At 42.5% G+C, this 144,179-nt stretch overlaps 1 protein-coding gene and 2 non-coding genes across 5 annotated transcripts; 2 read left to right on the top strand and 1 right to left on the bottom strand.

Moving 5' to 3' along the window:
* The first annotated feature begins 38,647 nt into the window (after positions 1 to 38,647).
* Positions 38,648 to 134,160, top strand: adss2 (adenylosuccinate synthase 2). Of its 3 annotated transcripts, none has more exons than XM_041181211.1 (13): positions 38,648 to 38,927; positions 85,233 to 85,335; positions 88,894 to 88,962; positions 97,861 to 97,911; positions 103,236 to 103,302; positions 104,624 to 104,731; positions 111,855 to 111,936; positions 116,187 to 116,313; positions 117,688 to 117,842; positions 128,063 to 128,187; positions 128,378 to 128,475; positions 129,502 to 129,651; positions 131,615 to 134,160. In XM_041181211.1, the coding sequence occupies exons 1-13, from the start codon at positions 38,721 to 38,723 to the stop codon at positions 131,665 to 131,667; spliced, it is 1,395 nt and encodes a 464-aa protein (XP_041037145.1). In that variant the 5' UTR covers positions 38,648 to 38,720; the 3' UTR covers positions 131,668 to 134,160. The 3 variants fall into 3 exon arrangements, with proteins under 3 accessions (XP_041037145.1, XP_041037158.1, XP_041037152.1); XM_041181224.1 differs by lacking the exon at positions 38,648 to 38,927 and adding an exon at positions 71,903 to 71,926; XM_041181218.1 differs by lacking the exon at positions 38,648 to 38,927 and adding an exon at positions 83,214 to 83,386.
* LOC121275505 lies at positions 62,400 to 62,506 on the bottom strand. Its single transcript, XR_005942477.1, has one exon. It is a non-coding gene; the product is annotated as a U6 spliceosomal RNA (small nuclear RNA).
* On the top strand, positions 101,466 to 101,584 carry LOC121275576. Its single transcript, XR_005942520.1, has one exon. It is a non-coding gene; the product is annotated as a 5S ribosomal RNA (ribosomal RNA).
* Positions 134,161 to 144,179: the final 10,019 nt, after the last annotated feature.

The following is a 144,179-nucleotide window of genomic DNA, read 5'->3' as shown; positions in this document are numbered from 1 at the left end:
AAATAATTGTGGCCCCAGCACTGATCCCTGTGGCACTCTACTAGTTACAGGTTGTCATCCCGAAAATGCCCTCCTTATCCCAACTCTCTGTCTTCTATTAGTTAGCCAATCCCCCATCCATGCTAATATACTATTCCCAAAACCATGGGCTCTTAACTTATTAAGTAGCCAGATGTGTGATACCTTATCGAACACCTTTTGGATATCCAAATATATTACACCCACTGGTTCCCTTTAATCTATCCTGCTTGTTACCTCCTCAAAGAATTCTAATAAATTTGTTAGGCATGATTTCTCCTTCATGAAGCCATGCTGACTCTGCTTAATTAGATTATGTATTTCTAAATGCTCTGCTACTGCATCCTGTATAATAGACTCCAACATTTTCCCAGTGACAGATGTTAAGCTATCTGGCCTATGGTTACCCGTTTTTTGTCTCCCTCCTTTTTTGAATAAGGGTGTTACATTGGCTGTTCTCCAGTCCTCTGGGACTTTTCCAGAATCTAAGTAATCTTGCAAGATTACTATCAGTGCATCCAATATCTCTGTAGCTACTTCTTTTAATATCTTAGGATGCAACCCATCAGGTCCAAGGGACGTATCGGTCTTTAGCCCCAATAGTTTCCCTAGTACTTTTTCTCTAGTGATAGTTATTGCATTTATTTCCTCCCCCTCTTTTGCCCCTTGATTATTTAGTATTTTTGGAACGCTATTAGTATCTTCTACCGTGAAGACTGAAACAAAGTATTTATTAAACTCCTCTGTCATTTCCTGGTTCCCTATTATTATTTCCCCAGCTTAATTCTCTAAGGACGTATGTTCACTTTGGCTTCTCTCTTCCTTTTTGTATAATTAAAGAAGCTCTTGCTGTCTGCTTTTACATTACTTGCTAGTTTACCCTCAAAGTTTATTTTCTCCCTCTTTATTATTTTTTGGTCATCTTTTGTTGGTTTTAAAAACTTTCCCAATCCTCTGGCCTACAACTAATCTTTGCCACATTGTATGTTTTTTCTTTCAATTTGATACTGTCTTTATCTTCCTTGGTTAACACATGGTTGGTTTATCCTCTTCCTTGAATCCTTTTTTCTCACTGGGATATATCTTCATTGAGAGTCATGAACTATTTTCTTAAATGACTGCCATTGCTCATCAACTGTTTTTTCTACTAAACTGCTTTCCCAGTCCACTCCAGCCAACTCTGCCCTCATTGCATTGTAATTACCTTTATTTACATTTAGCATAATTGGTTCCAACCCAAGTTTCTCACTTTCAAACTAAATGCTAAATTCTATCATACTATGGTCACTGTTTCCTAGAGGACCCTTTGCTCTGAGATGATTTATTAAACCCACCTCATTTCACATTATCAGATCCAAAATAGTCTGATCCCTGGTTGGATTCACAACATATTGTTCTAAGAAACTGTCCCAAATACACTCTATGAATTCTTGCTTGTGTCTACTTCTGCCAGTTTGATTTTCCCAATCTACATGAAGATTAAAGTCACCGATGATTATTGTACTGCCTTTTTTACATGCCCTCATTATCTCCTGATTTATTCTCTGCCCTAGAGTATAGCTACTATCAGAGGGCTTATAAACTACCCCTACCAGTGTCTTCTTCCCCTTGTTATTTCTTACCTCCACCCATGTGGATTCTACATCTTCTGATCCAAGATCATTTCATGTTATCGTACTTATTTCATCTCATACTAACAAAGCTACCCCACCACCCTTTCCTTCCTGCTGGTCCTTTTGAAAAGTCACATACCCTTGAATATTTAGTACCAAGCTTTGATCTCCTTGTAACCACGTCTCCATAATAGCTATAAGATCATACCCATTAACCTCTATTTGTGCTGTTAATTAATTTATTTTGTTCTGAATACTACGCGCATTTAAGTAAATCTCCTTGCTTTTGCAGGCACAGCTGGGAAACAGCCAAGGGGATCCACAAGCCAGGTCCTTGATTCCAGTCCTGAGGAAACCACGGAAGAGGAATCTGCATTGAAGTGCTCACCCACATCCTCCACCAGCCCAGAGACACACACCTGGGTTCGACCTAGTTCTAGAGTAGCCTCAGGGTCATAATCTGTTGAGCATATCACACTGAGAGACAGCAGGCGGAGGCAGGGACTTCCCAGGTTTCTGGTACTTGGAGGACTGCTGGAGGCCAGAAATTTGCTTAGTCTGAGTCAGATGACAAGCCTCTGGGCTCGGTCATGCCTCAGTTGCTGGAGCTGCAAAGACAAGCTCAGGAACATCAGGAAGGGATGTCAGCTGTACTCCTCAGATTGCAAGGCACAATGAAGGACTCCCTCTACCTTCAGTATGAGGTGGTAGCACTGACATGTCAACACACCAAGGCCAACACATAGGATGGCAGCCACCATGGAGACCTTGGTGCAGGACATTGGTCCTGCACTGCTAGAGGAGCTGCACTCCATCGCTGAGGCACTTGCAGGCATCCAACAGTGGCCATATGAGAGGGGGTAGGGCATCTTGAGCTCACTCCAGCTGCCACTTCCTCTCAAGGAGTCAGGCAGGGGACCTCAGACACCCATAGGGAGGAGGATCAGCAGGTGTCCTCCCTGGGGCCAACCATGCAGGTGACTCTGGGAGTGTCCAGCCCATCTGAATCCCCTCTTTCTGTGACCCCAGCAGCTCCAGTTCCATAGGCCAAGGAGGGTGGCACTGTCGCACAGCTGAACCCTGAAAGCAGGCCGGGGCCCTCCAGGTTTTCCTCCTCCAGAGGACGCCCATCAAGACCATCACAGTCAACAGGGTGTAGCAGTCAGCAGGCCACCTCCAGCTCCACTGTGGGTTTCTGGGGAGGACCAAGGCGTAGCGGCAGGGTTAGCAAGGTCAAGAAGCTTTAACTCTTTCGAGTACAAACCCGTTTCCATCTATTGCAGATGAAGTTACATTGTTTCATAGTTTGCCATTGTGAGATTTGAACTCTTGATCTTGGGGTTACAAGCCCAGTACCATAAGCACTTGGCTATTTAGGCCAAGCCTCAAGAAGCTTTAGTTGCACAACGTGGGCACAGGTGTTAATCATTTGTACTTAATGTTGACCATTGTAAATACACTCCTAAGAATGTCTCCTTGTCTATGGTTCCATGTTATGTTGCGCAGTGCTCCTGTCAATCAGACATGAAACCTTGTTTCCTGCACAAAACAAAGGCTACTGTCATGGTCCAAGGCCTCTCCCTTTGCAGAGTGTCACCTTTTGAGCACAGTGATTGTCCAGCTTCAAAGTCACTGTCCAGATTAATGATGCGTGCACCTCCATGTGGCTTGTGTTTACTGGAAGAATCTCATACCCAAGCATCACTGGGTTCCGTGATGTTCTCTGTGTGCTCTCAGCACCTTTGAGGTAGAGCTGCACCCCCATCTCAACACCATCCCTGACAGGTGAAGGTTTGGTGCTGAAAGGAATAGGTAATGAAGCTTTCCAAAGGATCAAGGTGTCTTAAAGTTCACGTGCCCGCTGTATTTCAGCAGTGTCTCGATGATATGAGCCTTTTCACAGAGTGTATCTGCTGCCCTCAGCCAGACAGGAGTCAGACGTTCCCAGATGCAATGTGAAGATCTCAGGAATGTCCTCACTGCATCTCATCATCATCCTCCTGGAATCTTGCAGCAATGAGGGCCTCACAACTATGCCTGCCTTGTCTGGCCAGTGCAAATACCTCATCCCTGTACCCTCACCTTCCAGGACCTCATCAACCTCATCCCCTTCGACTTCCTCCTCATCGGAGGAAACATGCAGCTCTTGCATCTCCTCATCATCGAGGTTCTCCCCTCCTTTGCATTGCCAGGTTGTGTAGTGTGCAGCAAGCCTCTATGGCCCTCTGGGGGTGTACAGCGGTGCTCCACCAGAAATGTCCAGGCACTGGAACCTCATTTTCAGGATGCCAATGGTGTGTTCAACATGAGCCTGGGTTGCAACATGAGCCTCGTTGCACTTTCTCTCACCAGGCATCATCAGCCACGTCCTTTGTGGGTATCCCTTGTCCCCAAGGAGCGAACCCTGCATCCTGTGTGGTCCCTTGAGAAGTCAGAGATCTGAGACCTGCTGAGGTATAAGTTGTGGACGCTTCCGGAATATCTTGCAAACACCTGCAAGATCTATTTGTAATGGTCGCAGGCCAGTTGAACACTGATAGAGTGGAAGCACTTTGCAGTTCACATATTGGACTGCTTGTTGCCAGGGAGATTTAAGAGCCTGTGGATGCTGTTGATCGCACCCTGCGCCTGTGGGACTCTGGAAATCTGAGCAAATCCCAGCGCTCTTGCTTCCTGACTTGCCTGATTTCTGTCGAAATTGACAAAATTGTATGCCTGACAAAGGGTGTCCATGACCTCCTGGATACATTTGCGGGTGGAGTCTTGCAAGCGGAATAATATTTCGGCACAGACTAGAAGGGCCGAATGGCCTGTTTTCTGTGCTGTAGTGTTCTATGGTTCTATGGTTCTAAGATCCTGCAAAGGTCCCCAGTGGAGCCCTGGAAGGAACCACTGCCGTAGAAATTGAGCGCGGCAGTAACTTCAACTGCTACTGGCAGTGGATGCCCTTCAAGTCCCCATGTGCCAAATCCTCCAGAAGGTGGCATATATGTGCGTGATCAGTTCCCTTGAGAACACTGGTTCTCGCTCACCTGCAGAAATCACATGCTCCGTCTGTAGACCCTGGGTCTAGTGATGCACCTACGAGCGACGGCTCTGTGGTGTTCATCGTCTGTATGAGGAGGAGGCCATGCCGCCCCTTGGTCTTCAGGACTCTGCTCCTCCCTTTGGTGAGCCAGGCACCTCCCTCACATTCTTCTCCTTCTTCTCTCCTGCTATAAGCAATGAGGCAGACAGTGAGATCACCAGGCCGAATGTTCCTGATGGTGTCCTCACTGCAGTATCAACGAGAGAGAAGCAAGAGTCAGCAATTGTCTCCTAAGGGTCGCTCTTGGTCAAGTCATCACCTGCGGCTGCCTCTCAAGGCCCCTTAACGCATGCCAGAGAATCCAGGCCACCACATTGATGCCCAGCGTTTAGTGTGCATGCTGGTTCACCTTGCCCCCACCCAGCACCGCCCCACATCACATGACCGAGTTAGCAGCAGCTTCATCCACTCAACTGCATCCTGAAATCTCATCTCAGGCGCAGGCACTTTCCTAACCTGGGCTCCAAGACATCACGGTTTGCTTGTACTGTGAGGGTGACTTTACAGTGTCAACTGAAACTTAATGCAAGGGAGTAGGAGCGCACCCCTCCTTCAGTGTTTGGTGGCCAGCTTTCCCAACAGGATCCTCAGGCTTGCCCAGTCGCACAATGGTCTGCAGCAGCATAGCACTCATTGGAGTTTGAAGTGAGTGCACAAGGGGTTAACAATAGACGAGCAATCGTTGGCATGGTGAGGAGTTAGTGCTTGAATGGGCACAATTGCTTGACTAGGCTGACTCTAAGCATGTCACTTGAGCTCAAGCTAAACGCTCTCAGCTGTGGTGGAGTGTTCATCTTTGACATGTTTCGTCATTAGTCCAGCCATTTTCTTCCTTCTGCTTTCTGCCCCTTCCCCACTTGCACTGTTGCCCCCCAAGGTTGCCTTCTCCCACTTCTCCCCGGCATTGCTGCCCTTGCCCCAGCACCACAAATCAGCCACGAAGAAGTCGCTGCAGAGACTTGCCTATCCCCGCCACCGAATCTGAGGAGCCACTGGGATCATCGCAAGTGCTGTGCAAAGATGTGTGCCTCCAAGTTCCCCTCGAAGTTGAGGTCACCATGTTCACACCTTTTAAAGGCATTTATAAATTAAGCTGTCATGAAATCATGCCGACATGGGATTAAAATTTGATGTGGGGGGGAATGATTCTGGCATGTGACCACAATAATTAAATGCAAATTTATTAAAATTAAGTTCCTGACGTCGGGCAGCAGGAAGCGTGACCCACCATTGAAGGGGGGAGCGGACAGTCTGATCCTGAATTTATGTCGTTGGGAAACACGACTTGGGCCTTCTCGCGAGATTCTCCAGTCTTACCATCGGACATGGCTGTCACGATCGGGCATGTAAAATCCTGGCCAAAAGGCCAAGTTCAATATCACTGCCATAACTCATAACTGTAGCTTGCCCACAGTATGATAATTCAACTGAGCTCGAAAACCTGACCACTTTCAACACACGTGGCCTCAGGAAGCCTGCATTGCCACCACCTCTGTCTTCTAATACTGGATACCAAACTGAAAGGGTTCTTCTTAGTACAGTGAGTAACTGGCCCCAATGCCTGCATAGTCTCCAAGTGTTGACAAAACTTGGAAACCGCACCACAGGATGCTGTGTGTGTTGAGCATTGACTAAACGCTGGGTATCCATAATTGTGAATGCAAGGCCCCCATATCCAGTAACCAGCAGTGCATCACAGAATTCAATATCATCACCAAATGCTCCCCATCTCTTTGAAATTGCTCACCATTTTGGTTCTGGTTTAATTACTTTGGCCCATGTGTTACCCACATCTTTGCATCTATTTGCGAAATAAGTGTTGGAAACTACACTTTAAAGGAAAATTTCAGTTGTGTTCCTTGCCGATCAAATTATAAGCTTGCATAATATTATATATATATTTACTGCAGTGCTTGACAGAAAAATAGATTCAATTTGTCTGCCACTATCTTTGGTAAAAAAAATCTGAACAATCTGTTCTGTTAGCAATATCTTTGGAATGATGTTTGAAGTTATTCCCTTTATATCAATGTATTTAGATTTGTCCCATTCAAGTCAATTCTGACAGCAGATACAATTTATATATTGTCTCAGTAAGTACAACATTAGGAATATTACAACAGGTTATAAAATCATAAGATAGGTAAGTGTAAGCAAGGGCATTTAACACATTCTAGCTCAACTATCCAGAATAAACCTGCTCACTGCATCTAATTATTGCTTAAGTAATTCTGGTGTTTTTCCCTTATCTACTATAGTCTATCCTTTTTTTCATTAATGCACAGGATGTGGCTTCGCTGACTGGGCCAGCATTTATTGCCCATCCCTAGTTGCCCTTGAGAAGGTGGTGGTGAGCTGCCTTCTTGAACCACTGCAGTCCATGTTGTGTAGGTGCACCCACAGTGTTGTTAGGAAGGGAGTTCCAGGATTTTGACCCAGTGACAGTGAAGGAACAGCAATATATTTCCAAGTCAGGATGGTGACTGACTTGGAGGGGAACTTGTAGGTGGTGGTGTTCCCATCTATATGTTGCCCTTGCCTTTCTAGATGGTAGTAGTCGTGGGTTTGGAAGGTGCTGTTTAAGGAGCCTTGGTGAATTTCTGCAATGCATCTTGTAGATGGTACACATTGCTGCCACTGTGTGTTGGTGGTGGAGGGAATGCATGTTTGTGGATGTGATGCCAATCAAGTGAACTGCTTTGTCCTGGACGATGTCAAGCTTCTTGAGTGTTGTGGGAGCTGCACTCATCCAGGCAAGTGAGAAGTATTCCATCTCACTCCTGACTTGTGCCTTGTAGAAGGTGGACAGGCTTTGGAGGGTCAGAAGGTGACATACTCATCGCATGATTCCTAGTCTCTGACCTTCTCTTGTAGCCACAGTATTTTTATGGCTAGTCCAGTTCAGTTTCTGTTTAATAATAAACCCAGGATTTTGATAGTGGGGGATTCAGTGATGGTAATGTCATTGAACATCAAAGGGCGATGGTTGGATTCTCTTTTGTCATTGCCTGACACTTGTATGGCGCGAATGTTACTTGCCACTTGTCAGCCCAAGCCTGGATATTGTCCAGATCTTGCTGCATTTGGACATGACTGCTTTAGTATCTGAGGAGTCACAAATAGTGCTGAACATTGTGCATCATCAGTAAATATCCCCACTTCTTCCTCATGATGGAAGGAACGTCATTGATGAAATAACTGAAGGCCGAGGACAATACTCTGAGGAACCCCTGCGGTAATGTCCTGGAGCTGAGATAACTGACCTCCAACAACTACAACCATCTTCCTTTCTGCTAGGTATGACTCCAACCAGCGGAGAGTTTCCTCCAGTTTTGCTAGGGGTCCTTGATGCCACACTCTGTCAAATGCTGCCTTGATGTCAAGGGCAGCCACTCTCACCTCACCTCTTGAGTTCAGCTCTTTTGTCCATGTTTGAACTGAGGCTATAATGATATCAGGAGCTGAGTGCCCCTGGTGGAACCCAAACTCGGCATCAGTGAGCAGGTTATTGCTAAGCAAGGGCCGCTTGAGTGCACTGTTGATGACCCCATCCATTACTTTACTGATGATCGAGAGTAGACTGATGGGGCGGTAACTGGCTGTGCTGGATTTATCCTGCTTTTTGGGTACAGGACATACCTGGGCAATTTTCCACATAGCCAGGTAGATGCCAGTGTTGTAGTTGTACTGGAACAGCTTGGCTAGGGGCCCGGAAACTTCTGGAGCACCAAGTCTTCAGTACTTTTGCCGGAATATTGTTAGGGCCTATAGCCTTCACAGTATCCAGTGCCTTCAGCCATTTCTTGATATCACATGGAGTGAATCAAATTGGCTGAAACCTGGCATCTGTGATGCTGGAGACTTCTGGAGGAGGCCGAGATGGATCATCCACTTGGCACTTCTGGTTGAAGATTGTAGCAAATGCTTCAGTCTTATCTTTTGCACTGATGTGCTGGGCCCTCCAACCATTGAGGATGGGATATTTATGGAGCCTCCTCCTCCAGTGAGTTGTTTAATTGTCCATCACCATTCGTGACTGGATGTGGCAGGACTGCAAAGCTTAGAGCTGATCCTTAGGTTGTGGGATTGCTTAGCCCTGTCTATCACTTGTTGCTTATGCTGTTTGGCACGCAAGTAGCCCTGTGTTATAGCTTCACCGGGTTGACATTTCATTTTTAGGTATGCCTGGTGCTGCTCCTAGCATGCCCTCCTGCACTCTTCATTGATTCAGGATCCCCGGCAAGATGGTAATGGTAGGGTGGGGGGTATGCCAGGCCATGAGGTTACAGATTGTGTTCGAGTACAATTCTTCTGCTACTGATGGCCCACATAACTTCATGGATGCCCAGTCTTGAGTTGCTAGATGTGTTCAAAATCCATCTCATTTAGCACAGTGGCAACGCCACACAACACGATGGAGGGTACCCTCAAAGTGAAGGCAGGACTTTGTCTCCACAACGACTGTGCTGTGGTCACTCCTGGCAATACTGTCATGAACAGATGCATCTGCGGCAGGCAATTTGGAGAGGATGAGGTCAAGGATGTTTTTCCCTCTTGTTGGCTCCCTCACTACCTGCCGCAGACCCAGTCTAGCAGCTATGTCATTTAGGACTCGGCCAGTGGTATTCCACATGGAGGAGCACTGATTCATCAGGCTGAGGGAGGGTAGTATGTGGTAATCAGCAGGAAGTTTCCTTGCCCATGTGTGACCTGATGCCATGAGATTTCATGGGGTCTGGAGTTGATGAGTCCCAGGACAACTGCCTCTTGGCTGTATACCACTATGCCGTCACCTCTCTGGGCCTGTCCTGCTGGTGGGACAGGACATACCCAGGGAGGTGATAGTGGTGTCAGGGACATTATCTGTAAGGTATGATTCTGTGAGGATGACTATGTCAGGCTGTTGCTTGACTAGTCTGTGAGACAGCTCTCCCAATTTTGGCACTAGCCCCCAGGTGTCAGGAAGGAGGACTTTGCAGGGTCGACAGAGCTGAGATTGCTTTTGTTGTTTCCAGTGTCTAGGTCGATGCTGGGTGGTCCGTCCGGTTTCATTCCTTTTTTGTGACTTTGTAGCGGTTTGTTACAACTGAGTGGCTTGCTAGGCCATTTTAGAGGGCATTTAAGAGTCAACCACATTGCTGTCACGTGGAGGCCAGACCAGGTAAGGGCAACAGATTTCCTTCCCTAAAGGACATTAGTGAACCAGGTGGGTTTTTACAACAATGGACAATGGTTTCACGGTCATCATCAGACTTAATTCCCAAAAAAATTAGACCAGCTTAGTTATGTGGCCCAAACCAAAAAGACAATCTTCAGTAGTTTGTGCTTGGACATTTCAAGAAGGAGCAGCATCCAGAAACCTCCATGTCTCCCATCACCAGCTCTAATGGATGCATAATGGAGAGACATCATCCTATTACGACCCCTAACAGCCCCTCGCACATCTGGACACCATGACCTAGAACTCTACATCATGTACCCAGAGCTGTGAGGTGTGTTTGCATTGTCCTTACAGGGAGTTCCTCACTAGGACAATGGTTTGCTTCAGGAGCCTGCATTTTTCAAAAGCCTGCCAAGCTTCTGCCCTGAATGACCTTTGCATTAAGGAGAAACATGTCCCAGTCAGTACTGACACACCAGTCAATGACAACTTCTTCCCTCACAGTCCCTGCTGGGGACTTGGGTGATGTACAAAGGCATTACTACCAGAGCACGCCGGTCCTCAAAATGTTCGGTTCACAGAGGCCTGTCCTTTCCACATAGCCCAAGTCAGAGTGCACTGTTACGCAATGAATTCCATACAGAGTTGTGTGCTGTACCTGTACACAATGAGCACATACCTCTGACATCACACACTCAAACCCCTCTTGCAGACATTTGAGATTTTCCTGGGTGATCCTTACTTCCCTAGTTCAGCGTCATGCATGGGGAGAGTAAGGACTATGCATGGAACCAAGTTCAGCCTTAAATGCAGGGATGATCACAAGCTGCAGGGAGGCCTGGATAGCCTGAGCTGTTCGATGTTTGATTTCCAAATACTCATTCTCACACAGTAAACGCCATTGCAAACTATGCATTTTGATATCATTAGTAGCGACAACTAATTTTTTAAGGGTGTGAGGGTTAGGCCAAATAGTTATAGGCTGGTCAGTCTGACTTCGATGGTGGGCAAATTATCAGAATCAATTCTGAGAGACAGGGTAAACTGTCACTTAGAAAGGAACAGATTCATCAGGGATAGTCAACATGGTTTTGTTAGAGGAACGTCATTCTCGCTCATTTAATCGTGTATTTGAAGACTTAAGAAGGAGGATTGATGAAGGCAGTGCAGTGGATATTGTCTAAATTAATTTTAGTAAGACATTTGACAAAGTTCCACAAGGCAGACTGGTCAGAAAAGTAAAAGCCCATGGGATGCAGGGGAATGTGGCAAGTTGGATTCAAAATTGACTCAGTGACAAGAAACAAAGGTATTTGTCAATAGATGTTTTTGTGAATGGAAGTGGTTTCCAGTGGAATTTCGCAGGCCTCAGTGCTGGATCCCTTGCTGTTTGTTGTATACATTAATGATTTGGAATAAAATGTGGGAGGCATGATTGGGAAATTTGCAAATGACACAAAAAATGGCCATGTAGTTGATAGTGTCTCCAGAATTATATCAATGGTTTGCTTGAGTGGGCGGAAAAGTGGCAGATGGAATTCAATTCAGAGAAGGGTGAGGTAATGCATTTGGGGAGGGAAAACAAAGCTAGGGAACACACAATAAATGGGAGGATATATGAGAAGGATAGAAGAAGTGAGTGCATGTTATAGGTCCCTCAAGGTGGGAGGACAAGGTGGTCAAGAAAGCATGCTCTTCTTTATTGGATGAGGTATTGAATACAAGAGCAGGGGTGTAATGATGGAACTGTATAAAATGCTGGTTAGACCACAGCTGGAATTTTGTGTACAGTTCTGGTTGCCACATTACAGGAAGGACATAATTGCTCCAGAGAGGGTACAGAGGAAATTTACAAGAATGTTGCCAGGGCTTGAAAATTGCAGCTATGAAGAAAGATTGGATAGGCTGGGGTTGTTTTCCTTAGAACAGAGGAGACTGAGGGGTGGCTTAATTGAGGTGTACAAGATCATGATGGGCCTGGATAGAATAGACAGAAAGACCTGCTTACCTTACCCTAGTGGAGAGGTCAATCATCCTGGGGCACAGCTTTAAGATCATTGGTAGAAGCATTAGAGGGGACATGAGGAAAAGCTTCTTCACCCAGAGGGTGGTGGATGTCTGGAATTTGCCGCCTGGTTTGGTGGTGGAGGCAGAAACCCTCAGCTCATTTAAAAGGTATCTGGATCAGCACCTAAATTGCTGTAATCTGCAAGGCTACAGATGCATTATTCAAGCTATGGTCTGACCAGAAAACTGTACAGTTTGATACAACTTCTTCTGGCCTGTAGTTTATTGTTTTGGTGATATAGTTCAACATTCTATTGACTTCCATTGCTGCTGTGTTTGGTTGGTCATGTTGAGCATCAAATCTACTAAGGCTCCTATAGATCTCTTTCAACGTAATCCTTAGATATTTCAATACCATTCATGAAGCATACATGTTGCCCAATTTTCCTTCCTATGTGCAATTTTTCTGCATTGAACTACATCTGGCGTTGCTCAGCCCACACGCACATATTTTGTTGAGCTTATTTTGTAAGAGTCAGAAAGTCATAGAGTCATAGAGGTCTACAGCACAGAAAAAGGTCCTTCGGCCCTTCAAGTCTGTGCCAATCAAACAAATACCTAACTATTCTAATCCCATTTTCCAGCACTAGACCCATAGCCTTGTATGCCATGGCATCGCAAGTGCACATCCAAGTACTTCTTAAATGTTATGAGGGTCTCTGCCTCTACCACCCTTTCAGGTAGTGACTTCCAGATTCCCGCCACCCTCTGGGTGAATAAATTCTTCATCACATCCCCCTAAACCTCCTGCCCCTTACCTTAAATCTATGCCCCCTGGTTAGTGATCCCTCCACCAAGAGGAAAAGTTCCTTCTTGTCTACCCTATCTATGCCCCTCATGATTTTATACACCTCAATCATGTCATCCCTCAATCTCCTCTGCTCCAGGGAAAATAACCCAGTCTATCCAATCTCTCCTCATAACTAAAATTCTCCAGCCCAGGCAACATCCTGGTAAATCTCCTCTGCATTCTCTCTAGTGCAATCATATCCTTCCTATATAGCTTGTAGCTTTGTGGCTGACTCTTTTAATTCAACTGCCTTTTCTGGTTTGATACCATCTGCAAATTTAACCAACTCCCATTGAATCCAAGCCATTGATGTAAATTAGAGATGGTGGGCTGCAATTTACAAGCCCCTGTCGGGCATGTTTTTGGCAGGGGAGGCACATAGAATAGGACGGGTACTCACCCCACCACCTTCCCATCCACCCTCGAGCTCACCCCTACAATATGGGAGTGGGTGGGCACTGAAATTGGCAGCCTATTCGCTATATTTAAATAAATATTCAAGGGTCAATTGGGCTTATTAAGAAGCCAACTGACCCAGATAAGATGCTGCCCACGGTTGGTGTTGGCATTTGGGTGGGAGTGGCCAGGCCACTTTTTAAAAAAAATTTTCAAAGAGCGGGAAGGAAGGTGAGTGTCCTAAATTCAGGGGCTGGCCTTTGCAAAACGCAGGGCGCCACCCCCTGCCCACCAAGAAAGAAACTCCCTTTCTTCCCAGCTGCCTGCTACATTAAACACACCATCCCCAGCTCCCGTCCGTCCTCCCTAACTTGCCCAAACCCCTCCCTGCCCAAGACCCCGGACTTAGCTGTCTCCGGGATCCACAGGCACTTCTTCTTCCTGGTTGCAGACCCAGCCGCGCCAGGACTGGTGGAGCTGCTGGCCAATCTGATTCGCCGGCTGCTCCAAGGATGGGACTATCTCCTCAGTGAGGGGCAGAAGTCCTACATTGCCCCTATATAGCCTGCCCACAGTGCATTATGGCTGTAGGGTGGGCTGCCATGGAGGGGGTCAGCTCCACGCCAACTTTGCTACTTGGGGGGTGCGGGAGTGGGGTATCTGAGTGGTCCGCACCACCCCCTACTGCAATATTCTGCCAGTAAGTAGTAAATGGTCCCAACACTGAGCTATGGCACCCTACCACAGTAAATCTTGTTACCCTGACATTAAGGACACCAATGTTTCAGCTAAGCCTTGTTCTGTGTTAAATTTTGTATTTGCGTGGGAGCGCAAAAAAATTAATAGCGCCAAATAATGAAAATTACTGGCTGCGTACAACAACGAAATATTAAAGGAAGCATTGACCATGAAGCATAATGTTCTACACTTCAACCAGTTTCTTACCCATAATTAAGTTTTGTTCAGAATACCCACAACTTTGAGCTTAATTAGTAACCTTTGTGAGGAGCTTTACTGAATCTGTGTGTAACAGGATCTCTGTCCTCCCCCATAAGACCATAAGACGTATGAGCAGAAGTAGGCCATTTGTCCCATCGAGTCTGTTCTGCCATTCAAAGAGATCATGGCTGATCTGATAATCGTCAATTCCACATTCTCGCTTTTTCCCCATAACCCTTGATTCCCTTACTGATTAAAAATCTATCCAACTCAGCCTTGAATATACTTAATGACCCAGCCTCTACAGCCCTCTATGGTAAAGAATTCTACAGGTTCACTACCCTCTGAGAGAAGAAATTCCTCCCCTTCTGTGTCTTAAATGGGTAGCCCCTTACTCTGAGATTATGCCCCCTGGTCCTAGATTCTCCCACAAGGGGAAACAAACTCTCAGCATCTACCCAGTCAAGCTCCCTAAGAATCTTATATGTTTCAATAAGGTCGCCTCTTATTCTTCTAAACTCCAATGAGTACAGGCCCAGCCTATTCAACCTCTCCTCATAAGAAAATCCCTCCATACTTGGGAATCTCTGGATTGCCTCCAATGCCAGTGTATCTTTCCTTAGAAAAGGGGACCAAAACTGTTCACAGTATTCTAGGTGTGATTTGTATAGTTTTAGTAAGACTTTGCCTGCCCTATTACCTGCTGAACTTGTACTTTTTGTGATTCATGCATAGGACCCCAATCCCTCAGTGCTGCAGCTTTCTGCGATGCTTCTCCATTTAAATCATATTTAGCTCCCCTATTCTTCCTGTTAAAGTGCATAACCTCACATTTTCCCACATTATATTCTATCTGCCAAGTTTTGGCTGACTCACTTAACCTCTCTGTAGACTCCATGTGTCATCCTTACCAGTTGCCTTCCCACCTATTTTTGTGTCATCCGCAAACTTGGCGATAGTACCTTCACTTCCCTCATCCAAGTGATTAATATATATTGGAAATAATTGAGGCCCCAGCGTTGATCCCTATGGCACTCCACTAGTTACAGGTTGCCATCCTGAAAGCGCCCTCTTTATCCTAACTCTCTGTCTTATATTAGTTAGCCAGTCCTCTATCCATGCTAATATACTACCCCCAACACCATGGGCTCTTATCTTATTAAGTAGCCTTATGTGCAGCATCTCATTGAACGCTTTTTGGCATTCATGAAGCCATGCTGACTGCTTGATGGCATTATGTGCTTCTAAATGCTCTGCTATTACATCCTTTATAATAGAAGTCAACATTTTCTCAATGACAGATGTTAAGCTGAATGGCCTATAGTTACCTGTTTTTGTCTCCCTCCCTTTTTGAATAAGGGTGTTACATTGGAAGTTTTCCAATCCTCTGAGACTTTTCCAGAATCTAAGGATTCTTGGAAGATTATTACCAGTGCATCCACTATCTCTGTTGTTACTTCCTTTAATATCCTAGGAAGCAACCCATCCAATCCAAGGGACGTATCGGCCTTTAGCTCCATTAGCTTCCCTAGTACTTTTTCTCTAGTGATAGTTACTGTATTTATTTCCTCCCCCTCCCCTTTTGCCCCTTGATTATTTAGTATTTTTGGAATGCTGTTAGTGTCTTCTACCATGAAAGCTGAAGCAAAGTATTTATTCAACTCCTCTGTCTTCCTGGTTCCCCATTATTATTTCCCCAGCCTCATTCTCTAAGGGGCCTATGTTTACTTTGGCCTCTCTCTTCCTTTTTATATATTGAAAGAAGCTCTTACTGTCTGTTTTTATATTACTTGCTAGTTTGCCCTCAAAGTTTATTTTCTCCCTCTTTATTTTTTTTGGTCATCTTTTGTTGGTTTTTAAAACTTTCCCAATCCTCTGGCTTACCACTAATCTTTGCCACATTATATGTTTTTTATTTCAATTTGATAACTATCCTTAACTTCTTTGGCCAACCATTGTTGAATTAACCCCTTCTTTGAATCCTTCTTCCTCACTGGGGTACATCTTTGTTGTGAGTCATGAATGATTTTCTTGAACGTCTGCCATTGTTCATCAAATGTCTTTTCTGCTAAACTCCTTTCCCAGTCCACTCCAGCCAACTGTGCCCTCATTCCTTTGTAATTGCCCTTATTTAAGTTTAGTACAGCTGTTACTGACCAAGGTTTCTCATTCTCAAACTGAATGCTAAATTCTACCATGTTATGGTCACTGTTTCCTAGGTGATCTTTTATTCTGAGATCATTTATTAAACCTGCCTCATTACACATTATTGGATCCAAAATAACCTGATCCCTGGTTGGATTCACAACATATTGTTCTCGAAAACTGTCCCGAATATGCACAATGAATTCTTGCACTTGATCTGCCAATTTGATTTTCCCAATCTACATGAAGATTAAAGTCACCCATGATTAATGTACTGCCTTTTTTACATGCCCTCATTATCTCCTGATTTATTCTCTGTCCTACAGTAAAGCTACTGTTAGGGGGCCTGTAGACTACTCCCACCAGTGTCTTCTTCCCCTTGTTATTTCTTACCTCCACCCATAAGGAGTCTACATCTTCGGATCCAAGATCATTTCTTGCATCGTATTTATTCCACCGTGTGCTAACAAAGCTACCCCACCACCCTTTCCTTCCCGCCGGTCCTTTTGAAAAGTCACATACCCGTGAATATTTAGTTCCAGCTTTGATCTCCTTGTAACCATGTCTCCGTAATGGCTATAAGATCATACCCATTACCTCTATTTGTGTTGTTAATTCATTTACTTTGTTCCGAATACCACGTGCATTTAAGTAAAGAGCCATTAATTTTGCCTTTTTACCAATTTTCCTCCTTTGACCCTATTTGCTGCAAGTCCTCCTCCAAGTCACTCACCACCTTGACTTGGAACTATATCGCCATTCCTTCACTGTTGCTGGGACAAAATCCTGGAACTCCCTCCCTAACAGCACTGTGGGTGTACCTACGCCTAGAGTGGCGTATGCCCAGAAGTGCTGAGCGCTCCCTGTGCGGGCGGTGGGGTGGGGGGGGTGGCGGCAGGGGGTGGTGGGGGTTACCTGATTCAGGGCCTGCGCTTTTTCGCACATGCGTGCAAAAGAGCACAGAAATCTCAGATTAGTTTAAGTTTTTAAAATCTAAGTAAAGAAAAGAAAAAATTTTAAGACATGCCTTCTCATGTGACAGTGTCAAATGAGCTGGGACATGCCAATTAATTTTTATAAAAATTTTTATTCAATTTATAAACACTTCATGAAACCTCATCCCGCCCATGAATGAGGTTCCATGAAAAATGCAAAGGCCGCCTGGGCTCTTCACCTGCCCCCCGCCAACTTTAAGGTTGGACAGGCGGCTCAGTTTATTAGTTTAATTAATTTTCAAATGGCCTTAATAGGCCTTTGACAGTTTGGCGGGTGCCCAGCCGACTTGGCTGCATGCCTGCCGAACTGAAAATCTAAATGATGCGCGGTGACATTGGGACACACACCCAATGTCACCCCGTGTCATTTTACGCCTCAGCGAGTGGGCCCCACCCCTGCTCACCAAGCCGAAAATTCTGGCCATAGATTTAAACAGACCCAGGCAAAGCACACATCCCGGACAGTTGAATTCAGTGTTTTTCCTTAGCTTCGGTTCTTATAGACAGAAACCTGAGGCTTTTCACACTTGTGTTGGATCTTACAAAATACCTTCCCTTGCACACAGCCCTCTCTCCTTTATACATATTTTACCCTTTATTTAAAAATGCAAAATTCCCTTTACACCTCACATTCTAAAACTTCACCCATGTTTACCTGTTTAGCATTTCAAACCTACCTTCTCTTCTTACAACAGGCCAGCTGCCTTTAATTCAATTAAGTCCCACACACACAGACACACACACACACAAATAGACATGGACCCCACTATTAGTCTACTTTACAATAAATTTCAAATAACATTATGAAAATTATTATAACTTCCTGTCACATTTGATCCTCAGATGAGCTTCCGGCTTCATAGTCGTGCCATTACTAGAACCTCTATTTCCTATTTCTACCTCTGTAACATCACCTGACTTCGCCCCTGTCTCAGCTCATCTGCTGCTGAAACCCTGATTCTTGCTTTTGTTACCACTAGGCTTGACTAATCCAAAGCACTTGTAGCTAGTCTCACACATTCTTCGCTCTGCAAACTTGAGGTCATGCAAAACTCCACTGCCTGTGTTGTTCCCCTGTCATCCCTGTGCTTGTTTTATATTTCTTTTCTTTATCCATTCATGGGCTGTGGGCATCGCTGGTTAGGCTAGCGTTTATAGCCCATCCCTAGTTGCCCTTGAGAAGGTGGTGGTGAGCTGCCTTCTTGAACCACTGCAGTCCATGTGGTGTAGGTACACACACACTGCTGTTAGGGAGGGAGTTCCAGGATTTTGACCCAGCGTCAGTGAAGGAACGGTGATATATTTCCAAGTCAGGATGATGAGTGACTTGGAGGGGAACTTCCAGGTGGTGGTGTTCCCATGTGTCTGTTGCTCTTGTCTTTCTAGATGGTAGTGATCGTGGGTTTGGAAGGTGCTGTCGAAGGACCCTTGGCGAAAAGATTCATTAGGGTAGATAGAGAAAAATTATTTCCCCTGGTGGGAGAATCCAGAATTCGAGCTCATCCATTCAGGGGATATCAGGAAGCATTCTTTCGCACAAGGGATAGTGGAAATCTGGAACTTTCCCCCCACTATAAGGCTGTTGAGGCTAAGGGGGGAGGGGGTCAATTGAAAATTTCAAAACAGAGATTGATAGGTTTTTGTTAGGCAAGGGTATTAAGGGGACCAAGATAGGCATAGATATATATCAGCTACAATCTAATTGAATGGCACAGCAGACTCAAGGGCCTGAATGGCTTTCTTCTGATCCTATGCTGAGTGACTATTTCTATACCTGTAATCATTTTGGATTTTCAGCATTTGCAGTATTTTGCTTTTTGTTTTAATTGTAAAAGTCACACCCCGGGAAAACAAAGGCATGAGACCTGTCATTCCACACACTGTTGGCCCATCCATTTTCTGCATTTACAGTTATGATTCCAAGTATTCAGCAGGAGCGGAAGATGGACGTTCAAGCCCTCAAGCCTGTTCTGTGATATATATCCATCTTGGTCCCATAATCCCCTTAATACTCTTGCCTAACAAAAGGTTATCAATCTCTGTTTGAAATTTTCAACTGACCCCACCCCTCCCCCCAGCCTCAACAGCCTTTTACTGGGGAGAAAGTTCCAGATTTCCACTATCCATCATGTGAAGAAGTGCTTCCCAACATCTTTCTGCAGTCTTTCTGTTTCTTGTCTCAAAATTTGGCATTGCTGCAACACTAAAGCCATTTGCAGCTGAACTGGCTGGGGGGTCTCACTAGACACTGGGCTGTGTTTAAATAGTTTGAAGCTTTCATATTGGGGAATAATTTTTTTTCTATCTGTATATTCACAGTGATTTTCCAATCTTATTTAAACTGGCCTGGACTGCTGGCCTGTCCCCTGATGTATAGGGATAGGGTGGTAGATGGTGGGCACCCTCTAGTGGTCTCTTTCATAATTTTCCAATCTGATTACATTAACTCAGAAGAAACTTCATCCATAGACTACTATAGGAGGGGCTAAAGACCCCATGGACCAGCTAAGAGTCCCACCTCACCCACTTTCACATTCCACCACAAATTAACTCATCAGAATTAATGGGAAATAATGGAAACTATTCATAATTTGCTGTGTTTTCACTATTAAAAGTATTAAATTTATGTCCATTAATTATCTTTATTAAGTAGTATCATAGGCAAATTACTGATTCGTGCCAGAGACAGAAACATAGATATTTTCAGATTATGAATATTAATACTACAAGAGAACACATTTATTTGCAAAATTCTAATGTTTTAGAATTATCACAACAATCTTCTGAGAAACTAATACTTACATTGATACTAATCACATAGAACCAACAGTAACATAAATCTTGCTAACAAAACTACATTGTTGTTGCTTGTACTTATGATGAGTTGTGTTGCACATGCGCGAGCCGGCCTGGTTGTGTGATGTCAGGCGAGTGGTGGGAATGAATGTTCTGGCCTATTGTCTCATATACCCTGGCCTGCTTTATGGACCAGCTGCAGACCACCTGAAGGACCCTCGTGGACCACCAGTGGTCTGGGGACCACAATTTGAGAACCACTTTATTAATATATTATAGATTTTATCTGATTTGTGGGGTTAGCTGCAATGACAACATAAACGTTCCAGACAAATTGAATTACAAACACTGGCTTAAGTATCAGTCCAGTAAACCACTTAACCAATGAAAATGACTTTTAGTTTTCTTTCATTCTGCATATAAAGACATATATACTGTCCTGCGTGGTTAACCTAGGTCTTCAAACAGAGTAGGCCTTCAGTTTAGATGTAACAAAATGAAATACTTATGCTAATGTAACATCTTTCCATGTCAGAACATCTCAAGGATTTCACAGAACAAATTTAGACTGGACAGATCCTTTTCAAATTTCTTCAGATGGTGTAACATCTGGAAGTTTCTGACACATGGAGACTGGAGGGAAAAAGGAGCGGGGAAAGAACAAAGGATAGGGTGGAGGGCAGGGGTGATTAAATGATAAAAGGGATAATGGTGCAACACAATGGTATTAGTATAGAAACAAAAGATGGATCCAGGGGAGCTGTAAAATGGCTATAGCAGTATAAGTAGTGGTAGGGAAACTTGGAACATTTGGCCCAGGAATGGGGTGACATGAAAGGCGGGTAACCCCCAGGGGCGCTGACCATCCTCTGGCCGTGTACAGATAGGGGATCCTGACCCCAAGCACCAGCCCACATCTCCTTCACACCCAGAGGTTCCAGTGCGGCCATCCTCCACAGTGTCCACTGTGACTCGGTTGGTAGCAGCCTTGCCCCTGAATCATAATGTTCTGGTTTTAAGTCCCACTGCAAGGCTTGAGCATTTTGTTAACTTAGTTTAATTGTTTGACTCCAAAAGAATTACAAGGCTTGAGCATACAAATCAGCTTGGTCCAGTGCAGTACTGAGGGAGTGTTCCGCTGTCAGGTGGGATGTTAAACTGAGGCTCCATCTGCCTTTTCGGGTGGATGTAAAAGATCCCAGGGCACCATTTTGAAGAAAAGCAGGGGAGTTCTCCCTGATGTCCTGGCCAATATTTATCCCTCAATCAACATCACAAAATCAGATTGTCCGGTCATTGGCATATTGCTATTTGTGGGAGCTTGCTGTGCACAAATTAGCTGCTGCATTTCCTACAGTACTACAGTGACTGTACTTCAAAAGTACTTAATTGGCTATAAAGTGCTTTGAGATGTTTGATAGCCATGAAAGGCACTATATAAATGCAAGCCTTTTTTTCATACATTCTCACATTTCTAGAGAAATTAATGGAGTTAAAGGCTGAAAAATTCCAAAGGCCTGATAATCTACATTCCAGAGTACTAAAGGAAGTGGCCCTGGAAATATTGGATGCGTTGGTGGTCATCTTCCAAAATTCTATAGACTCTGGAGCAGTTCCTACAGATTGGAGGGTGGCAAATGTAACCCCACTATTTAAAAAAAAGAGGCAGAGAAAAAACAGAGAATTACAGACCGGTTAGCTTAACATCAGTAGTGAGGAAAACACTAGATTCAATTATAAAAGACGTGGTAACAGAACACTTGGAAAGCATTAACAGGATTAGACAAAGTCAGCATGGGTTTATGAAAGGGAAATCATGCTTAACTATTCTACTGGAGTTTTTTGAGGATGTAACTAGTAGAATAGATAAGGGAGAACCAGCAGATGTGGTGTATTTGGATTTCAAGAAGGCTTTTGATAAGCTCCCACAAAAGAAGATAGTGGGCAAAGTTAAAGCACATGGGATTGGGGGTAATATACTGGCATGGATTGAGAATTGGTTGACAGTCCGGAAACAGAGAGTGGGAATAAATATGCCTTTTTCCGGATGGCAGGTGGTAACTAGTGGTGTACCACAGGGATCAGTGCTTGGGCCAGCTATTCACGATATATATAAATGACTTGGATGAAGGAACCAAATACAATATTTCCAAGTTTGCTGATGACACAAAACTGGGCGGGGTTGTGAGTTGTGAGGAGGATGCAAGGAGGCTTCAGGGTGATTTAGACAAGTTGTGTGTGGCAGATGCAGTATAACGTGGATAAATGTGAAGTTATTTGCTTCAGTGTGAAAAACAGAAAGGCAGAGTATTATTTAAATAGTGATATATTGGGAAATGTGGATGTACAAAGGGTACCTTTGTTGGTGTCCTTGTACACCAGTCAATGAAAGTAAAGAGGCAGATGCTGCAAGTAATTAGGAAGGCAAATGGCATGTTGGCCTTCATTTCAAGAGGATTTGAGTTCAGAAGTAGGGATGTCTTACTGCAGTTATACTAGGCCTTGGTGAGGCCACACCTGGAGTATTCCGTGCAGTTTTGGTCTCCCTGCCTAAGGAAGGATACAATTGTCATAGAGGGAGTGCAGCGAAGGTTCACTAGGCTGATAGTGGGGATGGCAGGACTGTCATATGAGGAGAGATTGGTTCAACTGGGCCTGTATTCACTAGAGTTTAGAAGAATGAGAGGGGATCTGATTGCAATGTATAAAATTCTAACATGGCTAGACAAACTGGATGCAGGGAGGATGTTTCCCCTAGTTGGGGAGGCTAGAACAAGGGGGCCATAGTCTCAGGATACGGGACAGGTCATTTAGGACTGAGTTGAGGAAAAATTTCTTCACTTGGAGAGTGCTCAACCTGTGGAATTCTCTACCACAGAAGATTGTGGAGGCTGGGTCACAGCATATTCAAGAAATAAATTGATAAATGTTTGGTTATTAGGGGCATCAAGGGATATGGAGAGAAAGCGGAAATGTGGCGTTGAGATAGAGGATCAGCCATGATCATATTGAATAGTGGAGCAGGCCCAAAGGGCCGAATGGCCTACTCCTGCTCCTAGTTTCTATGTTTAGGAGCTGTCACAAGTAATTGAAGCCTACCCAGTTGATGACTCTTTTGTTCTTCCTGCCCCTCTCCCCTTCCTGACTTAAAAACTCTTACACATCTATCTTTCTTCAGTTCTTATGAAAGGTCATCACCACCTGAAACATTAACCCTGTTTCACCTCTTCACAGATGCTGCCTGACCTGCTGAGTATTTCTAGCATTTTTTGTTTTTATTTCAAATTTCCAACATCTGCAGTATTTTGCTTTTGTATGACTTACCAGTTATTTGTTAATAAAATTAGATCATTGTATTTTCTTAGGTCACAAATGTGTAGTACTGCTGATTAGTTTGAAAGTATCTACATGGAATATAACAGTACGCTTTCTGTTTTCTGCTTTAGTGCTGCTAGGTTCATGTTGAAAAATTGAGCACCACCAACTCATTGACACAAAACTTCAAGCTGGAGTGTACAAAGGTATTAAAGAGTATGGAGGAAAAGCAGGCAAATGGAGTTAAGATACAGATCAATCATGATCTTGTTGGCTGAATGGCCTCCTCCTACATCCCTTATTTCCAGATATGCACTACTGTTGTGCAAAGTGGAAAAAAAAACTCTTCCCTAAACTCCTAATCAACTTATTAAGTGAAGGCAAAGGTTTTGAGTTTACGTTAATAACAATATTAATGGCATTTTATTCAAGAAACGTTTGCAGCCCGAAGCCCAAATTGCAGTGTAATGTTGATTGAAGAATTAATATAAAGGCTAAGTAATCAGGTTAAAAACAGTCAAACATGCAATAATCATGTAGTAATAAAAATGGACAAACAAATTCAGTAGGAAATGGGATATTAAAAGAAGGGTACAACTAAATTTTTTCTGAATCTTGATTTATAAGACATATATTAATAGATCAGGAATATGAGAAACTGGGTTAGAATTGGAGCCAACTTTGCATCGTATCCTTAAAGGAGCAGAAAAGCTGCAATTTAAATCAGCAAAGATGTACCTTGCTTTGAAAAGTAATAGAATTAATGGATATATTCTTGTTAACACTTACATTAACAGATACGTTACTGAGTTCATTCTCTTTTGGGCTATTTAACAAAAATAAATTCAAATAGAAGCAGAAGATGTCCATTGTTTTCAAGGTAACAGTGTGGCTTTTATTCATTTTATCAAGACAATCTTTTATTCGATTCTGCATTTACATTGTTCACAGATTATTTTTGTTCTCTTCCCGTCAGTTAATTGTTGCGGGATCAGTAACAGTTCCATATCTGATCTTAACGCTTTTTAAATCTTACTTAAATCAGCAATTTCTGACCTTCCTAAGGTGAGGTCACCTTCCACATGTGCAGCTGTGGCATAAGAATAACATTCCCAGGTGAATCCAGAATCAAGGTGATGGAGATTTACATCTTGGTTCCAAAAGTCTTATCGTTGAGTCAGGTTTTAGGTTCAAGCTCTACTCCAGGATCTAACCAATAACTTTGCCTGCTTCCATTTTCCCTATTGTTCTGTGCATTGATTCCAAGATTCATGATCTTTTCGTTTGAAGAAATGAATTAACAGCTTTGCTCCACCATGACTTGGCAGCCAGCCTCCCCCAGCTCTTTATTGCAGTTCACAATCTTCTTCCAATTCCTTCTTTTGTCTCCTGTACCACTAATTCACAAACAGCAGCCAAGCCTTAACCTATTACACGTTGGTACTTTGGAATTTACTTCTTAAACCCCTCTGCTTTGCTACATCTCTCTTCATTTTGAAAAGTCCGTTCAATAGCTATCAATTCAACAAACAGCCACAAAAGTGCAATGAAAAGGATTTTATAAATCAACAAGTAATGTTTTTACACTTTGTTGACATTTATTTGCCAGCAACATACATAAGCAGAGAAATTATTTATTAAAATAATTAAGACATTGATGTGAATGGTTTATTCTTTAAAATGGAACCCAAACTGGAATCACAATGAGACACAATAGAATCAATTAATAGAAGTAATCATGTCAACTATGTTGATAAAAACAAAAAACTGCGGATGCTGGAAATCCAAAACAAAAACAGAATTACCTGGAAAAACTCAGCAGGTCTGGCAGTATCGGCGGAGAAGAAAAGAGTTGACGCTTCAACAGAACTGTCAACTATGTCCATGGTTAAAAGATCATAGCAGTCACCAATTAACCCTTCTCCCTCTCAGATGCAAAATTAATGGATTTACAATTCAGCATTGTTATGTCAATGTGACCGGTAGAATCAAACCATACCCTTAAAGCCCAGTCATTGGCCGGGATTTTCCATGTCTGCTGGCATCGGGTGTGTTTGGTGGCGTGAGCAGACGATATGGTGAGAAGGCCAAAAGTCAGTTTTACAACGTCATGAAACCAGTTTGCGATCGTCCGCTCAGCCTGGCGATGGTGAGCTGCATTCCCCACCATCAGATATTGGGAACCTCATTGTAATACATCAGCATATCATTATAAAGCCAGCCCGCCAGACTCATTACCCCTGCTGAATCGTCCGCTCACTTTGGCGGGAAAACACACCGACGTATTTCGCAACAGCATATATAAGACGCGCAGATATAAAAACAAAAAATTGCAGATGCTGGAAATCTAAAACAAAAACAGAATTACCTGGAAAAACTCAGCAGGTCTGGCAGTATCAGCGGAGAAGAAAAGAGTTGACGTTTCAAGTCCTCATGACCCTTCGACAGAACTAGGTGAATCCAAGGAAGGGGTGAAGTATAAGCTGGTTTAAGGTGTTGGGGGGGGGGGGGGGGGGGGGGGGGGGGGTTGGGTGGGGGGAGAGAAGTGGAGCGGGGTGTTGTTGAATTCAATATTCAGTCCGGAAGGCTGTAAGGTGCCTAATCGGAACGCTGAGGTGTTGTTCCTCCAGTTTGCATTGGGCTTCACTGGAACAATGCAGCAAGCCAAGGACAGACATGTGGGCAAGACAGCCCACATTCTCTCAGTTCCTTCGCCTCCGTCGCATCTGTTCCAATGATGCTACCTTCAAAAACAGTTCCTCTGACATGTCCTCCTTCTTCCTTAACCGAGGTTTTCCACCCATGGTTGTTGACAGGGCCCTCAACCATGTCCGGCCCATCTCCCGTGCCTCTCGCCTTCTCCTCCCTCCCAGAAACATGATAGGGTCCCCCTTGTCCTCACTTATCACCCCACCAGCCTCCGCATTCAAAGGATCATCCTCCGCCATTTCCGCCAACTCCAGCATGATGCCACTACCAAACACATCTTCCCTTCACCCCCACTGTCAGCATTCTGTAGGGATCGTTCCCTCCGGGACACCCTGGTCCACTCCTCCATCACCCCCTACTCCTCAACCCCCACCTATGGCACCACCCCAGGCCCACGCAAAAGATGTAACACCTGCCCCTTCACTTCCTCTCTCCTCACCGTCCAAGGGCCCAAACACTCCTTTCAAGTGAAGCAACATTTCACTTGCATTTCCCCCAACTTAGTCTACTGCATTCGTTGCTCCCAATGCGGTGTCCTCTACATTGGAGAGACCAAACGTAAACTGGGTGACCGCTTTGCGGAACACCTGCGGTCTGTCCGCAAGAATGACCCAAACCTCCCTGTCGCTTGCCATTTCAACACTCCACCCTGCTCTCTTGCCCACATGTCTGTCCTTGGCTTGCTGCATTGTTCCAGTGAAGCCCAACGCAAACTGGAGGAACAACACCTCATCTTCCAACTAGGAACTTTACAGCCTTCTGGACTGAATATTGAATTCAACAACTTTAGGTCTTGACCTCCCTCCTCCATCCCCACCCCTTTTCTGTTTCTTCCCCCTTCCTTTTGTTTTTTTTCCAATAAATTATATAAATTTTTCTTTTTCTCACCTATTTCCATTATTTTTAAATATTTTTAAATCGTTTTTGCTCCCCTCACCCCCACTAGAGCTATACCTTGAGTGCCCTACCATCCATTCTTAATTAGCACATTTGTTTAGATAATATCACCAACTTCGACACCTATGTGTTCTTTTGTTCTGTTGTCTGTGACATCTTTTGATGATTTGCTTCTATCGCTGCTTGTTTGTCCCTACAACCACAGCACCCCCCTCCACTTCTTCCCCCCCCCACCTTAAACCAGCTTATATTTCACCCCTTCCTTGGATTCACCTAGTTCTGTCGAAGGGTCATGAGGACTCGAAACGTCAACTCTTTTCTTCTCCACCAATGCTGCCAGACCTGCTGAGTTTTTCCAGGTAGTTCTGTTTTTGTTTTATATAAGACGTGCACTTGGCGGGCTGCACTTCACTCGAGACTTCAAGGTTTATTTGCCTGCCTTCCTTTGGTCAGCACTTGCAGTCACCAGCGCTAGGCTTCATAGACAGCACCACATCACTTTTAGGGGGGCTCTGAACAGGTCTCTGCCTATCAGATCAGCCATATGTGGGTGGATTTTCAATGGCTGCAGGGCTAGGGCTTGCTTGAGGAAGGGGGGGAAGTGGCCTCAGGTAAGGGAAGAGGCTGCAGGATGAGGGCTGTACTGGGGAAGGAAGGTATCCCAGGGTGCGTGTGGAGGCACATGTGCAAGTGGCCTCAAAACGGCGATGCCTGAGGAGGCAGTCCCCAGAGGAGATTAGGCCAGATGGACATGTGAGGGTATTGTGAGAATGGATGGTGATGTCCCTTGAGCTGGCAGTGAGTGAAATTCCAGTGAATGTGTAACGGGCTTGAGCGTGTGAGTTTAGAATGATGATATGGTTGCCATACCCTGGCAGCACGGATCTGCTACCTGCATTGGATGGCCAAACTCTTTTGTGCAGCATTGGCACTGATCACTACTGCCATCGCCTACCAAGCTGGAGTGGTAATGTTGCTGCCCCTCCTGCGGCCAGAACAGGGGTAGAGGACATCACAGTGGGCCTCCATGGCAACCAAAAGTCGCCCGAGGACCGTAGTCTTCTTACCTTTTGGTGCCATGTCTACTTTGCTGCAGTCCAGGACTGGAAGCACTGAGCACGGCTGTACTGTAAATGTGGTGCCTGGCGTGATGAAGGGGTGAGGTGACAGCGTGGCAGGTGAATCGGAGCCCACCTCCCATCATAATGGCTTGTATCCCAGGAATGTATAATTAATGTGGCAGGTTTTGAGATGATACGGTGTGAAAAGCTGCCATTGTGGCAGGTGGGAAAAATGGCATTTTTCCTGCCTGCTACTGCAACTATCTTGCTTTTATAATTAAGTTTTGTAAGAAAACAAGTATCTTCCTGTAAATTGGTATTTCACACCTAAGTGATGGGCCTTCACAATAAGAGAAGCACCTCTAAAGGTTTGGCTGATAAGGTGGTTAAAAAGCCATTTGGGTTACTTGAGGTTATAGATAGAGGAATAGAATATATAACATAGAAAATAGGAGCAGGAGTAGGCCATTCAGCCCTTCGAGCCTGCTCCGCCATTCATTATGACCATGGTTGATCATCCAACTCAATAGCCTGCTCCCGCTTTCTCCCCATACCCTTTGATCCCTTTCACCCCAAGAGCTATATCTAACTCCTTCTTGAAAACATACAATGTTTTGGCCTCAATTACTTTCTGTGGTAACGAATTCCACAGGCTCACCACTCTCTGGGTGAAGAAATTTCTCCTCATCTCAGTCCTAAATGGTCTACCCCATATCCTCAGACTGTGACCCTTGGTTCTGGACTCCTCCACCATTGGGAACATCCTTCCTGCATCTACCCCTGTCTAGTCCTATTACAATTTTATGGGTTTCTGTGAGATCCCCCTTCATTCTTCTGAACTCCAGCGAATATAATCCTAACTGACTCAATCTCTCCTCTTAGGTAAGTCCCGCCATCCCAGGAATCAGTCTGGTAATCCTTCGCTACCTCTATAGCAAGAACATCCTTCCTCAGATAAGGAGACCAAAACTGCCCACAATATTCCAGGTGTGGCCTCACCAAGGCCCTGTATAATTGCAGCAAGACATCCTGCTCCTGTACTTGAATCCTCTTGCCATGAAGGCCAACATACCATTTGCCTTCTTTACCGCCTGCTGCACTTGCATGCTTACCTTCAGTGACTGGGTGTACGAGGACACCCAGATCTCGCTGCACATTCCCCTCTCTCAATTTATAGCCATTCAGATAATAATCTGCCTTCCTGTTTTTGCTACCAAAGTGGATAAGCTCATATTAACAATGGGATTGTACTGGGACTGTGTCATGTGAAGGGACGCTGAGGGTCATTGGTCAGGATGTGGAGATACACAAGTACTCGAGGGATGGACAGGTGGAAGGTGGGCAGGTCAAATGGTTATGGGAGTGGGATTCTAGGGGACAAAGGGTATGTGGACATTGACTTGAATATTGTCAAAAGAGAAGGGAGAGGGTTGAAACGTAATGTTGGGGAGGTTGAAAGTAATGCCGGGGGTGGTCAATGATTGTGGGGGAAAGCACATGGCTTACATGGGGGAGGGGGCACAGTGCCAGAGCTCATGAAGAATGTGATTATCACCATTGTTGGTCCGCTCGAAACTAAGCAGAGCCTCGTGGTGGAGATCCCAAGATGCTGCATGGAAGTAGGGTCAGTGGGTAAATGGAGATGCAGGTCATCTCAACTAGACAACTGAAAGGGTACCCCGGCATGCGTAGCTTTGACAATGCTAGGGACCTGGGATACATGGGGCTTTGATGGATGAAGGCTCAGCATGTACGGGAGAAGGCTTGCACATGGCTTGCAAGGGCACTGCCACATACCATTGGCTCCCTGCAGATTCATCCTGGGATCAGGTGTCTACAGGAGAGAAGGGAGGAGTGCATTCAGCAAACCTTAAGGACCATGCTGAAACAAGACAGTAGACATTATTGAAGTGAAAGTGAAACTTACATAAGTTCCCCAATTGTGACAATCAATTGTTCCCCTGTGCAACCAGTTGCGATCAATATTTCTTGATTATCCTTGGCCTGATACTTCTTCTAGGTACTCCCTCTACTGGCCATTTGACCATGTTGCTTTGGATGACTTTGACAGCCGTCCTCTGAAGAGCCAAGGCCTGGAGAATCCTGGCTTCCTTTGGCTCCTTCTGTGGGCCAGCTGCTCCCACTGCGGTGACCAAGGATGAGGTTGAAGGTGTCACGGGTAGAGGGGATTTGGAAGGGCCGGACAACCTCCAAGCCTCCTGACTGGATGTCCCAGGGGTGTACAGCTGCCGCTTCTTCTTCCCCTGGGCACCTGAATGTCCCAGCCTGACTCTGTGAAGGGAAGGGGCACCAGGAGGGACATCAAAGCACCCTGATGTCTCTTCCGTGCTGACTGCAGAAGCTCCCCATGGTTACAGCAATGGAGTGCACATCTGCACGCATCTCTAGCAGAATCTGCTGGACTAGGATCTCCATGGAATCTGGCAATCTCCCTATAGGGATCTTGATGCATGCACGGGTCAGTGCCACTTCAACAGCCAGCAGGTCAGAGGGACTGCATGCCAGCCTGCTGAAGGCCTCCAACACCTCTGTCTGATTTTGCCCCGAGTTTTGCCAACTCTCCACCATCATTTGTAAGGCTAATTCCAGAGGCTCATCATCAGACCCGGACCTCGCAGGTGCCTCTTCCCCAGCATTCCTACGAGTGTCAGTGAGCTCAGCTGAGCCTGCCTTCTGCTGTGGACACTTGTCCATGTGGTGACCACCAGAGTGTGAGACCCTTTCCATGCTAGAGCTCATACCCGCCAAGGTGTATGTCTCTGGGCTGGGGGAAGGTACAGGTGTCTGCTGTGATGCCCCTACGGGTGCACATCTCTCCTCTTGTCTCCTCTCCTGGTTCCTCTCCAGGCTAGGGCTTCTGCTGAGGCCTGACAGGGAGTCCTCATCCTCGAGCCTTGGCCTCTTCCTGGTGGCATCTGTAAGTGAGAGAGGAAGTGATAGCATGAGTTGCCTACAACATGGAGGCACACTTGGCCCTCAGGTTTCTATACCATGTATGGATCCTTATTGGGTGGACGCCCAAATCCAATCTCCCTATTTCAATTTCTCGGACCTGCTCCACACCTGTCAACTGGGCTGCCCTCTCCTCGAACTCCATGAGAGGTCTCTGCTTCCGTCTTCGCACATTCTTACCTGTTGTGCCTCAACTTCTTCTGCTAAAAGACAACAGAGAAGATCGGTTTGAGAGGAATTGTATGTTGTATCCATTTGTACATTGCAGTTTCATGTCCAATTCTCATACGCTTAGATATAACCCACTGGATTGTGTGGCATGGCATTAATGCTCTGGAAGATGTCCAGAAGGATTGTGGGCCTGCTCTCTCTAAAGCGCTGAGCCCAGCTGCATGTAAGGATAAGGCTCAAGGAGGCATCTCATTTTCAGAGGTTGCTGGCACCCTCTGTGCCTGAGCCCATTCCCCAAACCCCCCCCCCCCCAACACTTTCCATACAGCTTTGGTCTCTCTATGTGGAAGGGTGAAGGAGGCGTAGTGCTCATTCCAGCACAGAGTGGATGCACTGCAGTGAAGCTATGAGGCACGACCTTAAGTCGTTGCCACTGAAGCCCATGTACCCTGATATTCATTGGTTCCATTGTGGTGTGAGTGTGAGCAGCTGAAGATTCACTTACCTTGGCGGACCAGATGAAGTCGTTCATTCTTTTCCAGGATTGGGTGGCTGACCTGCGCTGGAAAGTCTGGGCACTTACAGCATCGAGACCTGTGCCAATGGAGGGTTAGTTTCCCTGGTCAGCCTCCTCCTCCCATCAGGTAGAGAACACTCCTCCTGACCTCCACATGGTTGAGGAGGATGCACTACTGAACTTAGGTGCTGGACCTCCCTTTTCCCTTCCTGCCATCTCTATAGGGGCAGTAAGTTGGATGTCTGGGAGCCTTTAAAATATGGCGCCCGAATATGACAGCAGGGTGCATGCCATCCAGCCCTGGACATCGGGAAGCCCCCAGCTGCATAATTAATGATGCCAGGGACGAAAGATTCCATGGGGTTTCCCGTCAGCCTTCGTAGTGGGAAACACTCCACAACCCCAACCCCGTGATGGAGCTTAGTCCCAGATGGGAGAATCCTGCCCCATGCTTCAGGAATCTGAATCTCTCAAAGAACTTTACAGCCAATGAAGTACTTTTTGAATTGTGGACACTGTTGTAATGTAGGAAACGCAGCAGCTAATTTGCGCACAGCGAGCTCCCACAAGCAGCAATGTGATAATGACCAGATAATCTGTTTATTGAGGGTTAAATATTGGCCAGGACACAGGGATACCTCCCCTGCTTTTTTTTTTTAAATAGTGCCACAGGATCTTTTACATCCACCCAAGCTGGCAGATGGGGCCTTGGTTTAACATCTCATCTGAAAAACAGCACCTTTGACACCACAGCACTCCCTCAATAGTGCATTGGACAGTCAGCCTCGATTTTTGGTCTCAAATCCTAGAGCAGAAATTAAATCCAAAATCTTATAACTCAAAGGCCTTAGGAAAGGTACATAGGAGGTTTACCAGTATGTAACCAGGGATGAGGGACTTCAGTTAGTTGGAGAAGTTGGAAAAGTTGGGATTGTTCTTCGTGGAACAGAGAAGCTTAAAAAATGACTAATAAAGGCTCTCAATATGTTTAGAGGCTTTGATAGAGTAGGTAGAGAAAAAACATTTCCTCTGGCAAGTAGGTCAATAACTGGAGGTGATAAATGCAAAGTCATTGTCAAAAGATCTTTGAGAATTTTTTACACTCAGAGTCAGTCTGGGATACTCTACCTGAAAAGGTAGTGGAAGCTGATACCATAAATAATTTTAAAAGGGTGTTTGGCAGGTTCTTGAGGAGGAGGAACTTACAGGGTGATGAACAAAAGACAAGGATTGTGGGAATTTCAAAGAGCCAGGAGAGACTCGATGGGCTGAATGGCTGAATATGATGCAAGTTTCTATGATTCCATAATTTATCATTGCTGGGTAAAACTGCAAGGATGAGGGACCATGGAACAATAAATGCATAGACTGATAAAGACACATTAATAAAGGTTCTGATATGTTGTACAATTCATTCTTAGAAACATTTGTTACCCTGCAAGGTCCCACATAACAGAATTGATTTCCTGTGTGATTCTGTTTTCCTACTTCAATTGACATAAATATGACATTGAAAAAGCCAATCATATTGTTCATCAAATTCACCAACCTTCACATAGTACATTAAATACTAACTGACAAGCATCCTAATGAATTAGAGGTAGCAATCCAATCAAGAGGCCCGCCTGATGGCTTGACCTTCACAGAACTACTTTATGACATCAGGATTCTGGGGGTTTAATCACTGTGTTATAATGCACCAGCAACCATCCTTTTTGATCTTGATGTTTTGTCCTGTCTTCCCTCTACAAGAAAGGCCTTCTGGTAAATGACAACCATGATATTATAAAGGCTGGAAGCTCTGCCAGCATGTGTGATGACTCATACAAAAGAGAAGTGAATTTTGTAAATAATGCCAAAATGAGATGTTTGCAGACATTGGGAAAATATTAAAAGTGAGATTTATAGTCGGTCTGAGCCATAGAGATTGCAAATGTATTAAAATGGAGTGAGTGGCAGTATTTCTCCTACTTGCTCTAATTATGCTGCTTCAATTGTCCTGGCTAAATGTCCCAGCTAGGTGGTGTTGTGGCATCAATCCTCCCTCATATGTCACATGAGTTGTTCCTCTCAAACCCACAGTGAATGAGGCCACCTAACTCCAGCACCAACGAAGTTTCCTTAGGTTGTCTCCTCTTATGCATTCTTGTCCCTGCCTCTGACAACAGGTTCCTAGCTGCTCTGGCAAGCTCCCATTTTACTCAGCTGCCTCACATCCCTGACCCCACTTCCCCTCCTCTCCCCCTCCCACCCCCAGCCCTTCAAGATTTTGATGGCTCTGCTTCCCATTGCCAATCCCCTACTTTTTTTTATTTCCCAACAGGCAAGGAAGAAAGCAATTTTTGATTCATAAATTACTCATTTGGCTTAAAATGTAGTTGGCAACTGTGTGTGTTTGGGTGTGTGTGTGAGAGAGAGAGAGTGTGCGTGTGTGTGTGGGTGTAAAAGCAGGCATCAGGAAAAGGGGTGAACAGGGGATTTAGGGGATGGCAGAGAGGATAGAGGGAGGCAAAGGGAAAGTATGAGAGACAGTGGGATGAGACAGGGTCAGGCAAAATACAAGGGCAAATAGTGCAAGAAAGCACCACCTCCTGTACAATATTTTCCACTGAGAATATCTCCTTTTACCTTTCTGATGGATGGGAAGTGACAAACAGTGTTCTCCAAGTATCTCTACTGGGGCTTCAGGTCTTTATCCCATATTGACGACTTGGATAAAGGAATAGGGAGTTGTATATGTAAGTTTGAAGATGTTAAATTAGGAGGCACAGAAATCTGCGTGGATGAAAACAGGAGAACGCTGAGGGACATATGCAGACTAAGTGCTGGAGGCTCAGATGGAGTTCAACATTATGATGTGTGAGGTCCTCTATTTTGGGGCTGTGGAAGACAAGTTAAATTATTTACTTCATGTTGAAAGACCAGGAGCTGTGGACAAGCAAAGGGATTTTGGTGTCCAATTTCATAAGTCAATGAAAGCCCGTGTACAGATATAAAATGCAATCAAAATCGTTAATTGAATGTTGGTCTTTATCCTTAAGAGGTTGGAATTCATAAATGAGGAACTAATGCTTCAATTCTACAAAACCTTGGCCAGAGCCCATCTGGAATACCGCATTCAATTTTAGACACCAAATATCAGGGACACTGTATTAGTTCACCAGAATGACATTAGAGTTTAAAAAATTAAATTGTGAGGACAGGTTACACAATCATGGCTTGTATTCTCTTGAGTTTAGGAGGTTGAGGGCTTATCTAGCCAAGGTGTTCAAATGATAAAAGAATTTGGTGCAATAGGGAGAAACCATGTCCTCTGGTGGGGGGCTCTGGAACGAGAAGACATAATCATAATTTAAGCTAGGCCATTCAGGAGTGAAGTCTGGAAGTAATTTTTCCACGCAACGAGAAATAGAATTGTTTCTTGAAAGGTTAAGGTTGCTGGGTACATTGAAATTTTCAATTCTGAGGTCAACAGATATTTATTAGGTCAAAGTATCAGGAAATACAGATATGGTACAGATCAGCTATAAACTAATTGAATGATAGGCATTGATGATTGAATGAATGGCTTACACCTACTTCTATATCCCTTCTCAAAACCTGTCATCATTTCCCATCCTCAAACTGAAACATAGCTTGCGGTCGCAGCCAGATCCCTTTGCCATGTGGGGCTCCTCAAATGTCTAGAAAATGCCTGTAGTCTTTGAAGGCTGCCTTACACATCCATGTCATATCATTTGCCATCTCCCACTGTAAAGGATAGTACAGAAACCCATAAAGAGAAAGAAAACACAGCATCAGTTTTCACATGTATTCTAATGATACCCAGCTCTTCCTAACCACCACCTGTGTCAACTCCTCCACTGTCTCTAAATTGTCAGACTGTTTGTCTGACATCTGGTGCTGGATGGGCAGAGGTTTCCTTCAACTAAATATTGGAAAGATAGAAGCCATTGTGCTTGGTCCCAGCAACAAACTCAGTCTCCCAGCCACAAACTTCATCTCTCCACCATTTCATTGTCTGAGCTTGAACCAGACTGCTTGCAATTTTCCATCCTATTTGACCCTGAAATGAATTTCTGACCACATATCTGCCCCATCACCAAGATTGCTTATTACCACTTCCCTAACATTGCTGTCTACTTAACTTTTGTTTTAGCTCATGTTTCTGAAACCCTAATCCCTGCCTGTTTAAAATCTGAATTTGACTATTCCAACACTTGGCCGCTCTCCCATCTTCCACCCTCCATAAACTTGAATTTATCCAAATCTCTGCTGCCCACATCCTAACTCGCACCCAAGTTCCATTCACACATCATCCTTATACTTGCTGACCTACATTGAGTCCCAGTCAGGCAGCTCCTTGACTTTAAAATTCTCATCCTTGTTTTCAAATCTTCCATGGTTTCACCCCTCTGTATCTCTGTAATTTTCTCCAACCCTACAACCCTCGGGGATCTTTGCGCTCTTCCAGTTCTGCCTTCCTGCACATCCAATATTTTAATAACTTCATTGTTGGTAGCTAAGATTGCCAACTCTGGCTGGATATATTCTGGGAGATATCAGCGGAAGTGACATCACAGAAAACCAGCGATGTGGCACAAGTAGGTTCTTTGGATGTCATCTTTGGGGAATATGCAGGAGAAATTGTTTAATGGTGAATTTAAGGTCTGATGCAAACAATGAACCACTTTCTTCCTCATTGATATTTTAAATTCATTATTCTTTCATTGTATGTGAATATAAAAAATAAAAATTTGGGATGCTTCCTGATGGATGTTTGCTCTGCCCGTTGTACTTTTTCTAAATTCAACAGCATACAGTGTCCTTGTGGGATGGGCTGGTGGGTTTGTGCCGGGAGCATATCTCTGTCATTTGATCAGCAGTAACTCCTCAGCCCGCTCTTTGAACTTCCTAATGCAGGTAGAAGGTCACTGAGGACTTGTCCTCTTCCAGTCTACTTGGAGCCTGCAGGGTCACCTGGAGTAATGCATCCTCTGGGAGGGGAAGACCCCCATCACCCACACTTATCTGCCCTTTTGCCTGGAAAAACAAGACAAGTCACCAACAGCCAGTGCAAGACTTCGGGCTGGAGATGGACTTGTGGACTTAGGAGGAGCAGGGGGGAAGGGTATCAACTACTCCAGACTGCTGATTTCAATCGCTGACCATGGGCTGTAGGAGACCCCATGTCTCCAAGCTAGCTCCTCCAGGGAAGGAGGAGTACATTGTTCACCCCCTCCCCGGGAAATCTCAACAGGAGCCTGATTTCTCTGGGACCTTGTTTCTGATTGGGCGGTGCTGCACTGGATGTGATGCCACCTTATGGCGCAATGTCTCATGATGATGGGAGTTGTACTTTCTTTCCCCTTCTTGGTGGCTGCTGATGTCAAATTATTTGACTGATTTGTTTATAACATTGTTTTAAAATCTCCTGGAATGCTTCCTTTGACCACCAGGAGATTGATGCTGATTCCAGTAGACTCCTGGACATTCCAGGAGGATTGGCAACCTTATTGGTGACTTAGACACTGAGCTTCCCTAAATTCCTTCCCTAAACCTCTCTAGCTGTCTATCTTCCTTTAAGATGCGCCTTAAAACCTAGCTCTTTGATCAAGCTTTCCTTCCTAACAGCACCATGTGTGTACTGACCCAACACGGATTGCAGCAATTCGAGAAGGTGCCTCACTATCACCTTCTCAAGGGCAATTTGGGATGAGCAAAAATGCTGGCCTTGCCAGCAAAGCTCACATCCCATGAACAAATTTTTAAAAAGCTTGTTGTCATCTACCCATATATCCATATGAATCAGAAAAAGCTAGCAGGCAGGTGCAGCAAGTGATTGGTAAGGCAAATAAAATGTTGGCCTTTGTTGCAAGGGGAATCGAGTATTAAAGTGGGGTAGTGTTGCCACAACTGTGTAGGGCTCAGTGAGATTGCATCTGAAGTACTGTGTACCGTTCTGGTCTCTTTACTTAAGGAGGGATATAATTGCCTTAGAAGCAATTCAGAGAACTGATTCCTGGGATGAATGGGTTGTCTTATGAGGAAGGGTTGAGCAGGTTAGGCCTATACTTACTGGAGTTTCAAAGAATGAGAGGGAATCACAAGATTCTGAGGGGACTTGACAGGGTGAATGCTGCCCCTTTTGGGGAATCAATACCTGGGGTGCACAGTTTAAAAAAATGGGGTCTCCCATTTAAGATGGTGATGAGGAAGAATTTCATCTCTCAGAGGGTTGTTAGACTTTGGAATTTTCTTCTGAAGAGAGCAGCGGAGAATGGGCCATTGAATATATTTGATGCTGAGTTAGATTTTTGATCTACAGAGGATTTAAGGGCTAAAGGGGGCAGGCAGGAAAGTGGACTTAAGACAACAACAACCAGCCATGATTTTATTGACTGGCGGACCAGGCTCGAGGGGCTGAATGGCTTATCCTGGCTCCTATTTCTTATGATTTTAAGTTCTCGATCCTTACGTGGCTGGGTGTGAAACTTTGTTCACTTTTGTCCCCGTGAAGGGGCTTGGGAATGAAGGCACTTGCTATTTGAATAAAACTTGTGGAAGAACAGCAGTGGAACATGGAGGGATATAAAAATGCAAATATGTTTCTGTCTATATGCACTGACCTGTGAAAGGCATCACAGGAGAACTACAGTGTGATTACTTTAAACGGAAGTAGGAATAGTAGTTGAAATAGAGATTTGTGTGAAGATTAACCAGGTGTCAATTTGAGAGTAAATGGAGTGTAAGGACTATGCTGATGTGAGGAAATACAATGAACATCTTGCGCGCACAGCAAGATCCCACAGGCAAATCTCTCTCTCTCTCTCTCTCTCAACTTTAAAGGGTTTTCTTTTGTATAGAGGGGCGAGTTTGAGAGGGAGATACGGTAGGAAAAGGAGGCGACGTTCTCCAGGCAGAGAGAGAGAGAGAGAGAGGGAGGGCGGGAAAAGCTGAGGGAGGGAGGAGCCAGGCCGCCCGCCCGCCCGCCCGCCCGCTCGTTCGTCAGTCAGTCAGTCACTGGACAGTGACCCCGGACATCGGAGCGACGGTAACCGGGGAGACCATGACAGAGAACGGAGCCGGTGGAGGAGGCCTGGGCCACAACGGGGAGCTGAGCTGCGGGACGGAGCCGGGCGAGAGGCCGCGGCTGAAGAGGCCGGAGCTGGGCAGCCGAGTGACGGTGGTGCTGGGCGCGCAATGGGGAGATGAAGGGAAGGGCAAAGTGGTGGATCTGCTGGCGCAGGATGCGGACATCGTCTGTCGGTGCCAGGTGAGCTGGGGGGAAGAGCGGGGGCCCAGGTCGGGAGGTTGGGCCCCGGGCTCCGGTTCCTAAAAAGAGAAGCGAAGGGGAGACATTCAGCAAAGTCTCAACAGCCAACCTCCCCTTCTCCTCCTCCTCCTCCTCTCCGCCCCTTCCCCTTCTCTCCTTCTCCTCCGCTTCTCTCCTTCATTTACTCTCCTCCCCTTCTCCTCCTCCTCCTCTCCGCCCCTTCCCCCTTCTCTCCTTCTCCCCCGCTTCTCTCCTTCATTTACTCTCCTCCCCCTTCTCACTCCTCCTCCTCCTCTCCGCCCCTTTCCCCTTCTCTCCTTCTCCTCCGCTTCTCTCCTTCATTTACTCTCCTCCCCTTCTCTCCTCCTCCTCCTCTCCGCCCCTTCCCCTTCTCTCCTTCTCCTCCCGCTTCTCTCCTTCATTTACTCTCCTCCCCTTCTCCTCCTCCTCCTCTCCGCCCCTTCCCCTTCTCTCCTTCTCCCCCGCTTCTCTCCTTCATTTACTCTCCTCCCCTTCTCCTCCTCCTCCTCCTCTCCGCCCCTTCCCCTTCTCTCCTTCTCCTCCGCTTCTCTCCTTCATTTACTCTCCTCCCCTTCTCCTCCTCCTCCTCCTCTCCGCCCCTTCCCCTTCTCTCCTTCTCCTCCGCTTCTCTCCTTCATTTACTCTCCTCCCCTTCTCCTCCTCCTCCTCCTCTCCGCCCCTTCCCCTTCTCTCCTTCTCCTCCGCTTCTCTCCTTCATTTACTCTCCTCCCCTTCTCCTCCTCCTCCTCCTCTCCGCCCCTTCCCCTTCTCTCCTTCTCCTCCGCTTCTCTCCTTCATTTACTCTCCTCCCCTTCTCCTCCTCCTCCTCCTCTCCGCCCCTTCCCCTTCTCTCCTTCTCCTCCGCTTCTCTCCTTCATTTACTCTCCTCCCCTTCTCCTCCTCCTCCTCTCCGCCCCTTCCCCTTCTCTCCTTCTCCTCCGCTTCTCTCCTTCATTTACTCTCCTCCCCTTCTCCTCCTCCTCCTCCTCTCCGCCCCTTCCCCTTCTCTCCTTCTCCTCCGCTTCTCTCCTTCATTTACTCTCCTCCCCTTCTCCTCCTCCTCCTCTCCGCCCCTTCCCCTTCTCTCCTTCTCCCCCGCTTCTCTCCTTCATTTACTCTCCTCCCCTTCTCCTCCTCCTCCTCTCCGCCCCTTCCCCTTCTCTCCTTCTCCCCCGCTTCTCTCCTTCATTTACTCTCCTCCCCTTCTCCTCCTCCTCCTCTCCGCCCCTTCCCCTTCTCTCCTTCTCCCCCGCTTCTCTCCTTCATTTACTCTCCTCCCCTTCTCCTCCTCCTCCTCTCCGCCCCTTCCCCTTCTCTCCTTCTCCCCCGCTTCTCTCCTTCATTTACTCTCCTCCCCTTCTCCCCCTTTCCTCTCCTCTCCATTTCCCCTTTCTCTCCATTTCCCCACCTCACCCATTTCCTCGTTACACATTTTTCTTTCTCATCTCTCTCTCCCCTTTCTCACCGATCTCTTCCTCTTTCCTTTCCCTCCCTCTCCTTTCTGACGATTACTTTCTCTCCTCTCTTTCTCTATTTCCTCCTTTTCCCTTCTCTCTAACCCTCCCCCCATTAGTTTTTGTTTAATTTTAGCGGATTCTGGCTGCAATGTGTTTGGACCACGACACCCAGCACATTGTTTCCTCTTTTACTCTATTTGTGCTCTGTCAAAACTGGGAGAAACTATACAGATGTTTGTTGTTCATACCTTCACTGAGGAAATTCCTGCTTTATTATATTGTTGGTTTAAAACATAAGTGGGCAAAGATGTTTGTTCAAACCTTGCCCCTGATTCATACGAATTAGGAGCAGGAGTAGGCCATTTGGCCCCTTGAGCCTGCTCTGCCATTCCACAAGATCATGGCTGACCTGATTGTGACCTGAACTGTACTTTCTTCTGTCCTCTAGACCCTTTGACTCCCTTGTCAATTTGGAATCTATCTAACTCAGCATTAAAAACATTCAGTGGCTCTGTCTCGACCACTCTGGGGAAGAGCGTTTCACAGACTGTCAACCAGCTGAGTGAAAAAAAATTCTCTTAATCTCTGTCTTAAATGGGAGACCCCTTATTTTTAAACTGCCTCCCCTAGTTCTAGCCTCTCCCACAGCACATGTCGTGGCGGGAGGAGTATTTCACTGAGACAGCCTCATTTCCTGATTCGCTGAAAGTGTGTGAGTAACAGTCCCACTTCCTATTGCCTTTAACCCTGACCTCATTTCAGTTTCCAACATCCTAAAAGAAGCAGTGATCAGATTCTTTGACAGAGAAAACATCATCCTTCCATTTAAAAAAAATAAAGACCATTCATTTTCTACAGAAAGTGCAGATGATCAAGGAATTTGACATCTGCAAGTGAGGCAGGTAGAGGGATCCTGTGTTCAGGAACAGAGGAGCCTCAGCTCTTGACCTTGTCCAACAGACATGAGGTACTTGCTCCCTGTGTGGATGAGGAACAGGGCTGTAGGGGAGGATGAGCCAGCTGACCATGGCACCATGGCACAGGAGGCCATTCAAGAGAGGGGGGAGCAAAAAGACAAGTGGTAGTTGTAGGGGATTCTATAATTAGGGAAATTGATAGCGTCCTTTGTAAGCAGGATGGAGAATCCCACATGGTATGTTGCCTGCCTGGTACCAGGGTGAGGGACATCTCTGACCGGCTTGAAAGGATATTGGAGAGGGAGGATCCAGTTGTTGTGGTCCACGTCGGGACAAATAACATAGGTAAGATTGGAAAGAGGACCTGTTTGGGGATTATCAGGAACTAGGAACTAAATTAAAGAACAGGTCCTCAAGGGTTCTAATCTCCGGATTACTACCCGAGCCACGTGCAAATTGGCATAGGGACGCGAGAATAAGGGAAGTAAACACATGGCTAAAGGAGTGGTGCGGGAAAGAGGGGTTCCATTTCGTGTGGCACTGGCATCAGTATTGGAACAGGAGGGATCTGTACCGTTGGGATGGTCTCCACCTGAACCGATCTGGGACCAATGTTCTAGCGAAAAGGGTAAATAGGGTGGTCAACAGGACTTTAAACTAGAAAGTGGCAGGGGGAAGGAAGGGTAAAACTCCAAGAAGTATGACTAATGAGAAACAAAGCAGCAGGTTAGTGTGTTGGGGGGCAGATTCAACTTCATGGAAAATTATGAAAAAATTGAAAAGAAAGGAGAGCTATTATAGTCCCCAGAACACAAAATAGGACAGAGTGTTTGGAAAGGGCTAGAAATCTAACTTCAAGCACAGCAGATAAAGGGATGACAATGAGAAAGGGGACGGGAAATACAGGACTGAAGGTGTTGTATCTGAATGCACGCAGTCTACGAAATAAGGTAAATGAGCTTGTGGCGCAGATTGAAATTGGCAGGTATGATGTGGTGGGCATCTCGGAGACATGGCTGCAAGGGGATCAGGACTGGGAGTTAAATATCCAAGGATATATATCCTATTGTAAAGATAGGCAGGTTGGCAGAGTGGGTGGGGTTGCTTTGTTAGTAAGAAATGAAATTAAATCGATAGCAAGAACTGACGTAGGGTCAGATGATGTAGAATCTGTGTGGGTAGAGTTGAGGAACCACAAAGGTAAAGAAACCATAATGGGAGTTATGTACAGGCCTCCGAACAGTAGTCAGGATGTGGGGCACAAGATACACCAGGAGACAGAAAAGGCGTGTAAGAAAGGCAAGGTTACAGTGATCATGGGGGATTTCAATATGCAGGTAGACTGGGAAAATCAGGTTGGTAGTGGATCCCAAGAAAAGGAATTTGTGGAATGTCTATGAGATGGCTTTTTGGAGCAGCTTGTGGTGGCGCCCACTAGGGAACAGGCAATTCTAGATTTAGTGATGTGTAATGAGGCAGATTTGATAAGGGAGCTTAAGGTGAAGGAACCCTTAGGAGGAAGTGACCATAATATGATAGAATTTACCCTGCAATTTGAGAGGAAAAAGCTAGAATCAGATGTAACAGTATTACAGTTGAATAAAGGCAACTACAGAGGCATGAGGGAGGAGCTGGCCAGAATTGACTGGGGGACAAGCCTGGCAGGAAAGACAGTGGAACAATGGCAGGAGTTACTGGGAGTAATTTGGGAGACACAGCAAAAATTCATCCCTAGGAAGAAGAAGCATACTAAAGGGAGGATGAGGCAACCATGGCTGACAAGGGAAGTCAGGGACAGCATAAAAACTAAAGAGAAAGCATACAATGCGGCGAATAGCAGTGGGAAACCAGAGGATTGGGAAGCCTACAAAGACCAACAGAGGACAACTAAAAAAGAAATAAGGAGGGAGAAGATTAAATATGAGGGTAAACTAGCCAGTAATATAAAAGAAGATTGCAAGAGTTTTTTTAGATATATAAGGGGTAAGACAGGCAAAAGTGGACATTGGGCTGCTGGAAAATGAGGCTGGAGAAGTAGTAGGGAACAAAGAAATGGGGGAGGGACTAAATAGGTACTTTGCGTCAGTCTTCACAGTGGAAGACACGAGTAACATCCCCAGAGTTCTAGAGAGTCGGGGGGCAGAGGTGAGTATGGTGGCCATTACCAAGGAGAAGGTGCTAGGAAAACTGAAAGGTCTGAAGGTGGATAAATCACCTGGACCAGATGGATTATACCCCAGAGTTCTGAAGGAGATAGCTGAAGAGATAGTGGAGGCGTTAGTGGTGATCTTTCAGGAATCACTGGAGTCAGGGAGGGTCCCAGAGGACTGGAAAATCGCTAATGTAACCCCCCTGTTTAAGAAGGGAGTGAGGCAATAGACGGGAAATTACAGGCCGATTAGCCTGACCTCGGTCGTTGGTAAGATTTTAGACTCCATTATTAAGGATGAGTTTTCAGAATACTTGGAAGTGCATGGTAAAATAGGGCAAAGTCAGCATGGTTTCATCAAGGGGAGGTCATGCCTGACAAATCTGTTAGAATTCTTTGAAGAGGTAACGAGTAGGTTAGACAAAGGAGAGCCAATGGATGTTATCTACTTGGACTTCCAGAAGGCCTTTGACAAGGTACTGCACAGGAGGCTGCTCAGTAAGATAAGAGCCCATGGTGTTAGAGGCAAGTTACTAGCATGGATAGAAGATTGGCTGTCTGGCAGGAGGCAGAGAGTGGGGACAAGGGGGTCCTTCTCAGGATGGCGGCTGGTGACTAGTGGAGTTCATCAGGGGTCAGTGTTGGGACCACAACTTTTCACTTTATACATTAATGATCTAGATGAAGGAACTGAGGGCATCCTGGCTAAGTTTGCAGAGGTTACAAAGATAGGTGGAGGGACAGGTAGTATTGAGGAGGCAGGGAGGCTGCAGAAGGATTTGGACAGGTTAGGAGAATGGGCAAAGAAGTGGCAGATGGAATACAATATGGGGAAGTGTGAGGTCATGCACTTTGGTAGGAAGAATAGAGGCATAGACTATTTTCTAAATGGGGAGAGAATTCAGAAATCTGGAGTGCAAAGGGACTTGGGAGTCCTAGTCCAAGATTCTCTTAAGGTTAACTTGCAGGTTGAGTCGGTAGTTAGGAAGGCAAATGCAATGTTGGCATTTATTTTGAGAGGACTAGAATATAAAAGCAGGGATGTGTTGCTGAGGCTTTATAAGGCTCTAGTCAGACCACATTTAGAATATTGTGAGCAATTTTGGGCCTCGTATCTCAGGAAGGATGTGCTGGCCCTGGATAGTGTCCAGAGGAGGTTCATGAGAATGACCCCAGGAATGAAAGGCTTAACATATGAGGAACGTTTGAGGACTCTGGGTCTATACTCGATGGAGTTTAGAAGGATGAGTGGGGATCTGATTGAAACTTACAGAATACTGAAAGCCTGGATAGAGTGGATGTGGGGAAGATGTTTCCATTATTAGGAGAGACTAGGACCCGAGGGCACAACCTCAGAGTAAAGGGAAGACCTGTTAGAACAGAGATGAGGAGAAACTTCTTTAGCCAGAGAGTGGTGAATCTGTGGAATTCATTGCCACAGAATGCTGTGGAGGCCAGGTCATTGAGTGCATTTAAGACGGAGATAGATAGGTTCTTGATTGGTAAGGGGATCAAAGGTTACGGGGAGAAGGAGGGAGAATGCGGTTGAGAAACTCATCAGCCATGATTGAATGGCGGAGCAGACTCAATGGGTCGAATGGCCTAATTTCTGCTTCCATGTCTTATGGTTTTATTTGATATTTGATCACTCCTTTCATTCAGATAAACATTAAAAATGGACAAGGGCACATTCTCCTCTCCATTCGAAGACAATAGAGATTGCTCTGCCTATTTCAAAACTACACAGATGAAGTTTGTCAAAATATTTTTCTAAAAAACAGTTAATAAATAATACATTGCACTCAAGCATATAATTTCAATGGCATCATACATCTAAATATGCACAGAACTTTAAGTCTTCCTACATAACAGTCACTGCATTTAAATAAATGAGTGAGGCCTTGAGATGTTTCGTGATGAGCAAGCACCATGGAAATATCGGTATTACTTGTTTTGTCTTTAAAAAGTTGTGGGATTCTCTTTTTAATGAGGATTGTACCTGACTTTCTCAAAACTCTGCCCTCCTAAAATGCCTGCATCTAGCCTACTACAACAACAAAAATTTACATTTGCATAGCACCTTTAACATATTCTCCAATACATTGCTTAAAGATTTCCTATGTATGAGATATTAAAGACATAATAACATTTTAAAAAATTCCACGGTACTGTTTGTAGTAGATAACGGAGTCCTTGTGGTGTCTTGATCAATATTTGTCACTCCACCATTGTCAGCAAAATTACATTATTCAGCCATTCGTTTTTGTTTGTGGAATCTTGGCCGTCAAATTTTCTTGTACAGCAATGCACTTAAAAGTAATTAATCAAATATGAAATGCTTTGGGATATTTCCAAGGGATGAGATTAAATGCTATTTAAATGTAAGTCTCTCCTGTAAATGATTTTTAAAAAAATTGTTCATGGAGGGGATGTCGCTGGCAAGACCAGCATTTATTGCCCATCCCTAATTGCCTTTGAGAAGGCGGTGGTGAGCTGCCTTCTTGAACCGCTGCAGTTCATGTGGTGTAAGTACATCCCATGAGGGAGGGGACTCCAGGATTTAGAAATGTATGATGCATTTGGCTTACAGTGGAAACATTTTATTTTTTTTAATTATTTACAGGATGTGGGCGTCACTGGTTAGGCCAGCATTTATTGCCCATCCCTTATTGCCCTTGAGAATCACAGAATCACACAGTGCAGAAGAGGCCCTTCGGCCCATCGAGTCTGCACCGACACATGAGAAACACCTGACCTACCTTTCTACCTAATCCCATTTACCAGCACTTGGCCCATAGCCTTGAATGTTATGATGTGCCAAGTGCTCATCCAGGTACTTTTTAAAGGATGTGAGGCGACTCGTCTCCACCACCCTCCCAGCCAGCGCATTCCAGACCGTCATCACCCTCTGGGTAAAAACATTTTTCCTCACATCCCCCCTAAACCTCCTGGTCCTTACCTTGAACTTATGCCCCCTCGTGACTGGCCCTTCAACTAGGGAACAGCTGCTCCCTATCCACCCTGTCCATGCCCCTCATAATCTTGTACACCTCGATCAGGTCGCCCCTCAGTCTTCTCTGCTCCTATGAAAACAACCTAAGTCTATCCAACCTCTCTTCATAACTTAAATGTTTCATCCCAGGCAACATCCTGGTGGATCTCCTCTGCACCCCCTCCAGTGCAATCACATCCTTCCTATAATGTGGTGACCAGAACTGCACACAGTACTCCAGCTGTGGCCTCACCAATGTTCTATACAACTCCAACATGTCCTGCTTTTGTAATCTATGCCTCGATTGATAAAGGCAAGCGTCCCATATGCCTTTTCCACCATGCCACTAACATGCCCCTCCACCTTCAGAGATCTATGGACACACATGTCAAGGTCCCTTTGTTCCTCAGAACTTCCTAGTATCATGCCGTTCCTTGAATACTTCCTTGTCAAATTACTCCTTCCAAAGTGTATCACCTCACACTTATCAGGGTTAACTTCCATCTGCCACTTATCTGCCCATTTGGCCATCCCGTCCAAATCTTCCTGTAGCTCAAGACACTCAACCTCATTGTTAACCACCCAGCCAAGAAGGTGGCGGTGAGCTGCCTTCTTGAACCACTGCAGTCCCTGTGGTGCAGGTACACCCACAGTGCTGTTAGGTAGGGAGTTCCAGGATTTTGACCTAGCGACAGTGAAGAAACGGCAATATATTTCGAAGTTAGGATGGTGATTGGCTTGGAGGGGAACTTGCAGATGATGGTGTTCCCATGTATCTGCTGTCCTTGTCCTTCTATCTCCAACACTGATACTTAATTCCTTAAAGTTATTTGTAGTATGATTCCCTGACAGGATGAATGAGTACTATGGGAATAAAGAAAGAGTACTATGATTTACAGACTTAGCCTATACAGTCTCTTTTTCTTTTTGGAACAGATTTAATGTCTTCAACTGTTGTGCTGGAATTCTAGCTCTTCCATTATCAGAAATAACTATCATGATTGTGTTGTGATGAGCACTCCCTGCTGGGCCAATTCTGTGTCCATAAGCTTTTCTGCTATTGCTGCAACAATTCATAATGCTTCTTCTGTTAATGCCCAACACAGCACCTTGGCTGCTCCTATGTAACAGCTTCATTTGGTGAGTCTGCTGAGCACGATGTATAAAAGTTGCTGTTTTTTTTAGTTGGTTTTGTTTCCTGTCAGAACGGATCAGGAACTGAATCAGATTAGTTGCTGTTTTGGAATAACTCCGTCAGCCGTAAGCAAGTTATGCTTCTGAAAGAGGTGTTTATTTTCTTGACTGAGTTGTTTAATTAGAGGATATGGAAACTGAACACAAAGAGACCAGCTTGGTAATGCAATTTTAATGTGGAGTTGGTGAAAGAGCTAGGAACATAAATAAGCAGATAATGTTTTGCTTCTCTCACCCCATAGCAATTAGACAAAACTGTCAACAAAACAAACAACTCCTTTTTTGATGTTTAGATTCCCTTACTATCACTTAGCAACCCAAGAACAGTAACTAATGCAATTTTCTTCCATGTACATTCCATCACAAAATAAAACCACCTCCAAACTCCATGGCAACAAATATTCAGACCAAACCTTGCCCTCACAGGTAGCTTAATTACCATTGAAACAGTGTTATGACACATTGGCTCTCATCTGCGCATAAATAGTCATTGAAAGCAGGGCTGACTACATCTTCCCTCTTTTCAAGGTAACCTTGTCCATGAAACATCCTTTAGCCGAGTGAACAGGTGGCAGACCAAATCACTTGTCAGTACATTCTGACTTATGGTGCTGCGTTTATATAGCTAGAACTGCTACATGAAGCAATTTTGTAATAGTCATAGCTGCTTGTGCTGCAGAAACCACCCAGTTACATTGCTCAGACTCGACATTGCTTTGGCAATTTGAACATTTGTTTAAAATTTGATAATGGGACCTGTTGGTCACAGTTGGGCAATTATGGGCAAGAGTATGAACTAGAGGGAAATTTCCACTACTGCAGTAGAAACTATCTTTTAGGTGATGCTTAAATACATCACCAGGCTGGTACCATAATATTCCAAATTGCATCAGATCATAGCTGTTTAATACAGAACTGGGGGCAAGGAGAAATGGTTCTATTCACCCACCACTCTCCCAGTACCCTGTGATTCTGGCATGTAGTGGAGGCAGTATATATTTGTGCACAATAGGATTTTCAGTTGCATTTCTTCCTGCTTATAATCCCCACATTGTGTTTCACAGAAATGAAAGTGCCTAAAACTGAATGATCTGATTATTCCACATCCTGTATGGTTATGACATTTTTTTGCGTTTGACGAAGAATCCTGTATACGCTACATCTGATCCTAGTGAGGATATCAGAATGTGCTTGTGGCAATACTGTCAGCCCAATGTGCTGTTCCCATAGGTTTACAATATGGAGGCTCCACCACATCACTGCCATTTTTGTACAATAATTCTGCTGTAGCAAGCAGGTAATGCTTAAGTGTTGGTATAGTCTTGCTTAATATAACCTTTCTGGACGCTACTATATTTCTTAAACCTTTATTGGCGAATTTTCCAAAGCTCTCTAGGTTCAGGAATTGTGCTCTTGGATAGAAAAATTGCAAATGTGTCTCCTGTTATTTAAGACAGGAGGGAGAGAAACTACGAAACTAAAGACCGATTATCATCATGAACTAAGTGACAGACAGAGTAAAATCATAGAATCGTTACAGGACAGAAGGCAGCCATTGTGTCCATGTCTGCTCTCTGCAAAAGCAGTTTAGTTAGTCTTACTCCTCCGGCCTCTCTGATCTTAACCTTTTTTATCTTCTGGTACTTATCCAATTACCTTTTGAAAGCCCTGGTTGAATCTGTCTCTACACTTTTTCAGACTGTGCATTCCAGATTCTAACCAGTTGCTGTGCAAGAAAAGTTTTTCCTCATGTCATTGTTGGTTCCTTTTATAATATTGAGTCAGTGCCCTTTGGTTCTCAACTATCTACTTTATCAGGACCTCTCTTGTTTTTGAACACTACTATCAAATCTCTTCTCAACCTTGTCTTTAAAGAGAGCAAACCCAGCTTCTTCAATCTATCCATGTAACTGGAGATCCCCATCTCTGGCACTATTCTCGTAATTTTTTTTCTGCACCCCCTCTAAAACTTTTCAGATCCTTCCTAAGTATGGATCCCAGAACTGGAAACAGTGCTTCAGTTGAGGCTGAACTCTTCTGTTTATTAAGATTCATGATAACTTCTTTGCTTTTATGCTCTATGCCTCAGTTTATAAAGCCCAGAATCTCACATGCTTTTTTAACCACTTTCTCAACCTTCCTTACTACCATCATTGACTTGTACAAGTTTGAGCTGATCAAAATTTCAGCACGGATTTATGAAGGATGGGTAACATCTGATTGATGTGTTGAATTTTTTGTGTTTGCTAACTAGGTGGACAGATGAATGTCTCAGGAAGACATTTGATAAAATTCTATATGAGATTATTAGCAAAATGGGGACATATGGAATTAGTTATGGGTTGATGATTGTTTGCCAGGTAGGAGACACAGAGTAGAATTTAAGGAATGTACCTCTGATTGACAGTTGTTCCACAAGGATCTGTACTAAGGCCTCAGCTTTTCACCATGCATATATCCACGATGTGAAGGAAGGAGTAGAGAGTTGTATATCCAAGTTTGCAGGTGATATTTAGGTCAAACAGTCAATTGTGTAGATGGGAGCTGGAAATTACTAAGGGTTATAAACAGATTAAGTGAGTGGGCAATACTATGTCAAGTGGGGTTCAATGTGGGGAAGTGTGAAGTAACTCACTTTGGATCCAAGAAAGGCAAATCAGAATATGTTCTTATTGTGAGGGGCTAAAACCTGTGGGGAAGTGTGGGGATTTAGATGTTCAGGTACTTGAATCACTAGAAGCTAATGTACAGATTTATGAAAAAAAAGTAAACTGAGATTGCCAGATATTTGTTAGGTAAGGATATTAAGCGAAAGGGCTCAAAGATGGATAGATAGAGGGTGTTGAGGTACACATCACCTATAATTTAGATGTCTAGCCTGTGCCACCCTATGATCTTTGGCTTTATTGAGTGAGACTGCTGTTGATACTGTGAGCTCACACCCATTAATAACATCAATTGAAATTGACCAAACCCATTTTGACAAAGCAGGCTTTCATCTCAACAGTCTGGTTTGGGCATTCACATGGACGTCACATTCTGAAATCCACACTCAGTGCCATGCGCCGCCATATGAACACACTCGACCTCTCCCTCCAGCAGCACCGCCGTACCCTTTTTCAAAGCTGCGCGTGCCCCCAGTTTCATTTTATCCTTCGGCTCATCCGACGCCTCAACAAGAAACTTTTTCTCTTTCTCTCAAGTGCTAAGGAACACAAGCTCCAACAACTCATCGACACCAACACCCATCTAGGACCCTCCACCCCTGCCTGTCCCTCCGTCCCCACCCTTTCTTCCAATCCCAACCCCAGCCGTGTATGCACTATACCCCCTGACCTTCCCCTCTCTGATGCTGAACGTTCAGTGCTCAGCAAAGGACTTAGTTTCATACCCTTACGCCCTCACCTCAATGAATTTCGGGCTCGGCATGATACTGAACTCTTCTTCCGCCGCCTTCGTCTCCGGGCTCACTTCTTTGGGCAGGAGTCCTCTCCCAGTTCAACGGATCCTTTTACCCATCTCCAATATTCTCCCTCCACCAGGACCCCTCCCTCTGGATTCTTACTTTCTCTCGATCTTTTCATTGAGAACTGTCGGCGCGACATTAGTCGTCTCAATTTCTCTGCTCCTCTCACCCATTCTAACCTGTCTCTCTCTGAACTTACTGCACTCCATTCTCTCAGGTCCAACCCTGACATTGTCATCAAACCCGCTGACAAGGGTGGTGCTGTTGTTGTCTGGCGCACTGACCTCCACCTCGCGGAGGCTGAGCGTCAACTCGCAGACACTTCCTCCTACCTCTCCCTGGACCATGACCCCACCACTGAACATCAAGCCACTGTTTCCAGGACTGTCACTGACCTCATCTCCTCTGGGGATCTCTCTCCCACAGCTTCCAACCTGATAGTCGCCCAACCTCGGACGGCCCGCTTCTATCTCCTACCCAAAATCCACAAACAGAACTGCCCCGGTAGACCGATCGTCTCAGCTTGCTCCTGCCCCACAGAACTCATTTCTCGTTATCTTGACTCCCTTCTCTCTCCCCTTGTCCAGTCCCTTCCCACCTACATCCGTGATTCCTCTGACACCTTACGTCACATCAACAATTTCCAGTTCCCTGGCCCCTACCGCTTCCTCTTCACCATGGACGTCCAATCCCTCTACACCTCCATCCCCCACCAGGATGGTCTGAGGGCCCTTAGCTTCTTCCTCGAACAGAGGCCCGAACAATCCCCATCCACCACTACTCTCCTCCGTCTGGCTGAACTTGTTCTCATGCTGAACAATTTCTCCTTCAACTCCTCTCACTTCCTCCAAACAAAAGGTGTGGCTATGGGTACCCGCATGGGCCCCAGCTATGCCTGTCTCTTTATGGGGTATGTGGAACATTCCTTGTTGCAGTCCTACTCCGGCCCCCTTCCACAACTCTTTCTCCGGTACATCGATGATTACTTCGGTGCCGCTTCATGCTCTCGTCAGGACTTGGAAAAATTTATTAATTTGGCTTCCAATCTCCACCCCTCCATCATTTTCACGTGGTCCATCTCTGACACTTCCCTTCCCTTCCTTGACCTCTCTGTCTCAATCTCTGGTGATAGACTGTCCACCAATATCCATTACAAACCCACCGACTCCCACAGCTATCTCGACTACAGCTCCTCACACCCCGCTTCCTGTAAGGACTCCATCCCATTCTCTCAGTTCCTTCGCCTCCGTCGCATCTGTTCCGATAATGCTACATTCAAAAACAGTTCCTCTGACATGTCCTCCTTCTTCCTTAACCGAGGTTTTAAACCGATGCTGCCAGACCTGCTGAGTTTTTCCAGGTAATTCTGTTTTTGTTTTGGTTTGGACATTAACCCAAGTGTGTGGGTGGTGCACTAACTCACTCTGGTACAAGTGCCTACAATATTTCAGTAAATTACTATGTCCTAGAACTTTTGAGGCAGTGCTGCCTGGAATATCACTGGTTGCTCTACAATAGCTGTATTTCTTTTGGTGGGAAGACCAAGTGCTCCAATTTTAAGTTGAGTTGTCATTTTCGAGTTTTGGTGCAAAGATTTGTTGGAATCTACACTGGGGGTGGAAGTGACCATCTTTTTTGCTGCCCTTAATAACCTGGTCTTTCCCCAAGGACTGTAGCCATGGTAAAAGCAAAAAACTGCAGATGCTGGAAATCCGAAACAAAAACAAAAATACCTGGAAAAACTCAGCAGGTCTGACAGCATCTGCGGAGAGGAATACAGTTAACGTTTCAAGTCCATGTGACTCTTCACCAGCCATGGGTTAGGAGCAGCAGTGCCCCCTAGCAGGGAATTTGATATATCTCCCTACTAAGGTACCTGAATTTAAACAGGTAGATTTAAAAGGGCAGTGTCAACAGCCGTAGCTCCCTCTTGACATATCCCTCATAACAATCAAGATAGCTGGTTCCAGGTGACCAGTGTCATTGGCATCTGAGATCAGCTTATCAATTGTAATTCTAAATAAATTATTGACTGTAATTCCACTTTGCCTTACCTAAGAATTCCCGCCAAAAACACTTTATTTTTCCAAAGTGGGATAATTTTTGTAGGTTAAATGTTTTCCCATGGGAGATGGACCAACACATGCTGGATAATATATGAAATCAGCAAAGTTCTTTTGATTTTTTTAATCGTTCAAGGGATGTGAGCATTTCTGGTAAGGCCAGCATTTGTTGCTGATCTCTAATTGCCATTGAGAAGGCTTGCTGGGCCATTTCAGGAGGCAGTTAAGAGTCAGCCACATTGCTGTGGGCCTGGAGTCAGGTAAGAATGGCAGATTTTCTTTCCTGCAGGATATTACTGAACCAGATGGGCTTTTACGACAATGTGAAGGGGGAAAAAAAAGCAAATGTGATGAGAGAAATTGTAACAGCACAGAGAGAAAATGATAGCAAAAGAGGCAATTAGAAAATTGGGGAGGCAAAGTGAGACCTAAGGAGAAGAATTATAGATAATGGGCTGGTTAAAGACTGAGAGCCAGTTTCTAAATTATCATCCATGAACACAGACTGATATATTGTTTGAGTATCTTTTCTATGGTGCTGTTCCCATTTGGTTTTGTTCTCAGTCCTGTAGCTTCTCATCTAGTTTTGCTTCTTGGCCTTTTGTTTTTATGCATTCTCTAGCTCATTCTATTCTTTCATTTTCACTCTCAAATGCAGGAATTTCCACCACAAATGGGAGAACAGAAACTAGTAACTAGACTTGAAATGTTTTCTCTGCTGAGAGCTGCACCCAAAGCTGCTCTCATGAGCTTGTCAGTTGTGTACTTTGTACTTAAGTAAAGTGAATGCATTGAAAACACTTCTTTTTAGAATACTAGTGTGATTGCATTGTTTTAATGAAAGAAAAGAATGACTTGAATTTATTTGGTGCCTTTCATGACCACAGGACATCACAAAATGTTCTACAACAAATGAAATACTTATTGATAAAAGCAAAATACTGCAGATGTTGGAACTCTGAAACAAAAACAAAAATTGCTGGAAAAACTCAGCAGGCCTGGCGGCATCTGTGGAGAGGAAGACAGAGTTAACGTTTTGAGTCCGTATGACTCTTCATCAGAACTAAAGAGAAATAGAAATGTGGTGAAGTATAAGCTGTTTAAGGGAGATTGGACAGGTATAGCTGGATAGAGGGCCAGTGATAGATGGAGACAAAGGAGATTGCCAAAGATGTCATAAACAAAAGGTCAAAGGGGTGTTGATGGAGGTGATATCAGCTAAAGGATGTGCTAATGGTGACATTAAGGGTAGAAAGCAGGATGAGCAAGTGACAGATAGCCCTAATGGGGGTGGGGTTGGAGGAGGGGATTGAAATAGGCTAAAAGGTGGAGATAAAACAATGGCTGGAAATAAATACTTTTTGAAGTGTAGCCACTGTTGCAGCTAATCTGAGCACAGTGAACTTCCTTAAACAACAATGTGATAATGACCAGATAATGTCTTTTTCATTTATTCATTGTTTTATCCTTTTTTCTATCCTTCATTCCCAACTCTTCTCCCCCGCCCCCCAAATAGGGCCATCTTTCACTTGTTCTGTGTTGTTCTATAACAGACTGCTGACCCTTGTTCTGCTATTCACACATTCTGCTTTCTTACCTTTATGCCACTATCAGTACCTTCTTCAGCCCTTACCACTACCGTTAACACTCCCTTTGTCTTTTGTCCATGACATCTTTGTCAGTCTTTCCTTAGCCCCTACCTATTGCTGACCTTCTATCCAGCTTCACCTGCTCTACCAACCCCACTTTAACAGTATAAATGTCATTACATTTCTACTCTGCTTTAGCTCTGAAGAAGAGTCATACAGACTCAGAACGTTAACTCTGTTTCTCTCTCCACAGATGCTGTCAAGCCTGCTGAGATTTCTAGCATTTTCTGTTTTTAACCCTTTTTGCCATGTTGACTGAGGGATAATTACTGGCTAGGACCCAGGGGATAACTCCCATGCTTTTCTTTGAAGTAGTGCCATGGGATCTTTGACATCCAGCTGAGAGGAGAGACTGGACCTTGGTTTAACATCTCATTTGAAAGGCGGTATTTCCAACAATGTAGCACTTTTAAGTACTGTGCTGGAGTGTCAGCTTTGATTTTTGCGCTCAAGTCCTAGATTGGAACTTGAGCCTACACCTTCTGAGTCGGGCAAGGTAGCAAGCATGCTACCAGCTGAGCCATAGCTGATACTATTGGGAGCGCTAATTTATCATTTATTTGCTTCGAGTAAGTAGCGATACAATTAAGTATTACTTTATTTTCCACATGATGTTTTGAATATAACTCAGTGCTGGCTGCTGTGTTCAGGCTCAGACTCCTGCCATTAATCGTTTTCTGTGCCTGCAATTTGCAAATGACAGTCATTCCGTCCAGTAGTGGGACGTCCTTGATGCACATGTCCCTGAAGCAAAATAAGATGGATCTCTGCTGGGAGGTCTATGGAAGTAGTCTGGATTTATTCTTCCCTCCTTGTTAAGCACTTGGTATTTGCTTCATTCTCCCACCCCAAAGTCATACAGTAGCAATCAGGGACCACATGATGAGGAGGATTGCGGTTGCTACCAGAGAGTGGTGAATCTATGGAATTCATTGCCACAGAAGGCCGTGGAGGCCAGGTCATTGAGTGTATTTAAGACTGAGATAGATAGGTTCTTGATTGGTAAGGGGATCAAAGGTTATGGGGAGAATGGGGTTGAGAAACATATCAGCCATGATTGAATGGCGGAGCAGACTCGATGGGCCAACTGGCCTAATTTCTGCTTCTATGTCTTATGCTACAAAACATGGATGAATTACTAACCATATAAGCATGGGCGGCATTATTCACTGTATTGAAATGTTTTTGTAGCAGTGTTGCTGCTCATAGGCATTGTTTAAACTCAGCTTTTGGCCATAACTTGGAAAAATTCCAGTGCTCAAATGTTTTCCTAACAACGAATACAACTGCTATTAAACAGAAGCGCTGGAATTCCCAGTTAAACTAACTCTTTCCACTCGTATTTTTGACCCATATATGCTTATCGTTGAAACATATTTTCATCTTTGCTAGCACATTGAAACATTTAAGATTATGGCCTTTCCTTTCTTTTGTACAGGGCTAAAAGAGTTATGTTGGCTACTTCGTTCACTAATGTGGATAGCAGACCAATGTGCTGGTCTTTGCCACCAAAACCAGCGACAAGACAGGATAACTCCCTACGGTTTAGTTCTGGAAAAGATCATTGGGAACAAAAGTTTTGGTTTTCTTGGGATTCTTGATAAACTGAACTCAGACACATTCTCAGGTGCTAGTGTTGGGTTGTTTAATCTCATTGCCAAGTTTTTCTCTAGTAGCTCCCCTGGTACTGGGTGTGCCACTTTATGGCTTGACCTTCAGTATGATCTACAAGTGAGTTGTTGCTGTTATGCTATTTTTAGTCACGTTGAAAGTTGTGTGTCTTTGGCTGGATAAAGAGTGAGGCATTTGCCAATCAACACCAAAAAGCTGAAATTTTTTTGCAAACAGAGATATTGATTGCAGTGCAATGTTAGGGACCCATTTGGCATGATATTTATGCAGTATGCAAATCCCATGTCATAAAGCTTAAATACAAAACTTTTTAATGTTAATATATAAATAATTCTTGAGACTTTGTTTGCCACACCAATACCCTATTATAATTAGTAACACTTTAGTGATGCTGGTAATGTGTATTGTAACAGTAATGCCTGCTGTTATTAGTTTTTTTATTTTTAAAAAAAAGCAATACCAACATATCCTACCTCTGGTGATGCTGTGGTTTGGATCACATGTGTCCACTTGTCCTTTTGTCCTGTTGCAATAAACATTTCTACAAGCATTTTCTGGGACCAAGTGGTAGCAAGGCTACAGAGGATTCACTGGTATATACGTGTTTCTGGTTTTGGTTGTCCCAAGGCGTTGGCAATCAATAATTAGGCTAAATACATCAACTATTGGGGATCTATGGCAGGGGTTCCCAAACTATGGGTTGCGACCCCCAGTGGGGTCACAGGACGCGCAATTGGGATTGTGAGCTCTGAGGCAGCAATGGCGGCTGCGGAGTGGAGACTTGGATCGGACAACCCTGGGCCCGGCTGTTGGGCCCCTTTTAAATGTGTGCTTTTTTTTGCCAGTGGGTGTGGCCTAAACCAATGAGCTCTGAGGCCCAATCGCTAATACCAGCAGAGCCTGCAAAATTGGAGTGTCTTCGTTGTTTTCTGTGCCTGTACCCTGCTGTTTGAACCCTCCACACCCACCCCCCCTTTGCAATTTTCACTTTGGAGCCACACCAAGTGTAAAGCATTGAAATGGAGTCACAGCAGAAAGAAGTTTGAGAAGAACTAATCTATGGTGATAACATTCCTTTATTCATATGTCTTGTTTGACCCCAATCTTCTCCCATCCTCTCCTGAAGACGCTGGCTCATGTTCCATGGACTGTGGCAGCTCTCTGGTATCTTAATAATTGGCCATTTCTCGTTGAGTTTTGACAATGAGTGTTGTTGTGGCTATTTTATTATGGGAAGATGAGGTTTGGTACAAAGGCATTCCAATAACACAAGTACATTAAAACTGAGGCCTTGATATCCTGACTAATGTGTTGGTGTAATATATTTTGTTTGCACCTTCAGACATGAACAAAAGCAGAATGTGAATGGCCAGGACATGATCCCTTTGTGCAATTTAACAGCCCCTCGCTTTCCTGTCACCGGCTTCTGAAATAGGTGTGAAACTACGTGGTCTGTTATAACATTTTTGGTGAGCAACAAGTGTGAATTTTGCGAAGTTTTTCCCCCACCTGCTTATATCATTGAGAAGTTGATGGGAGGTACAACTCTACTTGTGCTCAGTCCAATGCTAAAGGCCTGAACTGCTGGCACAGTATTACCTCCAACTAAATATTAAGAAGGCCGAAGCTATTGTCTTTGGTCCTTTCCACAAACTTTATTCCTCTCTCAGCACCAAACTGTTTGCAACTTTGGTGTTGTAATTGACCCCGAGATGAGTTCTGACCACACAACCGTGCCAACACTAAGACAGCATATTTCCACTTCCGTAGCATCACTCTGCCGAGCCCTGCCTCAGCTCATCTGCTGCTGAAACCTTCATCCTTCATGCTTTCTTTATCTCTAGGTTGGCTATACCAACACACTCTTGGCTGGCCTTCCACTAAATTTGAGATCATCCAAAACTCTGCTATGCATGTCCCAACTTACACCAAGTTCTGTTCACCTATCACCTGGTCTACATTGTGTCCTTGTTAAGCAATGCCTTGATTTTAAAATTGTGCTCTTTGTTTTCAAATCCCTTCATGGTTTCACACCTCCCCATCTCTGTAATCTCCACCAGCTCTATAACCCTCTGAGACATCTGCCTGCCTCCAGTTCTGGCCTCTTGAGCATCTCTGATTTTAATCACTCCACCATTAGCAGCCATACTTTCAGTTGCCAAGGCCTTAAGCTCTGGATTTCCCTCCCTAAAGCTCTTCAGCACCACACCTCTCTTTCCTCCTATAAGACACTCCTTAAAATCCGCAGTTTTTTGTTTTTAACTCCTTAAAACCTGCCTCTTTGACCAAGCATTTGGTAATCTGCCCTAATATCTCCCCCTGTGGCTTGGCATCAAATTATGGTTCTGAGAAAGGTTTAGGGACATTTTACTACACTGGAGGCAAGTTATAAATACAAGTTTGAGCCGTTAACTATTTCCACCCACTACATATGAACAAGTTAGTTCAGCAACCTGTCGGCTGTGTGTGCTTGACAAGAATTTGTACTGGGTGTTGCAGTGCAGCCCTTGCACTTTGGTATAGTGCTTGAAGCCTGGTGAAAGGAACCCCTTTAAAACATGAAAACACACTTGCAATGGAAGATAAGTGCAGTAATTAAATTATCTTCACATCAGTGAGGCTTTCTGTTTCTCTCAGAAATAGAACTGATCGCAGGTTATCCCAAGGGAGATTTTATTTTATTTTCAAGGTGCAAAGTTACAGTGCATCATCATACTAAATGGTTCAGAATGAAAATCAAGCTGTTTTCCTTCCGCAACAGGGCACCTTTATCTTTCACATCCACCATGTTCCACACCCCCACCACCACCACCATTTCCCCAAATAAGTAATCTACACTCTGCTGTTTGCTGAGATAAACTTGCTCTCTCTTAATCATAGAGATCAGGAAGGTCACGAGTTAGCTTATCTCAGCCGGGGCAGAGGGAGGAGTTGCAATGTCCTTCCGCAGCTCTGGATCAAGAAGCGAAATTTGTCCATTTGCTATATAGGATGTGTCTGCACGTGAGGACAGGATCAGGCTTCACGTAGTCTGCTTTCCACTGCATGGTGGTTATACTCCATTAAGGGAGTGGATGCCTTCTGGAAGGGAAAGACCTTATCTACAATTCTCTGCCGTTTCTCCTTCCACCCCAATTGGCAACTAATTTTAAAATCCTGTGAGTCACTTATACTGTAATCACCATGGGGTTGCAGATATTCCAACTGAGACTTTTATTGAATGGAACTTGTACTCTCTGAAAATTGTTGAACAGATCAAAGCTCTGCAGTTCTGCCACGTCCAGTTGTGAATGATGGTGGACAATTAAAATATTTAACAGGAGGAGGCTTCACAGATACCCCCATCCTCAATGATGAGGGAGCCAGCACATCCGTGCAAAAGACAAGGTTGAAGCATTTGTAATTGCTGAAATGCATGGAATATGTTCAAGCCCTGCGTTTTTTTTTAATTATCCGGCAACTTTGGGGGACTCATGGTTCCCCATTACTTTCTCCATGGCAACGCACTGTCCAATCAGAGTTGACCTGCCTATCAATCAGCACTCTTTTCTCCTGCAGCATTAATTGTTCCGTTTATTTGAAATTTGGCATTCTTGTATTTGACCTGATGTATGGAGAATGAAAAGCTTCAGCAACATGTCTCTTTTTTCAGCAATATTTAAGTTCTGTACTAACAAGCGGTGACTTGAAAATGTTTCTATTATGTTTGTTGGAATCTTGGGGTTGATTATAATTTTTGAGAAAGAAAAAGCACAATATATCCATCAGCTTTTATGTCTATATCAGTTTTAAAAAGTGATTACACTGCATATTAATGAATATGTCAGCCTAACTAAATTTGAATGTTCTCACTAGTGAGTCCAAAGGTTGAGCATTCAAGCCTGGCTCTTGAGATTTGAGTGCATAATTTAGATTAACGCTTCAGGGCAGAACCAAGGGAGCACAGAGTCTGTCTTTCAGGTGGCCATTGAAGATCAAAGAAGAATGGAGAATTCTGGTCAGCATTCCTCCCTCAATCAAAACCGGCAAAAATAAAATTAACTTGTCATTCATCCTGTTGCTGTTTTTGGGATCTTGCTGTGTGCAAAATGGCAGCCAAACTTGCAGTCATGACAGAACTTCAAAATAATTTGCACACTTTTGGATGTCCTGTGCAAATTGTTAAGGTGCTATATAAATGCAGGTTCCTCCATTCATTACTATGTCATGATCAAATTAGTACTTAACTGTTTGATGGCCCTAATCTGTTTCATTCAGTGAGGCACAGCTAACAAAGGTTTCTTGGCGCAGTAGATCAGAATGTTGTGTCTTTACCTCCAGGCCTGGAGTTTGGGTTCAGCCCAGGATCACAAGATGACCACACGGGTCATTAATAAAGTGAAGTTGAACTATATCAATCCAAGCCTGCAATTCAGAGCTAAATTAGTTTCCTCTAAAGGCTGACTGTGGCTGGTGTGAAAAATAGAAATGTCAAGCTGATCATATGGCATGGAGTGATGGTTAAAACATGCTATGGGAGGGTAGAGGGAGTTCTATTCTGCTTCTGACTGTTAGTTTGATGTACGCCAGGGATCTAAACTTTTAAAGGCTGTTTTTTTTTCTCTTTCAAAAACCACTGGACTTACACTCTCAGAAGCGGCATCTGTTTTTAAAGTAGTGCGATTTTGTGATATAAAACATGGGGCTGAAGAGTGGGATTTAGAAGGGTATGTATCCCTTTCTTCAACACTGGCAGGGCCCCCTGTGAGAAGTAGAGAAACTAATGAAACAAAGCAGAGCAGTGGTCCAAAAGTGACGGCTAGTCTGAGGAGTGACATTGAATAGGTCTATGGAAATGTCTACCAAACCCTGTCTTCCGGTGGCAGAGCTAAATTTGGTTTGGCGGAGAACCATGAAGGAATTTAATATATTCCACATTACCTTTTCCAATGTAAACAGGGTTTATGAGACTATTTTATTTTTTCCTAATTGACCTATTCCTGCTTATGCTGAACAGGTGTTCATTCAGGCACTGCCTACATAATTAATTGCTTTTGCCGTTGATATTTCTATAGACGAGCTTATCCTCCAAGATTTAAAAACATTTACAAGCCATTCGTTCGCCACATCCTCATGCATTAATTTTGTTCAGTTTAGCTTATTTTATTTCTAAGTACAATACTTCTTGCTAAACATACCCTGCCAACAAAAAAGGAAACTGTAAAATGCTTTTTGGTTCTGTGAAGCTGCTTTTGTTCAATACCTAATCCTAAATTATATTTTAAAATAAAATGGGAGGCCAGGGGCAGGAATGATGTTGAACAGGGTGCCAAGGTGCAGTCCTGTGTCTCTGGGCTCAGGTAACAAATGGAGAAAGTCTTGTAGGTCACAGATGATCCCAGATCCTGCTTTTACTAAGTGAGAATGACGCTGGCTGCCTCAGAGCAAAGCAGCCTTGAACAGGGTGTTGGTGAGCCTCAAATATGTTTGCACATAATACACCAATGCCTGTTTGGGCTGTGGCCTCTGGCTGCCTTTTATCTCCTCAGCCAGTATTGCGAAAGGTGCATTTCAGCTCAAAATGTACACGTGTGCCGGCCGTATTGGGAGATTAGTTGGCCAGTTAGCATCCCCACTGAAATGATAAACTAGAGACAATTTTTCTTGAATGTGCAAATTGTGCCATGGCACTGGAGAGGAATTCTCTTGACCATCCATCACTTTGGCGGAATATTGCTATTGTTAATGAGGTGTCCGCTGAAGTTACAGCAGTCAGTTGGGAGAATGTCCAAGGAAATTCCCAGTGCTTGTCTTTTTTCTATGAATTTATAGTTAGACTTGAGTCCTAATATGTTTGAAATTGAAGTTCTAATTGCCTATGTTATAAATGTAAAGTGAATAAATACTCTTAGGGCAACTGGAAGAGATGCTTATTCACATCTCATTCACTTGAGGTGATATGGAACGCTTCACGAATTTGCGTGTCATCCTTGCGCAGGGGCCATGCTAATCTTCTCTGTATCGTTACAATTTTAGTATATGTGCTGCCGAAGCGAGCACTCACTTGAGGTGATAGAAACGATATTCGTTGGATTGTTAATTGGCTATATTTAGTCAGTTGCAATATTATCAGCTCTAGTTCAAAAAGAATGGCTGGATCCTTCAAATTGTGGATCTTGTGTAGGCAATGGTTCTTTTATTTTATAGGTTCCACAAATGCCAGATGCTTTGATCTGAAAATTGGGCAAGTGCAGAATGATAAGATTGTGCCTTATCAAAGCATTAATAAGGTAAAGAAGTGAGTCATTATTCACTTAAAGGTTTAAGATGTATTAAGATGTTCAAAGGTCTTGTTAAGCTTACAAGAACTTTGAGGCCAGAATTGTGAGGATTACACTCTTTCATAGATCCTGCCAAATGGCCCCATTTTGAAGGGACTCAGCAACACGACTAAAACTCAACTGACTTGTCATGTTGGACAGTTTAATGTGCCCATGAAAGTACTGTATTACTAAAAAGAAAGATAAAGCTCCATTTGATTTGCTCCTAAATGAGTGATTCATGGGTTAAGCTCTAAATGCAGTCTGTCAGTCTGATGGATGCTTCTACACTGCATCCACTAAAATCCAGTGATATAAAGAAAAGGTTGTTGACTCTGAGGCACAACACATCACATTCACCATATATAAGGTTAAGTTTCAGTTCTCAAGAGACGTGACCCTGCCTATGGGTGTTGCCTTTTACAGTGAACACAAGTAAAAGGTGAAAAACTGCCTAAATTGTAACACTTTCATCCCCATCAATCTGGGCTGGATGGACGAGTTAAAGGTCCTCTTGGTCCTTGTTTCACTGGCCCCATGTTCATGCCCTTAATTGCAAAGAAGAAAGCAAATAACTGAAGGTGATTGACAAAAAAATCCGAAACAACATGAGGAAAATCTTTCTTATGCAATGAGTGATTAGGTTTTGAAATGAACTGCCTGATAGGATAGTTGAAACAGATTCAATAGTAACCTTCAAAAGGGAATTGGATAAATATATGCAAGATTTTTTTTCATGGATGTGGAGCAAGAGCAGGGGGAGCGATACTAACCGGATTGCTCTTCAAAAGAACCGGCGCGGAATCGATGGGCAAGTGGCCTCCCTCTGTGCTGTACTGTTTTATGATTCTATGAATTATGCTGTGGAATAGGTGTTTGTTTCCCTCCCCTATTTAGACACATAGTGCTGCAGTTCCTGTTGTGTTTGTATAATTTGAAGCACGGTCACAAATTGATGCCAATCCTGCTGGTATTCTAAGTGTAATGTGAGAGGATTGGTGATATAGGGCAGGCATGGGGGAGGGAGTTGGAGTTGTAAAGAGGGAAATGGTGCTGAGGCTTTAGAGGTCACATTTCACCTGTTATTTATACTCTTGTGGAAATTTGCAACAGTTTAAACTGAGAAAGCTGGGTTCCCAGGATAGAAATAGACTGGTTAATAAAAATCCCAATTTGTCTGATTAAACTATGATATAACTTTTCTTATCATGAAATGAAATGTCATCTTCATTTGAAAGGAGCCTGTTGTATTAATATCTCATAATTGGACCCTGCACAATATCTCATCAAGCGATCCCACCCTATAATTAATGTTGAATACTGTTCACAAGGGAATTGCTTTCAGGATTTGTTCACAACTTGATGACCTTAATTCTTTTTGCAACTAATCCCATTATTGCTGAAAAAAGAGACATCTCGAAGCTTTTTGTCATGCACTCATCAGGACACTTCACAAAAATATCCGCATAAAGGGAAAACAATTTATACTGTATGAGAAGAGAGTGCTGATTGGTTCGATTTACAGATAAATTAAGAACCGGGAAGCTATCAAATTTCTCCAGGCATGTAGTAAACCCCCGGTCGTGCCAGTTTTCATTTCTAAATGTATAGATAATGCTAAATTGAGACACAGTCCCATGATTGAATGAATGTTTATGCAAGATGAGATTGAACAGATTGTTAAATTGGTAACAGGGTTACTCATTTACTTCGTGCCCTACACTACGCTTCATCTGAGGCGTGCAAATTTCTTTCATTTTTCGATTTGATCTGTTAATGCCGCTGTATTGCTTCAATAGATGACCACACCATAAATAGTTTGAAACACGGCCACACTATAAACTCACTGAAGCAGAAGCGGTTTGGCAACGCAATTCATGTCACCACTAAATACGTAACAAATCTCTCTAATCATGTACTCTCAGAAAGTGAGGAGTTTGTTCTTATGCAAGGTCTTAATTTTGGTGTGCCTTCGTTTCAATCAAACAGGAAGAGGTATTTGCTGAGTTCGAGCTCCTCTACTCCCTGATATGGCACAACCAATGGTAAATGCTGAGCTGCTCAAATCCCAAAGAGAAACTTGAAACAGTTGCCACAACTGTTTTGTAATTTGTATAAATTTCGAGATGCATGCCTTGAATTCAGTAGTAATAAGACCACTGAGTCTTAAATTTCTTTTATAAAACTAAATTAAACCTTTATTAATAGAAGAAATGATTTTAAGTACACGCATAGATCTTCAAATTATTACAATGATAACTTCTAAATCCCCTAGTTAATTTAACTCCCAGTTACACTTTCGTTAAGGCAACTGTAAGACACATAGATATTAAAAGACCCAGGCAAAGAAACACAATACCCTGAACAATCCAATTCAAAGTGAGTTTTCTTAACTTCAGTTCTTTGTAGACAGCAGCTTGTGTGTGGATGCTGGAGCTTTATTCACACTTCTTTTAGATCTTAAAATTCCTGTCCTTAAACGCAACCTTCACTCCTTTATACATATTTTCCCCTTTGAATGCAAATTCCCATAGTTTCACTATGTCTTTGAACTTTACCTTTCTAATAATAAAAATCTCTCATAGTATCAATTTTACCAGTAATCTTTGGGAAAAATAAACACACTGTTTCTTAACTTTTCCTGGCTAGGTGTAATATTTCACTCCTCCTTTTGAAATCAATCTAGTCTGGTTATCTAAAAATGTAAAAATGCAAATGTTCCCTTTACACTTGTGTTTACCTACTTAAGATTTTAAACCTAGCTTATCTTCTCATACATCAAAGCCTTCAGACCAGCTGCCTTTAATTCATTAAGTCCCACACACACAGACATAGACACAGACCCCACTATCACGCTACAATAAATTCCAATAACATTATCAAAATTATTATATCTTCCTGACACTCTCAACTATCCTGCCACAAACCAGGGTCCACTGAAGATGCTGAATCCTTGAAAGTATATCTAGCTGATCTAGTGCACACATATTGTGGGATTCCAAACGACCTGCCTGACTTTTGCGTGCAACGCATATGTCTTGCAAGTTGCGAGGCCTTAAGAACAAGCTGGACATACACATCCATAAACCTGACAAAGGGACGGGAATAGTCATCCTTAACAAGCGTGGCTATATCAAAAAAATGTATGCCCTTCTTAATGTTGGGTCCAAATTCGTATTCATCGGACCTGCTGCACAACATGACCGGACAGACTTGCTCGAAAGTAAGCTAAAATAAAATGGCTTGCTGGACTTGTGCAAGAATGACAAGCTGCCGTATGTTATATTTGATGGTTTGACCTCACGGCTCGCTGTGTCTGCGTATGTATGGGCTGCTCCAAGACACAAAAGTGATGTCCCTTTACGCCCCATCTTATCTATGACTAGTTCTGCACAACATGTATTGGCCAAATGGTTGGGTGAATTGTTACAACCAGTTTTGACCAAGGATTCCTTCACGTTTGTGAAGGCCATACAGGACTTGCATATCAATAGCAATGCTGTGTCCATGTGCTCATTTGGCATTGCTAGCCTATTCACCAATGTTCCACTTAAGGAAGCTATCGATATTTGCGCCGAAGCACCATGTAATGGCGATCTAGACCCACCACCATTGTGTGAATCAGTATTCAGTAAACTTATGAACTCGGCAACTCGCGCAGTTGAGTTCAGTTTTAAGGACACCATGTATGCCCACATAGGTGGTGTTGCCACAGGATCCCTTCAGGTCCAGCTCTTGCAAACATCTTTGTTGGGTTCCATGAGAAATGTGCCTTTGATGGAATGACACCTAATCTCCTATCCCTAGCGTATTTCTGATATGTGGTTGATATGTTCATTAGATTTAAATCCGCAGCTGCATGTAATAATTTCCTTGCATGTCTTAATGGGCTCCATCCTGTGCTCAAATTCACGTTTGAAATGGAGCAGTTAAATAAGCTCCCCTTCCTTAACGTACTAGTTGAGAAATCTGCCGGGGTGGGGTGGTTCTCTACCACGGTCTACTGCAAGCCTACCTTCACTGATCAATATATGCGTTGGGATTCTTACAGTTCCACACGCTATAAGATTGGTCTTATATCGGCAACCTTGTAAAAAGGGCTCAAGCCATTTTCTTCCCATGCAAGCTTGCTGCTGAAATAGGCGCATCAAAGGCATCCTGTGGGATAATGGCTACCGTGATCAGATCATTTCGCGCTGTATATTATGCAAACTCATGAACAGGCCCAAGGCCACCACTTTCACTCCTGAAAAGTGCCCAGTCTACCTCAGATTACCTTGGAAGGCCAAAGTATCTCAAATATTTGAGCAACAGGTGAAGCTAGCTGTTTTATGCTGCCAGTATGCAGTCGCAACACGAGTGGCATCCGCCACTAACAGGATGCTGCTGTCAAGCCAAAAAAGACGTTCTGCCTATCACACAAATGAGTGACGTGGTATATGAATTTCAGTGCCAGTGTGATGCTAGGTATGTAGGCTGTACGTCCCAAAGACTGGCAGTTCATATCAAATGGCATGTCCCAGCCGCTGTTCGCAACGGGCAAGGTATGGGCTGTCCCAACTAGCCCATGTTAGCAAAACTCAAAAGCACAGTGTCCAACATTAGATGTGATTCTGTGATTGGGCAACATTTGCTAAACAATTCTCAGGTGCTAAGAATTACGCTGACAACCAATTTAAGATTGTCAGTCAGGCTCTGTGACGCATTTGCATGCACTGGAAGTTATATTTTTAATACACAGGGCCTGGTTCTTTGCAGACAAAATATGTACACATATTGTGCCTGTTTCAGCCAAAAAAAATAAGTGACAGCTATTCGCTGTCATTCATTCATTAGATCAATGCCTCAACCAATCAGGGTCAAGCTACCTGGTTTAAATTTCAAACAATGCTTGGCAGTTAACTGTCAGTCACTATCAGTGGTGCATTCTCTATGGCAACACCTCTACCAATCAGGGTCCACTTGGTAACCAATCAGCACTTTCTTCTCATACAATATAATTGTTGGTTTCCCTTTATATTGGTATTTTTGTGAAGTGTCTTGATGAGTGCGAGGCAAAAAGCTTCGACATGTCTTTGTGTCCAGCAATACTCAAGTGCTGTGCTACCAAACAACTAACCTCATTGTTAGCAGATGCTGTGACAAACATTCTATCCAGCAATTTGGGCTGTTCTGTCTTCCCAGGCAAGTGTTGTGAGAGTTTCAATTTGAGTTAATCAAACCTCCATCCACCAGCATGCTTAGATCACTCGGTACCCAAGCAATATCATTGCTATCGATGAGACTGCTGCTGTGTGGCCAGATGGGCTGAATACTTTCATTAAGCTGGAAGTGTGTGCAAAGTTTACTACTTCTATGCTGCATGGGAATGGATTAATAGCAATCAACAGCAAACTTTGCCTGTATTAAATTAAAATAGCAGATTTGCAAAGTATTAATTGTGGGGCTTTCTCTTCGCCCAATACCACAAACCCCAAAGAACTTTATTGTTTTTAATAAACGTTATTGACATTTCTGCACCAGACCATGTTCTTCAAATGTGTTTTATGTTTACCCTAGAAATAGTATGTCTTGTTTCTTTGCATTATATTCCTGATTTAAATCAGTCACTTTGACATCCTGTTGTAACTATGAACATTGTGCTTTACCCCCTCTTAACTTCTCTACATCAGTGACAACCCCTCCATGTTCCTCCAACACCTCTCGATTGCTGCCAATGTATCTCTAGCAATGGCTTCACTTCCCACCCCTGCGTTGTTCCCACTTGAGTTGTCCAAGGATTTAACCTTTGCATCTTTCGCTTGCTCATCTACTTGCTGCCCCTTACTGACATCTGCAACCTTGAGGTTAGCTTCCCCACGTACACTGACCATTAACCCAGTACTATATCTCCACTAATTTGGCTGACCACCCACCACCCCCACACCCATTGGCTGCATTACATTGTTAGAATACAATATTTGCCCAACACCAACAATCAGTCCTGGATGAGCCATTATTTCCTCTAGTTAAACATTGGGAAAAATGGAAACCGTTGTCTTTGGCTTCCATCACAAACTCTGTTTGCTTGCTATTGATTTCATCCCCTTTCCTGTCACTGTCTCAGGCGAAATCAGATTGTTTGCTATGTGCAAGTCCAATCCAACTTTAAACTCAACTTCTGACCATATGTCCACCTCTGTAACATCACTGACCTCTGCCCCACTTCAGCCCATCTGCTGCTGAATTACCCCATCCATGCCTTTGACACTTAACTACTCCAGTGCTCTCTTGGCCTGCCTATCACCTTCTGAAAGCTTTGGCTCATCCTAAACTGTGCCACCTGATCTTATCCTGCACCAGGTCCTGCTCACCCATCACCTCTCTCCTTGCTGTTTGCTCCTTGTTTTTGATCACCCAAGTTTAATACTTTTAACCTTACTCAAGTTTAATACTCTCAAAGGAAAACACAAAATGCTGGAAAAACTCAGCAGGTCTGCCAGCATCTATGGAGAGAGGAACGGAGTTAATGTTTCAAGTCCATATGACTTTTTCAGAGCTTTGGAGAGTCATATGGACTTGAAACGTTAAGTCTGTTTTCTCTCCACGGATGCTGCCAGACCTGCTGAGTTTTGCAAGCATTTTCCGTTCTTATTTCAGAATTCCAGCTTCCACAGTATTTTATTTTTACCTTTTGTGTTTAATAGTCTCAACCTTGCCCAAGTTTAATACTCACAACCTTGCTCAAGTTTAATACTCGCAACCTTGCCTTTAAATCCTTTTTATAGTCTTAGAGCGACAGAAAGGTTACGATGCAGAAAAAGGTAATTCAGCCCATTGTTTCTGCACTGGCCAAAAAAGAGGGAGGGGAAAAATAAACTAGCCGCTCATTTTAATTCCACTTTCTAGCACCTGGTCCATAGCCTTGCAGGTTATAACACTTCAGGTGCAGATACAGGTACCTTTTAAATGAGTTGAGCGTGTCAGCCTCAACCATCAATTCAGACAGTGAATCTAGGTGCCCACCACCCTCTGGGTGAAAAAGCTTTTACTTATGTCCCCTCTAATCCTTCTACCAATCACCTTAAATCTATGACCCCTGGTAATTGACCCATCAGCTAGGGGAAACGGGTAATTCCTTTCTAGCCTATCTAGACCCCTCATAATTTTGTACACCTCAATTAGGCCACCCCTCTGCTGCCTCTGTTCTAAGGAAAACAACCCTAGCCTTTCCAATCCTCATAGCTGCAATTTTTGAGTCCTGGTAACATTCTTGTAAATCTCCTCTGTACTCTCTCCACAGCAATTATGCCCTTCCTGTAATGTGATGACCAGAACTGTGCACATTCTAGCTGTGGCCTAACCAGTATTTTATACAGTTCCAGCATTACATCCCTGCTTTTGTATTTAATACCTCATCCAATAAAGGAAAGCATTCCATTTGTTTTCTTTACCACCTTATCCGCCTGCCCTGCCCCCTTCAGGAGCCTGTGGACATAGACTCTCACTTCCTCAACCCTCTCAATATCCTCCTGTTGAGTATTCCTTTGTTTGTCCTCCTCAAATGCATTACCTCACACTTTTTTCCGGATTGAATTCCATTTGCCACTTTTCCACCCATTCAACCAAACCATTGATGATATTCTGAAGACAACAGCTACCCTCTTCACTATCAAATACATGGCCAATTTTTGTCATCTGCAAATTTCCTGGTCATGCCTCCCACATTTAAATCTTGCCCCTCTCTATCTCAGTAACCTTATTCGGCTCTACATTTCTCCACCCCTCTGACTCTAGCCTCTAGTGCAAAAAACCTCCCTTTGCCTCAACATAAGCTGTCGTGCCTTTAGTTAGCCCCTGCTCTTGGATTCCTCCTGTAAACTTCTTTGTTTCTTCACCTAGTTTCAGACTTACTCTGATAATGCTTGTGGTTGCCTCCTACCTAATATGCCCTCCTTTAGCTTGGTCTTTTTTTTTGGAACTGCATTGGATGTTTTTGTTAAATATTAAATGCTGGAATATGCAAGTTGTTCACTGGAAAAAATTTTCAATTATCCTATAATTCAAATTAAGTGATCTTGGATTATTATCAAATTTTAGCTCCAGTCTTAAGAAATGCATTCTCATTTGAGTTTGTTTTGGCAGGGGGGAAATTGTCAAATTTAATTAATGGTTTACATATTTTAATTCCCCTTTCCAAAAGAATTTTAAAGCACAAGAGCAATACTGTTTTCATTTATACCAGTCATCCTGTGGCCATGCCCTCTAGGAGCCAGACTGAGAATGACCATACACTTTTTGAGCTTCTGTCTGGGCTCCGGGCTCAGTCTGTGCTGACCTTGATACACATTTTTGTGAAAGGGTTCAAGATGGTAGAGCGATACATTTCCTTGAAATCCAGGGCTGCCGCTCAGTGTAACCTTGATCACTTGAGTAAGCAACTAGTAATTGGTTCTCAGTTATCACTTCTAAAGAAACCTGAGATGCACTTGAAAATACCACCCATCCTAGGATCAGATTCATTCCTCGTTTGGATAATGTTTTAGTTTTACTCAGTGAAAGGTGCCACATAAACGCAAGTTATTGAAGTTTCAGGTGTCTTACAAGTGAGCCAGTTCAGCAAGCTGTTTGTTGAAGGCATACCAACTCAGCTAGCCTACCAAAGATGTTTTTCCTTGGGTGAATGTTACCCTTAAGTCCAAACAAAAGCTATGTGGCTTTGAAATAGCCATTCGAAGAGGGATTGTGGCTGGATAGGAGCTCTGTGTGGAAGGTTCTCATTCAACTGTGTTTGTTTAGTTGCTTTGCTGCTTCAAATGTCCTGAATATTTGTGGATTAGCAAACAGGATCTGATTCACTGCTATTGCAGTTTGTCTTATTTTAGGAATCATTTGTATTCCAACACTCTTGTGTATATAATGTGAGGCTTCCTAAAACTTCCAAGAGTAGATCCCATTACCCATGTTCCTCTATTTTCTCATTAACCGCCACCATCCCCCGCCCAACATATTCAGCCACAGGATCCACAATATTACACCATATTGGCTTAAATCCAATTTCCTCTAAGGCATACAAAAACAAAATACTGTGGATGCTGGCAACCTGAACTAAAAGTGCAAAATACCAGAAATATTCAGCAGGTCTGGCACCATCTGTGGAGAGAGAAAATTAATGTTTCAGGTTAGTGACCTTTCATTGGAATTGGAATAAAGTTAGAAATGTAATGGGTTTTGGACAAGTGAGTTGGGGAAGGTGGGAAAAAGAACAAAAGGGAAGGTCAGTGTTGGAGTGGAAGACAGGAGTGATTAAGTGATAGAGGAGTTCATGGTGCAAGGCCAGAGGGAGTGGTTATGGGCAAGTAAACTAAAGATGTGTCTATAGGAGGTGTAAATGACTGGTTTATGAATTGTGCCGTCTGAAAGCAAAGAAAGGGAGAAACCGAAGAAAATAAAAAACCAGCAAAGGACAGGGAAATAAAATATGGTGGAGGCTATGACCTAAAATTGTTTATTTCAACTTTGAGTCCAGAAGACAGTAAAATTCCCAGTCAAAAGATGAGATGCTGTTCCTCCAGCATGTGTTGAGTTTCATTGGAACATTACAGAAGGTCAGTGACAGAAAGGTCAGAGTGGGAGGAAGATGGAGAATTAAAATGACAGGTGACCGGAAATATGGGATGACGTTTAAGGACTGGCTGGAGGTGTTCTGAAAAAGCAGTCACCTGGTCTGAATTTGGATTCCTCAGTGTAGAGAAGGTCACATCATGATAAGTGAATACAGTATACCAAACTGAAAGAAATGCAGGTAAATTGCTGATCATCTGGAAGGAATGTTTGGGAATGCTTGGACGGTGAGGAGGAAGGAGGTAAAAGGGCAAGCATCGCATCTCCTGTGCTTGCTTGGAAAGGTGCAGTGGGAAGCGATGGGATGCTGGGGTTGACTGAAGAGTGGACCAATGTATCCTAGGGGAATGGTCCATTTGGAATGCTGATAGGAGAGGGGAAGAAGAAGTTGGTGGTGGCAAAACGCTGGAGTTGGCAGAGGATGATCTGTTGAATACAGAGGCTGGTGGGTTGGAAGGTGAGAGCAAGGGGAACTCTATCATGGTTCTGGGAGGGAGGGGAGGGTGAGAAGAAGTATGGGAAATGGAATAGACAGGGTTGAGGGCCTTGTCAGTCATGGGGGGATTTCTCAGTTGAGGAAAGGGAAGACACATTAGAAGTGCTGGTACAGACATGCGGCAGAGACTGAGAAAGTGGGACGATGGAATAGAGTCCTTACAGGAAGCGAGTTGTGAGGCAGTATAGAATTGGTAATCCTTTTGGCAGTGAGTTATGATATGGAATGCACAACCTGAAAAGATAGTGGAATCAGATTGAGTAGTAACTATCAACTGGGAATTGGATAAATTCTTGAAGAGGAAAAAAGTTAAAGGCCTTTGGGGAAAGAGAAGTGAGACTAATTGGATAACTGTCATAGATCAAATTCACTCCTGTGCCGTATCATCTGCTTGATCGCTAGTATCTAGGGAAAATTGGTGCCATTCTCTATATCTTCTACTCTCCTCCCTGAATCCCATCAAATGATTTGATTTGCCTTAACAGCATTGATCAATTTTTAAGAGGGTAGATGAGAAGTACACTTCTAGAGGGGAAAAGTATAAAAATTGCCAGCATCTCTTTATAAATATTTGACTGTTTGAATTGGGAACAGCAAGTCCTGAATTTGCTTCTCTTTCTGTTCATGTAAGCTATTCAGGCTACCTGTGCTCTCCCCCAATTCACTTTTGTGTATATTCATCAATTTGGCAGCATCCGCTTTGAACCAGATATTAAACACTGATCCTGTGTAACCTTTCTAATATTACTGTGATCATGGGTTGAGCTCTTATATGTATTGATGGGTATTTTTTTGGTGGGACAGAATTTTTGGACTCTTCTCTCCCTCCTTTTCCTTCTGTCTGACCCCTACGCAGTTCATATATTTTTCGGCATGGATGGAGGCTATAAGGCCCAGCGTGCCCATGTTGGGTCTCTATAAGAGCTATCCAATTAGTTGCATTCCTCATAGCCCTGCAGATTTCTCCTTTTCAAATATGTGTCCAATTACCTTTTAGAAGTTAATATTGAATCTGCTACTGATGTCCTTTCAGGCAGTACATTCTGGATCACAATAACTTGTAATGTAAGAAGTATTTCTCCTTATTTCCAATTATCTCAAATTTGTCTTCCTGCCAGCGGAAACAGTTTCTAACTATTTACTCCATTAAAACCCATCATAATTTTGAACACGTCTGTCAAATCTCCCCTTTACTTTCTCTGCTCCAAGGAGAACGATCCCAGTTTCTTCAGTGTCTCTACTGAAGATCTTTATCCCTGGTACCATTCTGGTATGTTTCCTCTGCACCTTCTTGCTGTCCAGTAAAATGTTAAATAATTTTCTTTTCAACAAAGGTTTTCTGCACTCTTTTTAAAGATGCTGAATTTCTCTAGGCTGTGTTTTGTTGCAGAAATCTGATCTCCAAATTGCAGACCCTAGTTACAGATTGGGCTGCATGATTGACCGAATACGGATCTGAATCTCTGCTGTTCTATTCCCAGACCTCAAAATTTTACTAAAGTCTAATGATTCAAACATTTAATTAACTTAAAGGCAGATTTTGTTTACTTTTATGCGGGGTGTTCATGCAGAGGACTAGCCAGTTGTGTCTTTGAGAAACTTTTCTGTTGTTGGCCTAAGCCCAGCATTGTGTCTGAGAATCTTATTAATCAATGCCATTGTGATGAGGAGAACCTCCAGCCAGTCTGAGACTGCTACTTATTATATTGGTGTTGGTTCTCCATGCAAAATGGCCTATTTTCCTGGTTACTGTAGCTGTGGCCTTATTGAAATGCCTTTCAGAGGAAGGTGCTGTTTCCATCCAGTGCTGTGCAAACATAAGGGGTGGACAAGGATGGAGCCATGGAACATGTCAGATGTGACAGTGTGGCACTGGGGAAAACAAGCCCAAATACCAGGAAAGGGCCATGAAGCCTGTCTCATACAGCATTTGTGCAACCTTTGCACTTGGCAAGAAGCTGTTGGAATCGATGTACTGACTCCCTTGGAGTTAGAGTCAGAAGAGGGCAGCTCCATGGAGGTGGACAGGTGTTGACTCTGAAATGGCTGAGCATATTGTGGCCTGTGGAGGGTTCAGAGAGGAACAGGTGCCACAGTTTCTGTCATACAGAATTTTATTGCTGAATTTGATCGATGCAGTCTTGGTGCTGTGCAATGGAATGTGGTAGGCCAAAATCCAGACTCCGAGGTCTTGAAGAGGGAGTCATGCCCAAGGTGGGCATGCAGTTGGGCAGTGGGGAGCATGAAGTTGGAGGTGAGACCAACTTGAGATAAAGATTGAGAATAGGCTGTCAAAGAAAGGGATATGAAAATGGCAGTTCTGAAGCAGAGTGATGGAAAATATGCTCTTGAAAACCAGAGGTCAAAGATGGCATGGAGAATTGGACTGAGTGGATAGACAAGATTAACCAGGAAACCTGCATTTAGGAACACATGTTTCTACCTTCCTATACATGCACATTTTAAAGACGTAGCCAGATTTTTGTTTAATCATTCAAATCTTATTAATTCCTGTTCCTATGTAGATTAAAAATGTAGTTGTCCAGATAACCACATTGCAGTGAGTTCTTTCTCTTTAGAAATAGAATAAATTTGGATAGTCCCACGGTCCTGGTATGTTGATTTGTGCTGTTCTAAACACCTGCATTTCATCAGTCAGGGTGGAACCACAAGAATCTCATGTCAATAACCTTGTTGCCAACAGAAGCATAAAATCTGTTTGTTGCCAAACTGCAGCATTGTTCTTTAAAATTTCAATGTAGCTGTTGATATTATCTCAAAGGTTGTTAAATCCATTGCATGATTGATGTTATTTTTCCCTTCCCTGTTCTTTTCTGTCTTGTACTAAAAAAATCAACAAATGCTTTGCAAAATATGCGGATTGCAATTGTTTGACTTTACAAAATCGGTTGAAGTTAGATTAACTCGCCGTTGTCCAACAGAACTCACTGACACAGATATCTTGGCAAATGTCATTTTAATTCATGCCCCAACTTTAGTCGAAAACACCTTGCATACAATGCAGATCAATGTGCTTTACCTGTATATTTACTGAAATGTTTGCCACCATTCAGAATGGAACTCTTGCAGCCTTTCTCTTTCACCGAAGCTTGGAATAGCATGAATTTAGCAGGAACAGCACATCTTAGTGCAGTTTCTGGGTTTCTGTCCAGTAGTTAGAAGCAGTGCTCTGACTTCATCAGAGTAATTGTGTTGACTCAGTGAGATGCACTAGACCTACCCTGCTCTCTTTATCCGTTTTTATATTGGATGCTACTTGTCCTTTGACATGATGTTTCTTGTTTGAGATGCTCAATACTGGTTGGATTTATTTTCTTCTGCTACTCTGCTTGAATAGACCATGATGACAGCTTCCCTCTTCAAAGATTGTTGCTGGTGTTACCATAGTTCTAAAGCTTGCTGTTCTTCATCGATGTTCTATACCATTTCAGTACATAGCCAAGGGGGAAAAGCCCACGCAGCTGTCAAAAAAAGTAAGGTGTACGTGGCTTTTTGTCTTGACATTTTACTGATGAATACTCAAAAAGGTTTAAATATACAGGCTTATGCTTCGCAGATATGAGTATTGAGATCATGCGCCCAATGATAGTGTCTGTTACTTATGTTTTATTAACTAATGAAAAATGCAGTTAGCCACATCTGGATTTCCAATCAGCCACATATGGTCAACACACTGGATAACACTGCACTAGCACTCAGTTGTACTGTAGTTGAACCTATATGTAACGATGTAATTTGACTAACTTGGTTAGGAGTGGTGTCGATGGAACTGGGTTAAGTTTTTGGGAAATTTATACCTTGTCTATGTCTCCTTCCCCCACCCAACTATATCTTTGTTCTCTTGTTATGCACCAAAGACAAACCTGTGACCTGGCTTTTAAGAGTTATCTTTAGCTTATCATATTTTTGTTGCTGCCGCCTCATAAACACAAGCATTAAGTGTTTGGTATGTTAGGATAAACTGCAGAAGAAGATGAAGCTTGTAGTGCTGTATGCTTTAAATGTGGATCCGTTGTGAATTTTCCTGTAGGTTTAGTACTGGCAAGGTAACAAAAAAGGTGTGTTAATACATATCTAAACTTAGCAACAGAACTTGAGAGGATCTGCAGCATGTGCAAGATTGGGTTCCTGTGATTATGTAGTTTGAAAGACCTGCTGTTGCTGAAGTTGACTTTTATAGCCTGTATAAGTTACAGCGTTTAATAGCTTCAACACCAGGCTAGTGCTCAGTAATTGCACAGGAACATGCTTTGGCTCCAGGATATTCTTCCAGTCTGTCATTGTATATGATTGCACAAACATACTTTAAAACTTTTATACTCTGCAAAAGAATAACTTTAGCAATGACAGGAGTTTTCCCTATGTATATAATGGGGTTGTGTGCAATCTGTATGTCCTTGACATCAGATTGGCTGAGTGTAAAGCCAAAGTTCAAAAACATGTGTTAGAATTTCAGTTGTGTGGCCAAGTTACACTTGGAGTGATTTTAGCCGCATTTTTGAACCAGAAAGCAAAAGCTCAGTCCAGCACTTAGCTCATATCCTGGAAAGCAAGGAAGTAGAGTACAGTCAAACAGTTGCTGTGTCAACTTGTTGCTCCTGATGAATAATTTGAGGTCGTGAGAACACTGTGATAGTTTGTCATATGTTGATTTTGCTGCTCATTATGGGAAATCAAATGCTTATCAGTTGTACTCCCTGCCTGCTTACAATTCAAAAAATCCACTTGGTCTTTATTGATTTTTAAAGCCTTAATTATTTTTTTTAAAAAGCCAGTCGCAAAGGAAAGGCTTGAAAATCTCTGCACAATATTTCACCGGCACGGAGACATCCTCGTTCTACTTGCCGATCTTACAGGTGCCAGTTGCTGACTTCAAATTGGCACAAGTTTTTGAGACAATTACATTGGCCCCAATTGAGATTGTTTCCAAAGATTTTCAAATGCACTGAAGCAGTTGAATCACTCTCAGTTATGCTGCACCTAGATCTGTGTGGCCCTGAAGCTATAGAATCACATGATATTAGAGTTTAGCTCTCTTTGTGGATTAATGCCAGAGTGGCATTAATCAATTTATTCAGAAAACTGTTAGCAATTTCATTTTGCTGAGCATTATCTGCTGAAAGGGTGAAAGAAGAAATATTCTCCTCATTGATGCTTCTACACATGTATATTACAAAATATCCTAGATACCTGCTTTAAAATTAAAGAACATTAGTTTGTCCTTTCCTCTGGATTGGTTCTTTGTACCATCAGCCAATTATAAAACCATTAGGCATTCTGATCTCTCTGCGTGGTAGGATGTGTATTGTTTAGAAAAAATTGTGGGTGTATTTATCACATTTTAAGAACTCGTCAACAAAGTGTCTGGGTGTGTTACTGCTTATCTTTGGCCTACTTCCTTGCCTTGCAGGATATAAGCTAAGTTCTGTGCTCAGCTTTTGCTTTTTGGTTCAAAGATGCAGCTAAAATCATTCCAAGTGTAACTTTATTGTGTGAACTTAATGAATTTGAGCCACTCTGGGTCCTTATCCAGAATATTGCAGTCAACAAGTAAAACATTTATGCATTAAAATACTAGCATTTAGCTGCCAAGAATATTGCTTTTTTTCTGCCAGGATGTTAGTAACCACTATAAATCTCTCCTAACAACCTGTTCAAAGTATCAGCTTTCAAGCTGGTGGCCGTGTCCTTTAAGTGGCAGCTCATTTGCGATAGAAGAGATCCTCTAACTGAAATAAACTAGCTGATGAAATCTGAGATAAAAGCAAAAGTTTGCAAATGCTGGAATTCTGAAACAACCAACACACTCTTCGTTTCCTATGACTCCCTTACACGCGTACACAGGAGATGCAGCATCTGCCCTTTTACCTTCTCCCTTCTCACCGTCCAAGGCCCCAAATATTCCTTCCAGACGAAAGAGCAATTTACTTGTGCTTGTTTCAATTTAATATGTTGTGTTCGCTGCTCACAATGTGGCACATCTTTCAATCCTTAATCGTGACCCTAAGCTTACAGTTGCTGCCATTTTAATTCTCCATCTTGCACCCAGCTTGACCTTTCATGTCCTTGGCTTCCTATAATGTTCCAATGAAACTCGACGCAAAACTTGAGGAACAGCACATCATCTTTAATCTGGGCACTTGACAGCCTTCTGGACTCAACATTGAACTCAACAATTTTAAATCATAACCTCTTTCCCCACATTTTGTTTCATGTTTTTTACTGGGTTGGTTTTTTTCTCATTTTGTTCTTAATTCCTATCTGCATTTGGATGACTGCTATCCTGACATTCACACCTCCTCTGGAAACACCATTTGTTTCTTTATTTGTCCCATAACCACTCCCTTTGGAGTGGCCTCGCACTATGAAACCTTTGCTATTTAATCTGTCCTGCCTTCTACCCTATCACAGATCTTCCCTTTCATTGTTCTTCCCCTCCCCCTCCCCCCAGACTTTCACTTGCTCAAAACCTATTACATTTCTAACTTTCCTCAGCTCTGATGAAAGGGCAGAGACCTGAAATGCTAATGAATACATGGAAAAACTCAGCAACTGTGGAGAGAGAAACAGAGTTAATGCTTCAAGTCCAATATGACTTCTTCGGAACCCAGACCTGAAATGTTAACTCTGATTCTGTCTCCACAAGTGCCATGAGACCTTCTGAGTATTTCCAGCATTTTGTTTCTTATAATTGAAGAAATCTTTGAGCTTTTGCAGGATAACACATATAAGTTGTCCTTGCTACTTATATGAAGAGTAAAATTGTTTCGCGGAGAGAAAGGAAATTTTGTTTAAGCCAAAACAAAAACAAAAACAGAATTACCTGGAAAAACTCAGCAGGTCTGGCAGCATCGGCGGAGAAGAAAAGAGTTGACATTTCGAGTCCTTATGACCCTTCGACAGAACTTGAGTTCGAGTCCAAGAAAGAGTTGAAATATAAGCTGGTTTAAGGTGTGTGTGTGGGGGGGGCGGAGAGAGAGAGAGAGGTGGAGTGGGGGTGTGGTTGTAGGGACAAACAAGCAGTGATAGAAGCAGATCATCAAAAGATGTCAACAACAATAGTACAAAAGAACACATAGGTGTTAAAGTTAAAGTTGGTGATATTATCTAAACGAATGTGCTAATTAAGAATGGATGGTAGGGCAATCAAGGTATAGTTCTAGTGGGGGTGGGGAGAGCATAAAAGATGTAAAAAAAAAATGTAAAAAAAAAAAAATAATTTTTTTTTTATATAATGGAAATAGGTGGGAAAAGGAAAATCTATATAATTTATTGGAAAAAAAAGAAAAGGAAGGGGGAAACAGAAAGGGGGTGGGGATGGGGGAGGGAGCTCACGACCTAAAGTTGTTGAATTCAATATTCAGTTCGGATGGCTGTAAAGTGCCTAGTCGGAAGATGAGGTGTTGTTCCTCTAGTTTGCGTTGGGCTTCACTGGAACAATGCAGCAAGCCAAGGACAGACATGTGGGCAAGAGAGCAGGGTGGAGTGTTAAAATGGCAAGCGACAGGGAGGTTTGGGTCATTCTTGCGGACAGACCGCAGGTGTTCTGCAAAGCGGTCACCCAGTTTACGTTTGGTCTCTCCAATGTAGAGGAGACCACATTGGGAGCAACGAATGCAGTAGACTAAGTTGGGGGAAATGCAAGTGAAATGCTACCATTTGTTTAAGCCACTTGGGCCCCCAGCTCTGCAATTCTGCCCTGAGACCTCTGTGGCCCACTAACTCCTGATTCCCTCCTCTTAAAACCCACCTCTTTGGCCAAGCTTTTGACTAACTCTTCTAATCTCCTCCTTTGGATAGGTGTCCCTTTTTCCGTATGCCTCTGTGAAGCACCCTGGGGCATTTTCTATGTTAAATGTATAAATGTAAGCTGTTGATACAAAGCACTTTGGAAAGGAAATAAACAGACAGAAATTCCAATGAATTAAATGTTATCAGTGGCATGCTATTTTACATGTAATTCAGTGCTGGACAAAAGTTTGTAAAGTGCTCTGGATGAGACTTATCCAAAGCTGTGGGATGTGAGCATATTCTGCAACAGTTGCATTGCTTTGCTATTCAGATCCTGTGCCATTTTACAATAACTGGATACTCTGTTTGCACGGAAGAGCACTCAAAGCAGATACGCATTTAACGTGCCTTGAGTGATCGGGCAGATGGAGGCAGATATCAATCAAATGTACAAGTTTTTTGAGCAGGCTTATCCAACCTGTTTGTTTGGGAGGCCACGTTTCAATTCTTCTCTCTCTCAAAGGGGCTGATGAGCAAATTTTGGAAAGATAAGTTTGGGTGCAATGTTAAACTGAATTTCAAAAAAACGTTGTGGTATTAAGAAAAGAAGCAACATGCTGAGCAAATATAAAGTAATGTCAAAGCAATAAATTAAGTTTTAAAAAAAGAATAATTAATAAAAATCACCAAAGTGTGAGGGGGTCCGAGTGTGTGTGCCAGGCTCACTCCCCACTCTCTCACCCTCAGTCATACACAGTGTGTGGTGGTGAGAGAGACTGAGTAAGGCAGACAGATGTGCACACTCTCACTCCCCACCCATACACATGCACACACACTCTCTCTTGCTCCCACTCTCCCACACACTCTCATTCCCACACACACTCACTCACTCACTCACACACACACACGCACTCACTTTCTCACTCACACACACACACTCACTCTTGCACGCACTCTCTCATGAGCTTTTGCACGCACTCCTTAACTCGCTGTCTCACTCATTCCCACACACACGCATGCACTCACACTCACTCCCACAGCAGCCACCAGCAGCCAGCCTCACCTTCCTGGGGGCCCCCGGTGCTCTTGCCACCCCTCTCTCTGTTCCCTCCCGCCACCTTGCCTGAAACTAAACTTCTTTCTCTCCAGCAAACTCTCAGCCACTGGCAGCAAATGCTGGAGAGAAGTGGACTGTCATTGGGGGAGCAGCTCCTTGCAGAATCTTGCACTCCAACTTACCTGTTTGAAAACTGGTTCTGGGAGCCGCATAAAGGTGCTTTAGGGGCTGAACAAGCCTAGTGTTAGGGGCTGAACAAGCCTGTGTTAGAGGCTGAACCTTTTTATATTCTTCAGTAGACCTGGTGGAAGTTCTGGTTGCTCAGTGAAACTGGTTCTATTGCAGAAGTAGCATAAATGAAAGATAGAAACTCAAATGGGAACAACAAGCTGTAGCCATTAAGTTTCAAGGTGCAGAATGGAGAGCTAACATAAAATTCTGTGTAGGTAATAATAGTTGGAATATTTGGAACTGGAATGCAAGTCATGCTAAATTGCTTGAGGTTTGATGCCCTTCCAGCACTAATTCCCATGTTACTCACTTGTCATTCCTTATTATCTGCAGCAGGGTGAGTAAAATCTAATAAACATTTATAATCAGGCCTTTTCTGATTAAGCTCTATTTGACATTATTAAGGAGCTCTCTAATAATTAAAAAGAAAACAGCTCTCCCTCAAAATTTAGCAGTTCCAGTGTTGCCATTGGGTATCCTAAATACATTGACCAAACTGCTGCAGAACAAATCTGACTTGAGCCACCATGCTTAATGTTGTACCATTATACCTCTTGTGTAGTATTTTTAATCCGTTAACTTGTACTGCTTCCCCATACACCATATACCTACTAGCACTAATGAGAAAAAAGTTGCACTTTAGCACTTTACAACCAATGGATTACTTTTGAAGTGTATTCACAATGTTATGTACGCAGTTTGCACCCAAAGTCTTACAAATTGTAAATAAATGAACGGCTAGAAAATCAATTTTTCTGTGGAATTTTTGAGGGAAGAGTGCCGTGCGTCACCCTCTTTCCAGACAAACTCCCAAACATGTAAGAATTGAGTCTGTTATCTAATTATACTCCTGGACACTTTGCAGTGTAAGTGGACATAGTACAAAAATTTCACATGCTGACCATTTGAGCTTTATGCAGTCCCCGTGACACCACTGCATTCCTTGGCTCAAGGCAACAAATCTGTTCCTGTGGCTCTGATAATTCTGTCAGTAACTAGCTGTGTGTAAGGATGATTTGGGATAATAACACCACCTCCTTTGCCCTATGATAGTTGATCATCTTGCTTCCTAGGTCTCCCTGACCCTGTCCCCAGCCTTGTAGAGAAACTTGGGCCTTTGCTTGTCATCTCTAACTGACAGATGGACGAGCTTGTCTTATCTGATACCATGAGCTAACACTTGAGCTTTATTGGTGTGTGCAGGTTTGTGTTGTGATATTAAACCTGTCATGTTTTCATCAATGCTGAAAACAAGTGTTGAAGTGTTTAAAGTCCTGTGCCTTCCCCATACGATCAGGTATGGTTTCATGTGTTAGGCCATGATTCACATGTGGCCCAGAACCAAAAGATTTCTTGTGTGCTTTTTTAATGGAGTGCTCTTGTCACATGCTCCACTAAAGACCCAAAATATCCTTTCATCTAGGGAAAGGGGGTTTAAAACATTGCGATTGCTGGCAGCGTACGGAGTTACTGGAAGTCAGGTCAATATGCAGCTGTCCATTGTTGGTGCAAAAAATGTTGAACAGTGGGATTTGTTGCTCATCAGTGCCGTGCATTACTGAAAGAGTGTTAATCTGGCTGTCTTGTTCTTATCTTTATTGCTACTATGCTGGCGAAGGCATCGTTATTCAATGCCAGAGGATTTGAACTTGTAGCCTAGCTGTTTTATAATGTTCACTCGTGTTGTTGACAAGCCCTGCTTACTGTGTTGGCGTAGGTTGGGGGGTGTGGGAGGATGGGGGGGAGAGAGGATAAGAATGTGAGCAGGCAATGCTATGCGCAATACGTTTCATGCTCTGAATTTATCACTTCAAATTGATCCCATCACTGCTGACAGACTATAAACACAAGTATTGCCTCCAGTTTAAAATAGTTACATAGTTCAAACATTCTCTTGCAGGCACAAGAAGTTTTGAAGGACAGTGTCTATAACAATTCTAATGGAATGTTTTTCACCAGTCAAGTGGATATGTCATGAAATTTCACTTACCCACCTTTCACATATTACTGAAGCACTGAAGAGGTGGGGTAAGATACACTACAGCAGTGTATCATTCACACACCAGTAGAATTTCGGTAAAGCCCCAGTGACTATAAAAATAATTAGTAATAAACTGTGCTGAAAATGTTTTATTATTATCGTGTTTCTTTTGCTAAACTTGTAACTTGAAGGCTGGAATCAGAACTTGGCTTTCAGCCACCAGTTTTTATTAAACTTTCCCTCCTGTTTTAGTCCCTTGCTTTCCTGGAAATGCCAGTTAGTATTGTGGTATGGTTCCACAGATGTGAACCACTTCACGTGTGAACCAAAACAGTAGTATCAGAAAGCTAGTTAACTGTGGCTACGTAACGAGCACAAGACCTACCCTGCCAATCCCTTGCCTGACGCCTCCATGTTTGAGTCGGTGTCACTGTTAGTCAGGAGCAGGAACCCTATATAACTTACTTAATCCCAGGTAACCGTGTGCAGTCACTTAAAAAGTACTGATATTAATTGTAGTGTCCTTTAACCTGCCTTCCCCATGTGCTCACTGACCTACTATAGTTCCCAGTCCAGCAATACCTCACTTTTAAGGTTCTCATCCTTGTTTTCAAATCCCTCTAGAGCCTCACCCCCTCCCTGTTTCCTCTTGCCCTACAATTACAACAATCTCTGTGCGCTCCCAATTCTGACCATTTGCACCTCCTATTTTGATTATTTCACCAGCTTTCAGCTGCCTAGAACCTAAACTCTGAACTAATCACCTTAAATATATGTATCTCTCTCTCCTCCTTTAAGATGCTGCCTAAAACCTGCCTCTTTGACCAAGCTTTTGGTCATTTGCCTTAATATGTCTTTGTAGCCTGGCGTTAAGTTTTGTTTCATAATGCTCCTGTGAAGCACCTTGGGATATTATACTAGATAATGATGCTATATAAATGCATGTTGTTGTGAGATCAACTAACTAAGTACAGATCTGAATCTTATGCTCTCTATGGCTGAGCTACATCTTTCCCTTTCCAATCAGAGGCACAAGGGAAGCTCAGTCAGTGAGTTCAAGAGTTCTAATCCTATGGTTGACCAACACTAGAACTCCACTAGCTCAATTAATTAACTCTTCCTGTTGCACAAGTCTGCAAGGCTGCAGTAGTGCATGAAGTAAACTTTATGATCTAGAGGAGAGTTGAGACATGTCAAGTCTTCATACTGTGCCTCTTCACCCAGAAATGCACAAACATGTGAACACCCAGCTCACAAAGGGTGCCGAGGAGTTTGCGAGTTGAAATGTAAGGTGAGCAAAGCAGACAACTGTACATGTTTCATTAAACCTCTTTTGTCACACACAGGGAGGAAACAACGCTGGCCACACTGTCGTAGTCGACTCAGTTGAATATAATTTTCACCTTTTACCCAGTGGGATCATCAACCCTAATGCTATTGCCTTCATTGGTAAGTTTTCAGGTATCTATTTGCCTACAGCAATAAACCTCATCTAATCATTTTCTGGTTTGGCTGAGAAGTGTCTGTCACAGCTTAAAGGCACCCTTGGAGGTTTGGATGAACAAATACCAATGTCAGATGTAGATCTAAAGTTGCTGTTGTGACCCGCTACAGAAGTCCACTTTCGCTAAAAGGAATTTACAGCCTCAATTCCATCGGTTATATGTTCTGCTGCTTAGTAGCAAGCAGTTGAAAGTCCTCCCCACCACCCCTCCCACCTTAATTAGTTTCTGTGCCCTTTCTTAGTTATCTACCAGGAACGGGGTTGAGTCACTCTCTCCTCCATTTCTCTTACTCCCCTCTTGTAGTATGCAAGGACAGTACAATTTTTAAATTGAACTTGTGCTTGGGAAATTTGGAATCATTAGGCTTGATTTTACATTTTCGGCAGGGTGAGGAAGGCAGAATGGCAAGTGAGAAATCCGCTCACTCCTGCCCCCATCTTCTCAGCTTGGCGAATCAAACATTGGACAATCAATTAGTGGCAGCCCAGTGGGAAAGTGGCCAATTAACAGTGCAAGGGTGGGCTCTGTGCCCAATCGGGAATTTAGGCCAGGATGTCATGTGGCAGAGGAGTAATGCCACGAACAGAAAGTTGGTAATGGCTACAAGTTTAAAGGCCTCGTCCTCTGAGTCTGTCTTTATTTCTTATGGAAGGCTCAAAAAAGTCAGTAAATAAAGTCAGAAATCATATGCATACCTTCTCCAGCAGAATCTGCTGCTCCGTGCAACCATGCTTCTGGTGGCTGGCCTTTTCCAGCACCATCGTGCCACCTCGTCATAGCTGCTGTAAAGCACTCCCAAACTTTTTCCTGTCTGATGCCCGAAAAATTGCAGACAGTTGGGCCAATAGCTTCTTAATTGGCAATTTCAAAATAGTGGCCACCTCCTGATTTCCATGCCTGCTTGCCTTCCATAACTTCAGTGACTGGTGTGATGATGTCATGTTTCCAACCCGACATCATCATGTCCTATGTCATCTACAAGCGAGATGGGGTGGGGGCCGCCTGATTTGTGGCAGTAAAATCCAGGTGGGACTCCTGATTCCTCACCAAGAATTGTTCTGCTGGCGCGTGTATTTTTAAAGTCATGTAAAGGAATGTCAGGACTATAGAATTGGTGAACTGATTTCCTGAAATAGCACAGAAATGGAAGGTGGAGACTCTTCTATAAGTCCAATGACATTTCTAATTGCAGAAAAAAGTTTTTAAAACTTTAGAAGTTGATATTCAGAAAATCAGATTGTACAGCTGTTTCTTTAACTCAAATAATTATCTCTATGGCAGTCATAGCAGCTTCTTTGTCCAGCATTTTCTAACCTTCATAGACAAACTACCATGTTGTCATGAGGTTATGAATATCTTGGCAGCTGTGCACTGTAGGAATAATGGTATTTGGGCCAACATACATGTGTGATGCTTCTTAATTTATCATTTTAAATTGACCCCATCAGTACCCCTTTTGCAATCAATGGCAATTTGTAGCCAATAACGCATTTAATTATACCACAGAACGTTTTAATCCAATTCAAGTGAATGCAATACTGCCCAACATTCTGTTTTACTGAAATCCAAGTGAAAGCACTTACTGGCTTTTATATTGGCTGTACATTGAAATTATAAATCAGATTGCGCATCATCTGTATTGTGTTGATATGTTGGTCTCAATAAGCTGACGGTGAGTTAGTTATTTGAATTTAGTGAGGTGTCCACAGCTTCTGCAGTTCTGTAGCTCTTTTCCTAAAGAACTTCATTCCAAATTTCACTGCAAAGAAAGATGGATATTGGGGATAAATATTTAATTTGTTAAGGCAATAAAATCTTGACTGAGATTGTGATAACGTAATTTGGTAAATCGTGGCCATCTGTATCTCAGTTACGTTTTTGGTTAATAACTTTAGAATTCTTATTGAGGTGGCATTTGTTTGGGACAGCACATGTTTGGATTGCATCCCATAACATTTGGACCAAAGACTTGTAAAGAACCCATTTTTTATTTTTCTTAGACTGTGGTTTTAAAAATTGGACTGTGGATTTAAAAACTACCCTGGCTGCAGTTGAAAGACATGTTCACTGGAACAGGATGGGGAATATACAATGTAGCTATCTCCTGGATAGGGTGTGCCAGGCTGGACTAAATGGTGCCGGAAAGGGGTCCTGAACAAAGGAGAACGGCCTAGCAACGACATTTTAATTGGCTCCTGATCAGGTGACCAAAGTTTTGTGTGATAGCAGTGAACAGAGATCCTAGCCTGCAAAGAGAACACACCTAAGACCTCTCCTGCGTGTGTATGATTTCAGTAAGTCTGCAAGGCTAGCTAGCTGTTTTTTTTCTTCATATCTCTGTAACCAGCTCTCTCTGGAAAAAAAACCCTGTCAAGGGGAAAAATCACCAATAGAGACATTGAAAAGCAAGATTTTCAACCAGTGAACCACAGTCTGAAAGTGCTGGGAGACTACCTTGTGTCAACAACAACAAACTGCAAGGAATTTGGAAGACATCAATCAAAATCAACCCAAGTAACCCTGTATTCCGGATTGGTGCTGTTGAACTGTTTTATCTCACTCTTAAAATCCATGTAGGGTGGGGGTGGGGCATGTATAGGGGTTTAAGAAAGGGTAGGGTTTAAGTTATTGAGGTAGAAGTTAGCAGTTCATATTTCTTTTTTTCCACCAGTTAAAGACTATTTGTTGAATAAACAGTTATTTACTTATTAAGTTTATAAACTTGGTGCTCGTATTCTGTTAACCTAAATTCAACAGTTAGGTAGAATTGGGGCAACCTGGTGGTTTGGTCAAACTTTTCACATTTGTCGCAGCTCGGGGAACGTTGGGGCTTGATATTACAGCGCATTATCCCCAGTGAGTCATGGGAAAGTGCTTTTTGCATAATTTCTTGTGTGTGTTGTGTGTGTTTATATTTAATTACTGTAATTATCCAATATTTAAAAGCCACACCAAAACACGGGTTGGACAAGCTACTACTATTGGTAGCTCAGTAGTGAAGAAACGTTCCAGTTTAAGGTGCTGGCTGATGCTTGAGAATTCAACTTTGAGCTCCAGACGCTTTGTTGTTTTACAGTAATGGGACAGTTCCACAAATGATAATGGACAAATAGAATCAAAGTCTTGAAAAAGAAAATGCAACAAATTTAATTGTATTATATTTTTATCTTTGTGCCGCTGATTGCTTTTTGTAAAGCCAAATTGAGAAATTGGGCTAGTAGGTTATTCCAAGAAATTATAGTTACTGCCCTTCCTGTTTGCGACAAACTTTTCCTGCCTCTCCAATAACTTGGCCAGAATTAATAAAAGTCATCCTCAAGGGAAATCCAATTGTCATTGCCATTGGAGACTGGGATTTGAACATGAATTTACCATTCAACAGCATTATTCACACCAAGTCCATCTTCTCTTTTCCTTTTCATTTTGTCTGCATCCTGTGTCGTGTATTTTTTTTAAGAGGTGCTGTTATTTTTTTCATTAGCTAACTATTCGTGTTCTGTAGGTAATGGAGTGGTCGTTCATCTACCGGGTCTCTTCGAAGAAGCTGCAAAGAATGCGAAGAAGGGAAATGGTTAGTACAGCAGATTTGAGGCTGATCTGGGAGTCCAAGTATATTAGTATGACTGGTAATGGGAGAACAGCAGTGCGTGATTACTTCCAGTGCAAAAATGGCAGCAGGAGTCCTTTCTGCCTCTGATTTCATGTTTGCAGTTGCTGTTCTTTTAATAAGCAGCAGCTCTCTATATTCCTGCAGAAAGCTCAACTTTTGAAATTGGAAGTTATTTTCTATTTTTCCTTTTCTTTTTCTGCTCTCTTCAGCTGCAGGCATCTTCTTAGGTAGACAGTGCAGCTTGTCAAATGTGCCCTTCCAATTTGTTCACCTTGGCAGCTGTGTTAATCCCAGTTCCCTGGCCCTTATTTCCCAAGTAAGAACAGCACCAATCTCCCTTTCAGTTAACCAGTTAATTCTGCATCGGTGGCTTCCTGGTACCATGATTTCCATGTATGAAGTAATTATTTCTGGATTTATTCTTCACCATCTTAGGTCAAATTTATTTTTTATGTCTGCTCTTATTGAGTCATTATGGCACAGAATTTAAGACTATTGTGACAAGAAAGAAAATGTGCTGATGCTGGCAAAAGTGGATAATTTGCACTCAAGTCAGATAGTTTCAAAATAGCTAGAGTTAAGATGGAGGTTATCTTTCCATGCCAAAATTCAACGAGGAGTTCAGAATAGGGTATCTGGTGAAAGCTACAATATTGGTCCATTGAACAGCATTTTAAATGTTAACATCAACTCATCCTAATCAGACTGAAGTGGTTTAATTCCATATAAAAATAAAACAGATTATTTAAAATGTTTGCATGTGGATTAAAAGACCATGGGGTAAAAGTAATTTAACGTTTCCCGTTGCTAACTGTTAAAGGAAAAAATTGCAGTGAGACAGCAATTTCTGGATGTTAATGGCCAACTTCATACATTGTGAGTTCAAAGAACTGCCTGTAGCATAAAATAATTCTCTTTGTTTATTCATGTCCCTGATTCTGATGAGAGTTAAACTGAGAATTTGCATTATTTATGTTCAGCATCATGTGTGAAGTTATTTGAAGGATTGTCACATCACGTCCTGTTGCTTATTATTAGACTGTGTTTTTAAAAGAAATCTTACTTGAAAGCGCCTCTGATCTAATTCTATTTTTATTGACTTTGTCTTCTGGTTTCTTGCTCTGCCTTAGTTCTTTATGCATTATTCAACTTGTTTATAAATTAACTCAATTTGCTCATTGCTGTGAAGAACGCAGGGAACAGGGTCAGTTTCCCAAGTAATCTTCAGTATGCTATATATAGTAGTTAAGAGGTGATTGTTAATTCTGGGCACATTGCTCCACACATGGCATGTACAAAGGCCATGTTTCAAACCATGGGAAACTTGGTCTAATTGTGGGATCTGTCATTTTGCCTTAAACTGGGAGAAATGCCAAACCAAAAAAATACCCTTATTCAGTGTCTCCCTTCTAGAGTGAAGAGGCACTCCTGTCAATTCCCTTCATTATTTTAATCACCATAAAAGAGCCAACCACTTAACCTCCTTACTTGCAGCCAGATTTACCCAGTCTGTCATCGTAGCTATGTCCTTATGTCCCAGGTATCGTCTAATTGGACCATTGCTAGAGTCTTGGCAGGGCCACTACATTTATAGCTGCCTCAAGGTCAGATTTGCTAACAGCGTAGACAGAGTTGAAAGACTGACAGAGGAATCTGGGGTCGTCTTTAGTTCTGTACTAAGCAATCCACTTATCACCTAAGAAATGGAGTGTGCTGTAGAAATTTGTTAGAATTCCCTACATTTTCTGTGCTTGCAGCACTTTATGCTGCACGTGCAAATTGAAGTGAGCAGCGTAATGGACTGAATTTTATATCATAGAAACATGAGTGACACAACATAGAAGGAGGCTATTCAGTCTATAATGCTTGTGCTGTCTCTTTGATACAGCCTGTCTATTTAGTTCCATTCCATTGCTCTTTCCCCACAGCCCTGTAATATTTTTTCCCCTTCAAGTTTTTATTCAATTTGTTGTTCAAAGTTACTATTGAATCTGCTTCCACCTTTTTGGGCATTGGATCATAACAACCTCCTGTGTTTTTTTTTAATTATTCCTCCAGCTCCTTTGTTAACACCTCAAATCTGTGCCCCTGATGGAAACACTTTTTCCTATTTGACTGCATCATGATTTTGAACACCTCTATCAAAACTCAACTTTCTTTATTTTGACGAGAACCATGCCAACTCCTCCAGTCTCCCCACATAACTGGAGTCCCTCATCTGTAGAACCATTCTAGTAAATCTCCTTTGCTCCCTCAGTAAGGCTTTTACATGTGGTGCCCAGATTAAAATGCCATACTCCAGCGGAGGGCTAACCAGTGTTTCATAAGGTTTAACATAACCTCAATGCTTTTGTATTAAGGTTTAACATAACCTCCATGCTTTTGTATTCTATGAATAAAGCCCAGGATCCCATATTTTTCCCTGAGAAGGTAGTGATGGGCTTTCTCCTTGAACTGCTCCAGTCACTATGGTAGTTGTGCCCCCATAGTGGTGTTTAGTAGGGAATTCTAGGATATTGACCCAAAAAACACTGAAGGAACAGTGAAAGACCCCCCACCCCCTTCCCCAAAGTAAGAGGTTGTGTGGTTTGGAGCACTTGATGATGGTGTTCCCATAACATTTCCACTTGCACATTGACAATACCCAGCTTTAACTGCACCCCGCTTATTTTAACCCTATGTGTTGTCAGACTGCTTGTCTGAAGTCCAGCCCCAAATATGCTGTAATTTCCTTCAATTAAACACTGGGAAGACAAAAGCCGTTGTCTTTGACCTCTGCCACAAACTCAATTCCCTCACTACAGACTCCATAACTCTCCATGGCCATTGCTGCTGTCCCAATTGACCTCAATCTGAGCTTCCAGCCCCATTCCTTGTCAATCACAAAAACCACTTACTTCCACCTCCATAATATTGCCTGCCTCCACCCATCAGCTGCCAAAACCTTCATCTGTGTTTTTGTTGCCTCTAGACTCGTGTATCCTGAAGAAAAGTCATACTGACTCAAAACGTTAACTCTGACTTTCTCTCCACAGATGCTGTCAGACCTGCTGAGTTTTTCCAGCATTTTTTGTTTTTGTTTCGAGTATTCTAAAGTTCTTCTGGCCAGCCTCCCGTCTTCCACTCTCCATAAACATGAGCTTGTCAATAGTCACCCCATCCTAATATCTCCTCCTTTGTTGTCAATTTTTGCCCTAATTATTCTCCTGTGAACGTTTTTCTATGTTAAAAGTGTTATATAATATTTCTTCATAGATGAAGACTTCTTGAGCAGCTGAGAGTGGAACTCATTAAGTAGTGTCTATCATTTCCTTCAGAGTCAACTGAATTCTGTCCCTCCCTAATTATGGTGTTGATAAGCAGACAAGTGGTGTAGCAGTTTGTCAAATTACTGTTTAGTGTTTTTAGCTTGACTTTTAAAACTAGGTTTTATATACAGCTTTCCAGACAATTTGTATGCAGAGTTGTGCAAACATAATTTGTATCAAGTGGGAAGAAGCCATACGCACAAAAAGGGGACTAAAACTAAAGCTTTACTGACCATGATGTCCATAAGAGATGAGAGTTGTAACTGTTTGTTTAACTATTTCATTGTATAGGTTGATTAGGTGGTGTGATATGATCCATTTTTACCTGATGGGTACCAGATTCAATCCCTGGTCCTTGTTGAGTTTAACTGATCCTAACCAGAGAAACAGCATAGCGTATTACATTTAACCCCAGTGTGTCTATGTAGGGGAATAGAAAATGACCAAGAGTTGTTACTTGTGATTGTAATACAGTGAATCCTACTGATCTTGTTTAGCTCCTGCTGTGCACCTTAACCCTTGACTCCAGGCTACTCCAGGCAACTTGCTTAAACAGAGTATAATGTTAGAAAATCTCAGTGTCCTGCGTGACCCTTAGCCAAGCATCATAGCCCATATTCTAAGCACCATCACAATTGCCCACCTCACTTCTCTGCCACTGAAACACATGATGGCTCCAAGCACTTTCCTTGATGACCTCGCAAATTCTTCCTGTAATCATCTTCAATTTTTTCCAAATCCTGCAACGACATCCTGTTCTGCTCTCCAATCTTTATCAACTCCATATATCCCAATACATAAATTTCAACATCTCTGTACTCCTCTGAAGTTCCTCCACAGTCCAGCACCTCACTACTTCTGTAGCCATATGTTCCTGCATTTTCCCTCTGCTCTTTAACTTTGTCGACTTTGGCATCGTCTTTATTCCAGCTTCAGCCAACATCTTTGCCTCATGCTTTGGAAAGCTGTCCCTGACCTCATTTCTTTGTTACCAGGCACCCCCGTCCCCCTGCTTTTCCTTCAAAAGCTGCTTCAAAGCGGTGTTACTTCAGCAAATACAACTTTGGGAGAATCTTTTGTACAATAAATTTATTGGTCAGTTCATCATCTATGGAAAAGTGCCAGTTTCTGCAAGAAATTAACTTGTACATGGACATTACTTTAGGCTAGTGAATATTTTCTGTGCGTTTTTTCACAAATGACTATTTCTCTTCTCTCTTCCCATCTGATGCAAGCTAAGTTACATGTTTAACAGAAAGAACTGGTATTCTACAATCTCTTTCATGTATCACAGCTAAATAAAATGAGTTTGGGCCTTTTTAACCTTTTTTTTATTGCATGGCATTCCAAAGAATTAATGGTACAATGTTTGACACTCAGAGTCAGTCACAATTATATGAAAATAAGCGTGTGGTCCACTCCTCTTGCGGTTAAGGCTATAGAATGCAGTAGCATTTGAGGGAACCTTGACTTTGCATCTAGCCTTTACAAACATACGAAATAGGAGGAGAAGTAGGCCACTTGGGCCCTTGAGCCTGCTACGCCATTCAATAAGATCATGGCTGATCTGTTTTTTTTTGAGTTCCACATTCCCATCTACCCCTCATAACGTTTGATCCCCTTGCCTAACAAGAATCTATTTACCTCTGCCTTAAAAATATTCTTCCACTGCCTTCTGAGGCAGGGTTCCAAAGTTGCACAACCCTCTGAGAGAAAAAACTTCTCATCTTTGTCCTAAAAGGACGACCCCTAATTTTAAAACAGTGTCCCCTAGTTCTGGATTCACCCACAAGAGGAAACATCCTTTCCACATCCACCTTGTCAAGACCATTCAGGATCTTACATACTTCAATCAAGTCACCCATCACTCTTCTAAACTCTAGTGGAAACAAGCCCAGTCTGTCCAACCTATCCATAAGACAAACCTGCTCATTCCAAGTATCAATCTAGTAAACCTCTTTTGAACTGCCTCCAATGCATCTACATCCTTTCTTAAATAAGGAGACCAAAACTGCACACAGTATTCGAGATGTGGTATCACCAATGCCCTGTATAACTGAAGCATAGTCATGAGGACTCGAAACATCAACTCTTTTCTTCTCCGCCGATGCTGCCAGACCTGCTGAGTTTTTCCAGGTAATTCTGTTTTTGTTTTCCTTACTTTTATGTTCATTTCCTCTCATAATAAAGCATAGCATTCCATTTGCCTTCTTGATTACGTGTTGTGCCTGCATACTTTTTGTGATTCATGCATGAGATCATCTTGATCCGTCTGCACCTTGGAATTCTGCAATCATTCTCCATTTAAGTAATACTCTGCTTTTTTATTCTTCCTGCCAAAGTGAACAACTTCACATTTTCCCACATTATACTCCCATCTGCCAGATTTTTGCCTACTCACTCAACTTATCTATATCCATCTGCAAACTCCTTAAGTCATTGATGTAAATTATAAAAAGTTGAGGCCCCAGCAGGGACCCCTGTGGGACTGCACTCGTCACATCCTGCCAATTATGCATACTCTCTGCTTTCTGCCAGCCAGCCAATCTTTTATCCATGCTAATATGTTACCCCCTACACTGAGCTTTTATTTTCCGCAATAACCTTTGATGTGACACCTTATCAAATGCTTTCTGGAAATCCCAAGTACAGTACATCTACAGGCTCCCTCCCTATCACTGCACATGTTACTCCTTCAAAGAACTCTAATAAATTGGTTAAACATGTAAGATTTCTGGGTTCGGGACCACGTACCTGATTAGGCAGTCAACTATTTGTATGTAATTTTAAGCTAGTTTATCGAGTTTATTAAGAAACAACAGTTTAGACATAATATATTAACTAATTAGACAGGAAAAAAAAGTTTATGACCCGTAACAGCTTGTGATAACGGCATTCCGCTCTCTAGGCAAAGTGTTAGGAAACTCTTCTCTTGATCTCTCAATCTTCCTCCTCCTCCCCTGGTCCATGTTCCATCTAAAGAAGGCAGATGCCCAATGAGCAGTGCCACTCACCATCTTAGCCTACTACCACGAGTATGACACCAATCTAGATACCCTTTTTGACAGTGGGTAAGCTACCAGCCCTCAATCATCTAATTATTCTGTCCAATGGATACAAGATAGGTACTCATAATGTCAGAATGGTTATCACACCCCTGTGCCTCACCCTGCTCGAGTTCAGTTTTTAGGTTTGCATCTTTCTGAGGGTCATATCTTGGTCCTTTCTAAACCCTTGGGAGATAAGGGGGTGCACAGGATGCCATTTAACAACTCTGGAATCTGAAAAAGGCAACCTGAACTAAATGACCTCGCTGTTTCTGAGGACTGTTCAGAGGTCAAAATGGTTAGAAAGAGAGGCAATCAATGTTTCTTAGAAAATCCCATAAAATGCAGAAGATACCCACTTATTAAAGACCCCAATTTCTTACACCTTTCATAAAACCTTGCTGACTCTTCCTGATTACCTTGAGCTTTTCCAAGTGCCCAGCTATACCCTCTTTAATGATCGACTCTAACATTTTTCCCATGACAGATGTCATGCTAACTGGCCCATAGTTTCCTGGTTTCTGCCTCTATCCCCTCTTGAATAGAGGGGTTATACTTGCTACTTTCCAGTCTCTTGGAAGCTTTCCAGAATCTAGGAAATTTTGGAAAATTAACACCAACACATCTACTATCTCATTAGCCACCCCTTTTAAGACCCTAGGCTGAAGTCTGTTTGGACCCAGAGACTTGTTAGCCCAGAGCTTCATCAATTTGCTCAATACCACTTCACCAAGTTCCTCTCTCCCCTCCACCTGTCCATTTACAGCTATTACTGGAATGTTTTTTGCATCCTCTATAGTGAAGACAGAAACAAAATATTTTGTTCATTCCATCTGCCATTTTCTTATTATCTACTATTAACTCCCCACTGTCACTCTCCAAAGGACCAACACTCACTTTACCTACTTTTTCCTTGTTTAAATACCTGTAGAAACTCTTGCTATCTTTTTTCACATTCCTAGCTAGCTTCCTCCCATACTCTAATTTACCATATCTAGGAGTGCATAATGGTGCAAATAATGAGATGGGGAAGGAAAGTTTCATTTCCCAGCTCTTATCCCTTGCTTTGAAGGACACCACGACTGTGGGAATAGCACAGAAGAGATGTTTTCATTTCTTTTCAAGGCTCCTTTCAATCAAAGGTTAAGAGAATTGTTTCAGATTATGTTGATGAGATAAATCAATAAAGACTATTTCCACTGCTCGTTGAATTGGTAACTAGGGGCTATATATATATTGCTGAAAAAAGAGACTTGTCAAAGCTTTTCGTCTTGCACGCATCAGGACACTTCGCAAAAATACCAATTTAAGGGGAAAACTACAATTTATACTATATGAGAAGATGCTGATTGGTAGGCAGATGGACTCTAATTGGTAGAGGTGTTGCCATGGAGAACACACCAGTGATGGCAATTGATAGTTAACTGCTAACTATTGTTTGAAACTTAAACCAGGCAGCTTGACCCTGATTGGTCAAGGCATTGCCCTGAGGAATGAGTCAACAAATGGCTGTCATTTGTTTTGTTTAAGCTGAAACAGGCACAACGTGTGTACATGTTCTTTCTGTCTGCAAGGAACAGGGCCCTGTGTATAAATATATGTAGCTTCAAGTCACGCAAGTGAGCCAGACTGACAGTCTTGAATTGGTTATCAGCGTAATTCTTAGCACACTGAGGATTATTTAGCAATGTTGTCCAATCACAGAATCACATCTAATGTTGGACACTGTTTTGAATTTTGCAAGAATGGGCTGGTTGGGTAGTGTTTGTTCCTAGCCCCTTGCTGGGACATGCTGTTTGAAATGATCCGGTAGCCTTTGGTACGTACGGCGTACATACCTGGCATTACTCTGGCGCTGAAATTGATATAGCATATTACTGCTGATAGGCAGAATGTCTTTTTGGCTTGATGGCAGCCAAGACAGAAGCAAAATTTGAGCAACAGATGAAGCTGTTTTACCTTGTTACTATGCAGTAGTAACACAAGTGGTATTTGCAACTAACAGGATGCTGCCGTCAAACCAGATTAAACACAATGGGTTGAATGGAACTCCTATGCTGTAAAAGTTCTATGATAAACCAGAACCAAAGATGGTTCAATCTCAAATTGGCTCAGTTGATAGCAATCTCACATTTAGGTCATAAAGTTGCAGACTCGAACCCCAGTGTAGGATGTGAGAACACATTGTAGTGTAGTACTGAGGAAATGCTGTCCTTCAGATTAATTTTCTTTAAACACCAGCTATCACTTGGCTGTTGAGATGGATGTTAAAGATTCCTTCAAAGAAAAGCAACAAGTTCTCTATGCCTTCTTCAATATTTCACTGTCACCCAGAATCTCATTGGACTTCATTGAATTGGGGTAGTTGCCAAGTTTGACCAAAAGTCACTACATCCAAAAGTAATTTGTCACGTGAAGCACTTTCAATAAGGTTCCATATCAATACTGGTTTTTCTTCTTTGTGCCATTTTTATGAAATATAAGAACTTTCTTTTCATCTACAGGTCTTTTAGGTTGGGAGGATAGACTGATCATTTCAGACAGAGCTCATATTGGTAAGTTGATTCATGGCTATTAAAATAGCCACTTACAAAAACATCACTCCTCTTGTTTTGTATGCAGCCTATGTTACCTTGCTGTCCATTTAAATAAAATGTCATTTGTTCTTTAGGCACAGGTAATGATCATACACGGACGACCATTTTTGTGTCCGATGGGGGCTCTTCATTCCCAACCATAGTGGCATTTCTTGTAGTCCATTCGCCCTTCCCTCAATATTGTTTTTCTTTCCTTGCAAAAAGATCCACAACTTATCACTTTGCTAGATCTGTTTTTATAGCCTCCAGCTAATTAAAGGCTGTAGTTGGAGAATTGACTGGATGCTCTACAGTAGCCCCTGCATTTGAATCCAGCCCAGGCTGATGATGAAAATAGTTTCCCCCTTGTACTGCAAAGGTCCAGTTGTGAAAAGGATTACAACAGCTTCGGCCCAGTCCTAATTGGGACAGGACACAAACTGTAAATGGTTCAGCAAAAGCAAAATACTGTGGATACTGGAAATCTGAAATAAGAACAGAAAATGCTAGAAATACCTCAGCAAGTCTAGCAGCAATGTGGAGTGAGAGAGATAGAGTTAACGTTTCAAGCCTGTGACCTTTCATCAGAACTGGCAGCAAAATAGTTTGAAAAGTTCAGGCACATTGTGGGGCTGAAGTCATCTAGAATTCTAATAGAAAGTACAATGTTATTTACTTTATATAAAGTTCATCAGTTGCATTATCAATGTATTTTATTCCATTACATTTTAAATAGACATCATGCTCTGGTTTAAAAACAAAAAATCTGCGGATGCTGGAAATCCAAAACAAAAACAGAATTACCTGGAAAAACTCAGCAGGTCTGGCAGCATCGGCGGAGAAGAAAAGAGTTGACGTTTCGAGTCCTCATGACCCTTCGACAGAACTTGAGTGAATCCAAGAAAGGGGTGAAATATAAGCTGGTTTAACATAGGTGTTAAAGTTGGTGATATTATCTAAACAGATGTGCTAATTAAGAATGGATGGTAGGGCATTCAAGGTATAGCTCTAGTGGGGGTGGGGGGAGCATAAAATATTTAAAAATATTTAAAAATAATGGAAATAGGTGGGAAAAGAAAAATCTATATAATTTATTGGAAAAACAAAAGGAAGGGGGAAGAAACAGAAAGGGGGTGGGGATGGAGGAGGGAGCTCAAGACCTAAAGTTGTTGAATTCAATATTCAGTCCGGAAGGCTGTAAAGTGCCTAGTCGGAAGATGAGGTGTTGTTCCTCCAGTTTGCGTTGGGCTTCACTGGAAAAATGCAGCAAGCCAAGGACAGACATGTGGGCAAGAGAGCAGGGTGGAGTGTTGAAATGGCAAGCGACAGGGAGGTTTGGGTCATTCTTGCGGACAACCGCAGGTGTTCTGCAAAGCGGTCGCCCAGTTTACGTTTGGTCTCTCCAATCTAGAGGAGACCACATTGGGAGTAACAAATGCAGTAGACTAAGTTGGGGGAAATGCAAGTGAAATGCTGCTTCACTTGAAAGGAGTGTTTGGGCCCTTGGACGGTGAGGAGAGAGGAAGTGAAGGGGCAGGTGTTATATCTTTTGCGTGGGCCTTGGGTGGTGCCATAGGAGGGGGTTGAGGAGTAGGGGGTGATGGAGGAGTGGACCAGGGTGTCCCGGAGGGAACGATCCCTACGGAATGCCGATAGGGGGGTGAAGGGAAGATGTGTTTGGTGGTGGCATCATGCTGGAGTTGGCGGAAATGGCGGAGGATGATCCTTTGAATGCGGAGGCTGGTGGGGTGATAAGTGAGGACAAGGGGGACCCTATCATGTTTCTGGGAGGGAGGAGAAGGCGTGAGGGCGGATGCGCGGGAAATGGGCCGGACACGGTTGAGGGCCCTGTCAATGACCGTGGGTGGAAAACCTCGGTTAAGGAAGAAGGAGGACATGTCAGAGGAACTGTTTTTGAAGGTAGCATCATCGGAACGGAGGCGAAGGAACTGAGAGAATGGGATGGAGTCCTTACAGGAAGCAGGGTGTGAGGAGCTGTAGTCGAGGTAGCTGTGGGAGTCAGTAGGTTTGGAATGGATATTGGTGGACGGTCTATCACCAGAGATTGAGACAGAGAGGTCAAGGAAGGGAAGGGAAGTGCCAGAGATGGACCACGTGAACATGATGGAGGGGTGGAGATTGGAAGCCAAATTAATAAATTTTTCCAAGTCCCGACGAGAGCATGAAGCAGCACCGAAGTAATCATCGATGTACCGGAGAAAGAGTTGTGGAAGGGGGCCAGGGTAGGACTGGAACAAGGAATGTTCCACATACCCCATAAAGAGACAGGCATAGCTGAGGCCCATGCGGGTACCCATAGCCACACCTTTTATTTGGAGGAAGTGAGAGGAGTTGAAGGAGAAATTGTTCAGTGTGAGAACAAGTGCAGCCAGACGGAGGAGAGTAGTGGTGGATGGGGATTGTTCGGGCCTCTGTTCGAGGAAGAAGCTAAGGGCCCTCAGACCATCCTGGTGGGGGATGGAGGTGTAGAGGGATTGGACGTCAATGGTGAAGAGGAAGCAGTTGGAGCCAGGGAACTGGAAATTGTTGATGTGACGTAAGGTGTCAGAGGAATCACGGATGTAGGTGGGAAGGGACTGGACAAGGGGAGAGAGAAGGGAGTCAAGATAACAAGAAATGAGTTCTGTGGGGCAGGAGCAAGCTGAGACGATCAGTCTACCGGGACAGTTCTGTTTGTGGATTTTGGGTAGGAGGTAGAAGCGGGCCGTCCAAGGTTGGGCGACTATCAGGTTGGAAGCTGTGGGAGGAAGATCCCCAGAGGAGATGAGGTCAGTGACAGTCCTGGAAACAATGGCTTGATGTTCAGTGGTGGGGTCATGGTCCAGGGAGAGGTAGGAGGAAGTGTCTGCGAGCTGACGCTCAGCCTCCGCAAGGTAGAGGTCAGTGCGCCAGACAACAACAGCACCACCCTTGTCAGCGGGTTTGATGACAATGTCAGGGTTGGACCTGAGAGAATGGAGTGCAGTAAGTTCAGAGGGAGAGAGATTAGAATGGGTGAGAGGAGCAGAGCAATTGAGACGACTAATGTCACGCCGACAGTTCTCAATAAAAAGATCAAGAGAAGGTAAGAATCCAGAGGGAGGGGTCCAGGTGGAGGGAGAATATTGGAGGTGGGTGAAAGGATCCATTGAACGGGGAGAGGACTCCTGCACACACCTTAAACCAGCTTATATTTCACCCCTTTCTTGGATTCACTCAAGTTCTGTCGAAGGGTCATGAGGACTCGAAATGTCAACTCTTCTCCGCCGATGCTGCCAGACCTGCTGAGTTTTTCCAGGTAATTCTGTTTCTATCATGCTCTGGTTGGTGTGTTATACTCCTACTTAACTGGTAGTTGCACAAAGCCTGGCTACAAGCTAGGGTTGTAGGCTTGGCCTAAATTGCCAAGTGGTTATGGTACTGGGTTTGTAACCCCAAGATCAAGAGTTCAAATCTCACAATGGGAAACAATGTAACTTCATCTGAAACAGATGGGAACTGGTTTGTACTCGAAAGAGTTACAAAACCTATTTGCCTACGGCCATACTAGTCTGAAAATGCCTGATCTCGTCTGATCTCGGAAGCTAAGCAGACTCGGGCCTGGTTAGTACTTGGATGGGAGACCGCCTGGGAATACCAGGTGCAGTAGGCTTAGGGCTTGGCCTAAATAGCCAAGTGGTTATGGTACTGGGTTTGTAACCCCAAGATCAAGAGTTCAAATCTCACAATGGCAAACTATGAAACAATGTAACTTCATCTGAAACAGATGGAAACGGGTTTGTACTCGAAAGGGTTACAGGTTGAATATGGCTTGGCCTAAATAGCCAAGTGGTTATGGTAGTGGGCTTGTAACTCCAAGATCAAGAGTTCAAATCTCACAATGGCAAACTATGAAACTATGTAACTTCATCTGAAACAGATGGAAACGGGTTTGTTCTGGAAAGAGTTACAAGCTAGGGTTGTAGGCTTGGCCTAAATAGCCAAGTGGTTATGGTACTGGGTTTGTAACCCCAAGATCAAGAGTTCAAATCTCACAATGGCAAACTATGAAACTATGTAACTTCATCTGAAACAGATGGAAACGGGTTTGTACTGGAAAGAGTTACAAGCTAGGGTTGTAGGCTTGGCCTAAATAGCCAAATGGTTATGGTACTGGGTTTGTAACCCCAAGATCAAGAGTTCAAATCTCACAATGGCAAACTATGAAACAATGTAACTTCATCTGAAACAGATGGAAATGTGACTCGAAAGAGTATCAAGAGTTCAAATCTCACAATGGCAAACTATGAAACAATGCAACTTCATCTGTATAAACAGATGGAAACGTGTTTGTACTCGAAAGAGTTACAAGCTAGGGTTGTAAGCTTGGCCTAAATAGCCAAGTGGTTATGGTACTGGGTTTGTAACCCCAAGATCAAGAGTTCAAATCTCACAATGGCAAACTATGAAACAATGTAACTTCATCTGTATAAACAGATGGAAACGTGTTTGTACTCGAAAGAGTTACAAGCTAGGGTTGTAAGCTTGGCCTAAATAGCCAAGTGGTTATGGTACTGGGTTTGTAACCCCAAAATCAAGAGTTCAAATCTCACAATGGCAAACTATGAAACAATGTAACTTACCTTTAAATTTTTGTCCTTGGTTTTACAGCTGACCTGAATTAGGGGCTGTGCCTGATTTATCCCAATTTTGTTGATTTGATTTTCATTTAAAAGATTATCAAGAGTTCAAATCTCACAATGGCAAACTATGAAACAATGTAACTTCATCTGAATAGGAACAGATGGAAACGTGTTTGTACACGAAAGAGTTACAAGCTAGGGTTGTAGTCATTCAGGAAATGACATGCTTTGATCAAAATTAGTACGCCTGTCTGAAAAATCTTGCAGAAGTCAGACAAGTTTATTTTGACAGAATTGCAAGTGACAGAGTGGTTGAAGTGAATTAGGTGACTCCAGCCATAATTGTAAAAGATACAGCCAAACACTGCACCGTGTTGATGTGCACCACAAACATAAATCATGCAAAAGATATGATAATAAAATTGGTGAAAGTTAACATTAAGTATTCCCATCTCTTAGAACTTTTTAGGGGTGTGTGCAGTAACAGTGTGCTGAAAGGTTGCTTGCAAGTAAAGGTTGTAACCTCCCATATTGTTATGGCTGGACACAGCACAGATGCTACCAGTTCAATATTGACGAGTTGTTGACAATAGTCAGGACAGCAAGGCTTGGAATAATTTATGTACTACACCAATTAACTAAATGAGTGCAGCAGCATCAAATCTTTATCTTTGTTTTTAGTATTTGATTTTCACCAAGCCGCTGATGGCGCTCAGGAACAACAGAGGCAACAACAAGCAGGAAAAAAGTAAGGCTCCTACATGTTTCCAAGGAAATGTTTTTAACAGCTTTCTGAAGTGGAATTTGATAAATTGTAACATTCATATTAAATGTTAGGGATTTTTTTTTTCTGTTTAAGATATTGAATCCTGCAGCACAAAAAGAAGCCATTTGGTCCCTTCTTACCTATGCTGGTACTTTTGAAATAACAGTTCTTATGTGTCATGGTCAAACCTAGTAATTAGTGTAAAACATTATCAGCAGTTTTGTTGCAATGCAACCTTGTATTATTCATTTCTTAATTACTTATGTAATGCAGGAAGATTTTTTTGACTCTTTAAGTGATAATTTGACCTTTTTTTTGAGCTGATAAGGCTTAAACTATGTTGAGTGACAACTGACTCCCTGAGAATGCATCTACAATCATAGCATTTTAGAACCTTACAGCACAGAAGGAACTATTTGATCCGTCATTTCCGTGCTGGCCATTCAGTAGACCAAATGTAGTCTTTGGGGGTTAGAAGTTGGGGAATAATTAGCTCAGACATAAGTTTATTCCCATTTTAAAGTATTACATTCTATTATTTTTCTATAACTGAGATGGATTGTAGCTTGAAAATTACTTCGGCCGTTTCCAGCATCAACATAGACAAGAATTTATCATGTTAAGATTAATTTGTGTAGGCATGCAAAAGCTTTTGGATTTTTTGTGCTTTTAGTCATGTTTACCTTTTTTAAAGAAAATACTAAATTAGAGCATTTTAAATCTATTTCTATACCTAGTAGCACCCTTCACTGGTGAGTAGTTATTTGGTTATGATTATGTAGATCTATCAACATTTGGACAATTGAAACAAAGCCAGATGTGTTGCTTTGGAAGTGCTATTATATAGTGCTTTGTGTTTAAAATGAGCCCTATTTCTCTTATATTTAGCTAAATTTAGATCCTTTTCAGATTAACCAGACAATATCTGCTGTTCATGGTGTTGTTACAAATCAGCGTTGACTCTTAATCCCAAACAGCTTTTATTGATGACTACCTATTGACTAATACTAATTAGGACATAAAATGCAATTGTTTCCCACTGTGTTTAAAATCATTGTTTTTACATTTATTAAACCACACCATGGCCCATTTTATTTTTGACTAACTCCTGTCCATTTTTACTGTTTGTTTTAATTTCAACCGTTTCAGTATACATTAAAATGGTGGATGGGATTACCCAGAGAAATAAGTTTTGTTTCCATTACTTTACTGCCTAATTAGATATATTTATTGGACACAATTAGTGACAGCTTAATCAAATAAAATTTAGCTTATTTATTGATTGATTATTTGTTTTTAACAGCTTGGGCACCACAAAGAAGGGAATCGGACCAGTGTACTCTTCAAAAGCAGCTCGGAGTGGGCTCAGGATATGTGATCTTCTGACTGATTTTGATGTCTTTTCTGAAAGGTATTTGAATGTTCTAATGTTGCATGTGCTTGTTCTCCTAATTAGCTAAATTCCTGTTTGTTCATCCACTATTGAGCTGCTCATGACTAGTTAAAGTTGCTTTCTTCTGCTGGTCTGGCGTGGTTGTTCCGATTGCTCAAGCTGACCATGGTGACAGCTTCCCCTCATCATCCATTATTACTGGTGTTTCCATGGTGCTGAAGTCTGGTATTTTTGCCTGTGTTTCACACTTCCAACAGATAAACGATAAATAGCAACTAAAGAATTAAAGCAAACACAGCAGTTTAAAAGAAAACTTATGTTCTTCGTTTGGCTTTACCATTTTATGAACAAACACTTAGAAAAGTTAAAGTGCACATGCCTGTACCATGCAAGTATGACTACTGAGATCACATTGTGTCTGTGACTCTTTTTATTTAACTAATCAGTGCAATTAGCCTCATCTAAATTTCTAATTACCATGTGACTAGTGGTTAATGCATTGGGTAGCACTGCTATACGTGTTGCCAGTAAGGGCAAGGCCTTTTCGTGAAAATATAGGCCCATAGTATTACAGACAAAATTGGCTGGATTTAAAATTAGCTGAACAGGAGGGAGGAGTTGATAACTAACACTGTTTGTCCAAGGTTTACCCAGCTTGTAATGCTGCTATCAAGGTGACCATTGTAAGGGAGATTGATCGTGTTGACATGGCGTATTCTCAAATTAGACTAATGAGTCAGGGATGGCAGATTTCAATGTGAGTTTTGCGCCCTTCAACAATAAACTTGAAATTTGCGCAAGGGACCAACTGACAAAGCTGTGAAAGGATTTGAGTGATTATTGATCATTACGCACAATGTTATGCTCCTAACAACAAGGCTAATCTTGATGCATGAAAATGTTTGCTTATCAGTCAAAACAAATTAATTTAAACTTGTATGACTTTGTTATGGGCATTCGCAAAAGTTCAGAGAAAGCTGAAGGTACATTCAGGTCCCAAAGCTAAGAAACTCCTAAAACTGAATATAAAGGGAACTAACAAGTTGCCTAAACCATTGCGGCTTATAGAAAAAAAATTGCCTTTAAAACACTTCTGATAATTTGCTATTTATTTTAATTGTTTACCTAATGTTGTTGTTAAAGCTTGATTGATCACTTATTTATCATTGAACAATTGGTAAGAGCACCCTCTATTCAGTACTGATCACTTCATCTGTGTCCGGATGACAGTAAGGCTGAACATGTTCAGCTGCTCTCTGATCTTTCCATCAATACGGACATCATTTTTTGGTCATTTGGCAGCACAATTGATAACTGCAAGATGCTCAGTAGTCGTATTTCAATTTTCCTATGATTGAATCTTTTTTTATTTCAGTGCTTGTATAACACATGTCCTTGAATAAAATGTTTTGTTTTGGGGGAAACAAATCTATGAACAGAATTAACTGATGTAAAATAGTGTAACCCACTGTGTCCCACACGTACTACCGTATTTGAATCTGCAACATTTCTTAAACACCAAAATACCAATCAGATTAGTTATTCATCTCAGTAGTGTGATGATGTTGTCATTAGACAGTTGCCATGTTTATCTGCTTTACTTTCAGTGATTCAAAATTGTATGTGAGGTGTAGTAGGACATCTTAATGTAATAAGTTACTATACAAGCTCAAATAAAATTTTATTAACTTACTTTTCCTCTCAAGTTCCCCTGCAATATATTTCCTTGTGTGTACAAGTATTGTTTCTATATTTGAAAGAAGATGCAAATAATTGAATACAGAATAAATTACTGCAATTCCTGCTTTTAAATTTGCGTATTGAACTATCTGAAAACATCAAATTTCAAAGATACCCACTCAAGACTTCATTTAGGAATGAATCTCTGATGTGATGCTATTGTGACATTCAATTAAGAAGAGTGCCTTTGCATTTAATTGCTCGTGTCTACTCTTACCCATCCAGAGCATCTCCAGCAATGTGTCTTCTTCCCACTCTTGCACTGTCACCTCAGAGGTCCTGCAAGGATCCATCCCATATCACCCTCTCTTCCTCATCTATGATGTACCTTGTGTGAGAATGAATGTTTTTTTTTTAATATTTTGGAATATATTGTGCTATTCCATAAAGAAGTCAGGGTGCCTGTGTGTGTGTGATTTAATTAAGCTGGGAAGAATTTGATAGAAGTCAGATTGTCTGGGGGTTTGGAAACATGAAAAGGATGGAGGTGTTAAGTTGAGGTACAAGTAAATAGATTAGATCTAACATTTGTATTTTTTAGATAAGTTGAGAGGTTGTTTCAATATCAAAGGGGTACATCTTGCAGGCGTTCATAGGTAACCAGGTAGTAGGAATATGATATTTTATTGACCTGAAAGCAAAGACAAGATGGAAACATGAAATATTTTTTATTTGGAAGGGCTGAGTTTCAAAAAGGTGTGTGAGGGCAATGGAATGAAGATGAAAGGGGGAAAAGACATATTAGAGTAAACTGCGGATAGCTGTTGGGCTGGAGATAGCTGGGGCTGTTTGAGCTGTTGAGATAGCTGGAGTGCTGGGCTGGAGGAGGATGTAGTTTGAATCACCCATCCAGTCAAGCCAGAAAAGTCTTGGGCTGCAGCAAGCAGTTTTATTCTGATGTGGATTCCACCGCAGAGTGGAAGAGGATAAAGGTCATGTACCTTTATTCAAGCTGCAGCAGTTTGCCTTATGTAGTATTACTGGATTTCATATTTAAGCATCTATAAGGGAGTGTGGCCTGGAAAATGGTTACTTGTGGGTTTGACCAAGTAGAGTGTTTTTGGGGGGAATGTTTTGTAAGACTAACCTTAATTGTGTAACTGTAAACTTGTGTGCTTAAGTTTTCTTTTATTTGTTAATAAAACTTGTAATTTAAAAAAAAAACAAAAGTGTTATTGGACCTCTTACTGTTGAGAATGGTACGTCGTCTTCCCAGCTTCAGAATACAACAAAAAGGTTGTGGCTTGTAAGCCAAGTTTCCCTCTGGGATTTGGTTGGCACAGCAATTAATACTGGCTGTGGTCATAACACTTGGTAACATCATGACTCTGACCTTATGCATCCGTGCTCACCTTTGTGTTGCTGCATGTGCATGCAATTTACAAGGAACAAAGGGTACCATGCGGGCTGTTCACAAGTTGTCCTCTCAGGTACCATGAGTAGGATTTTACCGTCGGCAAGCGGGGGTGGGGCCTGCTCACCGACGCGTAAAATAACGTGTAGTGAGGTTAGGCGGAACTCCCGACATCACCCCGTCCCATTTAAATTTTCAGGAAGGCAGGGGTGCAACAAAATCAGCTGTGCACCCGCCGACTTGTCAATGGCCAATTGAGGCCATTGACAGATCAATTAAAGTAATTAGTGGACCTGTCCATCCAACTTTAAGGTTGGCGGGCAGGCCAGGAGCCCGGGCGGGAAGTAGAAAAAACATGAAACCTCATCCACAGGCGGGATGAGGTTTCATGTAGGGTTTTAACATTTTTAATAAAGCTTTTTTTGGAAATTATGGACATGTCCATACTCATGTGACACATGAGGGGACATGTAAGGGAATTTCTTTTTTCTATTAATAGTTTTGAAAGTAGAGGCGATCTCCCTGAAGCTGCACTTAGCCTCAGGGAGATGAGTGCGCTCTTTCGAGTGCATGTGCGAAAGAGCGCACTCTCGATTTTAGGCATTCCCCCCACCTGCACAGGGAGCGCATGGCGCTTCCCTGCAGATGTCACGCTGGGCGGGCCTTAATTGGCCCGCCCATGTAAAATGGCACCACGCCATTTTACGCGGGGGGTGGGGGGGGGGGGCGAATTCTGCCCCATTTCTCTGTGGCCATGCAAAAAATCTTGAAGTTACCACACACTGAAAGGAACAGGCCACGCATAACAAAAAGATTTAGAGGGGACATTGCCAGTGGCGGTGCATGGATAAGGAGCAATGTTGGAAATCTGAAATAAAAACAGGAAACGCTGGGAATATTCAGCAGGCCAGGCAGCAACTAAGGAGGGAGAATGGTGGGGTTAACATATATTCTGATGGAAGGTCGTTGACCTGAAATCTTAATCTTGCCTTTTCCTCTCCACAGCCTCAGCTGTTTCCAGCATTTTCTGCTTTCATTTTTGCAAATGGCAATGTTTGCAAGAGAATTGGGTGTGATTATCCTCACTCACATAGATTAGTTTTTCAAATTATTGCTGTCATAAATTATTTAATTGCATCCATTTAACAGACTACTTAAATAGAAACCTACCTTGAATTTCATGTCTGGACATTGAATTCTCTGTCCCTTTCCTCCATAAGCTGTTTGCTGTTTACGTTCATGTGTGTGAATGTAAACCAAGGAGAATCTAAAGCAAATGAAGGAGCTTGTAAAATATCATCACAAAAACCACAGATGCCCCTGGTCCCTCAGCCTCACTGAAAATTGCACCAGTTTCTTAAAGCATGATTACTGTTAACCTGCAGTTGCAATAATCTCTGAATTTCTTGATAATTTTTAGTTTCCTTCTCATCTGAACTAACAATGTTATTTACGTTACAGCCTGCAGGAACTCTAGCTTGATGCATGCCATTACTTTATTGCACCACCAACATTCTGAAATATGATGTATTGTGGTTTATTTTCGCATTTAATTAAATGCGTTTTCTGGTATCAGCCTGGATTGATGATTCCAGTCAGCTTTTATTCACCTCTACTGAAAGCAGTGACAGCTTCTGGGATCTGGTTCTGTTGGTGGCTGGCAGCCATCCACTATCTTGCCCATGTGGCCACTCTTTGCCGTGATTCTAGATGTTGTCAATGGACCTTCCCTAATTAGGAGGCATTGCAACTGAGTAACAACTGGAAATAAGGAATGTGGCTGAAATAGCCAATATTCGCAAGAAAAGGCGCAAGCAGCATTCCTTCCCTAAATAGCAATAGCCTAAGTAAAATTAATACCTTGATGTGAAAGTCCAAGAAAGGCTAAAAATGGAAGTTAGATAGTATTACATAGTAGGAAAGACGTAGGAAGTTTGTGAGTCACTGATCATGATTGAGTTCATAATCACTATTATGATATGAATAAGTTCATTTTCAAAAAGGACCTGGCCAGATCACATCAATTTTCATCACCATGACACCAGGAAGATATTCATAGAAGTGTCACAAACTTGTTTGTCAAAGCCCGAGTTGTGAGCAAAGACTGATAGCAGTTAGACGTCTCAGCCTTGAAAAGTGGAACCTAAGCAGTTATGTTGAAGGTATGCAAAGTAGTAAATGGTATGGAAAAGGTAGATCCGTAATATTACTTAAAACTAAATTACAGGAAAAGGCGTTTCAGGTTCAAGCTAATTCAAGCTGAACTTAGGACCATTGTCATGGAATCATTTAAGAAGAAACTAAATGCTGCAATAAGAGGGAAAGTGGAGCCTTTCTAGATGGATGAACTATAATGGGCTAAGAACTCCCTTCGTTGGTCTTTTACTGGTGACCTCAGTTCAGGCCAGTGATCAAACTGGGAACTTCTCCAGTCTGTATGGTTTGGTTTCACACCATAAAGTGTATTTAAGACAGCCGGCAGTACGAGCTGTCCTTTTGTAAAGTAACTTTTGTATTTTCTTATTTCACAGAGTGCCCAGGCCAATTGCCATTTAAAGGCCTTGGTTTTCTGCAGATACCACTGCATAAGCTGTTACTGGAATGTATGCTTCGCAGTTGTAGAGGGTCTCTGGTATATCCGGTTAGCGAACTCTCTCTGGTACTTGCCATCTCAATACAGCAGATATTATTTTCTCACCGTTTCACCGGCTATCCCTTATATGGAGATTTGCATAAACTCTGTGTTTAAACAAATTTACTTGATCCTGGTGGTCACAGATTGTCCTTTTTATCCCATTTGTCCAGACAAATTGCGTCTGTAATAAATGTAACCCGGCTGTACTTGAGTAGATGCACTTAAAGTTAGTAGTCTATTAACTGCAACATAGCATTTCTTTAATGTGTTGCAGCTAAATATCTGATATCAGAAGGTATAAATTTCGACTTGAGGCACTGATTTGTAAAATTATACAAATTGCATTTTAAATAAGCATGATGTGTGTGGAAATCCACTGTTTACAATATTTAGCTGGCTGCTCACTTCAAAGTTTGTTGAAAGTATATTAACTAGTCAGCTGATTTGACAACTGTGTTCTTCATATTCTTTTAGCTCTGAAGAAGAGTCATACGGACTCGAAACGTTAACTCTGTTTCTCGCTGCACAGATACTGCCAGACCTGCTGAGTTTTTCCAGCATTTTCTGTTTTTGTTCATATTCTTCCTGACTCTCAGAGCAATGGGCCATAAAGCAGTGGAAAGACAGAATCGAAATTTGCCGAATTTCATACTGCACAGAAAAATTGCTGGAAAATTAGTACTATTGATTTATAATATCTGGTATTGTTTCTTAAAATGCAGTACCTAAGATTGTGCTGACTGCATGCATCAGTGCTTTTGACAAATGAGACCACATTCAAAAGCTGTTCTTGTATCAGTTTTTTTCCCCCAGTGGTTTCGCTATAAAATGAAATCTTCCTGTTTTTTTTTAAAAAAAAAACCCTCTATGTTGCTACTGTGTCTTACAACAGTCCATTCTTTTGAATTGCTTTTACCAGTCTAAAAAGTTGCCCGGGAATTCAGAGGGTCTTTAAATCACACGCTGCAGAATCTTGCCATCCCGAACAGAACTATAGGGAATGTACCGCACAGGATCAGGCCATTTTGTCCTACCAGTCCTTGCCAGTGTCTATGCTCGACTTGTTCCTTCTTCATCTAACTCTATCAGCGTAACTGTCAATTGGTTTCTCCATCATATGCTTATCTAGCTTCCTCTCAAATGCATCTCTATCAAAGTGAGGGAGTAGTATATATGCCCACGTACTGCTACAAAGCATCATCCTCTGGTCACTTGGCCAGTGCAGTCTAATACCAGCAAAAGCTATATGTTTCTCCAGTAAGAAAGTGTTTCTCATCCTCAGTTATTTCTCATCTCGATGAAAAGTAGAAATGGGGAATGCTCTTGTGCAAATTTGCATTCATGTAGGTTTGTGCACTTAATCCATTGAATTGATTCACTTTACATTTTAAAAATGCATTTGTTTTCACCAGGTTTAAAGTCTTGGCAAATCAGCACATGTCAATGTATCCTACTCTGGATGTTGATGTGGAAGGGGAACTGGAGAAGCTCAAGGTAAACTGATCAGAACGTGGCTTTGTTGTACACTGTTCTTGTGCTCTTGGCTACTGGCAATGCCAAATATCTAACAGCAATGATTAATTGTTGATCATAATCAAAGAATATTTTAGGACAATGGAAGAGAGCAAATAGTCATCTTGAATCCGGCCTAAAAATTCAGTGCAGCCAAGGCACGATTGTAAAGTTGCTTAATCTCCTTTCCTCACCCACCCCAAAACTCAATGAGCAGATCCTTGTACATAAGGCTGTTGGGTTAAGTATGATGCGCTGATCTCGATTAGAGCGCAGTGGCTTTGTATGTCAAGTGGCAACGTGTAAAGACTCTTGATTTAAATAATTTTGTTACTTAGAGTTATTGGAGATGACCGGAGGCCCACAAACTGGATCAGAAACCTAGAAGAGTTGGTTTCCCTTTGCAGAGTGACACTATCAGTTGTGTGATTTGCAAGTTAAAAATTTTCAGAATATGGCTTGGGTTTAATTTATCTTTTGAAGCTTAAGTCACCCATCCTGCAAACAGGACGATGACTTTCAAATTAAAGGGGAATATCAGATTATCTTCAAAACTGGTACTCAAATTGCTTTTTGATATTTTAAACTACAGTAAGACCCCATTTAACCTTGTCCCATTTAACGCTGTTCTGCTTTAACACTAGTAAGTTAAAGGAATCTGTAATCTCATTGAGCGTCATGAGTTTCATTTTAAAGCTCTTTCCAATGTGACCCGACTGGCGCTATTTTAGAGCCATCCTCTGTCTGTGCGGCCTCTGCCCCTCCCCTCCCTGCCGACATGCGGCCTCTGCCCCTCCCCCTCCCTTGCCGCTTATATCTGGAACCCTTGCTCACAGCGAGGAGAGGGAAGCGGGAGCATGTTTGAAAAAAAACATTGACTATAACAGCCCCTGCTTGGCTCTTCTGCACCATCAGGATGCACATTTCACGAACCTGGAGCTCCGGTTTCAAATTGGATCTGGATCATGAACGGGAATGTAGGTTCAGGAGGGGGAAGTGGTGAGAGGATGAGTCACAGAGTGGAAAGTTGAAGAGCAGGTGGGTCAGGCGTGGGGCAAGAGCACAAGTTGAAGGGCCAGGAGAAGCTGCAAGTCAGAGGGCTGGGGAACAGGAGGTTCGAGAAGCAGGATTGGCGGCGATCAGGATGTACTATAAGCAGAAAGCTGTATTTTTCATTATATTTTTAAGTTTATTTTATTTTAAAAGTTATTTCATTCACCAGTGGAGGAATTTAGCAATGTAAATTATTTCAACTTGCAGGTATAAAGTTTTAATTTTTTAAGGAAGGTCCTGTGGAACCTACCTGCAGTTTTAACATTGATTCCTATGGGAAACTAGGTTAAAGTCAAAAACAAAAACAGAATTACCTGGAAAAACTCAGCAGGTCTGGCAGCATCGGCGGAGAAGAAAAGAGTTGACGTTTCGAGTCCTCATGACCCTTCGACAGAACTTGAGTTCGAGTCCAAGAAAGAGTTGAAATATAAGCTGGTTTAAGGTGTGTGGGGGTGGGGAGAGAGAGAGAGAAGTGGAGGGGTTGGTGTGGTTGTAGGGACAAACAAGCAGTGATAGAAGCAGATCATCAAAAGATGTCACAAACAACACAAAAAAAGAACACATAGGTGTTAAAGTTGGTGATATCTAAACGAATGTGCTAATTAAGAATGGATGGTAGGGCACTCAAGGTATAGCTCTAGTGGGGGTGGGGAGAGCATAAAAGATTTAAAAATATTTAAAAGTAATGGAAATAGGTGGGAAAAGAAAAATCTATATAATTTATTAGAAAAAAACAAAAGGAAGGGGGAAACAGAAAGGGGGTGAGGATGGAGGAGGGAGCTCAAGACCTAAAGTTGTTGAATTCAATATTCAGTCCGGAAGGCTGTAAAGTGCCTAGTTGGAAGATGAGGTGTTGTTCCTCCAGTTTGCGTTGGGCTTCACTGGAACAATGCAGCAAGCCAAGGACAGACATGTGGGCAAGAGAGCAGGGTGGAGTGTTAAAATGGCAAGCGACAGGGAGGTTTGGGTCATTCTTGCGGACAGACCTCAGGTGTTCTGCAAAGCGGTCGCCCAGTTTACGTTTGGTCTCTCCAATGTAGAGGAGACCACATTGGGAGCAATGAATGCAGTAGACTAAGTTGGGGGAAATGCAAGTGAAGTGCTGCTTCACCTGAAAGGAGTGTTTGGGCCCTTGGACGGTGAGGAGAGAGGAAGTGAAGGGGCAGGTGTACATCTTTTGCGTGGGCATGGGGTGGTGCCATAGGAGGGGGTTGAGGAGTAGGGGGTGATGGAGGAGTGGACCAGGGTGTCCCGGAGGGAGCGATCCCTACCGAATGCCAATAGGCGGGGTGAAGGGAAGATGTGTTTGGTGGTGGCATCATGCTGGAGTTGGCGGAAATGGCGGAGGATGATCCTTTGAATGCGGAGGCTGGTGGGGTGATAAATGAGGACAAGGGGGACCCTATCATGTTTCTGGGAGGGAGGAGAAGGCGTGAGGGCGGATGCGCGGGAAATGGGCCGGACACGGTTGAGGGCCCTGTCAACGACCGTGGGTGGAAAACCTCGGTTAAGGAAGAAGGAGGACATGTCAGAGGAACTGTTTTTGAAGGTAGCATCATCAGAACAGATGCGACGGAGGCGAAGGAACTGAGAGAATGGAATGGAGTCCTTACAGGAAGCGGGGTGTGAGGAGCTGTAGTCGAGGTAGCTGTGGGAGTCGGTGGGTTTGTAAAGGATATTGGTAGACAGTCTATCACCAGAGATTGAGACAGAGAGGTCAAGGAAGGGAAGGGAAGTGTCAGAGATGGACCACGTGAAAATGATGGAGGGGTGGAGATTGGAAGCCAAATTAATAAATTTTTCCAAGTCCACTTAAAGTCGCAATTTTCAGGAACACAACCACAAAGTGAAGACTTACTGTATTGTAGACATAATTACGTTTATTGTCAGTAACTTACATGAATTACAACGAATAAAGCAAAGGGATTAACTTTAAAAAAACAGTTTATACTTCTCTCTGAGCTATACCTCTCAACTATCCACATTTTTCCCCTATGAATTTGCATCATTTTGTTCTAGTACTGGTGATTCCAGTCTTCACGTCCAAGTTTATGGAATCCAGTTTTTGTTGAACTCTGAATGGAATGGTTTTTCTTTTCTGTAGTGTCTTCTGTGCAGGAAATTTGGAAATGATTTGCAGTTTCATTTTACGATTTGTACTATCAGGGAAGCTTTTTCTCAGGAGCTGTGCCCTCTGGGGGACTAACTGAGGCTGGAAAGTGGGAAAAGGCCATTGGTTCCCTGGAGTCTGAACTTTCTATGGGTCATGTACTACCACAGACTTGGGTGTTCTTATCTGCTGCATCCTATGCCAGCCCTCTATCTAACAAAAAAAACTAAAATTAGGACATCTAAAATCCTAATGGAGAGAAAGTGACTTCCGATATCAGTTTTCAGATCTACTCCCAATGTGTAGTTAAAAGATTTCCCCCACACCTGGAGGCAAACAGGAAAACTGCACTATCTTATTGTCAGGTAGATTAATGCCAATTTTCCACACGGTGAAATCGCGTTTAATGCTTGAGCGGAATGGTCAGCAATTAACTTAGGGGCACTTTAAATAACTGACATTGCTCCTAGCTCAGTGCCGTTTGTGGGTGGTCTGCAGCCTGCTTCCAGAATCGGGTTGTAGCTGCTTTCCTGGCTGCAACCTGGTAAACCAGATTCCAGTTCTTTAAAGCTCCTACTTCATTGTTACCACTTCATAACCCAGCTTTGATGAATTCGAACCTGGTTCCTAGGTCACTGACTAAACTTAGCAATATAATATTTCTGGGTCCGTAGGAGAAGGCAGCGAGTGGTACTTGAAATGGATTGAGGGCAAGCAGCAGGTGGGAGTGCTAGAATGGAGTCAGGAGGAAGGAAAGGCCACTACCATCAGTTAACTGGAATGAAGAGCAGAGATGCTCGATTGTACAGCAGGATCCAGGTAGGTGATACTGGGCAGAACGGCATCTTCTCACTTGGAGCTGCCAATTGGGAGCTGAAACTACTCGAGTTAGAGTTGCATCCGAGCAGAATGAGCCATTCTGAGTTAAGTATAACAAACAGCCTTAGCAATGGGAAGTTTTGCACTTTCTCCATACAGTCTCTGTAAGGTGCAAATAACCAATTGAGAGTATTGGAGACCAGCAGTGGTTCATATATAGACACTTACTAAAGATTGATCTTACCTGCAGGGATACGTGGAGAGAATCAAGCCTATGGTAAGAGATGGAGTCTATTTCATGTACGAAGCTTTACATGGTCCCGAAAAGAACATTCTAGTTGAAGGAGCAAATGCAGCATTGTTGGATATTGACTTTGGTAAGATACCATTAAATGTCTGTAAATGTACCCAGGTGCATAAAAGAGCTGTGCAACCACAGGTGTTACTTTTGATATGAGATTTTGCTTTTGTGCTCTGGTCGTTGTGTGATGTGTCTCTGCATCATTACTGGAGTAGCATGGGTACCTGCATTTGTCTGTCTTCCTTCCCCCTTCACAAGAATATGAATTCCCTACCAGTGATGTTACAAGGAAGAGCTTTGCGGCGAAGTTTGTTTAAAAAGTTTGTAAAAGGACTGACATTTGGGTGTAACAACACTTCTCAAATTTACTTTCCCTCCTCTAATTGTTATTTTCTGATGACTACAATCTTCTAATATGTCTGTCATTCCAGGTATTGTAATGAGAAGTCCATAAATTTATTCTGAATTCAAGCTTATACCTCCAGAACTGTGTTTCAGTTAATTCAATTGCTACAGAATTAATCTGCATTGCTTTATAATTAAACCGTTCCTCTTGTAGTTAAAAGCTTCTGAGACCTGTCACTCTAGAAATATGCTTCATCCATGGTTGACTTTGTCTGGCATGGGTCCCCTAACCTGGTATAATATATTAGCACCTCTGTATTTCAACTTGAGTGGCAGGCAACCATTTAACAGTTGGAGACAATAGTTGGAGACAATAGCAGCATGAGTGCATATTGAGAAATGTATCCATGGACTTAAACCTCTTGGACCAGCAAAGGCTGATGAGAGACTACTTTGACTGTAGGTTGTCGGGGTCCCAGTTGAAGCTGGTTTGACCAGGCTCTGACCATTTCTGAGTGCAATTGACCCTGCACCAAGAAACTGCCTCTAAGTTGGCCATCTCAATCGAATACCTTGGGATGGTTGATGCACAAAATGGAAAAATAAGAGCAGAGAGAGATTTGGGACTAAGGAGCATTGGTGGGGGCAGAGTAGAAGAATCTACTTAACTGCAACGATTGTCCTGGAGGGCTTGATGCTGGCACTAGGTTCCTGAAGCGGAAATGATTCCATTCATTAACATTAACATCCTTCCATTTAAAGAGAGTACAATTGACCCAAAAAATGGTTATGAAATGTATCTGCTAAAAATGGGTATCATAGAGAAAGTTGCTTCAACAGAGGATTATGGAACACTAGAGCTGTAATCCAAAATGCTATGTATTAGAAAGCACTTGCATTTATATAAAATCTTTCACATCCTCAGGATGTCCCAAAGCTTTCCACAACCAGCGAATTACTATTGAAGTGTGGTCTGTTTTTTGGAAGCAGTTGTATGTCCTCATTTATATTTTAAGTGATAATGTTCACATTTGCGGTGTGCACAACCTAAATTGTAATACTGTATAATACAGAAATGTACTTTTTTTTAAAATTCTTTCAAAAGGTACTTATCCTTTTGTGACTTCATCAAATTGCACAGTGGGTGGTGTGTGCACAGGACTGGGAATCCCTCCTCAGAATGTAGGAGAAGTGTATGGGGTGATGAAAGCCTACACAACGAGGGTTGGAATTGGGGCATTCCCAACAGAACAAGATAATGTAAGTCTTCTAGTTCATATGGAGCTTTGTAATTTGTGCATTTCATCACTTCTCCCCAAACACTTTTTGTAATTTTATTTTGTTACTACCCTGTTCACATTTTTCAAGTTGGCAGTCACATAGCCTATTCTTGTGTCTTTGACATTTTTTTGCCTTTGGCACTTTTTGCAAACCATGATATTCAACAGCTGGTAAGCGACTTCCTTCCTCTCATGCCTTTTACCCCCCTCTTTAATTTTGCTTTTCTTCTTCTTGCTGGGAAATGGTATGAAAGTTGGTGGCGATCCTCAAGAACTTCACCCAAATCCCTACTCATTGACCAGTGTTGACAGGATGTTGGACTTGCGGAAGCTTTATAGCTGAGTCTGCTCTAGCCCTCGCTCAACATCTGCACGTGTATACAGCCGGGGATGGGGAAGGCACGCACATATTGTTCAACCTTCCCCCCACTCTGATCCATGGGTGCTCTTGCCCTCATCCTGTCACCCCATTGAGAGATCAGAGAAATTATTTACCACTTCATTAAATGCCAATTTGCTGTGTTGCTCGGCTGATTTTATAAAAAAAAATTTTTGGAGATTATAACTGGATTAACATTGATCTTTGTTTTAAGTCCCAAGTCATTTAATTCAAATTAGAAATGAACTTGAGACTTTTTTGTGTTTAAAAAGTGGCATTGAATTAACCAAAATGGACTGTATATTCTCTGTATTCCTTGCAAATTCTGGAAGTAGCGTTAAAAGTGCTTTTACATTGATAATAATGGAGAATGAACCATAGAATCATAGAGGTCCACAGCACTGAAAAAGGCCCTTTGGCTCATCAAGTCTGTGCCAGTCAAGCAAGTACCTAACTATTCTAATCCCATTTTCCAGCACTAGGCCCATATGCCATGGCATTGTAAGTGCCGATCCAAATATTTCTTAAATGTTATGAGGGTTTCTGCCTCTACCACCCTTTCAGGTAGTGACTTCCAGATTCCCACCACCCTCTGGGTGAAAAAATTCTTCCTCACATCCTCTCTAAACCTCCTGCCCCTTACCTTAAATCTATGCCCCCTGGTTATTGATCCCTCCACCAAGGGGAAAAGTTCCTTCCTGCCTATCCTATCTATGCCCCTCAAAATTTTATACACTTCAGTCATGTCCTTCCTCAATCTCTTCTGCTTCAGGGAAAATAACCCCAGTCTATCCAATCTCTCTTCATAACTAAAACTCTCCAGCCCAGGCAACATCTTGGTAAAGCTCCTCTGCACACATACTAGTGCAATCACATCCTTTCTATAATATGGATTCCGGAACTGGACGCGATACTCTAGCTGTGGCCTAACCAGCATTTTATACAGTTCCATCATAACCTCCCTGCTCTTATATTCTATGCCTCGGCTAATAAAGGCAAGTATCCCATATGCCTTCCTAACCACCTTATCTACCTGTCCCGCTACCTTAAGGGACCGGTGAACATGCATACCAAGGTCCCTCTGATCCTCGGTACTTCCCAGGGTCCTACCATTCATTGTGTATTCCCATGCCTTGTTTGTCCTGCCCAGCTGTATCACCTCACACTTATCTGGATTAAATTCCATTTGCCACTGATCAGCCCATCAGACCAGCCCGTCTATATCCTCCTGCAATCTAAGGTTACCTTCCTCACTATTTACCACCCCACCAATTTTCGTGTCATCCGCGAACTTACTGATCAACCCTCCTATATTTAAGTCTAAATCGTTTATATATGCCACAAACAGCCAGGGACCTGGCACTGATCCCTGTGGAATCCCACTGGACACAGGCATCCAGTCACAAAAATACCCCTCGACCATCCCCCTCTGCTTCCTGCCACTCAGCCAATTCTGGATCCAATTTGCCAAATTTCCTTGGATCCCATGGGCTCTTACCTTCGTTATCAGTCTCCCATGCGGGACCTTATCAAAAGGCTTGCTGAAGTCCAAGTAGACTACGCCAAATGCATTGCCCTCATCCATACACCTGGTCACCACTTTGGAAAGTTCAATCAAATTGGCCAGACATGACCTCCCCTTAACAAAACCATGCTGACTGTACTTGATTAATCCCTGCCTCTCCAAGTGTAGATTAATTGTGTCCCTCAGATTGCTTCCAATAGTTTCTCCACCACTAAAGTTAGACTGACTGGCCTTTGGTTCCTTGGTTTATCCCTTCCTCCCTTCTTGAATAATGGTACCACATTGGCTGTCCTCCAGTCCTCTGGCACCTGTCCTGTGGCCAGAGAGGTATTGAAAATTATTGCCTGCACCCCTGCTATCTCCTCCCTTGCCTCATTCAACAGCCTGGGATACATTTCATCCGGGTCTGGAAATTTATCTACGTTTAAGCCTGCCAGACCACTTAGAACCTCCTCCCATTCCATGCTAATTTCTTTAGTTATACCACAGTCCTTCTGTCTGATTTCCGTACCCATGTCGTCCCTCTCACAAAGCATTCATTTAGAACCCTACCTACGTTTTCCGGCTCCACACACAAATTACCACTATGGTCCTTAATGGGCCCTACTCTTTCCCTTGTTATCCTCTAACTCTTAATGTACTTGTAAAGTAATTTTGGATTTTCCTTTATTTTACCTACCAATGTTTTTTCATGTTCCCTTTTTGCTCTCCTAATTTCCTTTTTAAGTTCCCCCCCTACACATTCTATACTCCTCTAGGGCTTCCATTGTTTTGAGCCCTCTGTATCTGCCATAAACTTCCCTTTTTCTCTTTATCCAATTCTGTATATCCCTCGACATCCCAGGGTACCCTGGATTTGTTGGTCCCGTCCTTTATCTTCACTGGAATATGTTGGCCCTCTACTCTCCCTGTTTCCTTCTTGAATGAGTCCCACTGCTCTGACACAGATTTATCTAAAAGTCCTAGTCTACTCTGGTGGACTGGTAGACATATCTTATCAAAATCAGCCTTCCCCCAATTTAGAACTCTGCTTTTGGCCCTTCCTTGTCCTTTTCCACAACAACCTTGAATCTAATGGAGTTATGATCACTATCTGCAAAGTGTTACCCCACTGATACCTCTACCACTTGCCAGCTTCATTCCCTAACATTAAGTCCAGGACCACCCCCTCTCTTGTCAGACTTTCTATGTACTGGCTTAAAAAGCTCTCCTGGATGTATTTTAAGAATTCTGCTTCCTCTAAACCTATCACTATGACTAACCCAGTTAATGTTGGGGAAGTTGAAATCCCCCACTATTACTACCCTATCATTTTTACAGTTCTCTGAAATTTGCCTACATATCTGCTCTTCTATTTCTCTCTTGACTGTTTTGGGGCCTATAGTTCACTCCCAGCAATGTGATTGCTCCTTTTTTGTTTTTAAGTTCTGCCCATATGGCTTCATATGAGGAGCCTTCTAAGATGTCATCCCTCCTTACTGCTGTAATTGATTCCTTGATCAATATTGCAATACCCCCTTCTCTTTTACCTCCTTTCCTGTCTCGCCTGAAGACCCTATATCCTGGAATATTGAGCTACCAATCCTGCTCCTCTCTCAACCATGTCTCTGTGACAGCAATGACATTATACTTCCATGTGTTAATTTGTGCCCTCAACTCATCTGCTTTATTCATCAGACTCCTTGCATTAAAATAAATACAATCCAACCATGCCAAACTCCCTTGTGCTTTAACTGACCTATAATTTCTATGCCTTCCAGACTCACTTGCTCTCTCTCCTAATTTTGGCTGTGCATCTCCCCCTGCTGAACCTCCTTAGGATCCCATCCCCCTGTCAAATTAGTTTGCCTCTCCAAGTGTAGATGCCCCAACAGCACGAACAAACCTACCTGCAAGGATGTTGGTCCCATTCCGGTTCAGGTGCAACCCGTCCGCCTTGTACAGGTCCCACTGCCCCCAGAAATGGTCCCAATGCCCCAGAAATCTAAAGCCCTCCCTCCTGCACCATCTGTCCAGCCATGCACTCATCTGGACTAACCTCCTATCTCTATACTCACTAGCGCATGGCACCAGAAGTAATCCAGGGATTACTACCTTTGTGGTCCTGTTTTTTAATCTGCTTCCGAGCTCCCTAAATTCTGCTTGCAGGAGCTCATCCATCTTTCTACCTATGTCTTTGGTACCAATATGTACCATGATCTCTGTCTGTTTGCCCTCCCCCTTTAGAATGCCCTGCAGCCGTTCAGTGACATCCTTGACCCTGGCACCAGGGAGGCAACATACCATCCTGGAGTCACGTCTACAGCCACAGAAACGCTTGTCTGTTCCCCTTACTATTGAGTCTCCTCCATTATTGCACTTCCCCTCTTTTTCCTCCCCCCCTCATGCAGCTGAGCCGCTCACAGTGCCATGAGCGTGGCTGCACGCCACAGAGGAGCCGTCACTCTCACCGTTTTACAGCACAGGAAAACTGTTCTCGTGCGAGATGCACCCTGGGGATTTCCTGACTACCTGCCTGATACCTTTCTTCTGACTGATGGTCACTCATTCCCTCTCTGTCTGCACTTCCGTAAGTTGTGGGGTGACCACATCTAAAAACATGCTATCCACAAAACTCTCAGCCTCGCGGATGCACCTCAGTGCCTCCAGCTGCCACTCAAGCTCCGAAACCCGGAGCTCAAGTAGCTGCAGCTGGTGGCACTTCCTGCACACGTGGTCAGTCAGAGTGCAAGGAGACTCTAGGACTTCCCACACGTTGCAGACGGTACATAACACAGGACTGAGCTGCCCTGCCATGCCTCTAGTTGGAAATAAAGCCCTTACTTTAAGTTAAATACAGTAAAAAAAATTAAATTATTTATGTACTTTAAATAAAAACTAGAACTCTTACCTTTCCTTAGCTTAATCAGTTTAAAACTGGAGAAAAACACTTACCCACTACTCATCAATCAGCTCTCACCTTTGTGCTGACATCACTTTTTGAAGCTTCCACACACTCGTGCTGGTTCTGATTTCTCCGCCGCTCTCTCGCACTGTCTTGTGATGTCACTCTTATTTTCAACAAGAACTGACTGCAGGACACTCTTCCCAGACTGCTTCACTGTGATGCTGACTGCAGGACACTCTTCCCAGACTGCTTCACCGTGATGCTGACTGCAGGACTCTTCCCAGACTGCTTCACCACGATGCTGACTGCAGGACACTCTTCCCAGCCAATTCTGTGCAGTGCAATTGAGGCAATAGTCACAGAAAATGTGATCCACCTTCACTTGAGGCAACTTTGGGATATATAGTCCCAGACACAGTGTAGAGTTTTTAATATTAGTATCAGGAGTAATGTTCAAATTACTAAGATAACATTGTCCATAATTCAGTTGCATAGGACATAGGAACAGGAGTAGGCCATTTGGTCCCTCGAGCCTACTCTGCCATTCAATAAGATCAGGGCTGTTCTGGTTGTGGTCTCAACTCTACTTTTCTGTCTGCCCCCCTATAACCCTTGACTCCCTTGTTTATCAAAAATCTAACTCAGCCTTGAATAAATTCAATGACCCAGCCTCCACTGCTTCCTGGGGAAGCAAATTCCACATCGTAACGACCCTCAGAGAAAAAAATTTCTCCTCATCTCAGTTTAAGAATAAGAGATCTCCCTTTTAAGTGTTCCCTAGTTCTAGTCTCTCCCACAAGAGGAAACATCTTCCTGGAGTCAAACCCCTTCAGGAGCTTATTTGTTTTAATTAGATCGCCTCTCATTCATCTAAACTCCAATGGGTATAGGTCTAATCTGTTCAACCTTTCTTCATAGGATAAGCCCTCCATCCCAGGAATGAGTCAAGTGAACCTTCTCTGAACAGCTTCCATCACAATTATATCCTTTTTCAAATAAGGAGACCAAAACTATACACAGCAATTCAGATGTGGCCTCACCAAGGCCCTGTACAGCTGCAGTAAAACTTCCCACTTTTATATTCCATTCCCCTTGCAATAAACACCAAGATTCCTTTTGCCTTCCTAATCAGTTGCTGTACCTGCATACAAACTTTTTGTCACTCGTGTACCAGGACACCAAGATCCCTCTGTACTACCAAGCTCTGCAATCGCTCTCCATTTAAATAGTAGACTGTTTTTCTATTCTTCCTGCCCAAGTAGACAAGTTCACATTTTCCCATATCATACTCCATCTGCCAAATTTTTGCTCACTCAACCTATCAATATCATTTGCTGACTCTCTACCTCCTCTTGGCAAGTTACTTTCCTACCTATCTTGGTGTCCTTGGCAAATTTAGCTACCATACATTCAGTCCCATTATCCAAGTCATTGATATAGATTGTAAATAGTTGAGGCCCCAGCACTGATCCCTGTGGCACTCCGCTAGTTACAACTTGTGAAAAAGACCTATTTATCCCGACACTCCACTTCCTGTTAGTTAACCAATCCATTACCCATGCTAATATGTTATACCCTACACCATGTGTTCTTATCTTATATAGTAATCTTTGATGTGGCACCTTATCAAATGCCTTTTGGACATCCAATAACACTACATCTACAGGTTCCCCTTTATCCACCTTGCTTGTTAGCTCCTCAAAAATACTCTAATAAATTAGTTAAAAACAGTTTCTCTTTCACAAAGCCACATTGACTCTGCCTGATCACATTACAATTTTCTAAGTATCCTGATATGACCACCTCAATAATGAATTGTAATAATTTCCCTATGACAGATGTTAGGCTAACTGGCCTATAGTTTCCTGCTTTCTGCCTCCCTCTTTTCTTGAATAAAGGTGTTAAATTTGTCATTTTCTAATCCGCTGTGACCCTTCCAGAATCTAGGGAATTTTGGAAGATTATAACCAATGCATCTACTATCTTTGAAGTGACTTTTTTAAAGACCCTAGAATGCAGGCCATCTGGACCTGGGAGGAGCTTGTCAGCCTTTAGATCTAATAGTATTCCCAGCATTTTTTCCCTGGTGATGTTGATTGTTTCAAGTTCCCTCCTTTTCACCTCTTGACTTTCAAGTATCTTTGGGAAGTTTTCTAAGTCTTCTATCGTGAAGGCAGACACAAAATACCTGTTCAGCGCTTCTGCCATTTCCTTGTTTACCAATATCAGATCTCCAGATTCACCATACAGAGGTCCAGCACTAGTTTCAGTTATTCATTTCCTGTTTAATTACTTCTAGAAACTCTTAACTATCTGCTTTTTGTTATGATATAGCAGGTGGTAATTGCTGGGCTGACCAAATCCCATAGGAAAACCTGGTCAAGCTATCACAACGATTTGCAATTTTTGTTTATTATGAGAAGGTATGTGTACTGAAGTCAGAAGTAAAGATTCCATTACCACTGTTGGAGATTTTAAATATTGAATTAAAACATTTATGAACAAACTTAAAAAAACTTAAACACACAAAATTATAGTTACACAGTTAAATTTAGTCTTATAATATTTCCCAAAATATTTCTATTTAGCTAGACTCCCAAATAAACAACCTTTTCCAGGTAGTATTCCTTATAGATTCTTAGGGCAGGATCTTGCCCTTGGATGGCGGGCGGGTGGGCCCCACCGGCTTGGCGGCGGGCGGGCAGCCGACCCCCGTAACTGAAACGGGGCCCACCGCCATTTTAAGTGAGTGGGCCAATTAAGGGTCGCCCAGCGGCATCCCCAACGGGAAGTGCTATGTGCTTCCTGTCCGGGGGGGTGGGGGGCGAAGGAATCCCCAGCTGTCAAAGAGTGCACTCTTCTCCCTAAGGCAAAGTCCTGTCTCAGGGAGAATACTGACCGTGTCAAAAACATTAAAAATAGAAACATTAAAAAATTATTAACATGCCCCCCTCATGTGACAATGTCACACGAGATGGGACATGTTAATAAAGACCACATAAACTTTATTAATTTTTTACAATATGGGCATGAAACTTCATCCTGCCAGTGGATGAAGTTTCATCAATAATCTGGAGCTTGCTGGGGCTCCTGGCCTGCCCACCAGCCTTAAGGTTGGGCGGACAGGTCTTTATTTACTTTAAATAGCCTGTCAATGGCCTCAATTGGCCATTGACAGGTCAGAGGGTGGGCAGCTGATTTCACTGTCCACCCGCTTTCCTAAAAATTTGAATGGGCTGGGATGACATCGGGGATTCCTCCCGACATCATCCAGCGTCAGACAGAACTATCTACATTCACACCCATAAACCTACTTTACAATAAACCACAATAATAATATGAAACTTATTATAGTTTTGTGACAATTTAATGCAGTACTGACACTCTCAGTAAACGCTCCACCCAAGCACCGGGTGACCAGGCCCCGCCCCCAAATCGCCAAGGGGAAAATCCTGGCCTTAATGTATAAAAAATCCAGCACTATTACCAAAGGCAACCACTGTTGCTGTAAGGGAGGTATTTCACAAGCTGCTCTCTCTCTCTCTCACTCACGCTCGACAATGGAAATCCAAGGCTTGTAACAAAACCTTGCTTTCTGGAACAAACAACCACTTCTCTGGGGGGCTAGAGGCTGCTTACTTCACCGGTCTGACCTCACACAGCACGACCTTCAAGATCACATTGCCACACACCCCATACAGCTTTCAACCTTTCCTTAAATATGTTTTTTCTCTTTCATCTTTAAATCCATTATTGTTTACTTTCTTTGAAAGTTACTTTTCCTAGAATATAAAAATCTTTCATGCTGCCTTTATGGCCACTACTTTTGGGAAAAATAAATAACTTTGCTTAATTCATTTCTGATCTTTGTCAATTGTAAAACTTCCTTTTTTCTCTTTGAAATTCAACAAAAACATTCAACTCCTTGTTTATTTCCTAATGCAAGTTCTTATTCATGCTGTATTTACTTGTATCCCATATTAGCTTGTTCATCTCTACTCCAAAATGCCTGCTTTTACACCTAATCCTTTGATGATTTAAACCTTGCAGCCTGACAGTCTTCAGTTTAATTAAGTTAGTCACGTGCACATAGCCCCCACAAGCCTGTTTCACAGTATCCCAAAGTAATTTTGGAAAAAATGAAATTTTCTTGACATTTTTTATTACTAGCTAGCTTTCTCTCTCACTCTCCATTTTCCCTCTATTATCTTTATAGCCATCATGATGACCCCGCTGTGTACTTAAGCACGCAGCGAAGCTTCATGCAATGTTTTATATACCCTCCCCGACCTTACAGAATATCAGATCTACCCTTGTTAGATTGTCCTATCTATTTTCTTATGCTGCGTTAAAGTGCTTGGGTCGAGCGATTACTGCGAGTGTCAGTAATGCATTAAATTGTCACAAAACTATAATAAGTTTCATATTATTATTGTGGTTTATTGTAAAGTAGGTTTATGGGTGTGAATGTAGATAGTTCTGTCTGTGTGATTTAATTAAATTAGAGCCAGGCTGCAAGCTTGAAATTATCAAAAGTTTGGGATAAAAGGCATTTGAAAGGCTAATGAGTAAACATGGATGAGGACTTAGCATGTAGAGTGTGAAGGAAATTTTCATTTTTAGATAAGTGAAGGAGGTGTTTGCGTTTCAAAGGGATGGTAGGATGTTTACAACCAACAAAATCAAAGGGCACAGTTATTATGTTTATTTTCCCAAAAGGTACTTAGCATATTGGCAACATGAAAGATTTTTATTTTGGGGGGGGAAAGTACATTTCCAAAGACATGTAGAACAATGGAATTTACAGATTATAAAGAGAGAAATATATATAAAGAAGGAAGGGAAGTGATGGTATAGGGCCATATAAGAACTAAACGGAGTGTGTAAAACAGCCTTGAGGAAGCCTCCAGCCATGTTTGCAAAAGTCTGCTGTGTCCAGTAACTAAAGTTGGAGAAAAGCCTTTGGAATTCCGGTGTCGAGTGAGTGCTGTGGTAAATTTGCTGGCTTGTTATTTAAATTTAAAATCTATTTTGGATTGTTGACTTAAATGTGGTGTGTAGTTGGGAGTCAGGTTAATGGGGAATTTTAGGATTTGTTATAATAAATAACTGTAATCTTATGTATGTGCTTTAAATCTTTTTTGTTAATAAATGTTTTAATTTAGTTTTTAAAATCTTTAAAGGTGTTAGTGGACTCATAACTTCTGAATTCAGTTCTCCAATCTTCTCGTAATAATTACAAATTGCAAAAGCATTGTGTTAGCGTGGCCACATTTCCCTTGTGGATTTGGTCCCCCTGGCACATACCACCTGCCACGTCATAACATTATCAATGCTAAGTCAAACAGAGAACATTCGATGTGCCCATTTATGGTTTGTTCCTGTGATGTATTCTGTCGCAATTGTTAGGAAATTGGTGAATTGCTGCAGTCACGAGGATCAGAAGTGGGGGTCACCACGGGTAGAAAGAGGAGGTGTGGCTGGCTGGATCTTGTCTTGCTCAAGTATGCTCACATGATCAATGGATTTACTGCGTAAGTAATTTCACAGGAAGATTTTTCTTTGTTTGGAAACTGCAGACTTTAATGACGAAGATTGCAAAGTGATTTATATTGAAATAAATATAATTGGGGTTGAAATGCAGCTGGTTCTAAATGGCTTTCAACATGATAAGGAGCAGCTAGTAAGATTTCAACAGTGTTTTCTGTTTTATACTTTGTGTAGCTTAGCGCTTACCAAATTGGACATCCTGGATGTATTCACAGAGATTAAAGTCGGAACGGCTTACAAGGTTGACGAGAAAGTCATACCACATTTTCCAGGTAAGTGCATGCTTAGAATCTATTGTGGCTTAGAATCTATTTGACTACAGCTTCACTGCTTATTATATTTGGAGTTTAGGGCAATATTTACTTGATTTGTTTTGTATAAAAGTGTGCATGTGTTTGCCAACCCGATTTCAGTTACAGCATTCATGCTTCAAGTTGTGCATTTGACCTCAAACCAAGGCCCCATAGAATTATACAGTACAGAGGAGAGGACTTGATCTGTTATACCTGTGTTGGCTCTTTGAAAGGTCTATTCAATTAGTCTCACTTTCCCTCTTTCCCCATTGCCCTACAAATATGTTGCCCCTTCCCAAATATTTATCCAATTTTCATTTGAAAGTTGCTATTAAATCTGCTTCCACCACCCTTTCAGGCAGCGTATTCCAGATCATAACACTCAAGTGCAGAGTTTAGGTTGGTATCCCACTGTGATACTGAGTGAGTGCTGCATTATTGAGGTCCCGTTCCCCGATAAGACATTGAACTTACTTGTCCAGGAGTGATAGATGAGCAGGATTTGGTGAGGGATAGGGTACACGCAACAGAGTTTTGGATGAGCTCATGTTTCCTGAGCATTGAAGGTAGGCCCCTCTAGAATGCTTTGAAACAATTGAGTCCAAAGAGGTCAGAGGTATGGATTAGGGTTTCAGCAGCGGATGGGCCGAGGCATTAAAGCTGTTTTGCAATTCTACTGTTGCCTTAGTTGAAATTACAATTGATGTCTGATTGTTCGTATAGCATGTACCTGAGCTCCACCATGCCATCTGCAGGAGATTCTGAGTAAATGCAAGAATTTTCACAATGGAATGCAGGAGTGTGTAGCAATATTGACTCCACTACACTTAGTTTGAGGATGGCTGTGCTCTTTACAGTATCACAAATGTAATGTTCAGCCTTACAAGCTGTAAGATACCATATTCATTGAAAGGTTGAGAGAGGACCTTTTTTCAAAAAAATGTAATAATTACAAAGTGCTTTTTTCCCCGTTAATAATTACAACATGTATCAATTGTTTCCCAGCTAACATAGAGGTCTTGAACAAGGTGGAAGTTCAGTATGTCTCTCTGCCTGGCTGGAACACCAGCACAGCAAAATCAAGGACATTTGAAGATCTGCCTGAAAATGCACAGAACTATGTTCGGTTTATCGAAGAGCACCTTGACGTGCCTGGTAAGTGTCACAATCACCAAGTGTTACATCCTTCAAATTACTGAAAAATGCAATGTAGCCAGAAGCTTCTTCCAAGAATTATAATGCCTACGTGCATGCAATATATTTAAATGTGTATTGAGGCACTTACTAATAGTTGGAGTGCTTAATCAATTATGTTGAGCAGGATCTTCAACTTATTTACCACTGGGCTGAAATGGGGGGAGAGGCTTACTCCAATCACCAACCATAACTCCAGCAGAAGACCGATAAAACCCTACCAGGAAATAGAGCAGATCCAGTTGTGCCGGTGTGCCCAGGAGTTTCCCCTTTGCCCTGTAAGGGTGTAATCTTTGGTCAACACCTTTACAAGACAGATGACGGACAGAAGAAGAGCCTTGAGTGGGGGCCCTCCTTCCCCGAGTCTGGAAGGAGACCTAGTGTAGAACTGACGACTGCTACGCTGAGTGAGTGGAGACATCCCAGGCTATGTGAGCATGTGAATGGGTCCCATTACTGTGGCCTAGGACACACAAGGTAATTCCCCCTCACTGGTACTTGCTCTTGCACCTGCCCTTGTCCTCCTGCAGACTCTGGCAGAATAGTCCTATTGGGCACTACCTAATACCATCCCAGCAAAGTTGCCAAGATTTCGACCAGAGGGATTTCAGGGCCTTTTTTTAAAAATCCATTGATTGTGCTGTAAAACCATCATCCTTTCCATAGGTCCCACTTTCCAGGTGTGCCCTTTGCAAAGAACTTGCTCGCTAATGTATTTTTTATCTCCTTTCTCTTCTATATTCCTGCCGCAAAACAAAACAAAAATAAACTGAGTTTAAGTCACTGCAGCTTTTTTACTGATGTGTTTACACAGCAACAGAACTTGAATCAGAGAAAGTGAGGCAGCCAAATAAACTGTGTGATTATAATGATCTCCCTTCACCACATATAAGTTCTGTTGCAAGTGTATTGGGGGTGGCTACTGTTCAGTTGTCACTGTGTCTAGAGAAAAGAATCCTGACACTATTGTGACATGAGTTCACTCAGTAACTGATGTACTACACGGTGACCTATACCAAAACCTACCCCTACTCGAGGCACAAGGATCAATTCTAGCTACCCTTACTCTTGCCCTTTTATTACTAGGTAATGCATCTTTTGGAAAGTTGGTTTTGTTAGATTTCGCCAACATCGCACAATTACAATCTCCCCCCACCCCATCTTTGCTCATCATTTTACAAACATTGAAATATTTAAGGATTGCATCTTTTTTTCATTCAGTTCTTCCTCTAGAATGTTTAAATATATTCTTTTCACTGAGAACTGCCACTGTGAAATCAATTTTGTTTCTACTTCATTTGATCACATCAATTTATCTCCCTCTCATCGCCCTCCTTTCTCTCACCTTTGGCCCAGGCATTATTAAACCTACTTTTTAACTGTTCACATTTGTCCTCATGGTGTCAGCCTTGGCTCAGATTCACATAGAGTCAGAAGTTTGTGGGTTTGAGCCTCATTTCAGAGATTTGAGTACTTAATCTAGGCTAACAGTTCAGTTGAGTACTAAGGAAGTGCTGCACTGCCAGATGTGCTATTTTTCAGATTAAGACTTTAAACCAAGCCTTTCTGCCTTCTCAGGTGGACATGAGAGATCCCTAGCAATTTTCAAAGAGGCATTCTCCTGATGTCCTGGCTAATATCGATCCCTGAATCAGCATTGATAAAATAGATAATCTGACCAGTGATCAACATTGCTGTTTCTGGGATCTTGAGTGCAAATTGGTTGTAGCGTTCCTTATGTTACAAGAGTGGATACACTTCAAAAAGTACTTCATTGATTGTAAAGCCATTTTGAATGTCTTGAGGTAGCGAAAGGTACTGTGCAGATGGAAATTATTTTTCTCTTCTCTAGATCCACTTTGTTAAATGTGTTTGAGCAGAGTTGATGTGTCTCCTAATCCAATCATGCTTTTTGTGATTGCAGTTAAATGGATTGGGATCGGCAAGTCAAGAGAGTCGATGATCCAGCTGTTTTAGGATTGATGTTACCAAGAAGAGTTTGCTATCCCCAGAGTTAACTTCAGCAAGTTGAGATCTGGAGATGTAAAGTCTTCAACTACCAAAATTGGTATTGTTTCTATCTGGCAGAAATGTAGGGAAGCACATGCCCCAGCTTTTGGGTGGGAGAGGGCGGAAATGGTGGAGTTATTTCAAAAATGAGTTGTTGAACTAAAATGTATACTCTTCATTTTATTCAGGGATGATTTAGTAAGCTGCTGTCAATAAGGTTTAAGAATTAATTGCTCTGACATATTGAGCTTCAGTATAACCTACTGGCACTTGTTTGATTTTTAGGTGTACATTGGAATTGTTTTTTTTTTAACATTTAGACTGAATCGCTGTTGCTTTTTAAATTAATGACAGTGGCGAATAGAACAAAGTGAAATCTTATTCCCTATACTTCGGAAGAATGTGATACTGGTTTCTCAGACTGGGGCTGGCTGACATTGCCTTGCTTTGTGCTGCGGTTGCTCTGTTGACAGGGCAAGACCTTTGAGCTTTTTCAGTGGATAATGGTGCAAAACTTAATTATATTACAAATTACACAAATTGCAATAATTTTCAGACTACAGGCAGCCCATGTAATTGTGTATTAGCGTGTCAATACATGTGACCAGAGGGATGATCATGCATTTGTGTCTCATTTATTTCTTGCTGATGGTCATGTTCTATTTAAAATTTGCTCCACCACACTTTGTTTCCACAAAGATAACTGACTTCCCCACCCCCATGTCCCTATATGCTAGTAATCAAGAAGGATTACAAGGTGGATATCTGTTGCGTCATTCATGGAGAAGGTTTAATTTTATTGTTATTTTGTTTTCCTGGCACCAGCAATTACGACAGATATTGTTGAATGGAGTGAGGTATGATGACATTTATATTGAGGGATTAATGATTGTAGCATGAACTGTTTACAGTTGATTACTGGTAACAATGCAATTGTTATTAGTAAAATTCTAAATACCAATGTATGAGAAATTAAAAAAATAAAAAGGTAGGTGTGGTGGGGCATTTTTGAAAGACAGTGTTTAAAGCTGTCAGAAAGATATCAGCAGCGCTTGATCCCTTAAAAGGGACTCTGTTGCTTGATACAGTAATCCCTCAATGTTTTTGATCCCGTTAGTTGGAGTCTTACTGATGTCGAAGTACTGTTAGGTGGTGTTGAGACACTCCAACATAGGCAGATTGGCCAAATGGCCTCCTCCTGAGCCATGAATCGTTCCATGTTTCTAAACTCAAAACTAGGAAGTGAAGCTAAAAGGAGAGTGGAAGTACGATTCCGAATTCTATGCAGACTGACCAAGGGTCAGTGAAAGGAAAATGTTGACAATTCAACGTAACTAGTCACTAAAAGTTTTCCAGTGTATTACTCATTTGTGAAATATGTTCCTTTCTTGCATAGACAAATCCCTGGTAAACGTTGAGCAATTGAATGTTTTTGGAAAGTCCCAGTTCAAATGAGTTTTTTTTCTTTCAGGTTGTAACAACTGATTTGCTTTTCAGGTTTATGGAACCCTGTTGACCAATCCTGGCCATTAGCTCTTTTCACTCCCAGTTAAACGTTGACCCACAACAGCCCAAAATAATTAAGATTGCAGAATTTTACAGCCCCGTCATGTCTGAACCCAATCTCTAATGGAGCGAGCCTCCTTGATCCCATTCCCCTGCCTTTTCTCCATAGCTTTTTATATTTTTATTAAATATTTTTCCACTTGCTTTTTAAAAATTATTTGGAATACAATTTCCAGTAGAGCATTCCATGTCTTAATTTGTCTATTTTTTAAAAAATTGCCTAAAATTCTAACCTCCTCCCAGCACTGGCACTCATGCAGAAGAACCCCTCAGTACAGTTTGTAACACTGGGCCAGTACACATCGCTTTCCTTATCTTGCAGCATTCAGCAAACCAGTATCCTTGAAGCTGAGGAAGGTCAGACCAGTGGACCTGTAAGTGATGGTTCGTTGACTGCACCAGCCTGTGTAGCATTTTTAAAATGATTAAACTTCATCCGGTGAAACCCAACACTTGTGGGCATTCTTTGGTGAAGATAATCTAGAAACTTCCAATTTGGTCTGTTTGGTTTGTTTTAATCAGATTTACACAAGAGATTAATGCAATTTTGCACAGTTTCTTTGCCACATTAACAGTTCTCTAAAGATTATGATTTCCTATGTTTCTGCCTACTGAACTGTTCTTTGAAAGAATGTACTGAACACGTTAGTAACTCTGTTGCACTGTAAATACATAACATGGCTGGCGTGCAGGATATTTTCTCGAGGTTGGGGAGGGCACAATTACAGAGAGAATTCATGTATATCGTGCATGGATGATAAACTTTTATGTGTACAGGCTGTAAGTGTTTTACTTTGTAAATTATGCAACTCTTGTCTTTTTAAGCACATAACTATTGAACTTCCGGGTGGGCTGGTAAACTTATCTACAGAAAATAAATTCTGCAATGTAAAACCCTCTTTGTCTAGGTTTATTTTGACCAGTAGTCCTTGAAGACCAGATTGTCTTGCACAGCTATATAAGCAGATTGTTCAAGTGTTGGAATTCTTCTCATAACATTGCAGTCACTTGATGAGATTGTTTTCATGTTTAGGGGGTTAAATCATGGTAATGATGGTCATTTCAGTTTAGTTTGGTAACTGAGGTCTGATGAAGGGTCTCACACAGAAACATTTATCTCTAACTCGCTCTCTTTCTGAGACAAAACTAAACTACTGCAGATGCTGGAAATCTGAAATAAAAACAGAAAATACTGGAAATACTCAGCAGGCCAGGCAGCATCCATGGAGAGAGGGGAACGTGGAGAGAGGAAAACAAAGTTAATGCTTCGGACCTGTGACCTTTCGTTAGAACTGGAAAAAGTTAGAAACGTGATAGGTTTTAAGCAAGTGAAAGGGGAGTGCAAATAGTGTTTGCGTAATTTTTCTGAGGTTTTAGCAGTTCTTCTGCCAAAGTTTAGCGCACTAATGAGAACCTCCCACAGAAATTCACTGTGTGCTTACACACATGTGCATATGTGTGTGCGATAACAGGTAAACATACTTTCCCATTTATAGCACATCCAAAATGGATAATATAAGTATACTTGTGTACAGAACAGAGACCAACTTATTAGGAACTTGAAAGGTACAGTCCCAAAGGAGTGTATTAAATATTGCAGACAATCCCAGTCTGTTGCTACCTCTTACCTTTAAGATCCGAAAAGGCACCAATCATCTTCCAAACATGTCAAAGTCAATTGGCAGGATGCCTAATAGCATGCTTTACTTTATTTAAAGTGAATCATTCAGAAAGCTAAGAATTCAGTTAAATGTATTAAATCGGCTATGGATTTTTAGAAAACAACAGAATTATTGAAGCATTCCGCTGCTACTGAAAAAGTTAAAAGTTCTTTTTCCAATTTTCAAAATTTACATTTCTGTCCTACTTCTGCAAAAATATTTTGAAAGGTGGTGTTGAATACAAGTGAGATGATACCAGTGACCTTCTGTCTCTGGCACCAAGTTAACTCGATGGCATTCGAGGGAAGGTTACAAATTCAGACAGGCTCCACTGCCAAATAAACTTGATAGGCGTTGGGGAGCAAATTTCAGTGACTGTTGGTTGCTCCACTCAATTTCTCCTCTTTGAGAAACCAGGGAGAAGGGCCAAGGCCCACAGTAGAGAACATCATCAATGTTGGAAAGTGACAAGCTAGTAATTGGGTAGATAAGCTTAGGTTTTAAAAGTTTGGCAATCTTAGAAAGAAGGAAAGAATGAGGGATCTTTGGGGTCTTGGGAAATAAATTAGTATATTTTTCTTTCTTTAAAAAGGAAATGGAGCACTTTATTGTAACAGGGCACTCCAGCCAGGCAGAGAGAGAAGTGAACATCCTGTTGACTGATCACAGCAACTTCAGTTGATGTGCAAAAGCTTCATGGCCCAGGCTTTTTAACATACTGGGCTAGTTGGACAAGGCGCTATCTTGGTGGGGACAGTTTATGAATTATAGATATCTGGATATAAATATTTAAAATTGACCTTGTGTGGTCTGAGGAAAGAATCTTATGTAATTACTTTAAATCCTCCTTCAGCCTCGTACACATGGGCCTCACTGCCTTAAAAAGGATTTGCTGCAAGCTATTGCAATACTGCTGTATTGGTTTCAGTGACTAACGTTATGTGGTTTATGGACTTGGTGTTTGTCTCAGTGAATTTGCAGAACAAAATGTAATCATGGAAGAATAAAACATTTTGGATGTTCTTTGTTTTGATAAATATGAAAGTATTAAATAATTATCAGTGTGTTTAGTGGGATTTGTGCTATTGCTTTGTATACATTTCTCTGCTTATTCCCAGTGACTGAAACAAAACTAAGGTTCTACCAAATCAATCATTTTTCTCCCCACAAAGCAGTAAAAACCCTGTTTTGAGGATAATTGAGTTTGGGAATCATTTTGCAAAATAATTTGAGAATTTCAACTTATGTTGATACTACTTCATAAAAAAGGAACATTTTTTTTATACTGCACTGCAAACTTTTCAAATTTACCGAGGGGGGATTTTTCATACTCAAAGTGAACGTTTAAATCCAGTTCGCCGCCTTCCACAATTGCAAAAACCACCACAACTGGTGTAAAATGCTCTCCCGTCAAGTTGTTGGGCAGCTCTAATAACCCAGGCATGCCACCTGACCATTAAACTAACAAATTACTGAGCCCCATCTTGCTTTTCAGAATGAATTGTTCATATTTGATTTGCTGCTTTGAGTTTATCTTAGCCCCTGGAGCAAAACCTTCCACAGTGTCCTTCTCTTCCCTGTTTTCCCTTGTCATCTAAACCCAAACTCCTGACCCACTCCCTGACATTCATTCCCCAGTCTTTCCCCAACCTCCCTTCTCCCTCTCTCGTGCCTGGAGTTCTGTGAATGCTTTGAGCGACGCAGGTTTTGACAAAAAGTGCAAATGGCGCAGCCTCTGGGCTAACACCACCAAAGATCTAGTAAGTGGTCCAACAGTAGAACTTCTAGGTCTAAACTCCCTTGACCACAATGGTCTACATTTAACTGGATCAGCACTCTCGTAGTCTCCCTCTCTTTCCCCCAACCACCATGACCCACTCCAGGCTGTTTGTCCACCACCCATTCTGTTTCCAATCACCCCTCGATAATGGTGGGGTGGGGGGGATATGGTGGTGCTGCAGCGAGAAATTTAAAGACCAAAGTTCATTCTGGGATTTGTGCTCCCTTCTAGGAGAACCAGGCCAATCCAGAAGTTCAATTCTGCATCCAGAGGCAATCTTGCACAAAACCTACCCCAGTATTAGTTTTCACAACGAACCTGCACCAGGCCAAGAAATGGAACAGAACTCTTTAACTATAGCAAAAGAAATTCACCTAAAGCAGGATGGTACAAGCCTGCAATATGAAGAACTAGAAGTCATGAAAACATTGTGTTCGTTGTTGACATCATTCATCCTAGTTACTGCCAAAACACATTCTTGTTAAAATGTTCAGTGTGGCTAAAATGTTTTGCTGTTCTTCGCAAATGTTACATGATAGTTTAAGACTGTCCATGAGTTGAACAACCTGCTCCAAATAATAAAGCATGGTGAAGAAAACATCCATGAAGACATCTCATGCTATGAAGTCTGTCGCAATGTTGGTTCAAAGCAAATCCCAGGTGAGAATGTTTCGCTTGTAAAAATAAGGATTTTCAATCAGGGCTCCACTGTGTTCACTTTACAGCCATTCTTGCTAAGTAAAAAATGAGTATCATCAATCATCAGAATACTCTTGAGTAGTAAATTAGGTGCTACTCTGTCATGTTCAATATCGAAAGACTCATGTAATGCAGAAATTGGACGTGAAAAGTTCTCCATGTTAGGCAGCGATTTTAAAACATTCCTATGTGCAGGAAAACCCAGAAATCTCTCAATTTTGTTCTAATCACCTAAAAACAACTGCCCAGTGCAATATTTAAAAAACGTATACAACAGAAATGGTGAGCTGTTAAGTTGAAAAGCACAAACTTTATGAACCCTAGTTTGTAAAGCATTAAGAATTTCCTTCAACATATTAAATAATAATTCTTGTTTTGACATGCAAGTTTTTGCACAGTTAATGGGCAGCAGAAGCGTTGCAGATTTTAAGAACTTGAGTGAATCAATGTGTTGTTGGAGTCTACTTCATTCTGCAAAGTAAATACAGTTTAAAAGATTAAAGATTCATCTTAACTAAAACTTCATTGAAAACAAATTATTTAATTTGCTACAGTTCTTTGGATGCACAGCACTATGCTTAAGTTGAAAATGTGGGCAAGAGGCACAATCCCTTTTAAGCAAGTTACTTTGGTGATTTTATCATGGCAGTTATGTAACGTTATAGGGACCATAACTTCTGAGTTCCCCAGCATTGGATTTGGGGGGTACTCCAAAGGTGCACTGCAGAATCCCTCTGGGAAGTTCCCAGGTAAGGGTTTGCACAGCAATTTCCCAGAAGTGCACACTTCCTCTGGATAATTGCGGTGCGCTGGGAACCATCTGAAAATGTGGCTTAAATTGCTAACTTCGGATGGTTCCACCAGGGTTAAACCAATAGTTACTCAGAAAAAGAAGAATTAAAACCTCTTTTAACTTCTGAGTAACTTTTATAAAGACCCAGACCGACCCCACGGGCCCAACCCCACACCCCCGACTCCCCCTGTATCCCTGACCTCCAATCTCCCACTCCATCATCCCCCCCACCGGACCTTCAACTGACCTCGGACCCCACAACTCCCCCACCCCCCCTTAATTCTCCACGGACTTCCGACCACTGACCTCCCCTCGGACCCACTGGAACTACACTTCACTGAGGCCTTCAAGGAGCCTTTTGATGCAGGACCCAAGTAGCTCCAACAAACGGAAGTGTCAACGTAATTTTCAAGACCAGGTTAGTAGGTATTTATTCTAATTCCTGCGGGCCAGCACTTTCTGACACTAGTCGGAAGTTACGGCCCAATGTCATTAGGTGAAAATATGTTATTATCGGGGTTACTTCTTGCTGTATATAAAACTACTTCCTTGAATTTACTTCACGACACAAAGTCAGCATGCTGTTATTTCGCATCTATCCTCGTAAATTGAATTAATGCAAAATTGGTAAACAAATGGGGAGAAAAACATACATGGAGCAAAGCAATGTGATTATAGCTTTTATTGAAGTTTCAGTGTCTGCTTTTTCCATTTTGATTCCATAAATAAAATAAAATGGCTAGTTGAATGTATTCTACATAACTTAATTCACTGTGGCAGGGTGGGGGTGGGGCATGGATCATTCAGTGACCTAACCTTAAAGTGATCATGTTACATGGGTTTCTTACGGACTAACACATGAAGTCATCCTCATGCCAATTTTATATTGTTTAGATTTAACAAAGTTGACCTACAATTTGATAAGATTGTTCTGATGATGTTTTAGTTCAGAATCTGAGCAGAGAAGACTTCACCTCCTGGTTTATATTTCAAGACTACCGCAACAAGTGCCTCCATTCTTCATTGGTTAAGTTATTCTTGTGTTATTATTGTGCTTATCGTGAATGTTCTGCTTTATTGGAAAATAATCCAGAAGAAACTTATGAAACAATGACAAGAGTTGTGTAGGCACTGTGCCTGAATTGTGATGTCAACATTTCTTAAAAATGTTCTTTTTTTAAAAAAATTCTTTCATGGGATGCGAGTGTCGCTGGCCCCTTGAGAAGGTGGTGGTGAGCCGCCGCCTTGAACTGCTGTGGTGCATTTGGTGTAGGTACACTCACAGTGCAGTCATCTTTCTTGTCAACCCAGGCACACTATTGCAGTACATGAATGCCTTATTTGAAAAATAAGAAGGACACCACAAGGCAAATGATGTTCTCTTACCATATTTAGTGGCATTGGGATAGAAGCTGAAAGCTGCTTCATATGTTGTTTGGATCCATGGCTTTCTGCTTGTCCTATGAGTACCCTTCCAAACTTGAACATTGTGCAAAGTTTGACGATCAAAACCACAAGGGTGTTCAACTACATTGGTCAACTGCGACTGCACCATAGAACACGATGGTTTAGTCCTTGAAATTAAAGTGAAATGAAAGAATATGGGCAACATTTTTCTAAACAATTAAGTTATCCTAATGAGCCATCGTAGAACAGCTATTTAATTGGTTAAAGGTCCCAATTGTATACATATTTAAGCTGACTCTCTGATTGCTACAATTTGCAGTCCGCTCCAGATGGATTCACAGTGAATTGATTTACTTTGATCGCTGAACAATCTGTTTTAATTTGGTGCAATCCCAGTTGGTGTTAATTCTAATTGGCTCTTTCAGAAATCTAATTTAGGCAAATTCTGATAATTTTTTAGTGCAATACAGCTTTGAAAACTTTGAGTTCTTCTCTCTACTGTTTATACATAAATAATGGCATATTTTATTGTGCTAACTAACTTTGATATGGTGGGGACTAATCAGTAAGTTCTGTCGACTCTTAATTCGAACTTGCTTGATTCAAATTCCAAAAATTCAGCCTTGTTAGCACGAAGCCACACTTTGCTTTTGTTTACATTACTTAGTTCAAAACATTGGAGAATTTAACTCTTCTAGCTTAAAAAATGACCCTGGGTTATCAGGCATAAGAGTTCTTGCCACAAAAAGTCCAGTAGAAATCTAACATCTGCCCGGGAGGAGTCCTGACGTTAGCTTTGAAGTCATGATTGGCCTTGCAAGTCGCAGAACCTCCATTCATCCCCTACAAGTCAGGAAAATGAGACTTGGGGCTGAGACTCTCAATATTGGAAGTTTCTACAGTCCTGGCTCAAAAGGAACTTGACATAAAATAGAAGGCCAATTATGCCAAGTCAGATGAGGCCTTCCAGTCTCATAAAAGATGCTTGTGGGCCCTATCAGGAGTCTAGTTAGGTTGCATTTTAGCCGTTATCTCATTGAATGGTGGTGGAATAGTCTACTAAAGTTCCTATGATCCTTTGCTTCATAGATACATTTAAGGAGAACCTGGACGAGGGGCAAGATTTTATGTACCCCCGCTAGGCATATTTTCGGCAGGATGGGTGCATAAAATATGTTGGTTGGCTAGCCCACTATCTTCCTGCCTGCCCCCGAGCTGACTCCCTAGGTGGGTGGGCACTGAAATCAGCAGCCCACTTGCCATATATAAATAAATAATGAACGGTCTATCAGGCTTAGGTCTATTAGCAAGCCTATTGACCTGGATAATATGCTACCCTTGCCATAATACGGCTAGCATGGGCAGGCAGGTGGGAGTGTGCAGGCCATTTTTTTATGGCCTTCATGGAAAGAAATGCGAGAAATGGTACCAAGTTTGGGTGGGGGGGGGGGGGGTGTGCCCTCTGCATCGAGGGCCCTCCCCCAAGATGTCAACCCCACCCTGCCCCACTTCTGCGCCATCCTCCTTGAGCTCCAGGATCGCTTCCTGCCCTAAAGCCTAGGAACTTACCTTTCTGGGGCACCCATCCATCATCTTTGTGCTCCTTCTTGCAGTCCTCACAGCATCCACTACTGAGCTCTGGCAGTGCTGGAACTGCTGGCAGCTCCCGAAGGTGGGACCGCTTCCCACTTTAGCCCGTCTCCAGCCTGTTATGGCTGCAGGATGGGCTTCTTCCAGGCGTGTCAGCCTTCGAGGCTGGGGCGGTGGGGGTGGTGGTGCAGTGCTGTGTGGGGGTGGGGGGGGTGCGGTGCAAACAGTCCACACCCTGTAAAGTGCAGCCCAAGTACATGAGGGTGAAAGGAATAGAAAAATATGGTGGTAGAATCGGATGAAGTGGGGGAAAGGAGGCTTGTGTGCCACATAAGTTATCAACATAGACCAATTTGGTCAAATGGCCTGTTCTTAACCTGTAAGTTCTATGTCATAAATAATTTTAAAATGACCTGGATCCTTGAAGATGTGGAAATCCCCTTTTGTTTTTACATTTTATGCTCCCAGAGCTGAGGGGGATTTGGAGATGTACGGGGTTTCCATGGGTCCCCAATGATATACAAAGGGCAGAGTTTCTGGAAGCATGGAGCAGGTGGGTACTTGAGGTTTAACCATAGTGACATGGGTGCCTCTCAGCCCCATGCAAATGTTGTGCTCTCCCAGTGTCCCAGAAAACATCAGAAGGGGCAGTTCTGGTGGGTATGACAGGCAGAAAGCTGGTCTAATTGTGACCATGACCAGCAGATTTTTCACCACTACTTTTATTTTTTTTAATCTTCTGTGTTGGATATCTGCCTTCTGATTGACATCCTGTGGTTAGCAGTGACCAGTCAAGTGGTTAGAAAACTCCACAATCAAATCCAAGACTGCATCCGAGGGATCAGCTGAGTTGAAGTGGAAGGAATTCTAATCATTTAAAAAATGTAAGTAGCTGAAATTTGTTGTAGCAACTAAGCATTTAGAATTAACATTTAATTCTGAAAATTTAACTACATTGGATACCTGAGGCAGGACAAGCCTGGGAAATTTCAGAATAAACTCAGTCCATGATACCTGTTGTCAATATCATCTTTAATCCCTGTAGAAAACATTTCAAATTCTGCTTTAGGATTGGAAAAATTTTAAACATTTGAAGAGGGCACTTGGTGGAGTGCAAACCTCTGCCATGCTATGTGAACTCAAGGATATTACAATTATGCAAATTTTCCTTGAGGCTTTTCTCTGCCTGGTTGATGCTTTGTAACCACAGAGCTGAAAAAATGAATCTTTTTATTGAGAGCTTCTGCCTCACTGAGGAGGCTTCGGGCCAATCTACATCCAACAACCTGCCCTGAAAACTCTGCTCTTATTTTGACAGCTGTTACCACCACAGCAGCTGAGACAATTGACAACACTCTGGAGCAATCAACAATATTTTAAATAAAACAACACACAACATTCTTTTTTTAAAGAAAGTAACTTTGCCCTATCTCTCAATGCTAATGGATCATCTAAAAAAGAAATCCAGGACCCAGATACATATCTCCATCAAAAACCAATCAGTTCTTCACTGGGCCAGACACTATGTAATTAGTCCATTAGTTTAACCCATCCATTAATTTAAGATATGCTGGTTACAGACAAACCAACTAACAAACAGGGGAAATAGCAACTGTTGGAAATAGCTTATCATGAAGCCTAACATAAATAGGTATCTGTTGCAGTTCAGAATTGCCTTGGCAACATAATGCAGCAGCACTATTGCATGATTCCAGTTTCCATCGCATTTCTGATGGCTTCATTGAGGAAATTGCCCCATTAGTGCTGAATTACAGGTAGTTTGTGCCATGGGCCCTCTTGAAGCTTACTTTACACACTCTTAATTGCCCTAAGAGACAGACGATATTCATCCATTCTATCTGTAACGGATTCAAAACCAGGTCGCAGAAGAGAGAGGCAATATTCTAGACAATGTGATTCCCTGTTTGGCCATTACAGTGCACTTTTAATTGGAAGTTGTTAAATTTAGGTGATCTGATCATTTTTTAATGCAAAATTCTTCCTTTGCTGTGTTTTTTTAATTAAAAATTATTGGATAATTACATTTTATATTGCAATAACAATTTTGAGTTAGCAGGAGACTAAATACATTTGCACAATGTGAAGATCAATTCTGTGGCTTTCTTAGGACTCTGTGTACATGTATTGGTTGCCTTACCTATTCTCCTGGGAACAAGCTCTGTGTACACGGCCTATCTGACCAGGATATAAGCCCCAAACGTCTTTCCCACGCCGGCTCGCACTGCCAAGAATAAGAAACACCAATCCGTAGATTTTTCCACTTCCTTAGCAACAAAATGTTTAATGTATTATAAGCGGGAAAGACAATCCAACCTTCAAAATATGAAATGTTAAGCAGAGGTTCACATGCATTTGTTCCTATGTACCCTGCAGTAGTTATATAAAATAATTAAGTGAAGCATAGCTGCGTATTGCCTCACTAAATGATTCATGGATTTATTGCATATCAGTAAATTTGGTTTTTTTTTTAGTTGTATTTCAGCACAAATAAACATGACAAAGGAAATAGATATGTAGACTAAGGGACTAGTGAAGATAAAATTTGTCATTAGTTCTTTGGAACAAAAACAACTACAACTCTTGAGTGGATGGGGATTCCATGGATCACAGACCAGAGACAGTTTTTTTATATACTGCACTTAGCAGTGGGTTTCTCACAAGTGCCAGCATCAAGTATCAGACTTTTCCACCTCCTCATGGAAACCACTTGTTATATTGGCAGCTTTCCCAATTTGCCTCTGGAAGATTTGCCAGCACCAAGCTTGATTTCTCCAACACTCCTCGATCACCCTCCAAAGTCTGCAACATAAACTCCTACAAGTCCAAAAGCCTCACAATCCAAATCCTGTCCCATACTGTGTCCCACTCCCCCTATGACCCACATCCTGACCACTATACTTTTCTCCCATTCCATAAAATCTTAGCTCTTATCTTCATTTACAAATCCCACCAATAGCCATAT

Source organism: Carcharodon carcharias, chromosome 2 (genome assembly GCF_017639515.1).
Source record: "Carcharodon carcharias isolate sCarCar2 chromosome 2, sCarCar2.pri, whole genome shotgun sequence".
Lineage (NCBI taxonomy): Eukaryota > Metazoa > Chordata > Chondrichthyes > Lamniformes > Lamnidae > Carcharodon > Carcharodon carcharias.
The sequence above is the reverse complement of the archived record's forward strand: the minus strand, read 5'-3'. Positions and strand labels throughout refer to the sequence as shown.

Excerpts from the sequence above, each read along its gene's own strand:
- adss2 (XM_041181211.1), top strand. The coding sequence starts at position 38,721 with ATGACAGAGAACGGAGCCGGTGGAGGAGGCCTGGGCCACAACGGGGAG. Across the intron at positions 38,928-85,232 it reads ACATCGTCTGTCGGTGCCAG|GGAGGAAACAACGCTGGCCA; the intron begins GTGAGCTGGGGG and ends TGTCACACACAG. Across the intron at positions 103,303-104,623 it reads CAACAACAAGCAGGAAAAAA|CTTGGGCACCACAAAGAAGG; the intron begins GTAAGGCTCCTA and ends TGTTTTTAACAG.